Source organism: Mytilus californianus, unplaced genomic scaffold, assembly GCF_021869535.1.
Source record: "Mytilus californianus isolate M0D057914Y unplaced genomic scaffold, xbMytCali1.0.p SCAF_1, whole genome shotgun sequence".
Classification (NCBI taxonomy): domain Eukaryota; kingdom Metazoa; phylum Mollusca; class Bivalvia; order Mytilida; family Mytilidae; genus Mytilus; species Mytilus californianus.
Window position 1 is genome coordinate 22,426,386 of NW_026262581.1, and position 144,179 is coordinate 22,570,564.

The 144,179-nt window shown below is 32.1% G+C and overlaps 1 protein-coding gene across 9 annotated transcripts; it reads left to right on the forward strand.

Moving 5' to 3' along the window:
• Positions 1-13,538: 13,538 nt before the first annotated feature.
• On the forward strand, positions 13,539-88,661 carry LOC127716069 (uncharacterized). 9 transcript variants are annotated; one of them, XM_052222191.1, is made up of 12 exons: positions 13,539-13,720; positions 33,139-33,441; positions 34,957-35,023; positions 40,698-40,753; positions 43,486-43,566; positions 67,855-67,911; positions 71,147-71,215; positions 71,840-71,893; positions 72,562-72,630; positions 75,466-75,534; positions 81,985-82,053; positions 88,009-88,661. In XM_052222191.1, exons 2-12 carry the CDS (start codon positions 33,162-33,164, stop codon positions 88,032-88,034), a joined length of 897 nt encoding a protein of 298 aa, XP_052078151.1. In that variant the 5' UTR covers positions 13,539-13,720; positions 33,139-33,161; the 3' UTR covers positions 88,035-88,661. The 9 variants fall into 9 exon arrangements, with proteins under 9 accessions (XP_052078151.1, XP_052078368.1, XP_052078287.1 ...); XM_052222408.1 differs by lacking the exon at positions 81,985-82,053; XM_052222327.1 differs by lacking the exon at positions 75,466-75,534.
• The last annotated feature ends 55,518 nt before the right edge of the window (positions 88,662-144,179 follow it).

A 144,179-nucleotide genomic window follows, 5' to 3' on the forward strand; every position in this document is an offset into this window, starting at 1 on the left:
GTTAAAAATGTTGAACTTGTATTTACTTATGTATGCAGATGACACAGTATTGTTCAGCGAAAATATTGAAGATTTACAAAAGATGATTAATTGTTTAAATGTCTATTCTAATAAGTACAATTTATTTATTAATTGCTTAAAAACAAAAATTGTTGTATTCAGAAACAGAGGTCAAGTTAAAGCAAATGAGAGATGGTATTTAAATGGAAATTCAATAGATATGTGTGATGAATTTGTATATCTGGGTATTTTATTTAGATATAATGGTTATTTTACATATACCCAAAAATCATTAGCAAACCAAGGTCGTAAAGCATTATTTAGTTTGTATAGTAAATTGCAGGATGACTGTTTTAATTTTGAAACTATGCTGTCATTGTTTGACACGTATGTAGCAAGTATTTTGAATTATAGTTGTGAAGTTTGGGGAAATCACAAATGTGATGATATCGAACAAGTTCAAATGAAATTCTTAAAACGTATATTAAAGGTGAAAGCATCTACTGTTAATTATATGGTTTATTGTGAGCTGGGACGATACCCTATGTTTATAGAAAGATATTGTCAAATGTTAAAGTATTGGTTTAAGTTATTATGTACTGATAACTGTATTCTTAAATGCTGTTATGAAGAAATGCTTGAGAGATGTAATAAAAAACCAAACGACAAATATAACTGGGCCTGTCGAATTAGAGACATATTATACATGTATGGGTTCCAGGATGTATGGTTACATCAGGGTGTCAAAAATGTGGATTTGTTTTTAATTGAATTCAAAGATAGAGTAAAGGGTAGATTTCATAGTGAAATGAACTCATTTTTTGAAGATTCGCCAAAATGTATGTTGTATAGATATGTATTTGATCCCAACATGTTACAATTTTATTTAGATCATGCTGTAAATTATATTTATAAACCATTTATTTGTAAATACCGCATATCTGCTCACTGTTTGAATATAGAAACTGGTCGATTTTATAATATTGAGAGACATCTGAGACTTTGTAATATGTGTGATAAACAAGTTATTGAAGATGAATATCATTTTATTTTAGTATGTGAAAAGTATAATGAACTTCGAAAGAAATTTATCAAACCATATTATTGGAGAAAACCTTCGAATTTTAAACTCGTACAACTGCTATCTGTTCATAATGTAAAGGAACTTAACAATTTAGGGAAGTTTTTATTTCTGGCCGAGAAGGCACGTAATTAAATTCATTTATAAATGCTTAATATGTGTTATATTTTATCATACTCTGTTGTACTGTTATATGGGTATACCTACTGATATGATTATTTGACTAATTGTGTAAATGTAAATATATTTCACTGATGTAATTGGATATTTGTAATATTTATATTCTATAAGTTGTATTGCTTACGAATAAAAGATTATTATTATTATTATTATATTTTTGATTTTTGGCCCAGTTTTCAAGTTGGTCCAAATTGGGGTCCAAAATTAAACTTTTTTTTTGTTTGATTTCAACAAAAATTGAATATATGGGGTTCTTTGATATGCTGAATCTAACCATGTATTTAGATTTTTTATTTGTGGACCCCGCTATCAAATTGGTTCATATTGAGGTCAAAAGGGTCCAAAATTAAACTTCGTTTGATTTCATCAAAAATTGAATTATTGGGGTTCTTTGATATGCCAAATCTAACCGTGTATTTAGATTTTTAATTTTGGGTCCTGTTTTTTAAATTGGTCTACATTAAGGTCCAAAGGGTCCAAAATTAAACTAAGTTTGATTTTAACAAAAATTGAATTCTTTGGGTTCTTTGATATGCTGAATCTTAACATGTGTTTAGATTTTTGATTATGGGCCCAGTTTTCAAGTTGGTCCAAGTTGGGGTCCAAAATTAAACTTTTTTTGATTTCAACAAAAATTGAATATATGGGGTTCTTTGATATGCTGAATCTAAACATGTATTTAGATTTTAGATTTTTGGCCCAGTTTTCAAGTTGGTCCAAATTGGGGTCCAAAATTAAACTTTGTTTGATTTCAACAAAAATTGAATATAAAGGGGTTCTTTGATATGCTGAATCTAACCATGTATTTAGATTTTTTATTTGTGGGCCTTGCTATCAAATTGGTTCATATTGAGGTCAAAAGGGTCCAAAATTAAACTTTGTTTGATTTCATAAAAAATTGAATTATTGGGGTTCTTTGATATTCCAAATCTAACCGTGTATTTAAATTTTTATTTTTGGGTCCCGTTTTTTAAATTGGTCTACATTAAGGTCCAAAGGGTCCAAAATTAAACTTAGTTTGATTTTAACAAAAATTGAATTCTTGGGGTTCTTTGATATGCTGACTCTAAACATGTGTTTAGATTTTTGATTATGGGCCCAGTTTTCAAGTTTATCCAAGTTGGGGTACAAAATTAAACTTTGTTTGATTTCAACAAAAATTGAATATATGGGGTTCTTTGATATGCTGAATCTAACAATGTATTTTGATTTTGGACATTGGACCATAATAGGTAAATAAAAAAAATTCAAGTTCTGAGACCACATTCTTTCTGTGTCAGAAACCTACGCTGTGTCAAATATTTAATCACAATCCAAATTCAGAGCTGTATCAAGCTTGAATGTTGTGTCCATACTTGCCCCAACTGTTCAGGGTTCGACCTCTGCGGTCGTATCAAGCTGCGCCCAGCGAAGCATTTTATTTCCCTTTTTTTCCTTTTTTTTCTTTAAAATTTTCCATATTAAATTGGTTATTTCTGATTTATGTATAAAAGTAAATAATAATGATATGGTTTGAATAGATAAATTAAAATTTTTTAAGTTCTTAGACCACATTCATTCTGTGTCAGAAACCTATGCTGTGTCAAATATTTAATCACAATCCAAATTCAGTGCTGTATCAAGCTTGAATGTTGTGTCCATACTTGCCCCAACTGTTCAGGGTTCGACCTCTGCGGTCGTATCAAGCTGCGCCCAGCGGAGCATTTTATTGAACATTATAGAAGTTTTCTTAATTGTTAACAAAACCTTATGTTTTCAATAATTGGCACACTTTTTGTTCATCTGTCATATGGTTACTCAAAATTGAATTTTTAGGTTAGTTTAATTATTTAATTCCAGATAAAAATACTTCAATAAATGAAAATTGGCAAACATTGAATGTTCAAAGTTATCCTAAAAAGTCTATTGTTGACAACTTCATCCTGATGTTATAGGCTCTAGCATACTGATCGATCACTGCACTTTTGACAATTTCCGTGCTGATATGAATATGCACTAAAGCAAGGCCATTGAGTCTATCGCTTGTCATGGTTGATCGCAAATAGTTCTTTAAGAGTTTGAAAGAGCTGAAAGTCTTGTAATTCTCTTAATAAGGCTGTTTGGTGGTATTCTGTGTTTCCGTGAAATTTACATTCACCATTTACCTTTACCAAATTCTGTGTCCAAGGTTGTGGTCAGTAGCGAACAAAACGCAAAATTTGCATTAAATTCTGTCGGTGAAGTTAAATAGACAATCCATGGGTAATAGTGCAGCCACGCATATTTGAAGCATCTTTTAAACCCGTACATTTCTCGTTTAGGAAAAGGAAAAAAAACTATGATAAGTGTTTGCAAGTTTTCAATTAGAATGCTATACATATCAGCACTAGGTACAGATGTAGAAATAAAGTTTTTTGGTGGCCTTCGGCTGTTGTCTGCTCTATGGTCGGGTTGATGTCTCTTTGACACATTCCCCATTTCCATTCTCAATTTTATTTGCAATATCCTTAGATTCAGCAGGTGTCGCAGCAGTTGCAAAATTTAAAAAAAATAATAAACAAATCTTGTGGATGTTATAGAGTGATAAAGTATTTTTCTTCAAATCAAGCTATCAGAAAACGTCGTTTTAATTATTAAACCAACAGAGTAATAAAATAAAGGATAGCAGCCTTGGATGGTCTAAATTAAATCATTTGATCCTCTAATTATTTCCCCCCAGGCCAATGTAATTATGACATGTGTGTATTTAACGGAGTGTAGCGACAACGTGTCACCCAATTAAGTGCTTACTGAATATTCAATTTTTAATAAAGATAACATTAAAAAAAGAAATGATTAAGTGATTGTATGCTTTTTGCTCACAAAAAATATTTCAAGATTTTCAAGCGGGGGGGGGGTTCCCGAACCCCTCTAAATCCGCTAGTGTCTAACATGAATACATGTTGATAAACTCCCCTTCATGAGACAAAATTTCATGATAATCTGTCTATGAAATATTGTCTCAATACACTCAAAATATAACCTCCCTTTAACAGGACAAAATTTCATGGTATTCATCTGTGAAATATTGTCTAAATGTATATACAGACAAAATTTCACAATGGAAATTTGTCCTTCTCTGGACATTTTTCCATAGATGAGGACACTATTTCATGATACATAGCCATGAAATATTGTGTTGGGGGACAATATTTCATAGGACAATATTTTGCTTTACATATACACATGACATGATTTCAGGTTTTTATACGACCGCAAAAAAAATTTTGTGGTCGTATATTGGTATGACGTTGGCGTCGTCGTCGTCGACGTCGGTGTGGTCGTCCGAAGACACATTGGTTTTCCCACTCTAACTTTAGTTTAAGTGAATGGATCTCTTATGAAATTTTACCACAGTGTTCAATACCACAAAAGGAAGGTTGGGATTGATGTTGGGGGTTATGGTACCAACAGTTAAGGAATTAGGGGCCAAAAATAAGCATTTTTGTAACTTCCAGTCATAACTTAATTGTGTGTTAGTGTATGGATCTCTCTTATATTGTACCACAAGGTTCCATATCACAAAAGGAATGCTGGAATTGATTTTGGGGGTAATTGCCTCAAAATTTTAGGAATTAGGGGCAAAAAACAAGCATTTTTCTAGTTTTATGACAATAACTTGTGTGTAATTGTATGGATCTTTCTGAAATTGTACAACAAGGTTCCATATCACAAAGGGAAAGCTGGGTTTGAGCTTGGGGGTAATTGCCCTAAACGTTTAGGAATTTGGGGCCAAAAAGGGGCAAAAAAACTAGCATTTTTCTAGTTTCCAGACAATAACTTGTGTTCAAGTGTATGGATCTATCTGAAATTGTACTGCACGGCACCATACATTGTAACACAAAGGGGAGGGTGGGATTGAGTTTGGGGGTGATGAATCATAAGGGGGTTCAAAAAATTTGAGGGGGGGGGGTTTAGGGGGCGGATCCAGTATTTTGGAAAAGGGGGGGCGAAGTATGAAAAGTTTGCCGAGAGGCTAAAAAAACATAAAATATGTGTAAAATGCACTTTTTTAAACGATTCCTGACGTGGGGCATGTATATTTTATAGTTAAAGTGTAAGGGTTGGACATTTTTGATGCCATATTCTCCCCATTAATTGTCTATTATAAAATGATTGGATGGATCCAAAGCTATGTACTAATATATTTGATGTGGGACTTGTCAGTAAAAAATTTACATGGAAAATTCTCGTTTGTTGTATGTTTAGTTAGCATTACCTCACGGATTTCTTGTTGTAAACAAGATATACGCCGGGCTATTCAATGAAATTTACAATACGACCGATACGAGTTAAGAAAGACAAACAAGCAATTTTTATCAAAATGTTTGGTTGAAATGTTTCACCCAACAAAGGAAGTGAGGGGTTCCAAATCAACCAAAGGCTATGAATGAGTCTGAAATGACAACGAATTTATGAATGACGGTCGACAAATGGAGACATAAAGGCCACACCCAGCAAGCAGGTTGCAGTCGGGCCTTGAAAAAAGTATTCATTTTATCAGTTCGACGAAACAGACGGTCCGGTCAGATATGGGATTTACATGCAAACCCCCGGCCCCAAATAAATTACGCCCGTTTATTTATTCATCATGTTCATTTAATGCTAAATAATTCTGTTGGAAATTTTTGTTTCTAATAGCAAAAAAGTGGACAAGATTATTGTTTTCAATCCAGATACGGCCAGAATTTTTGTTTAAGGCAAAAATCAGGGTCAGAATTTTTTCTCTCAAATAGCGCAGACTGCCCCCTCAAATCAAATGGTCCGTACCTTAGACTTTAAATCTATCTAGAGCTTATTGACTGGGGATCATTATTCAGCTATGTTATTAATAGGCTGGGCGTGTGGGGTTAAACATGTTTTCGTAGGTAAATAATATTGCTGTGGAACTTTTTTTTTCATTAGAGTGTAATAGAGTATTACTTTCTGTTTGGTGGAGTTGTGAAATAGAAGTCAATAAATACGTTCTTGCTCAATCCTTTGTCGCTTTGAAGATGTCATGCTTGTCATCCTCAGCCTAAGCAATGTGTTACTGTAATTTGAATTTCAAAATGACTGAGTGACGTTTTTTCGACTCACTGGTCAACTCCACCGTAGCGAATCACATGATTTTGACATAATCAATTATAATATATTACAGTAATTACGAGCGAAACATATCTTTATAAGTAAAGAATTGTCGCCGATAAAAATTAAATACGCGGGAAATGGCAACGTTCACGAAGTCTAGTCTGATTAATCATTTAAAAAAAAAAAAAAGTGCAAACAAAAGGGGGGCGTACGCCCTCTACGCCCCCCTCTGGATCCGCCACTGGTTTTTTCCTTTTTTTTCTTTAAAATTTTCCATTTTTAATTGGTTATTTCTGATTTATATATAAAAGCAAATAATAATGATATGGTTTGAATAGGTAAATTAAAAAAAAATTAAGTTCTTAGACCACATTCATTCTGTGTCAGAAACCTATCCTGTGTCAAATATTTAATCACAATCCAAATTCAGTGCTGTATCAAGCTTGAATGTTGTGTCCATACTTGCCCCAACTGTTCAGGGTTCGACCTCTGCGGTCGTATCAAGCTGCGCCCAGCGGAGCATTTTATTAAAACATTTATTAAATTCATAAATTATCCTGGATTTTTACCAAACTTGCCGCAGAGCTCCAGATAAGCTGCGTATTTGCGTGATCACGCAATAAAAATAATTGAAAACCCAATGCAAGTGCCCATTGGCATTGCAGAGTTCTAAAACCCAATTCATGCAAAGGAAAACCCAATAATGTGTCAAAACCATGAGTTCTTAACGCTTTTAAAAATAGTCGCTATCGTGTGCGCTATTTACCCTTATCTATTACATAGTCGTCGCGTAAATCTATTTTTGTAATATTGAAAATCGAAAATGCCCTTTCGTTCTAAAAATAGAGGGTTGAAAGTGTCCCTATTGATTTTTTTGCGTGAACCCCTGAGGGTTAGAAATATAGTCTATGGGGGAATATTCGGAACCCTAATTGTTCATTCGGAACATTTATATTTCTTATCTGTATTAGCTTCCTGCAATTAAGAGCACCTCCATACGGATCATTTAAGATATAAAAAACTTGGCAATAAAGAACTTTACACAGATCGCTTAACCTCACTTATAGTATATGGTAATAAAAGATATAGTTGATAATCTCTATAGAAAAAAAAATAGAAATAGATTCCCATTCGTATAATTCTTAAAGAATAATAATGATTCAAAACATCATGGACACATGTACCTCAGTCTTTCAAAAATTCATTAAATTAATCTAGAAATAACTAAAGAGGCATTGAGTAATGGTCAACTAATAGGAGACATTAATTAATGTTCATTACAACTGATCATCAACAAGTGTAACTCTACCACGAGACGCATTGAGAGATTAAATGATCTAATATAAAACCATTTTTGTAGAGGCATAACTTTTAAGTTCAAGATACAAAAGATTTCATTAATAAAACACACGAGGTAAAAAGGGAATGCATTCTTATTGCCTATGATGAAACGCAAATGTACACAAATATGATCATTGATAATTTAAAAGAAACAGTTATCAATGCAGAAGAATTAATTGGCACAAAAGAATATCCTTTAAAGATTCTCAACAAAAAAGATTAAACTGCATTTGTTTAATTAATTCTAAGAAACAATAAATTTGAGTTTAATGGAAAGTTATACAAACAAGTTATAGGAGCGCCCCCTCCATAGGTGGTATATTTTCACAATCATGCACATATATCTGCATCTGTCTGTCCTATTAATAAATATCTTAGATAAGTTAAAAGGAAAGAAAACATCAAATTACACTGTCAATATAGAGATGACGGTTTTATTTTCTTCACATGCAAAATAGAGCAAGTAGAAGATTTCTTTAACATAGCGAACAAAATTTCCCCTATCATTAAGTTCACATATGAGGTATTAGTTGGGAGACTTTGAAAAGGGACCCATGCTTAAAAAGTTAACTTTAAGCAAAAAATCCCAAAACACTGTTAAATTTCTGAATTATAGGCAACAAACATAAGTTAGCAAAAAACAGTGTAAAGTTTTGAGATTTATTACGTATGTTGATTTAAGGAACCGCATTTCACATGTTTCATAATTATCGAATTATCCTGCGACTGATATGATTATATCATATTTAGTAAACTATGCTTGCCAATGAGAGAACTTTTCAATAAACATGGCGTTGAATGTTGAGTCTGAGCAAAGCGAGCTAAATGACATCAAATTGACCAGTGTTGTACAAGATATAAATCAATGGCAATATTTTTATACAAAAAAAAAAAACGAAAAACAGACACGATAATATGCAAACAAAAAAACAGACTCCGGATTTGGACAGGTATATTAAGTATACATGTATAAGCAGCAAATTGAATGTATTAGCTGGATCCAAACCCATTTCTAAGGTGGAACGGGATTTACGGCACAAAATAAAATGGTAAGCAAGTAGATTTTGTCTTATTTGGTAGGAATAAAACTTTCACATTTTATGAAACAAAATATCGTACTTGCTCTGAAATATGTATTTCAAAAAGAAAAATATATAAAATTACTGAGGGATTCTAGTTGAAATATTACCTCTACCAATAAACACCCTAGAAGTGTCATCCATTGGTAGTAGTTTGACCTTTCACACTGGTAAAAATGAAAGCTAACACCATCCAGAAATGAAGTATTGAAATTAAAACATTCCTCATCTCCCTACTTTATATCTAACACCACTCTCAACATGCCATAATTGTCCTGATTTACAATAAAAAGAAAATATTATCCTCCACACACATGGTAATGAAAATACAGAGATATAATTTACAATTCAGTTGAAATAATAATTACAAATGTAGCATAAAAAAAGTTATAAGGTTCACGTATTGACTTTTTTTTTTAAAAAGCAACTTGTCCGTTGCTTAAAGGTACACGTGGTGATGAAAACATTTCGATCTTCTCTGTCTTTATCCAATTAGCGTTTGTCATGTCGTCATAATTCTTTTCGTATTGCTCGGGATTTAACATTGCACTTAGCAATGAATTAAAACGAAAGTAGATTTCCGGTAAAAATAATGAATAGAAGCATGTTTTTAGCTTCTTTTTGAGAGCTGAGGAATTTTGATGAAAACAAGACCCAGCTAGTGTTATTACAATGACGTGTTTGCGTGCCTTAACGAGAACAGGGTTAGAACTCGTCAGAACTAAATCAGTTGGAACATGAAAGGCCAAATCACTTGTATGAAGTCAGCATCGGAAACCAAAAGTTCTAATACATGTAATAAGGGACAAGTAAACCCAGATTTATGTAAATAAAATTAAACGAAAAAATTGCTTATTTTTAGTTCAAGGGTAAATATAATATATATTTCATTTTAGTTGATGAGTGAACACACATATTAGTTTTAATGATTCTTTAATGTAAATGTAGCTTGCCACTTTCTTTGTTTTAGGTCTATTGTTCTGTATGCCTAAGATACATGTAGTTATCTTATTGGCAAGTGCAGTACACCATTGTCATTTATTTATTTGATGTTGCTGGATTATTTGTAAATTGAATGTGGTCTCAGTCATTAAACCACCCTATAAACCTGGTCAAGGATCTTAAATCTGGGAGCGGTCTGGAAAACAGGTGATAGGGACTGGCAACACTATCTTACATCAGTTAATGTTCACAAATATTACATAAAAATCTGAAAACTATTAGACACACCTACCCCAAATAAACTGAATGGTGATCATATGTGCTCTAGAACGGTAATTAGGTACTGTCCTATTAGTGCCACCAGTAAATATAAGTTCTGGAAAATACAAAACTCTGTGTTGAAACTGGACACAGATTAAACATACAATTGCTCGTCAGTGTATAAACCAAATAAAATAGCTATCACATTTAAAAGAAACATATTTTCTTGTGACTGTGCACCACTTATTGCGGACCTTTTTTTGTATTGCTATGAGTTACAATTTATGACAAAAATCAGCAAAGACCCATCGAAACAACATCTGATACACAAATTCAATAATACTTTTAGATATTTGGATGATATTTTGGCTCTCAATAATGACGACTTCAGTATGTATACTAAAGAAATTTATCCTGTTGAACTTAACTTTAAATAAAGCTAATACTAACAATGACCACTGCCCTTTCCTCGATCTTGATATCTATATCATTAACGGAAAGCTTAATACTAAAATATATGATAAAAGAGATGATTTTTCATTTCCTATTGTAAATTATCCATTTTTATACGCCCGTTTACGGGACATATTATGGTATACCGTTGTACGTCCCTCTGTCCGTCCATCTGTCCGTCCGTCCGTCGTCAACATGTCGGACATTAACTCAAAAACGCTTTAACCAATTTGCTTAAAACTTTGGTGAATTGTTTATATCTATTGACATGAGCTCCCTTTCGTTTTTTATAAATTTTAGATTTTACTTTTCCGAGTTATGGGGTTTTATTCATTAAAAAAAGGGGGATTTTACAGTTTTCGGACAATAACTCAAGATTGCTTTCACCAACTTGCAAGAAATTTTGGTTAATTGTTTATATCTATTGACATGAGCTCCCTTTGGCTTTTTATAAATTTTAGATTTTACGTTTCCGAGTTATGGGGTTTTATTCATAAAAAAAAAGGGGGATTTTACAGTTTTCGGACAATAACTCAAAAATGCTTTCAGCAGTTCTCATGAAACTTTGATGAATTGTTGATATCTATTGATGTAAGCTCCCTTTAGAATTTTATAAATTTTTGATTTTACATTTCCGAATTATGGGGTTTATTCATTAAAAAAGGGGGGATTTTCCAGTTTTCAGACAAAAACTCAAAAATGCTTTCAGCAATTCATATGAAACTTTGGTAAACTGTTTATATCTATTGATGTAAGCTCCCTTTAGAATTTTATAAATTTTATTTGTTTATAGTCTGACAACAGATTTACTAAGTATTGCGCATAAGCACAGTGTATTGCACAACAGCAAGAAATCTTTAATTGAATATAAATTCAATTCATATAACCAACTTCAAGTTCTTTGACTACATTTATTCAGAAACCTATAATAGATGTATGTCAAATATTTAATTACAATCCAAATTCAAACCTGTTTCAAGCTTGAATATTGTGTCCATTTTTGCCCCAACTGTTCAGGGTTAGACCTCTGCGGGCGTATCCAGCTGCGCTCAGCGAAGCAGTTTATAAGATGGTGACGTTCCCTTGTCACCATCTTACGGTGTTTATATATCTCAACTTGTTCGATTCGCTCGTGCATGTAACAATGTTTTAGATTTTAACGAGAGAAATTTATGTATTACTGAAAAATTATTACACCAGGGTTTTCGATATCACAAACTAGTCAAAAACATTTACTAAATTTTATCATCGGTATAAGGACATCATTCGTAAATATAGCTCAACATGCAGACTTCTTATACGTTCAGGTATTTCACATCCAATTTTTTATGGAAATATTCTTCATAAAGCACAAAAATGTCAGTATTCACCTCTGAAGCTAACAAAACCTTTAAATAGACTTATTAAGAAGGGATATAGTTACGATACTGTTGTCAGGTCATAAAAGATTGCATATTTTGGCGTTAATATTGATTCACTTATAGGGTCTTTGCATCGGAACTAAACACATTTATTTAAAAACCAGTTGTTGGCATGACACGGGTTATGTTCTTCTCATATATGTTATGATGGTATGATACTAAACCCCTAACGGGAAGGATTGTGCCTGATATTCATATGATGAAGACATAATCTTTCAATCAGTTTAATTGAAGTCTGGAGCTGGCATGTCAGTTAACTGCTAGTAGTCTGTTGTTATTTATGTATTATTGTCATTTTGTTTATTTTCTTTGGTTACATCTTCTGACATCAGACTCGGACTTCTCTTGAACTGAATTTTAATGTGTGTATTGTTATGCGTTTACTTTTCTACATTGGCTAGAGGTATAGGGGGAGGGTTGAGATCTCATAAACATGTTTAACCCCGCCGCATTTTTGCGCCTGTCCCAAGTCAGGAGCCTCTAGCCTTTGTTAGTCTTGTATTATTTTTAATTTTAGTTTCTTGTGTACAATTTGGAGTTTAGTATGGCGTTCATTATCACTGAACTAGTATATATATTTGTTTAGGGGCCAGCTGAAGGACGCCTCCGTGTGCGGGAATTTCTCGCTGCATTGAAGACCTGTTGGTGACCTTCTGCTGTTGTCTGTTCTATGGTCGGGTTGTTGTCTCTTTGACACATTCCCCATTTCCATTCTCAATTTTATATTTTATTAATAAGATGGATGAACATCTCTGTTTGATAGAATGTGATTATAACATGCCTAAATTCAATATTGTGTTGAAACAAGGAATTATTTGGATCTGGAATAATTTTGAATTCTGGAAAATTGATGAGTAATTTATGATGAAAACTAACCCAACTAAATAGGGTTAGCCATGCGCGCATGGCTAAGGGGGGTTAGTTAGTTCATACTGAAATGATAGTGAAATTAAAATTAACCTTAGCCATGGGTGCATGGCTAACCCTATTTAGTTGGGTTAGTTTTCATCATACATTTCTAATCAATTTTCCAGAATTCATAATTATTCCAGATTCAAATAATTCCTTGTTTTGATGAAAAAACCCAATACGTTAAGGAGCTTGGTGGTGAAAAACCCAATTTGATATTTGCTTGAGGGGTGAATTGGAATTAATAATGCAATTGAAAAACTATTTCACTCAATTAAATAAAAAATGGTGGGTAAAAACCTGTTAGTGAATTCTTATCTGGAGCTCTGACTTGGACAGAAGCTACTTACAATCAAAAGATAGTATAGTATACATGGTATAGAGAGGAATATTTTTATTAATTTTTTTCCTCATTTTTGTTGAGCCTGCGATTAACAGCAAAAGTAGGTGAGACACTGGATTCCGCGGAACCCTTACGAATTTTATATATATAGAGTAACATAATATATTTATATAACAATAGCAAATTTTTGCCAGGTGAGTAATTGAGGCTTTGGGAGCCTCAAGTTAGACCTCTGATTCCCAGCAAAGAAGTCACTAGACATGCCAAAGAAATAAATTTTAGCTTATTGTTTGAAACCCAGTAACAGTACAAATCCAGTTTTAATTGCATATATGTACTTTTGTACCACAGAAGTGTTTATGCTCTTTGATTTGCGTTGCTGGTATTCATCTTGTTCATACATCAAATTACCGATTATTATTTATTTATTTTTCAGGTTTCTTTCGAATAGCATTCTGTTTGTTGATTCAAGACTACCAAACACATTGTCCTTCATTCCCCCAATGGAAAATCCGTGGTTATGGTTTTTGCAACAATTCATCGATATATACGTGTTTACATAATACCAATGAAGACAAGTTCATCGAAAATTGTGGATTTGGTTTAAATTTACTAGAACCAGGTACTTTAAAGTCATATGAAACGAGTTTCTTGTAATTTTGATGTAATTGAAATTATTTAACCATTGCATGCATATATATATCATGTATATATACTATAAAACTAAGTGCACGTTTTTTTATATTTATTATGAATCTGTAACGTATTATAGACAAAAAATATTTCATTCAGTGATTGTTGATCGCTAGCTAATTAACTTCGAGATTGTTGCCGAAGCTTACAGAATCGTGACATTGATAAACAATAAACACAGAGCACTTTGAAAATGTGACAAATGAGTGAATTGAAAGAGCCCTGACATTTGTTAATTAAACTTTTGCTTGACCATGTTGACAGTTGTTCAATGATTTGTTGTATTAAATTTGTACTTTCCAAAGCACGTTTGTTTACATTCTTTCATCACAGTTTTCCCCTCGCACTTGCGCTGTGCAGTGGCCATAGTTATAACGAGAAGTCTTGTAGTTAAGGTCACTGCATACGAGAAAAAATCGGCGAATTAGTGTCTGGGAAGACAATAATTGAATATTGGTACATTTATTAAGATTTCCATAATATAACACATTGATAAAGGATTTTCTTTTAACAGAAAGTTCACGTTCACTTGTTTTATTGTAAAACTTAGCCTTTCAAGTATAAAAAACATATTCAACTTTAAATTTGAAGTTTCATATGACTTTAATACATATATCTCATTGTGTGTTTTTACTTAAATTTTTTTTTAGATTTATTCTGTATACAAAAATAATGTTTTATGTTTTTTAAAAAGTAAATTTGAATGTTGCATTTTGTAAAGTTTTAAATAAATTTAGTTTAGTTTTGTACTGGCCCTTCTTTAAAGACGAGACGTATTGTGCTCCAGACCCTGTCAGCAACATCTTGATCTTGATAGGAATACGGTGATACATCCAAGGATATTAATACACGCGTGCGTCAAGTAATTTACTTAAGTGGGGCCCCCTTACAATTTCACTAAAGGTTTTAGCTGGTTCTTCTGCTGTCTGAATTTTGATGAAAATATCCAGTGGTAGTTGGTTCCAGTCTAATGGTATTTGGTATGAAACTGTATTTTAATGTGTCTGATTTTGTTTGAAGTCTGAGGAAATGTTGGCTATGCATGTTCTTGGTTGTTCTTGATGGTTTTTTCAGTTGGTCAGATGGTAAGTTTGCTTGACTGTGTATACTTTTGCAGAACAGGATCAGTCTGTTTTGTGTACAGCGGTCTTTTAGTGATGGTAATTGCAGTTGGTCTAAAATTGCTGTCATACTTCCTGGTTCGTAGTTGTAGTTTGATGTTATGAACCTAGCCGCTCTTTTCTGTACATTTTCCAGGTGGTCTTGAAGATATATTTGATGTGGGTCCCAGGCAGTGCTTGCATATTCTACGACAGGTCGTATCAGTCCTTTATATGCCTGGAGTTTAACTTCAAGTGCAGAGATCTTGTAGATAGGAAGGCGTTAATCCAATTCAAGATGTTTTTTTGGCACGCCTTAGTGAAGTTTACTTTTTAATAGCTCGTGCGGTACGGTGTCAAATGCTTTTTCAAAATCCAAAATAAATATATCCGTTTGTTTCCTGTTGTCAATGGCAGTTGCCCAGTCGTGTATTACGTTAATTAGTTGGGTTTCACAGCTGTGTCTTCTTCTAAATGCATGTTGTCGGCTATTTAGGATATTGTTATCTTCAAAGTGCAGCATTAGGTTCGAGCAAATGACATGTTCTAGTAGTTTGCAAGTGATACATGTTAGAGATACTGGTCTGTAATTACTTGGGATGGTTCTGTCGTTCTTCTTGAATAACGGGCATATATTAGCATTTTTCCATTCATCTGGGATGGTTCCTCTGTTAATGCATTGTTGGAAAAAGTGAGCCATTACCTCTGATATGTTAAGTGCCAATTTTTTCAGTACTCTGAGGTGTATACACAGGCACTTGTCTCAGAAAAAAAAATTTCCTCTATTAAGGTATATAGGAAATTTTTTTTCTGAGACAAGTGCCTGTGGATGTATACCATCAGGGCCCATCGCTTTTGACGCATAAAGTTTTCAAGTATGTTCTCCACTCCTTTGGTTGTTACTGTGATGTTTCTCATTTTGTCTACATGAGGAGTTTGGTATGGAATGGATTCATATTCTGTCTCGGTATAAACGCTTGTAAATTGCGTATTCTATGCCTACGCTTTCTGTTGGTCTGTATCGGCGGTCTAATTATCTTGGGTCTTAAGTGGTGGTATTCCCTGTTTGTCTGCCTTCTGGTTGTTAATATATTTCCAAAATGGTTTAGAATCCTGTTTTATATCGCCTATTAAGTTGTTGATGTAGTTGTTTTGGGCTATTTCAGTTTCCTTGTTAATTGTGCGTCTTAATAATTCTTGCCATTTTCGTTTTATTCTCATGCTGTTGTTTTTTTTTAAAGTTGGCGTGTTTTCTGTTCTTTCGTTTTATCATGGCCTTGATATTATTATTTATCCATGGTATTGACTATTTTCCTTTTGATGTTTTAGTTGGTACATTGATTTTTGTGGTTCCTAGTACAAATGTATAAATTCTTTTATCATGTTCCAGTTATTTTGATGGCCATTGAAGTATCTGTCTCTGGTGAAGTCCCTTGAGTCTTCTCTCATCTGATTGTAGTTTCCCTTTGAGTTTTGGAAGAAGGTCCTTTCTGGTCTTATTTTTCTTGGAATTGTGCATCTCAGAGTACCAACACTTGGAATAGTGGCCATGGCCTATGGGTAGCCAAGCCCCATGTATATAGCATATAGCAAACATAGCTTGGTCTCTTGACATAGGTCATGAATTATTGTTTTTGTAGTTTCAACTAATTTGGATTCTGTTGATAGGAACCTTGGCTGACAAAATACATTTATTGTAAGGGAGCTACCATTTGATATTTTGAGGGGTGGGGATTAATGTAGAAAAAAAGGCAGGATAGGAGTTTTGAGTGAAAAAAAAAGGCAGGATGAGCAACTTGGCAAAAAACAAAATGCAGGATGACAATATATGTAAAAAAAGTCAGGATAAACTAATAAAGAATAAATGTGGATAGTGTCCACATGTGGACACAGATGATGCCCCCGCTTGCATATCATATAGTTATAAAGGGACATAATTGAAGAACGGTAAAAGTGACACTACCCAAATTTGAACTTGATCTGAGCTTTGTGGTAATAAGCAATGTGTGTAAGTCTTGTAACATTTGGTTGAGACTAACTTAAGTAGAGAACAGAAACTAAAAATTCAGCAATTTTTCTATTTGTAAACACGCATAACTCTAGAACGGTTGTGTATAAGTTTTATAACATTTGGTTGAGACAAACTAAAGTTAGAGAACGGAAACGAAAAATTCAGCAATTTTTATGTTTATAAAGGGACATAACTCAAGAATGGTAAAAGTGTCGCCACCAAATTTCGTACTTAATCTGTATTATGTAGTAATAAGCATTGTGTATAAGTTTCATAACATATCAGGCATTTGGTTGAGGCAAACTAAAGTTAGAAAACGGAAACAAAAAATTTGTACTTGATCTTAGTTTTGTGGTAATGAATATTGTGTATAGGTTTCATAATGTTTGGTTGGGGCAAACTTAAGTTACAGAATGGAAACTAAAAAATTTTGCAATCTTTCGATTTATAAAGGGGCATAACTCAATAATGGTTAAAGTGATACTACCCAAATTCAACTTGATCTGTGTTTTATCAGTGGAAGTCAAAATTAAACACTGCATTGTATAAAGCATTGATTGTAGTTGATTCAACTATAATCATGGACAAAGGAAGATAACTCCAATTTTAAAAATTACTTAATATTTAGAATAAAATAAAATTTTTGCAATTTTTCCATTTATAAAGCGGCATAACTCTAGAACGGTTAAAGTGACGCCACAAAAATTCAAACTTGATCTGTGTTTTGTGGTAATAAGCATTGTGTATAAGTTTCATAACACTTGGTTAAGGCAAACTAAAGAAAGAGAACGGAAACGAAAAATTCAGCAATTTTTATACGACCGCAAAAAAATTTTTGTGGTCGTATATTGGTATGACGTTGGCGTCGTCGTCGTCGTCGTCGTCGTCGTCGTCCGGCGTCGTCGTCCGAATACACATTAGTTTTCGCACTCTAACTTTAGTTTAAGTGAATGGATCTCATTGAAATTTTACCATAAGGTTCAATACCACATAAGGAAGGTGGGGATTGATTTTGGGGGTTATGGTACTAACAGTTAAGGAATTAGGGGCCAAAAGGGGCCAGAAATAAGCATTTTTGTAACTTCCAGACATAACTTGTGTGTAAGTGTATGGATCTCTCTGACATTGTACCACAAGGTTCCATATCACAAAGGGAATGCTGGGATTGATTTTGGGGGTAATTGTCTCCAAATTTTAGGAATTAGGGGCCAAAAAGGGGCAAAAAACAAGCATTTTTCTAGTTTCATGACAATAACTTGTTTGTAAGTGTATGGATCTTTATGAAATTGTACTACAAGGTTCCATATCACAAAGGGAATACTGGGATTGATTTTTGGGGTAATTTCCTCCAAATATTAGGAATTAGGGGCCAAAAAGGGGCAAAAAACAAGCATTTTTCTAGTTTCATGACAATAACTTGTTTGTAAGTGTATGGATCTTTATGAAATTGTACTACAAGGTTCCATATCACAAAGGGAAGGCTGGGATTGATTTTGGGGGTTTTCCCTCAAAATTTTAGTAATTAGGGGCCATAAAAGGGCAAAAAAAACATGCATTTTTCTAGTTTCAGGACAATAACTTGTGTGTAAGTGTATGGATCTTTATGAAATTGTACTGCAAGGTTCCATATCACAAAGGGAAAGCTGGAATTGAGTTTGGGGGTAATTGCCCTAAACGTTTAGGAATTTGGGGCCAAAAAACAAGCATTTTTCTAGTTTCCAGACAATAACTTGTGTTCAAGTGTATGAATCTCTCTGAAATTGTACTGCAAGGTACCATACCACAAAGGGAAAGCTGGGATTGAGTTTGGGGGCGATGAATCATAAGGGGGTTCAAAAAATTGGGGGGGGGGGGGGGATTTTTTTTTTCCTTTTTTTTCTTTAACATTTTCCATTTTAAATTGGTTATTTCTGATTTATATATAAAAGCAAATAATAATGATATGGTTTGAATAGGCATACATGTGAACCTCCCGACGGGAGTACAATAATCCCGTTTTCAGGGGTCTCCTCCCCCCCTCCCGTTGAAAAAATCCTGTGTATGAAATTTTTCATGAATGAAAAATTTCTGCCCAACATAACATCTCAGGCATCTGGTGTAACTGACATTACCTGAAGTTATATTTTACCTGTAAATCAATTAACATGCATAATTATATGGCTTCACTTGTCAGCTTGGGTGTCAAACATACTGGTAAGCAACGATTTTTACCTCAGGCTAACTGCCGTTGTGTAACAAAAACTGTGTATTTATTGGGTTACTTCCCTTGATTTATCCTGTTTTAAGTTACTTTCCTTTTAATAATGAAAATTTTTAAAAGAATATAAATAAAATATAAATTGAACAAATAATCATAAAAGGATGGTTATTAAATGATTTTAAATGTCTTAGGACAAATAAAAAAATAATAATTTGAAAATTATTTGAGGATTCTATACTTCCTTTTAAGGCTTAAATTGAAATTTATATAATAACTATGACCCTAACTTTTCAGATAGAATGAATTTCTGAGTTTGCAAATAAAAACTATTTGCAAGAGAAAAAAATAAAAAATAAAAACTATTTGCAGACAGCTAAACAAATGTTCTGGTTGCAATGATTGTTTTATAGAATATGAAGTAAAAAATTTAAAGAACATACTGGAAAAAAACAATGTTAGATTGAACATGTAGAATATAAAGATGGAGAAACTTTATAAGTACAAGGGTACTATAAACATAATAAATTGGTTGGAAAATTGAAGAAAACACACTTTAAAAGACCATTTTTACAGCACACGGTTACATTTACAACAAAATTAATGTCGATTAAAAACCTCCTGATCTGAGTCCTAATCTCCTGACCAAAATTTCCCAATCTCCTGATCTGAGTTTCACAGTCCATCACATGTATGAATAGGTAAATTGAAAATTTTTAAGTTCTTAGACCACTTTCATTCTGTGTCAGACACCTATGCTGTGTCAAATATTTAATTACAATCCAAATTCAGTGCTGTATCAAGCTTGAATGTTGTGTCCATACTTGCCCCAACTGTTCAGGGTTCGACCTCTGCGGTCGTATCAAGCTGCGCCCCAGCGGAGCATTTTATTCCATTTGTAAAGGGGCATTACTCTAGAACGGTAAAAGTGACGTCACCAAAATTCAAACTTGATCTTTGTTTTGTGGTAATTAGCATTGTGTATAAGTTTCATAACAATTAGTTGAGGCAAACTTAAGTTAGAGAATGGAAACCAATTTTGGTACGTACGTACATACGTACAGACGGACAAGGGTAAAACTTAATGCCTTCTCCGCTACGGCGGGGGCATAAAAAGGCAGGACCAAATAGAGTGAAAAATAAAAAGGCAGGACAGAGATTACAACTTAAAAAAAATGCAGGACAATATTTTTCATCCTAGCCCCCCATAAAAATCAAATGGTAACTCCCTGAATAAAAATTTTTTGGCAGGAAGTTTTGATAAAATTTTAGTTGCCTAATGTCATGAGTGTAAGGACGGAACATTCCTTGATTAATATCCATGTGAGGTCAAGGACTGCATGTTCCATACATGATCATCATAGTTAAGTATGGTTACAGTTCATGAAATTAGTAATTGGTATCAGATTTCTGCATGTGCTGTCTTATGCCTATATGAATTTTTATGTTAGAAGAAACATCGTTTTGAAATTGAAACCCACCCATTTCCCTCTCCTCTTTACTTTTTGTCTGTGGTGCATTTAACTTTATTTTAAATTCAATGTGGTTTATCTGATTATTTTCATGATTTAACTTATAATATGAAATCAAACAGACCTAGAAAAATCCAACTGTAGGAGTTCACTATCTATTTATATCAATATTTATGTTTATATCGGGCTATATGACCGTCAACAGTCTTCAGAAGGTCACCTCCATGGTTAATTAGATGGCGTCTAGACAAAAATACACACGAAATGGTGATACATACTATTAAGTTTATGCATCGTTAATTGTTTATTTAAGACTTTTTTAGCTCACCTTTCCAAAGGAAATGTGAGCTTTTGCCATCACTTGGCGTCCGTCGTCGTCCATCCTGTGTACACTATTTCAAACATCTTCTCTGAAACTACAGAACCAATTCCAACCAAACTTAAGCTGAATGATCCTTAAGGTATCTAGAATAAAGTTTGTGTTTTATTTTCTGTTTCGTCAAAAAACTTGGCCGCCATGGCTAAAAATAGAACATACGGTTAAAATGCAGTTTTTATACGACCGCAAAAAAATTTTGTGGTCCTATATTGGTATGATGTTTGCGTAGTCGTCTCGTCCTGCGTCATCATCGTCCGAAGACACATTGGCACTCTAACTTTAGTTTAAGTGAATGGATCTCTATGAAATTTTACCATAAGGTTCAATACCACAATAGGAAGGTTGGGATTGATTTTGGGGGTTATGGTACCAACAGTTAAGGAATTAGGGGCAAAAAAGGGGCCAAAAATAAGCATTTTTATACGACCACAAAAAAAATTTTGTGGTCGTATATTGGTATGACGTTGGCGTCGTCGTCGTCCGGCGTCGTCCGAAGACACATTGGTTTTCACACTCTAACTTTAGTTTAAGTGAATGGATCTCTATGAAATTTTACCACAAGGTTCAATACCACAGAAGGAAGGTTGGGATTGATTTTGGGGGTTATGGTACCAACAGTAAAGGAATTAGGGGCCAAAAAGGGGCCAAAAAATAAGCATTTTTGTAACTTCCAGACATAACTTGTGTGTTAGTGTATGGATCTCTCTGACATTGTACCACAAGGTTCCATATCACAAAAGGAATGCTGGGATTGATTTTGGGGGTAATTGCCTCAAAATTTTAGGAATTAGGGGCCAAAAAAGGGGCAAAAAACAAGCATTTTTCTAGTTTCAGGACAATAACTTGTGTGTAAGTGTATGGATCTTTATGAAATTGTACTACAAGGTTCCATATCACAAAGGGAAAGCTGGGTTTGAGTTTTGGGGTAATTGCCCTAAACGTTTAGGAATTTGGGGCCTAAAAGGGGCCAAAAAACACATTTTTCTAGTTTCCAGACAATAACTTGTGTTCAAGTGTATGGATCTCTCTGAAATTGTACTGCAAAGTACCATACCACAAAGGGAAGGCTGGGATTGAGTTTGGGGGTGATGAATCATAAGGGGGTTCAAAAAATTTGGGGGGGGGGATTTTTTTTTTTTTCCTTTTTTTTCTTTTTTTCCTTTTTTTTTCTTTTAAAATTTTCCATTTTAAGTTGGTTATTTCTGATTTATATTTAAAAGCAAATAATAATGATATGGTAGGAGATACACACCAAACAGGATGTGTAAATTATTATATAATAAGTATTGTGCAATAGCAAGAAATTTTCAATTGCACAGTATTGCACAATAGCAAGAAATCTTCAATTGCACAGTATTGCACAATAGCAAGAAATCTTCAATTGCACAGTATTGCGCAATAGCAAGAAATCTTCAATTGCACAGTATTGGGCAATAGCAAGAAATATCCAGTAGCACAATATTGCGCAATAGCAAGAAATTGTCAATTGTACAGTATTGCGCAATAGCAAGAAATATTTAATTGCACAGTATTGTGCAAAAGAAGATACTTCGTATAAATTGCTTATTTCTTGACCAATTTCAATGGGGTTTTATTCTTGAGTACTTGGGGTTCTTTAATATGCTGAATCTAACCATGTATTTAGTTTTTGGATTTTGGGCCCCGTTTTTAAATTGGTCCACATTGAGGTCCAAAGGGTCCAAAATTAAACTTTGTTTGATTTCATCAAAAATTGAATTATTGGGGTTCTTTGATATGCTGAATCTTACCGTGTATTTAGATTCTTAATTTTTGGTTCCGTTTTCAAATTGGTCTACATTAAGGTCCAAAGGGTCCCAAATGAAACTTAGTTTGATTTTAACAAAAATTGAATTCTTAGGGTTCTTTGATATGCTGAATCTAAACATGTATTTAGATTTTTGATTATGGGCCTAGTTTTCAAGTTGGTCCAAATCGGGGTCCAAAATTAAACTTTGTTTGATTTCAACAAAAATTGAATATATGGGGTTCTTTGATATGCTGAATCTAACCATGTATTTTGATTTTTGATTTTTGGGCCCCGTTATCAACTTTGTCCACATTGAGGTCAAAAGGGTCCAAAATTAAACTTTGATTTCATCAAAAATTGAATTCTTGGGGTTCTTTGATATACTGAATCTAACCATGTATTTAGATTTTGGATATTGGACCATAATAGGTGAATGTCCAATTTAAAATTTTTAAGTTCTTAGACCACATTCATTCTGTGTCAGAAACCTATGCTGTGTCAAATATTTAATCACAATCCAAATGCAAAGCTGTATCAAGCTTGAATGTTGTGTCCATACTTGCCCCAACTGTTCAGGGTTCGACCTCTGCGGTCGTATCAAGCTGAGCCCTGCGGAGCATTTTATTGTAACTTCCAGACATAACTTGTGTGTTAGTGTATGGATCTATCTGACATTGTAACACAAGGTTCCATATCACAAAGGGAAGGCTGGGATTGATTTTGGGGGTAGTTGCCTCAACATTTTAGGAAAAAGGGGCCAAAAAGGGGCAAAAAAACAAGCATTTTTCTAGTTTTAGGACAATAACTTGTGTGTAAGTGTATGGATCTTTCCGAAATTGTACTACAAGGTTCCATATCACAAAGGGAAAGCTTGAATTGAGTTTGGGGGTAATTGCCCAAAACGTTTAGGAATAAGGGGCCAAAAAGGGGCCAAAAATAGGCATTTTTCTAGTTTCCAGACAATAACTTGTGTTCAAGTGTATGGATCTCTCTGAAATTGTACTGCAAGGTACCATAGCACAAAGGGAAGGCTGGGATTGATTTTGGGGGTGATTGCCTCAAAATTTTAGGAATTAGGGGCAAAAAACAAGCTTTTTTCTAGTTTCATGACAATAACTTGTGTGTAAGTGTATGGATCTTTATGAAATTGTACTATAAGGTTCTATATGACAAAGAGAAAGCTTGGTTTGAGTTTGGGGGTAATTGCCCTAAACATTTAGGAATTTGGGGCCAAAAAGGGCCAAAAAACCAAGCATTTTTCTCGTTTCCAGACAATAACTTGTGTTCAAGTGTATGGATCTCTCTGAAATTGTACTGCAAGGTGCCATACCACAAAGGGAAGGCTGGGATTGAGTTTGGGGGTGATGAATCATAATGGGGTTCAAAAAATTGGGGGGGGGATTTTTTTTTCCTTTTTTATCCCTTAGAACTTTCCGTTTTAAATTGGTTATTTCTGATTTATATATAAAAGCAAATAATAATGATATGGTTTGAATAGGTAAATTAAAAAATTTTAAGTTCTTAGACCACATTCATTCTGTGTCAGAAACCTATGCTTTGTCAAATATTTAATCACAATTCAAATTCAGAGCTGTATCAAGCTTGAATGTTGTGTCCATACTTGGCCCAACTGTTCAGGGTTCGACCTCTGCGGCCGTATCAAGCTGCGCTCAGTGGAGCATTTTATTATAAATTGCTTATATTTCTTGACCAATTTCTAAGGGGTCTAATTCAAAATTTTGAATTTTTTTGGGTTCTTCAATATGCTGAATCAAACCCTGTATTTAGATTTTTGATTTTGGGCTCCGTTTTTAAATTGGTCACATTGAGGTTCAAAGTGTCCAGAATTAAACTTTGTTTGATTTCAACAAAAAAATCATTTGATTGGTTCTTTGATATGCCAAATCTAAATGTATATAGATTTTTAATTTTGGGCCCCGTGTTCAAATTTGTCCACATAGAGGTCCAAAACGAAATTTAATTTGTTTGATTTAAAAAAAAATTGAATTCTTGGGGTTCTTTGATTTGTTGAATCTAACAGTGTATTTTGATATATGATTCTGGGCCTGGTTTTCAAATTAGTCTACATTCATGACATTAAGGTCTAAAGGGTCCAAAATTAATCTTAGTTTGATTTAAAAAAAAAGTTGAATTCTTTTAGTTCTTTGATATGCTAAATCTAAACATATTTTTGATTTTTGGCCCAGTTTTCAAGTTGGTCCAAATCAGGGTCCAAATTTAAACTTTTTTTGTTTGATTTCAACAAAAATTGAATATAGGGGGTTCTTTGATATGCTGAATCGTGCTGTGTATTTAGATTTTGGATTTTGGGCCCTGTTATCAAATTGGTCCACATTGAGGTCCAATGGGTCCAAAATTAAACTTTGTACATGTTGTATGAATTCATCAAAAATTGAATTCTTGGTGTTCTTTGATATGCTGGATCTTAACATGTATTTAAATTTGAATATTGGACCATAAAAGGTAAATGTCCAATTTCAAATTTTTAAGTTCGTAGTTTTAAGTTTTCTGAGTCATAAGCCTATGCTGTGTCAAATATTTCATCACAATCCAAATTCAGAGCTGTATCAAGCTTGAATGTTGTGTCCATGCTTCCCCCAACTGTTCAGGCCAGGTTTGACCTCTGCGGTTGTATCAAGCTGCTGCATGTTATTGGTTTTAGTATAAACAGCGGTACAAAATTTGGAAAGCAGTCAGTGTTTAGATCTGTATCTCACACTACTCATGTCCCTAATACTGGACCTACAAGACTGTCCACCAGTCTACCAGTTGACTGTGTATTGCCGAGACAAAATTTTATGCCTGGCTCATATTTTGGGTACATTTAAAGTGTGAAATGAAATAGAAACAGAACGGAACAAAACAAAACAAAACGAAACAAAATAGCGCAAAACGAAACGAAATACAGCAAAACGAAACTAATTAAACGAAATGAAATAAATATTTCTTTTTTACAATTCCAACTTAAATGTCCCCGCTCAATGTCTTTATATGTACCAATATAGGGAAAGTCAGTGTGAACTGATATATATGGGTCCAAAAAGTGGGATTATCAGAATATGATTGAGTGGTTAGAAAGTTTTTCTGTAGACTGTTTTTGTGTGAGCAGGTTTACATTCGGCTTATATTTACATGTAAAGAACTTTACACATTGTAATGTAGGTTTATTTGTTGTTGTGAACATGAAATATTTGCTCCCGCACTGACGTTTAGCCACCCATATCGAACGAATACATAATGTGTAGATCATTGTTTACGCTTTATTTCGCTGTCAGGTCTAGGTATGGATGTGTAAACCTAGGTTCGTTACGAGTGGTGGCTGTCTTCTCAGGTGAACTGGGAGAGTTGGGGGATAACTTCAGTTTGTTTATTTGAGGAAAATTCTGGGCATTTTTGTGAGTTTCAAGAAATTTCGGGTTGGCATTTGTCATTTGGGTCTGTTAATGGTCATGAAAGCAGATTTGGGTAGCCTTTTTGTCAGAATGTCAGATTTAGGGTACGTGTTTTGTAATTCTATGCAAATTCCCTTTTGTCACATGTTTGTCTACATGGTCTAAGTAAAATTTTATTGGATTTATGTCAAGTTAAATTTGGATAATATAGGGTATGATCTGTTTATTTTCTTAATACTAAATAAGGGTCTCTAAAATTAAATATGCAGTGCTGGATAATTTCTGATCTTTTTAGTGAACTCAATCTGATTATTTCGAGGCGGGGTTTACAATTTCAATCAATTAAGGATTTGAGTACGCCATGGATGCTATCCTCAGTGAGATCAACTTCTCTGCTATGCACGCGTTAATAAGCAGAAATTGCTAAAATTCTAAAAAATAAAACCCATTGAAGTGGAATTTATCTTGGGTTTAAATCTCCCTTCCTCCGCCGAGTGTGCACACACTTAGTAATCTTACTGTATATAGCTATAGTACAGTCTGCTGGTGAAGAAAATGCGGTGTAGGAACATTTGAGTAGCCATGTTCAACATTTTGTAACCATTTAACTGCATACTTTTCTTTGCTCTTAAAAGAAATGGTTAATTTCAATGAAATTTCATGTTGCGTTTCTGTCATATATGATATATGCGTCATCCGAAGACATTTGGTTTCCAGACAATAACTTTAGTATATGTAAATAAAAATCTTATGAAATTTAAACACAAGGTTTATAACCACAAAAGGGAGGTTGGGATTGATTTTGGGGGTTATGGTCCTAACAGTTTAAGAATAAGGGACCAAAAAGGGGCTCAAAGAAGCATTTTTCTAGTTTCCAGACAATAACTTGTGGAAAGGTGTATGGATCTCTGAAATTAGACCACAAGTCTCCATACCACAAAGGGATGGTTAGGATTGGCTTTGGGGGGTTATGGCTCGAACGGTTTTGGAATAAGGGGCAAAAAAGGGGGAAAAACAAGGGTTTCCTGGTTAATTGACAATTACTTGAAAGTACAATGTTATGTTTGGATTACCTCCCTTACACTGCTTTTAAATTATGTATAAAGAAATGTTGTATTGTCTTGAGGTGATAAGCTGTCAATTTATTTTTAGAAGTTACTATTAAAAATGCTGATTAAGGAATATTAATTTTAGCCATGATTATGTATGTCATTTTCTATTTTAAGACTTTTATGATGTATTTAAATGGGTGATTATGGTTGCAAACTCCATTGTAAATTTGAAATGAGATTATGACCATACCTTTCTTTAAATATTATTTTTTTTTTTTTTTTTTTTTGCCAAAAAAAGGGGGGGGGGGGGGGGGGAAGGGGGGTTAAAAAAAAATTTTTTTGGGGGGAGGTCAATTTGCAACAGCATAGTGTATTGCACAAAAGCAAAAAAAGGGGGGGAAAAAATTTTATTTTGTTTTTTTGGGGGGGGGGGGGGGGGCGTCAATTCGCAACAGCATAGTGTATTGCACAAAAGTAATTCTAAGTTCTTTGACTACAGTTATTCTGTGTCAGAAACCTATTATGTGTCAAATATTTAATTACAATCCAAATTCAGACCTGTATCAAGCATGAATATTGTGTCCATTTTTGCCCCAACTGTTCAGGGTTGGACCTCTGCTGTCGTATCCAGCTGCGCTTGGCGAAGCAATTTCTTTCTTTCTAGGGTAATATTTTACCGTTAAAACTTTTATCATTCAAAATGATGTGTGAAAAGTTAACACTTAGCCAGTAAGCACCAGTATGTACGACCCCCCTGAAAATAAACATTTGCCCCTCTGCCGATTTCATTTGATTTGTTCCAACTAAAACAATGAAATTCAGATGCATGCAAACTTTGAAACACACAACCATGTTGTATTATAAGACATTTGGCAGAGATTTAAGTTAAAATTATAAAATAAATATTTATTTTGTTTCATTTCGTTTCGTTTTGCTGTATTTTGTTTTGTTTTGGCTGTATTTCATTTCATTTTGCACTATTTCGTTTCGTTTCGTTTTGTTCCGTTCCGTTTCTATTTCGTTTAGCACTTTACAGGTACCCTCATATTTTAACTTTGGCACATGTATACTTTTTGAGATTCATGTCATTATCATTCATCTAAATTTTAATTGGATATTATAAATTATGAAAACCTTCCTTGCCTTTTAGCTATTTATGCCTATCCTAATATTGAGTTGATCATTAAACTGTCCCCCTGTCCCTTGGTTCAGGTATTGAGTCAGCTCCCCCTTATTGAATAGTGTTTGGCCATGGTGACAGATGAACTTGCATATCCTCAGTCAGGATTCTACTCAATCAAAATTATCTCCCCATTAAGCTACTTAATTTTTTCATTCGTGAAAATGGAAGCCATTATAGGGATGTCGCACTGTCAATTTAGCTCTTGAAAACTGAAATTTATCCATGACATCATTACGATCCTTATAATTACTTGACAGTTGTATATTTTAAAAGACAAATGTATCTTATAACTATCTAGCATCATTTTATGTACATGTACCTTTTGGCCTTTTGACAACTTAAAACTACTGTCTGATCGATTGGTAGGGGAAATTTCAAAAGTTAAAAAAAACACTTAAAAAATTCTTTTTAGATATTTCGTGGAAGAGAAAAAAAATGAAATGAAAAATTCAGAGGTTAAAGACTTATTACTCTAGATAACACACACAAAAAAGTATTTTTATGCCCCTGCCCAACGGAGGGGACATTAAGTTTTACCTGTGTCTGTCCTTACGTTCGTAAGTCTGTACGTCTGTCTGTACGTTCCAAAATTAGTTTAGTTTCCCCCAACCAAATGTTATGAAACTTGTACGTAATGTCTATAGGTGTAATACCACCATTGATTTTCCCCTATTAGTCTTTGTTAAATTTGCACTTTTCAAAAAATTGTGCAGAATTTATCTTTGTTTCAAATAAAGAAATACTTGGCATGAGTAAAGTTTTATCCTGTCCAGTAGTATAGAAAAAATTTCACATAACATTTCATTGCATATAAGAAAATAACCATCACTGGAAGTTAACCAATCAAATTTTCCCCCTTTTTTAACCTGTGTACAAGCTTTAGTAACCATGTAACCTCAAGTTTCCAAAATATTCTATAGAAACCCCAAATAAAGAAATAATGGTGCTTTGAAATACCCAAGATATATGTTTATGACTCAGAAATGTTTTACTGCAATGAAATGTAGGATCAATTACCTACAACTGTCAAATTCAAGGGAATATTTTTTTTCGACCTATTTTCGTATGCAACCGGATGTGACGTACTATGATTTGGTGGTATTACACCTAAAGAAGACTTTTTTGTTGAATAAACTGAATGTGACTTTTTTCCTTTGTAATACTGGTTATTTCAAGCATTCCTGTCAAGTTTTGTCATAATCAGTTCAATAGTTTGAGAAAAATCTAGTATAATGTAAGACGACATCTACAGCGATTCGAGCAAAATTTCTTCGAAAAATTCAAACCAAGCCGCATCATGATAGAATATAGTGTGGACCAATAAATGATCAAATATTGATCTCATCTGCCTACAAACAGTTGAATATGATACAAAAGATGACTTTAGGATGATAAATACTACTAATGGACCTCTTATTCTTCCTTATAAAGTCTCTTTTGGTCCATTTATACCTCTCATTTCCTCAAAATTTCTACTTTTTAGGCCAAAAAAATAAAAATTTTGGGGTAACTTTCACTCATTTATGATAGAAATGTTATTATAAATGATTAATTGAAGTATTCAAGCTGCTTGAACTATCCGTATAAAAGTTTACTGTCTCCAAGGAGGTTTCAATAAGTCCTTGCGTAAAACTTAAATTTACGCCGCGTTCCAGAGAGGGACATAAAAAACTTCTCTTTTGGTGAATAATTTGTTGTTACTGCTTTAAAAATAATTTCATTTACTTAAAACTATATATTTATTAAAGTATTTCTTAGGAAAAATTTTCTAGTATAGCAGAATATAAGAAATAAGGAGAAAAAGCTCCCCAAGACTCTAAGTATGGCTTGTTCTGTCAACTAATATTCATGGTAAAGTCCTATTTCAAGGAAATTTTCTCATAAAATGTATTTTGGAGACTCAATCTACTCAGAATATTTCATTATTTGTAATATTTCACTTAAATAGCAAGAAATTTTAACACATGAGAGTACTCACAAGGTCAAAGGTGCATGTACAGCTTCCCATATTAGGTGTAATACCACCATTGATTTTCCCCTATTAGTCTTTGTTAAATTTGCACTTTTCAAAAAATTGTGCAGAATTTATCTTTGTTTCAAATAAAGAAATACTTGGCATGAGTAAAGTTTTATCCTGTCCAGTAGTATAGAAAAAATTTCACATAACATTTCATTGCATATAAGAAAATAACCATCACTGGAAGTTAACCAATCAAATTTTCCCCCTTTTTTAACCTGTGTACAAGCTTTAGTAACCATGTAACCTCAAGTTTCCAAAATATTCTATAGAAACCCCAAATAAAGAAATAATGGTGCTTTGAAATACCCAAGATATATGTTTATGACTCAGAAATGTTTTACTGCAATGAAATGTAGGATCAATTACCTACAACTGTCAAATTCAAGGGAATATTTTTTTTCGACCTATTTTCGTATGCAACCGGATGTGACGTACTATGATTTGGTGGTATTACACCTAAAACCACCAAACACAGATCAGGTTTGGATATGGGTGGTTTCACTTTTGCCATTCTCGAGTTATGTCCCTTTTTAGTCCCCTACCGATGAAGTGGAAGGGGACTTTAGGTTTGCACTCCGTCCCTCTGTCTGTCTCAGTTCTGTCTGTCTGTCCATTCGTCAGTCCGGCAAATCAGTTTTCTACACTTTTTTTCTTCATGCTAAAAGATATTGATTTGATATTTGGTGTATTGTTTTATCATGACAAGTTACAGATCAAGTTCCAATTTTGTTCCGGTCTGAAGATTTTGTGCAGAGTTATGGTCCTTGAACTTAGAAAATTCATTACTCATTTCAATACTCACAGAATGCTTGTTAAATGAAGAATTGGCAAACTTGCAGTTTCTACACTCTAACTTTACTTTGCCACAACTAAATGTTCTAAAACATATACACAACTCTTATTACCACAAAACACAGATCAAGTTTTAATAATATGGGTGGCATTACTTTTGCTGTTCTCAAGTTATGTCCTTTTATGGACAAATTGGCAAATTTGTAGTTTCAGCACTCTTACTTTACTTTGCAAAAACTAAATGTTCTAAAACATATACACCATGCTTATTTCCAACAAACACAGATCAAGTACCAATTTGGGTGGTGTCACTTTCATTGTTCTTTAGTTATGTCCCTTTTTAAATGGAAAAACTGCTGAATTTGGCGTTTCTGCATTCTAACTTTACTTTGTCACAACCAAATGTTAAAGAGGTACTAAAACGCAAAAAACATGTTTGAATAATTTTAAAGTTTGAAATAATCGTTAAAAAAGCAAAATACCAGATAAAATTTTATCTTGTTATTATTGAGATATTTGCAAAATACTGTCTGTTCCTCATTTGCACACCTGAACGATTTAGTAAAACACGCCACTAACACCCTCTAATTCTACCCAAAGGAAGTGACATGCAGTGGGTCACCCTGATCAAATAAGTGTATTATATCGTATTATATCGTGTGTAAACAGATCAGCTCACGAAGTAAAATAACAGTTTTGATATATATGGTGACAATTACCAACCGAATCTACATTGAGAATATTGATATACGTTTATCGAGGCTTGATAATCGCATAAATATTTTAATCAAATGTTTATAATAGGAAAAGTATTAAAAAAACATATGTACACAATGCTTCAAACCACCAAACACAGATCAAATTAAAATTTGGGTGGTGTCACTTTCACTGTCCTTGTACATTTATAAATATTGACAAATTTGCTGTTTTGCACACTCAACATACAGAAATAAATGCCATTAAGTTGCATCTGTGTTCCATGCACACATTCTTCTTTTATTTAAAAAGTTATGCTTAAAAAAGATCCACAAGAAAGTCTGTCGTCAAGGGCTTTTAGTATGAATTTTAGAGGTCCACAGGTTAGTTATCGATGTTTCTGACTATTCTTTTGCTAGCAGCACATTTCATGAATAATATAATTAATATGCCTTAATTTTAATTGGAAAATGTGTGAACGAAAAAAGACAAAAATACAAGTTATAAATACACCTCAATTTTAACATTTGTAGTTTGAAAGTTAGATTTTTATGCCCCCGCCGCTAGATGTCGGGGGCATTTAAAAGTGTTACCCTTGTCCGTCCGTCCTGTACGTCCCGAAATTGGTTTCCGTTCTCTAACTTTAGTTTGCCTCAACTAAATGTTATAAAAATTATACACTAAGCTTATTACCACAAAACACAGATCAAGTTTGAAATTGGATGGGGTCACTTTTACCATTCATGAGTTATGCTCCTTTATAAACATAAAAATTGCTGAATTTTTTGTTTCCATTCCCTAACTTTAGTTAATGCATCAACCATATATTATAAAACTTATACACAATGCTTATAACCACAAAACACAGATCAGGTTTGAAATTGGGTGGCATTACTTTTACTGTTCTTGAGTTATGCCCCTTTATAAATGGAAAAATTGCTAAATCTGTCGTTTCCCTTCTCTAACATTAGTTTGCCTCAACCAAATGTTATGAAACTTATACACAATGCTTATAATCACAAAAAACAGTCTTAATAATGTAAATCCTGCATCTGTATGTGGAAGTTGCATGTTTACAAGCGGGGGCATCTGTGGCCCATAGACACATTCTCCATTTATTTTATAATTAAATATAAGATACAATCATCAGCATATTGTAAAAATTAATAAAACTCTCACTTAATTAAAAATTTATAAATATCAAATCAATGTTTTGATATTGTAAACAAAATAACTGCTAATCAAACATTTAAATTTGTTTCAGGATATAGATTTGTTATAAGTGGTATGCTAGACAGTCGGCCATGTGGACCAGAAAGGTTTCAACCGTTCTCATTGCTACCTAACACAAGCAGCAGATGTGTGACACGTAAGTCTCAATGCAACAGAGAAGGACAGGTGGTTTACAGTAATGGAACAACAACAGATGACAGATCGTGTCGCTGTAATTACATAGACAATTTCGTGTTTGTCACAAAGCCAAAGAAAAAGTGCTACTGTATTCCTTCTGAAGAGGATTGTAGTTGTTATAGCAAGGCCTGTGATGTAGACTACTATCTGACGCCAGGTAATTATGCTAGCAAATTCTGAAAAAAATGTAGAAATTTAACTATAAAGCAACATGTTACTAACAATTTTTGACTAAGTGGTATTTCTTATTTATATTTTTACATGTACAAAAGTAGACTTGATGTTTATGTAAGTGAGATAGCAATCCATCAACACAATCAAAATAAGGTCAAAGAACATTTGCTGACAATAACGGAATCACTATTTCTGACTTCTCACTGATCACGTGGAAATACTTAATACATTTGTTTCACTTTTCACTTTTCAATGTTGATATTCTTTTCTTTTGATAACTGAAAAAGATTAAATGTCACATGAATACAGATTTAATTTAGATTGAATTATTGACTCGCCAGCTAATAAAACATCAACATTTTCATTTTAGCCTTTTTTTTTAAATATTGAACCAAACTGACTGCTAACAGCGAAATTTTTTTTTCTTCAAAATGCTTTTTTATATTAATATAAATATTTGTAGCCCCAAAAACAATCACATTTTAATTTTTTGTACCTTCAACTAGATGTTTTTTTTTTTTTTTTGTGTTGTTTTTTTGTCTCAAGATGTATTTAAGTTACACCTCCTTTTAGTCTTTTTAATTAAAAGTCACAAATCTAAAGTATGAATAAAAAATATCAAATTTTGTAGTATTGGTAAGATAAATTCAGTGATATATTCATGAATGTTATGAAAAATGAAAACACGTTATAAATTTCATGCGTCTGAAGCGCTTTTCTGGATTTACCTTCATCAGGAACGCACAAAGCCAACTATTTGAAAGCCAAGGATTGGTTTGAAAGTAAGACTAGTTGATCAATAGGTAATTAGAAACCATGTTACAAGACATCTTTAATGTTAAGAAGAGTGATGCAATTGATATTTCCCATGTGATATATCCTACCACAAATTGCTTGAAAAGCTACTTTCACAGACTCATAAATGTCATTATATAAAATTGATAAACAAAACCCTCGAGACAAAATAAACAATAAAAAAAGTCCCAGAATGACAATTGTGAAAAATTTTGGCTATAATAAGCATTATGAATAGCATTTATTGGTAAACTTTACAGACAAAATAAAATCTATGCTGTCTGCCAATCTGACCTTAACTGTTACTGAACATGCATTTATTTATGTAAACCCATATATTTTTATACATATGTTCTTATATAATGTATGTTTAAAGAGAAGGGGACATTTTCAACTTTTGTATATTCTATCTTTTGAATATATTTCCTCTGGAGTTTTTTTTAACACCAACATTACTTGTTTTGCTTAATAGTTTTCAAATAAAGATTGATATATATCTTTGATCCTGCACACACGAATGAAATATTTGTCTGTCATGCATCAAGAAACAATTTCCATGGCGACTTATGAATTTTACTTACCATGCTTACTGTTAACATAGAAATGAAATTTCAGATCATACAAAGTTTTACAGATCTTTCAGTTTAAATTCTGTTTCACATGCAGTTATAATAATCTATAATGAAACACTTACTTTTCGCAGATTATCAGTGTGTTCATTTTAGCAACTGGACTGGCATCTTCCAATGCCCAGCGATACAAAATGAAAAGTAAGTTAAACATATGTTGCTGAAAATAAGCTTACTAGCAAAGTGTTTCGTTAAAATTAATTTTCATAATACCTTATAGGAGAAAAAAGAAGATAAAATGGAAGCAGGACCAAAAATATAAATATTTTAGCTAATGGGCATATAAAAGATTATCCAAATAAGGTGAACAAACCCAAGAGACTATCAATATTACAGAGAATGCTAAAGATTGAAAAAGGAACCAACTGAAAATGATAGGGTGCTCTTAAAAAGAAATCAGTTTCTGCACCAAAAGTGGCACCTGCAATACAATACAGTTAATACAACTATAATTTTTGTCTTGCCTGCGACGAAAGTTGCAGTATGCGAGACATAGGTATTATAATCCGGCAACGGCGTAAACTTTTTGTTTAAAACTTTATATTTCAGAAGGTAGAAGACCTGGATGCTTCATACCTTGTGTGCAAATGCCTTATGTTTAAAAGTTTCAGTCTGTCTTATGTCCATTGTTCTTGACCTCATTTTCATAGCTCAGTGACTGCATGCTTGAAAATTTTTTTTTTTTTTTTTAAGTGAAATACTCACTTATGAGTAATAGGATAACTATATTTGGTATATGGTTTCCTTGCAACTTCTGCATGTCTGTCAGTTAGGATTCACCTAACATCGACATCATTCCATTGACCAGTGATCAAGGTTAAAGTTACGTGGTCAAGTCCCTATCTCAGATACTATAAGCAATAGGTCAACTTTATTTTGTGTATGGAATGATTGTAAGGTGTACATGTCAGACTGGCAGGTTTCATCTGACCTTGACCTTAATTTCATGGTTCATTAGACAATGTTTAGTTGTTATGGTTTGGTTTATTTCTCAGATACTATAAGCAATAGCATGAATAGGTCAATTGTATTTAATGTATGGAACAGTTGTAAAGTGTACATGTCTGCCTGCCAGGGTTCATATGACCTTGACCTCATTTTTATGGTTCATTGGTCAATGTTAAGATTTTGTGGTTTGATCTGTTTCTCATGTACTATTAGCGATAGGACCACAATATTTGGTTTAAGGAATGATTGTAAGGTGTACATGTCTGTCTTTCATGGTTCATCATGTTGATCCAGATAGCAAGTACACAAGCCAAAAGAAAATCAATGTTGATTGATTTCTTTACAGCCCCCAAAAAGAAAAAAGAAGCAGGCGAAGACAGAATCACATATTATGCAATTTACGCATGAATATATCGATAGTTGTTGTGACTGACAATTCTTTAATAATGATCATAATAATTTTTGGATCCATTCAAAGCTGATATGGTTGTCAAGTATATATGATTATTGATGCGAAGCTCAGCGATAACACACAATATGTCGGTGTAACAACAGGTTGATGTATATGTATTGTCTATCCTGTTTCCAGTTTCTGTTATAGTTTATAGTCTAACTTACTCTGAAAAATCTCGATTTAAAAAAAAAAAATCACAGAAATTTCATATAAGTTGGCCTGCAATTTTTGTTTTTGTGCACGTGCATGTTATTTTTTTTCAAGTTTTCATTTCTTCACAAAATTTGAATGTATGTTTGGCTAGGCTAGGAAACATACTGCCTTAATTTCTTCATGTTTAGAATCAATTATTTTGGTATGTTTTGACTGGTATCCTTTATGATCTAGGTTTTGAGGTTGTTTCTTAATTGTTTATTCAACTTGATGGCATTGATTTCTTGGTAATGGTTGATTATGACCCATCCGCTGCTTTCTTATCTTTTGAAAATATCTGGCAATATGATTGATTACAATTAAGATCATTACTGACATAAAAATATTTTTATTTGATAAGCAATATCACAACTTACTAATAAGATTAAACTTACTAAAACAAAAGCTAAAAAAAAGATATTATTCCTATGAAACCTCATTTTTGGAAAGATTGGAACTATTGTTCCAAGTCTTTCCTAAGGCACCGGCCTCCCAAATAAGAAGTAGGACAGGTTAGCTACTAAATCTAGAAAATGTATACACACTGAAATGTAGTTCCCTATAATTCTCATCTTTGTGCACATATACACACATGAACTGTGAAAAATATTGGTTGTATCTTTAGAGGATTTCATTCAACATGTTCAAGTATGTATGTCTATAAGTTTTGTCAATTTGCAAGCTATGTTTGTCATTTTAATTAGGTGAGAGTAATGATACAATACCAGTATGACACCTGCCATTATAACCAAAGAATCAGAGACAAGATTGGGCCTTAATGACAATGTCACACCTTCTTATATGCCAATCATATTGACCAAATTACTAATCATCCTCCGTATATGTCTTGCATAATTAAACAGACCCTTCATTATACATCTCAATACACAAATACTTGTAAACTAATGTATATATATATATAGAAATGATAGATTTATTCCTTGCCTATTACTTTTGATCTACACTACATAAAATGATTTTATAAATTATGTCTGAAAGATAAATGATTAAGGATTAACAAGATCTTTTTTTTTGTCAAGCCTGCGACTTTTGTCGCAAAAGCAAGACATAGCGATCCTACATTCCGTCGGCGTCGTCGTCGGCAGCGTCCACAAATATTCACTCTGTGGTTAAAGTTTTTGAAATTTTAATAACTTTCTTAAACTATCCTGCATTTCAACCAAACTTGGACAGAAGCTTGTTTATGATCATAAGATAGTATCCAGAAGAAAATTTCGTAAAAAAAAAAATCCTGTTTATCCGTATTTTACTCATAAATGGACTTAGTTTTTCTGCCAGTTAACATTACATTCACCCTGTGGTTAAAGCTTTCAAAATTTTAATAACTTTCTTAAACTATCCTGCATTTGTACCAGACTTGGACAGAAGCTTGTTTATGATCAAAAGCTAGTATCTAGAAGGAAATTTTGTAAAAAAAAATTTCCTGTTTTTCCGTATATTCCGGAACCCTTACAAATTTTTTTGTTTTATATGTTGAAAAAGTACATTTTCAATGCCCTTTTCTGGAAAATGTTAGATTATAAATTGAATTAAAATACACTTTACAACTTTCAGTGTCATATAATCATGATGATTGTTTTCAAAATCAATAAGCAATTCTCAGAAGAGAAAGATAGTATACCTATGTTTCAACTTACAAAATGCCCCCTAAACAACCTTTTTAGATTATTTTTTGGAGACAATATAGATCTTAGTTTCAAGTCTATTTGTTGGTCCCATGTCCTACAAGGATATTAGATTGGTAAACTTTATAAGAAGAATCTTTATTTGGTAATTTCTACTGTTTCTAAAGATAAAATGCAGTTAATGCAATTGTCAGCAAAAGTGCTATATTAATGTCCTTTTTTGTCCACACCAGACCTAAATATAATTTTAAACTATTCAAACTACTCTTCCAATCTTTCCATGAGTGAATTCCATCACTTTGATTTATGCACTTGTAAACTCTCTGAAAATGCCTCAGAGTGCACCATTTTTAATGTATAGCCCCCGTACCACCCCCCCCCCCCATCTTTCTATCGCCCATTTCAAATTAGTAAACAGTCTGTTCACGTCAAACTTATTGAAGCCCCTGTTGATAACGTTAAGTTTATGTGATAATTTTTATTTTTCCTATCATGATTTCCTTGATAAAGGTTGCTGCTCACAAGGAAGCTATTAAACCAAGAGTTCCAAGTGGTGAAGTTGAAATCATTCCTTTGCAAATTTTACAGACGCCATCACAAGTTGGTTGACCGTTTCGGAATATCTGTTTCACAGTTAATAGCGGATATGTTCCTAATGTAGTAACTACAATCCCGTCCCCTTTTCCCGAATGTGACCTACAGAATTAGACTTATTACTGGGTTTACTAACACGAGCAACACGACGGGTGCCACATGTGGAGCAGGATCTGTTTAACTTTCCAGAGCACCTGAGATCACCCCCAGTTTTTGGTGGGGTTCGTGTTGCTCAGTTTTTAGTTTTCTATGTTGTGTTTGTCTGTTGGTCTTTTTCTTTTTTAGCCATGGCGTTGTCAGTTTATTTTCGACTTGTGAGTTTGAATGTCCCTTTGGTATCTTTCGCCTCTCTTTTGTAGTAAAACCTTCATATTACAGACTTTCAACATGAATTCAATGATAAGTAAAAAACAGGCAAGACATTTCAGTATGTGCTCTCTTGTCATTAATTAAATATAGAAATGACCTTTTCTATTTCAGTTAGCATTCCAGAAGACAATTTTCTTTTATGTTTTTATGTAGTTTTTCCATTTTGGAATCATATTTGATGACCTTACTCCTTAGATGAATTTCAAAAATGCATTCAAACACTATTGACAACAGTCATGATGCTTATGGTAACTACAAATTTGGCGATAAATCTCATACGGTGATGTTATATCGAGTAAAAGAGGACTGGATTACCGTAAAGACAATGAAACATGTCCTTGCTTATCTGTGACATGATATTCTATATTTTTGAGGTATCTTTTGTTTTAAGTTCGATGGAATAGATGTGTTCAACATACATGACATACATAGTCACCAAACTTTGAATTATTTAGTGTGAGGACATCATCTATATAATGTGAAGTTAAAGGGTTATAATGCTAGCTTTTTTTTTCTTCCTGAATGAAATCTGTCTAAAATTTATGAATAAAGGATCAAGTTGGCAAGAAGAGTAGCACAATTGGTGCCAAAATTAATAAATATGTTGTCTATATAAAAAAGATCAAGCATTTTGATGATGTTTTAAGATCAGCTTCAGATGTTTGGAGCAGCATGTGTTTTTACAAAGTATGTTTTATCCCTTCCTCATGTTCCTGAAACTAAATATGTATTTCTTTGTTTCTTTCCATTTAAAACAAAATTGGACTAATTCTCTAAATTATGTCTTTAAGTTTTGAATAAGATGTTTTAGCATATATAGTGTAAAAGGTACATTTTTTTGTAGATAAGTTAACTGTTTTTTACCTGCGTCAACGAAGTTGGATGCGGGGTTAGTAACCACTCGACTCTGTCCTTCCGTCATTCTTGTTCTTGTAATTGTAACCACACAACAGATAAAACTTTGTAGATAATAAGGACAGACTATGTAGATGTGCATATCAACAGGAAATTATGATTCAATTTCTTTTTTTAGGAGTTATGTCCTCTTGAACAAAGAATTTTAACATAATTATACACTGTAACAGTTTGTCATTGCAACTCATCTGAAACCACACAACAGAATTCCATGAAACTTTGTAGATAATAAGAACGTACTATATGTTATTCCCGGTTGGAATATGCTAGGTAATAGCAGTCGATTTCCACATTTCTGTTTAATTGGTTTGAATTCGGTTTCTACGGGTTGATTGTTTTATAATTAATTGTTAACAGCATAACAAAAACTGAAAATTATGAAAGACATACTTTTATTTCCTGCCTTACATTTTTGCCTTAGTTGATCAGTTAAATGGTGTACTATGTGAACCCTGTATTTCAATTGTAACATCAGAAAGAAATCATTAACCATGTCTCAAATCTTACCAATCTCACGTAAAACAAATGATTTACGTTACAGGTTTCACATATCTGATTTTAGTTAAATTATTATTCTTCTGTTGTATACACTTTCTACATCAGCATTTAAGAGGTGACTTTTGCCAATGAAAGTATCCTGGCCACCTTGAATTGGCCCGGTCAAATACCTTTTCTTATTATTATTGTTATTTTACAGGATACCAAATAATGGTGCACCAAGGAGAAAAATTTTTATTACGAAGTCAGTACCAGGTATTTATAAACATATTTGATGAAGTTTTGTTTTATGAGTTTTAATTTGAAGTAGTCCAATATTTGATCTTCTCTAAAAGTACATGCATATCAATTATTTGTATTCTTGTTATTTCTCGTATTATGAAGAAGCAACTCGTCTATCAAGTTAACCAAATATGAACTTGGATGTTTTGTAAAAAAAAAATCAAAATAATGTGTATTTCCTTTTCTTTTGAATGACAGTGAAAAAGATCATTGTGTCTCTGAAACACATTTGACGATGAAGGAATTTGTGAAGAAAAAAAAATTAACAAAGACGATATGAAAGACCTTACTTCCCCAATTTATCCTGTCTTTGCAATGTTTCATTCAAAGGATGTCAATAATAAATATAGAAGAAAAAAACAAAAAACAAAGGTGTTATTACATTAATGTAAGTGAGAATATACATCAGCGTTAATGTATCGAAAGGAAGATAAGAATACGTTAATAACAAAAAGGACAAAATAAAAAAAAAACCTATATGGGTTCTCTTTCCGTCATCATGTTCATTGGTAACCAACTGCCAGATAAGGTGTGTGCAGATTCTGTAGAGGCATTCAAGACCGCGCTACAGGAACATCATCCATAAACAACGGCACTCTTCTCCACCGTGTTTAAAAGCCTAAATAGGATTCTACATGTACCTATACAGATACAGATATATATAGTAAACTGATACTTCTTATTTACATACAGCTTGATTAAAAAGCTTTAAAATAGAATATTCTATCGAATATTTATGATTGAAAAGATGTTCCAAAATACAAAAATATGGAATGTACATCTAATTTTTAATTTTATTTAAAGGTATATCCATCTGAAGACGTCAGAAGGACCTTCTTACAGTCCTTCTGTTTTTTTTCTTTTTCTTTTATACATATTTTAATATAATTTTGTTGTTTCACAACATATCTCGATGGAGACCTTTCTCAGGTAAATGTGTACTTAGACACCGCAAGCTTTCAAAAGTACAAGCGCCTATACAACCTAATTAGTAGTTTTTGTTTTTAAATGAAGTCATATGTTATAATTTTGACTGTTTTTTATATTTGCATGTACTACTTCCTTAGTCTATAAGTACACATTCATTCCTACATAATTGACTTTTGTTGTTGTGCCTTTTGTGATAATTCGATTAAAACAGATAATTTTATGACTTTTTCAATCGTTATACTTTCAAACATATAAAAACTCATAAAAGTTACATGGCTTTTAATTAAATATGCCAGCCAAGTGTTTTATATATACATTGTATAAGACTCACCAGTGGTGCTAGAATCATAACAGTTTAATTGATTGATTTGTGTATAACGCCACTTTCAACACTATTGGCGGGCGGTTTTTTTATTGGTGGAAGAAGCTGGTGCGCCTGGAGATAACCACCGACCTTTGGTAGGAAAACTGACAATTCTAGTCAATTAATATTGAATTAAGCACACCTGCCACATGCTGGGTTCATATGTAAGCGTACTTTCATTCCGCCGTGTATTTATTCCGGGTAACTGTTTTTCACTAGAGAATATTGGATGTAAATAGTGTGAAAGCGTCGATCTTTATATCGTTGTTTTGTTTATATTAGACCGGTTTTATTGTTTACATAAATAAATGGGTTAAAATTAAAATGATTTTCAAGGAACCAGTTTAATTAATCTGAATCAATCTAGTAAAGTAATATTGATGATGATGAGGAGGATATTTTTATAACTCAAAATACTATCAATGATCAGGACATTGAACTTGATCCAAACCAAATTTAAAGAGCAGATTTGTTCTTACAAATAGTATCAATTACAGAAGCATCCTTTGATATTGGCATAGAAGATATAATTTAATATCCAAGTCGACCGAAAAGCAAATACATAGAAAAACTTCGGCAATCCAATAAATATAAATATTACAATTAGTGACAATTTAAAAGCATATGATTTTATAGATTTGCATAGAAAAATTATTTAAATTTCATTCGATAATAAGCATTATTGTGTTATCGTGTGTTCAAAATGAGTACTAATCACTTCATCAATGAATGGATCTAAAGCACTAGTGTAATTAATCCCGCCGGGTATAAAATAACTAGTGCAATCATTCCGGTACAAAATCACTAGTGTAATCATTCCTGGTTCAAAAACTCTCCACTTTTTACATAAATCAACTATGCAATTTTCAAATACACTAAAAACTATTAAGCCACATTTTATATATATTTCCCCTTAAAAAAATCCTTTTTAGAACCTTATAATGACTGGTGGATGTTTTACACTGGACCCGGATAGAAAACCCTAGTGATTTTTTGTTGGTGGATAAAAATCACTGGGGATTTTCTTCCTCCGGATAAAGTACACTGGCGGAATCAAACCACTGATACACAAACTCACAACTTCAGTGTTGACAAGCTAGTGATACAGTGTAGTAGGACTACTAAGACCTCTCGGCCATCGAGCCCCCACCCCCCCCCCCCCCTTCCACCTCAAAACAGTTTGAAAGCCAAATCAACTTATAAAACCACTGAAAAGGAAAATCCCAAAAATGTGCCAAATCAGATTAGGGTCTGAGACTAGAACAACCTGAGTGTTTTGAATAATTTAAAATTTTATGTACACTAAATTTATTTATGAACGTGACCATGATATCAATGATATTAACAGTAAAATAAAATCAATCAATTTACTTCTGTAGAACACACTGTCAATTAATATACATTCTTTCAGATTCAACATATTCTACTTCAAAGATGAATATATATGTTAAATATCTAGTAGCTATCGTACTGGTAATTTTACTGTGTACTGGTAAGTATTTTTCTTAAATATAGTAAATTAATCCCTAGTGGCAAAACAATGGCAAAAGCAATCATTCAGTAGAATTTGTGAGAAAGTTTGATTGAAATTCATTAACTGATTTACAACAATTGTTTATTGCAAAAGTCTTGCAGATTTGCCAAACAAATTTGTCCTGATATATTAATAAAGGGCTGGTGGAGAGTTGTCTCATTGGCAATCATACTCCATCTTCTTATTATACCCCTGCTTTAAAAAAGTGGGGTATACTGTTTTACCTCTGCCCATCTGTCCATCCATCCAGCCATCAATCCGTTAGTCCGTCCATCCATCCCATGAATATTTTTCGTCCCATCTTTCTCAGGAACTACATCATAAGGATTTCTGAAATTTGGTTTCAGGGTTTATATAAGTCAGCTATACCGTGTGATGCGTTTTCAGATTCATCACTCAACAACTTTACCGAACACTTACATATTTTTACACTATTATATTTGGACGGGGGTATCATCAGTAAGCAGTAGCTCGCAGTTTCACTTGTATTATTATTGTGTTGAAAAATATGTCTTGGTACTGTGCTTTTTTATGCCCCTGTCGTAGTGGAGAGGGCATTATAAGTTTTACCCTTGTCTGTCTGTACATCCCAAAGTTGGTTTTCGTTCTCTAACTTCAGTTTGCTTCAACCAAATGTTATGAAACTTATACACGATGCTTATTACCACAAAACACAGATCAAGTTTGAATTTTGGTGGCGTCACTTTAACTGTTCTAGAGTTATGCCCCTTTACAAATGGAAAAAATTGCTGAATTATTCGTTTCCGTTCTCTAACTTCAGTTTGCCTCAACCAAATGTTATGAAAACGTTACATAATGCTTATTACCACAAAACACAGATCAAGTTCGAATTTTGGTGGCGTCACTTTAACCGTTCTAGAGTTATGCCCCTTTACAAATTGAAAAATTGCTGAATTTTTCGTTTGTGTTCTCTAACTTTAGTTTGCCTCAACCAAATGTTATGAAACTTATACACAATACTTATTACCACAAAACTCAGGTCAATTTCAAATTTGGGTAGTGTCACTTTTACTGTTCTAGAGTTATGCCCCTTTACAAACGGAAAAATTGCTGAATTTTTCGTTTCCATTCTCTAACTTAAGTTTGCCTCAACCAAATGTTATGAAACTTATACACAATACTTATTACCACAAAACTCAGGTCAAGTACAAATTTGGGTAGTGTTACATATATCTCAGATACTATAAGCAATAGGTCTAGTATATTCGGTGTATGGAAGGACTGTAAGGTGTACATGTCCAGCTGGCAGGTGTCATCTGACCTTGACCTCATTTTCATGGTTCAGTGGTTATAGTTAAGTTTTTGTGTTTTGGTCTGTTTTTCTTATACTGTATGAAATAGGTCTACTATATTTGGTGTATGGAATGATTGTAAGGTGTAAATGTCTAGCTGGCAAGTGTCATCTGACCTTGACCTCATTTTCATGGTTCAGTGGTCAAAGTTAAGTTTTTGAGTTTTGGTCTTTTTTTCTAATACTATATGCAATAGTTCAACTATATTTGGTGTATGGAAATATTTTATGATCTATTTGTCAGTCATGCAGGTTTTTTTTTTACCTTGACCTCATTTTCAAGGTTCATTGCTCAGTGTTAAGTTTTTGTGTTTTGGTCTGTTTTTCTTAAACTATAAGCAATAGGTCAACTACATTTGTTGTATGGAAGAATTGTTAGCTGTACATGCCTGCCTAGCATGGTTCATCTGACTTTGACCTCATTTTCATGGTTCATTGGTCAATGTTTAGTTTACTTAGTTAATGTTAAGAGTATGTGACAGTTGTAATAAAGCTTTATATTTAGGACTATCAACATAATATCAATGATTAGTAAAGAAGGCGAGACATTTCAGCGTGTGCACTCTTGTGAAATTGGTCAGGGAATGATCAGTTATGCTCCGGTTTAAATGTAACCGCAATCAAATGCCTACAGCGATGCAGGTACAGACCCGGTATTGGTCTTATTATTTGAGAATAAAGTAGCAAATATTGAAGACCATTTTTTCAGAAAATTTGTATTATTGATAGCAAAAATACCTAGCATACTATTTGTAGCTGCCTTATTTCTGGTTACACAGGTGAAGCTGGAGTTGCAGATAGGGGATGTAATAATCATATTATGAAAGTGGTAGGGGCCATATAGTTTTACCCTTATCTGTCATTCCATCATTCTGTCATTCCTTCATTCCGCACAAACAGTTAAACAGACTTTTTTTTCTAAACGCTTTGACATATAGAGCTGAATTTTAGTATGTGAGTCTACAATGATGAGTTTAGGTTTGGTTCCGCTCAGCTGATTTTTACCGAGATTACACATGTTACAGGCTTTAGACTGAAAATTTAATGAAAATAACAGTTATTATACATACTTTTTTAGCTCACCTAGCCCTTTGGGCCAAGTGAGCTTTTCTCATCACTTGGCGTCCGTCGTCCGTCGTCCGTCGTCGTCGTCGTTAGCTTTTTACAAAAATCTTCTCCTCTGAAACCACTGGGCCAAATTTGACCAAACTTGGCCACAATCATCATTAGGGTATCTAGTTTAAAAAATGTGTCCGTTGACCCCGCCAACCAACCAAGATGGCCGCCATAGCTAAAAATAGAACATAGGGGTAAAATGTAGATTTTGGCTTATATCTCTGAAACCAAAGCATTGAGAGTAAATCTGACAAAGGGTAAAACTGATTATCAGGTCAAGATGTATCTGCCCTGAAATTTTCAGACAAATCTGACAACCTGTTGTTGGGTTGCTGCCCTGAATTTGTAATTTTAAGGAAATTTTGCAGTTTTTATACGACCGCAAAAAATTTTGCGGTCGTATATTGGTATGACGTCGTCGTCATCCGAAGACACATTGGTTTTCGCACTCTAACTTTAGTTAAAGTGAATGGATCTCTTTGAAATTTTACCATAAGGTTCAATACCACAAAAGGAAGGTGGGGATTGATTTTGGGGGTTATGGTACCAACAGTTAAGGAATTAGGGGCCAAAAAGGGGCCAAAAATAAGCATTTTCTAGTTTCCAGACAATAACTGTGGAACGGTGTATGGATCTCTCTGAAATTATACTACAAGTTTCCATACCACAAAGGGATGGTTAGGATTTGTTTTGGGGGGTTATGGCTCAAACCGTTTAGGAATTAGGGGCAAAAAAGGGGGAAAAACAAGGTTGTCCTGGTTAATGGACAAATACTTTAGTACAAAACATAATTTAAAGCAGTGTAAGGGAGATAAATCAAATACATCATTGAAATTATCTCCCTTACACTGCTTTTAAATTATGTATAATGTAATGGTTAATGAACAATTAAGATAATTTAAAACAGTGTAAGGGAGGTAATCCAAATACAACGTTTTGGTTACTTCCCTTACACTGCTTTTAAATTATGTTTAAAGAAATGCATATTTATAAAGGAAGACCAGTAAAAATATCTGCAAATGTTGCATCTTTTTTTTTTACAAAAAAATCCATATGAAAGATTTGACACTATATTTTATGCCGAATCTAACCGTGTATTTAGATTTTTAATTTTGGGTCCAGTTTTCAAATTGGTCTACATTAAGGTCCAAAGGGTCCAAAATTAAACTGTGTTTGATTTTAACAAAAATTGAATATAAGGGGTTCTTTGATATGCTGAATCTAAACATGTATTTAGATTTTAGATTTTTGGCCCAGTTTTCAAGTTGGTCCAAATTGGGGTCCAAAATTAAACTTTGTTTGATTTCAACAAAAATTGAATATATGGGGTTCTTTGATATGCTGAATATTATCATGTATTTAGATTTTTCATTTGTGGGCCCGCTATCATATTGGTTCATATTGAGGTCAAAAGGGTCCAAAATTAAACTTTGTTTGATTTCATCAAAAATTGAATTATTGGGGTTCTTTGATATGCCAAATCTAACCGTGTTTTTAGATTTTTAATTTTGGGTCTAGTTTTTTAAATTGGTCTACATTAAGGTCCAAAGGGTCCAAAATTAAACTTAGTTTGATTTTAACAAAAATTTAATTCTTGGGGTTCTTTGATATGCTGAATCTAAACATGTGTTTAGATTTTTGATTATGGGCCCAGTTTTCAAGTTGGTCCAAGTTGGGGTCCAAAATTAAACTTTTTTTTTTATTTCAACAAAAATTAAATATATGGGGTTCTTTGATATGCTGAATCTAACCATGTATTTAGATTTTTTATTTGTGGGCCCGCTATCAAATTGGTTCATATTGAGGTCAAAAGGGTCCGAAATTAAACTTTGTTTGATTTCATCAAAAATTGAATTATTGGGGTTCTTTGATATTCCAAATCTAACCGTGTATTTAGATTTTTAATTTTGGGTCCCGTTTTTTAAATTGGTCTACATTAAGGTCCAAAGGGTCCAAAATTAAACTTAGTTTGATTTTAACAAAAATTTAATTCTTGGGGTTCTTTGATATGCTGAATCTAAACATGTGTTTAGATTTTTGATTATGGGCCCAGTTTTCAAGTTGGTCCAAGTTGGGGTCCAAAATTAAACTTTGTTTGAATTCTACAAAAATTGAATATATGGGGTTCTTTGATATGCTGAATCTAACCATGTATTTTGATTTTGGACATTGGACCATAATAGGTAAATTAAAAAAAATCAAGTCCTTAGACCACATTCTTTCTGTGTCAGAAACCTATGCTGTGTCAAATATTTAATCACAATCCAAATTCAGAGCTGTATCAAGCTTGAATGTTGTGTCCATACTTGCCCCAACTGTTCAGGGTTCGACCTCTGCGGTCGTATCAAGCTGCGCCCAGCAAAGCATTTTATTGGTAGTTATCTTGAATATTATTATAGATAGAGATAAACTGTAAACAGCAATAATGTTCAGCGAAGTAAGATATACAAATAAGTTGTCATGACCAAAATTTTCAGTCGACCCCTTTAGGAGTTATTGCCCTTAATAGTCAAGTTTTAACAATTTTTTGTAAATTTTTGTAATCTTTTACAAAAATCTTCTTCTCTGAAACTTCTGAGACAAATTTAACCATACTTGGCCATAATCATTATTAGGGTATCTAGTTTAAAAAATGACTTGGTTAAAAATAGAACATAGGGGTAAAATGCAGTTTTTATACGACCGCAAAAAAATTTTTGTGGTCGTATATTGGTATGACGTTGGCGTCGTCGATGTCGCCGTTGTTGTCGTCCGGCGTCGTCGTCCGAAGACGCATTAGTTTTCGCACTCTAACTTTAGTTTAAGTGAATGGATCTCTATGAAATTTTACCATAAAGTTCAATACCACAAAAGGAAGGTGGGGATTGATTTTGGGGGTTATGGTACCAACAGTTAAGGAATTAGGGGCCAAAAAGGGGCCAAAAATAAGCATTTTCTAGTTTCCAGACAATAACTGTGGAACGGTGTATGGATCTCTCTGAAATTATACTACAAGTTTCCATACCACAAAGGGATGGTTAGGATTTGCTTTGGGGGGTTATGGCTCAAACCGTTTAAGAATTAGGGGCAAAAAAGGGGGAAAAATAAGGTTGTCCTGGTTAATGGACAAATACTTTAGTACAAAACATAATTTAAAGCAGTGTAAGGGAGATAAATCAAATACATCATTGAAATTATCTCCCTTACACTGCTTTTAAATTATGTATAAACTAATGGTTAATGAACAATTAAGATAATTTAAAAAAGTGTAAGGGAGGTAATCCAAATACAACGTTTTGGTTACTTCCCTTACACTGCTTTTAAATTATGTTTAAAGAAATGCATATTTATAAAGGAAGACCAGTAAAAATATCTGCAAATGTTGCATCTTTTTTTTTGACAACAAAATCCATATGAAAGATTTGACACTATATTTTAAATTCTATTATAAAATAGATTAAGTTAGCACTATGGTAAATTTAAATGGGTAATTATGGTTGCAAACTCCATTGGAAATTTGAATTGAGATTATGACCATATTGTAACAAACCTAGGGTTGATATAACACTGTTTAACTCATTCAGGAGGAGTGGAATAATCTTTTAACTCAATGCCAGTGTGAAGAAACAGATTCGTAATAAACGTAACAATAAAATTTATTTCAGCAGTATTTTTGACTTGTTATTCCAATAACAACAAATACACATTCAGCATTCAACAGACAAAAACAATGCACCGGGTGGTCACTATAACTTAAGACTAATTATAACCTATGAACATTTGAGAAACACACTGGAAAATCACCTAAGTAAGGGTCTCTTTATCAATGGACAATAGAAATGACTTGTAAATCCCGTTCAGTAAAGAATGGCGGTTTAGCGCCAAAAATTTAATTTCGCTAAAAAGATTAATATCTAAATATAGATAAAAGTATTTAAATTATTGTTTGTACCTTTCTTATTTAACTTTGATTATTCGATTTTCTATTTGGGTATTTTAAAATGTAGTTGATGGTTCAAAGGATTGATTCCGACTGCCATGTTATTCTGCAGGCTCCTATTTATGTATTTTTGCACTAACGATGACGTAAGAGTAAACGTCAAATCATCCAATCAAAAGCAACGTTTCTTACGTCTTTTGGCTAGTAACGTTTAGAAAGACAAACATATTTCGTTATTCATTAGTAAAGAAACGTTAATAAGTAGTCCTTACTTTGTCCTTCTTGTCCGATTTATATTTAAAAGCGAATAAAACTAAAAGGACATTTCTATATAATGCTATTTTTAAACGGACAGTAAATTCCTTTCTCAATACGGCGTAGGAACTTAGGTGTAATTTCTAAAACCTTACGCATTAGATATAATGCTTAAATGAGATCAATGAAAACCCTATCCTATCATAAATATAGACAATGTTAATGAAAAGGGAGGCACAAACATAATAAATACGCAATTTATCTGCATTGCTAAGATGTTAGCTTAAACAAAAAATGATATGAGATCGCAAAGTGAAAGTACAGAACGGTGTCATGGCGGATGTAAACAAGTTGAATCTCACGACAAGATTTGTCAAGATAAATCACTATTTGACATGATAATCAAAGTATTTCATAGGTAACCATTACAAAGATATACATATAAAACTGGCCCTTATCACTTGTAAAGTATAAATGGTTTAAATCATGAGTATGAAAGTCAATGCATTTATCAGTGTTTGTGTACACCCGAGAAGTTGTCCACCCGGCAATATTCAAATAAATATATGTTTAAATACAATTAATAACACATTAAATAATAACAAATATCAGTCCAGAATTGTCACAATTTCCCCCACCCAAGTCTAAAATACTCCTGTATTTTCTGGAGGTAACAGTATACCAGTACTTTTATTCTTTATTCTTTACTCAGATTCTGTGTTCTTCAGTCTTAACGGAATATATTTACACTGTTTAATTATGTCATCCACACTTCTGTCTCTTTGTGGAAAACATCTTTCCATCATCTGGAGAAACTTATCATCATCCATTTCCCCTAGAGCAATCTGTTTTAACACTTCATGATTGTAGTATCTGGATTTTGTGATATGTTGGTCTTTCCTGTGAGGGGGATGCATTTTGGTACCTGGTAGAATGAGAAAATTATATTTCTCTAATAAAAATGATCTGTGTGGTATGGTGTTTGGATTTTTCTTCAGTTCTAGTTGCATAGCAGTATGTTCTGTTACTAACAGTTTCTGATCTGGAGTTAATGCTTTATGGTTTTCTGGTGGCCAAGTTATGTGTTCATTTAATTTAACAAAATTTCCGCTCCAGTCTCTCCTGGAGGGAGGAAATACTGGCATACAGCCCATAGTTAAGAGCAATTTTGCTCTAGATTTCATACTCGTAGAGAACTCATCTTCATCGCTGATATCTTCCACCATGGAACTAAGGGACGTAGAATTTAAAGCTGAGATGGCGACAATTGATGGAAATGAAGAAGAAGATGATGATGGAATGGAAACTGAAGTAGAAGCTGAAGTTGAAGTTGAAGAAGACGCTATATTCAAAACAGAAGCTGAAGTCAAAGCAGGAACTGATGTCGGTGCTGGAAGTGATGTCAAACTAAGAATTGGATTAAATGCAGGAACTGCTGTCAGGGAAGGAGTTAAATTCAAAACAGAAGCTGAAGTCAAAGCAGGAACTGATGTAAGCACTGGAATTGGTGTCAAAGAAGAAGTTGGTTGCAATGTAGGAACTGATGTCAAAGAAGAAGTTGGAGTTGTTGATATGGTCATAGGATGTCTTAATCTGAAGATTTTCTGGAAATAACAACTTAATATACTTGTTCCTTTGGAAAATAGTTGAACCTTCATTAGTTCTTCTGATGGGTGTAGAGCTTCTTCCTTGAAGTCTTGAACCATACTCGACTTGTCATTTCTTAATGTGCCCATCTTTCTGCAGAGACTTTCTCGAACCTTCGGATCTTTTAAGGTGTTATGGGTGAGTTTAACTCGGTAAAAGTCTGTTCCATACTGGATATCTATGTGTATATTTCCTAATGCTAGATTGATATTGATGACTTCTACCTGCAATGGTCTCTCTGGAGAATAAGATGGAATAAATTCGGATTCTATCTCTGTTTTCTTTGATTTGTTTTCTTCTTTATGTTTTCTCCATCCTTCATACCATTCGTCTTTTCTTTTTACAGTCTTGTTAATTGTGAGCAGTTGTAGTATTTCCAGGCGGGCTTCTTTTGCCTCTGTGCTTTCTCTTCTGGAGGGATTTATGATTTTTCTGTAATCATCTGGCTTATTGGCTAGCCAAAACCCATTGTTCTCCGAAAAGAAATACTGGGACAATTTTCTTAGTCTGTCTGGATGGTTTCGCTCCACATGCTTCTTTAGGTCTACAACTCTTCGACACGTAGTCTCTTCCTCGTAACAAAAGGGGCATGTCACCCTCAAAACATCATGGAAGGATGTACTTAAATGATTCTTTAGTTCTCTTCTTGATGTGAATTTCTCTGGACAAAGCCAACACAGTTCTAACTTATATTTCTCTGTCATTCTGTTAAAAAAAGATAAAGATAAAAACTCATAAGCATGATGTTAATGTCACACATTCCATTTATTTCTATTAATTTCCATTTGTAGTTATCAAACCTAGCTGCTGCATAATAACTGTTTGTCGTATAATGTAAGCTGTCTTATAATAGAATCTTCTGTTATTCCAGAAAACGTTGTTATCATGTGTAATTATGTGCATTTTATTTCAGGTTCTCTGTATTAATTCATCATTTTTTTTTCTACTGAATTGTTTAGTTTTACACAAAATGTTAGTGAACAATTTTACAAAGCAATACACAAATTCTCAGGTAAATCACAAGTCATCTCTATTTCACTCATAGCAATTTCTGATAAGACAGAGGACACATTTCAAAACCATAGAGAAACACCAGAGCCATTTTTGAATTTCTTCCACTTATTCAAAAAAAACACACAGTATCACATCCACAATATACAATGACTATGTCACATCAAATAATAACTTCTGTTGACTCTGCAACTTTATTAACTACCTTGGAAATATCACAATAAAGTACCAATTTCCACCAAATTTTCTAGTAACTCCCTCTTTTCAACCAACTCTGGGGTGATCAATCCCATTAGGCAAATCTGGGCTAAGTTTCTAGAATTATCACATAATAAGGAATGCATTCACAACACTTTACCAATAATTCTTCATATACGCTATAGCTCAACACATAAATAATTTTATTCATAAAATAAAAATAACAAGTGATACACATTTAAACACATAAGCACAATAAATTTCGAATGGCGTCTGTCCTCTTCTTTGTTTTTAATTTTTACTACTTGCTAAAATTTGAGACACTTTCTTGTGTCACTTTAAACCATTTTGGAATATTGTTTCCTTTATATTCTATGAGTCTGTCTACGTGGAACACTTTTCCTGGTTTCTTTGGGTATTTCTTTACAACATAGTTCACATCATCAATTTTCTTTGTCACTATGTATGGTCCTTTCCATTTGCTGGTTAGTTTATGACATATTCCAACTTTTCTGGTTGGTTCATAAACCCATACTGCTTGACCATCATGTAAGAATCGTTTCTTTGCTCTGAGGTCATAATGTCTCTTTTGGTATGAATTACTTTTCTTTAAACTTTTCCTGGCTTCTTCGTGTGCGATTTGAAATCTTTTCTGCAAAATTTCAACATACTCATTTATGTCCTGTAGGTCAGTTTCTCTGCATGGTGTTGGAATAACTGCTTGTAAAGGCAATGTTACTTCTCGGCCAAATACCATTTTGTTTGGTGTTTTTCCAGTACTAGAGTGTATTGATGAACGGTATGCCATTAAAATTTGTGGAACAAAAGCGTCCCACAGTTTTTGTTTCTTTTCACAGAAAATTGTTAACATGGTACCAATCGTACGGTTTATTCTTTCCACATTTCCGTTTGATGAAGGTCTTAAACCGCTTGTTCGGACTTTATCAATACCCAACATTTTACAAGTGTCTTGAAAGATTTTACTTTCAAAATTTTGACCCTGATCTGTCAATATCTGAATTGGAGTTCCATATCTACAAATGAATTCATTCACCAATGTTGTAGTTACTGTCACCGCTTCTTGGTTTGGCATTGGGTATGCCTCAACCCACTTAGTAAAGCAATCATGGACTACTAACAAATATTTATTATGTCTATCTGTAAGCGGAAGAGGACCCAGAATATCTATAGCTATTTTCTCCATAGGTTCACCGACAATGTAGGTTCCCATGGGAGCTGGGTTTTCTTTCGAATGTTTACGAGATGTGCATAGATCACAATCAGTACAATATTTTTGTACAGATTCTTTCATATTGGGCCAGTAAAAAGTTTGCCGTACTTTATCCAAAGTTTTCTCGACACCTAAATGTCCACCTGTGGGAGTATCATGCAAATATCTCAATACTTCCATATGCTTGGTAGCAGGTAAAAGGAGTTGCAACACATTCACTTCATTTTGTTCATCCGTCCAGTTTCTGTAAAGCATTCCAATGTGAATTACTAATCGGTCCCACTGTCTCCATAAAGTTTTCACTAATGATGAAAGGTGAGATATCTCATTCCACCGTGGTCGACTTGAATCTGCTTCTTTTGCTGCTAAAATGTAGCCTATGACTGGATCTTCTAATTGTAGCTGTCTTATCTCTGTAGTATCCCACCCATCTAAAATACAATCACTAATCTTAACTTGATCATTTCTTTTAGCAGACTGACTTCTTGTTATAACTCTAATTGGTTGAGCTTCATCTTCTTCAATTGGAGTTTGAACAATATTGATTTCATCATGTTTTTCATCTTGAAACTTAATTTCATATTTGGGTTCTTCACATTCATCATCAGAACAATCATCTATAGCTTCCTGTCTCATGCATACTTTACAAGGTTTTCTTGAAAGCGCATCTGCGTTTCGATGTTTCGTTCCTGCACGATGTGTGACTGTCAAGTTATATAAACAGAGTTCTTGTAGCCAACGCGCCATTTGTCCTGTTGGTTGTTTTAAATTAGACATCCAACTAACAGCAGCATTATCAGTCCTTAATAATACTTGTTGTCCATATAAATAGACATGAAAATGACGGAGAGCTGTAACCACCGCTAACAATTCTTTCCGAGTTACACAATATAATTGTTCATGTTTATTTAGTGATTTACTCATATAAGCTATTACCTTTTCAGCACCATCCTGTTCTTGAGACAGGACACCGCCTAGAGCTTTATTACTAGCATCTGTGTCTAATATGAAGGGTTTATTGGGCATTGGATATGACAGAATTGGAGAGGATGTTAAAGCTTCTTTCAGAGTTTTGAAAGCTTCATCACAAGGTTCATCCCAGATGAATTTGACACCTTTTTCACATACTTTATGTAGGGGGCGTGCTATCTGAGCAAATCCCTTTACATATTTGCGATAGTAAGAACAGAGCCCTAAGAAACTTCTCATTTGCTTGGGATTTGTTGGGGTAGGCCAATCTTTAACGGCTGATATTTTAGCAGGATCAGTTGATGTACCTTCACTAGATACTATGTGACCTAGAAACTTAACACTCTTTTGAAAGAAGGAGCATTTGGCTGGTTTTAATTTAAGGTTTGCCTTTATTAATCTGTCAAAAACATGCTCAAGCCTTTCTATACACATGTTAATAGTTTTACCAGGTACAACTATGTCGTCCATATATAACAGACATTCAACCCACTGAATTCCTCGTAAAATATCCTCCAGTACTCTTTCCAAGGTACTTGGGGAATTAACAAGACCAAACGGCATTACTAAGAATTGATATAGGCCAACCCCCGTGGTAAAAGCTGTCTTATGTTTGTCTTCAGGGGCCATTGGAATCTGCCAAAATCCGGCAGAAAGGTCCATGGTATTAAACCATCTATTTCCATTTAAGGAGTCTAAACATTCATCCACTCTTGGTAGTGGATAGGCGTCCTTGACTGTGCACTGGTTAATTTTTCTATAATCAACACAGAATCGCACAGAATTGTCACTCTTCTTTGTCACAAGGACTATGGGTGAGCTCCAACAGCTTTGAGGAGGTTCAATTATTCCTCTTTCTAGCATTTTATAAACTTCTTGTCTCTCAATTTCTCGCTTCCCCAATGGTAGTCGCCTTGGCATCTGCTTGATTGGTTGTGCATTTCCTGTGTCTATTCTGTGTTGCACATTTTCTGTCCGGCCTATATCTTCAGAAGTTTTAGAAAACACATTTTGAAATTTTACAAATAAGGCTGCCACTTTTTCTGATTCATCAGTTGTAAGATGCTTTGAACTCCGTTCCCACATATCTTTTAAATATTCTGGAAGTTGAGAAGGTGAACTCTCATGATCATTAACAGCTACTCTAGCACATCTTGCATCTGTACCAGAAAAACGTTTTGAACATGACTCACATGTTCCTAGTTGAGTATTTGGGTACAAATCTATATCTTCATTGTTAAAATTTGCAACCAACACAGAAAGCTTGTCTGATTGTGGTTGAACTATCCCAGATAATACACATATGTTCTTTTCAATGACTGTTTCATATAGACTCTCAATATAAACAGGTTCATCATGCACTTTAGCGGAGGGGAACTGAATATCAACCCATTTATAACAATTTGCTGGTAGACTAATACCCTCACTAGCAAAAACTCTACAAATCATATTACTTTTCCCCCCTATCCAACATTGAATTACATCTTCATCTGTATGTAAGGTCATTTTCTTATAATCAATTTTATTTACAAACTTCAATAAGAAATCTTGTCCTAAAATTGCATCTAGGGCAATATCACAAATAAGCACATTATTTTCATAACTAGTTTTGCCAACTCTTATGCTTATTTTTGTTACACCGTAAGTATTTATGTTCTTGCCATTAACATCATTTAATACTATATTAGTTTCTTGTAATGAAGGACACATAGTTTTATCTATTTTCCCAAACAAGTTCTGAGACAACAAAGTTACTGTAGATCCATTGTCTACTAAGAAAGTAGATGTTTGTCCATAAACGGAACCTTGCATATAAAATCCATTATCTGTTATATTTCCTGGCCCCCCTATTTGACCTATTCTGCTATTAACAATTTGAGTCTGAATTTCTTTTCCAACATCTTTAAAATTATTTAACATGTCCCGAGGCCCTTCTGTAACCGTCAACTCCCGACCTATTGAATCAACGGATGGTCGTTTCCCTGAACTGTTTCCATAGTTGTATTTGGTCTGAAATTTCTGAAATTCTGTGAATTTGGTGGTTTATTTCCCCTAAATTTTGGACCAGAGTACATGGAACACTGTCTATAAAAATGATCAGGCGAGTCACAAATGAAGCAGGTCCTTTGATTCTGTTTATTGCCCCCGTTTTGGTAATTTTTCTGGCCAAATCTAAAGTTAGATCGGCTGTCCTTATTTTGAGTCTGATTTTCTAACTTATCAATTCTACTTAGAAGCATTTGAATGGTTCTGTCATTATTTGGCTGTTGGGAAATTAATCTGACATTTGGGTCATCATTATTTTGCCATTCCATATCTACTTTATTTTCAATACAATTTTCATAAGAAACTGAGCGGACACTAGTTTTCTTTTTATCACTTGACTCCCCTAACAGAGCCTCATATCTTTCAATTATATCTACAGCGTCAGCGACCGTTTTACATTCTCGATCTACGCATCGACATTTCATTTCTAAAGGAATCGACTTGTATAACTGATTGAGCGCCAAAACTTCTTGTGCTATTGAATCTAAATTACAATAAGCTTTTTGTACCATCTGACGGAGGTCATCACCGAGAGCAGCAACTGTTTCACCGGAATTTCGCTTTCTCATTTCAAAACGCGATAACCATCTGTTTTGTTGACGGGCACTTCCGAATCTTTCTTCTAAGCGTCGGACAAGGATACTATATGTTCGGCGTTCGTGTGTAGGAAGGCTCATATAAAAAGTTCGCGCAGGGCCCTTTAAACTTGCAGCAAGGGTCAATACTCTATCTTCCATACTCCATCTGCCTAGTTCTGCACAATCTTGAAAATGCGAAAAATACTCTTCCCAATCGTCTGATCCACTATAAGCATCTGGGCGAATTGTAGCAGTATGACCAGCAATTGGCAACTGTTCACGGCAAAATCGTGGTGCATTTCCCCATTTTCGTTCATGACCGGTATTATTTTCAAAATACGAAACACGTGGATCACCTTCAAAATTCCGTTCCATCTCGACTGTATTTCTCTGTCTAGCTATGTCGTCTTGCACGTTGTTATGAAATTCACTTTCAATATCACCTTGGCCCTGTTTTGCTGTATTTAATGCAGAGTCTTCAATATTTTTCTCGACCGTTTCACGCTTGTCCATATTAAACTCAATTTCCGAATCAGATTCGTCAGACATATTACCAGTTTACTCAAAGCGTTAAAAAAATAAAGATTTTTACTAAAACTTGAAAATCACAGGAGAGGTATTCGATCACTGGATGACAATTATTTTTGTCATCCCACTTCTGACACCAAACTGTAACAAACCTAGGGTTGATATAACACTGTTTAACTCATTCAGGAGGAGTGGAATAATCTTTTAACTCAATGCCAGTGTGAAGAAACAGATTCGTAATAAACGTAACAATAAAATTTATTTCAGCAGTATTTTTGACTTGTTATTCCAATAACAACAAATACACATTCAGCATTCAACAGACAAAAACAATGCACCGGGTGGTCACTATAACTTAAGACTAATTATAACCTATGAACATTTGAGAAACACACTGGAAAATCACCTAAGTAAGGGTCTCTTTATCAATGGACAATAGAAATGACTTGTAAATCCCGTTCAGTAAAGAATGGCGGTTTAGCGCCAAAAATTTAATTTCGCTAAAAAGACTAATATCTAAATATAGATAAAAGTATTTAAATTATTGTTTGTACCTTTCTTATTTAACTTTGATTATTCGATTTTCTATTTGGGTATTTTAAAATGTAGTTGATGGTTCAAAGGATTGATTCCGACTGCCATGTTATTCTGCAGGCTCCTATTTATGTATTTTTGCACTAACGATGACGTAAGAGTAAACGTCAAATCATCCAATCAAAAGCAACGTTTCTTACGTCTTTTGGCTAGTAACGTTTAGAAAGACAAACATATTTCGTTATTCATAAGTAAAGAAACGTTAATAAGTAGTCCTTACTTTGTCCTTCTTGTCCGATTTATATTTAAAAGCGAATAAAACTAAAAGGACATTTCTATATAATGCTATTTTTAAACGGACAGTAAATTCCTTTCTCAATACGGCGTAGGAACTTAGGTGTAATTTCTAAAACCTTACGCATTAGATATAATGCTTAAATGAGATCAATGAAAACCCTATCCTATCATAAATATAGACAATGTTAATGAAAAGGGAGGCACAAACATAATAAATACGCAATTTATCTGCATTGCTAAGATGTTAGCTTAAACAAAAAAATGATATGAGATCGCAAAGTGAAAGTACAGAACGGTGTCATGGCGGATGTAAACAAGTTGAATCTCACGACAAGATTTGTCAAGATAAATCACTATTTGACATGATAATCAAAGTATTTCATAGGTAACCATTACAAAGATATACATATAAAACTGGCCCTTATCACTTGTAAAGTATAAATGGTTTAAATCATGAGTATGAAAGTCAATGCATTTATCAGTGTTTGTGTACACCCGAGAAGTTGACCACCCGGCAATATTCAAATAAATATATGTTTAAATACAATTAATAACACATTAAATAATAACAAATATCAGTCCAGAATTGTCACAATATCTTGAGGGAAAGAATTTTTTTGGGGAAAAAAGGGGGGTTTTAAAGAAATTGTGGGTGGTCAATTTTTTCTCATTTCAGATTTCAGAAATTAAAAAGAATTATTCTTCAAATATTATTTTTTTTTCAAATTTCAAATATTGAAAAATTTCAAGAAGTAATCTTTAATTGGACAGTATGGCGCATTAGATTTGTAAAATCTTTGACCACATTTATTTATTTGTTATGCCGAATCTAACCGTGTATTTAGATTTTTAATTTTGGGTCCAGTTTTCAAATTGGTCTACATTAAGGTCCAAAGGGTCCAAAATTAAACTTTGTTTGATTTTAACAAAAAATGAATATATGGGGTTCTTTGATATGCTGAATCTAAACATGTATTTAGATTTTTGATTTTTGGCCCAGTTTTCAAGTTGGTCCAAATTGGGGTCCAAAATTAAACTTTGTTTGATTTCAACAAAAATTGAATATATGGGGTTCTTTGATATGCTGAATCTAACCATGTATTTAGATTTTTTATTTGTGGACCCCGCTATCAAATTGGTTCATATTGAGGTCAAAATGGTCCAAAATTAAACTTTGTTTGATTTCAACAAAAATTGAATATGTGGGGTTCTTTGATATGCTGAATCTAACCATGTATTTAGATTTTTGATTTTTGTGCCCCGTTATCAACTTTGTTCACATTGAGGTCAAAAGGGTCCAAAATTAAACTTAGTTTGATTTTAACAAAAATTGAATTCTTGGGGTTCTTTGATATGCTGAATCTAAACATGTGTTTAGATTTTTGATGATGGGCCCAGTTTTCAAGTTGGTCCAAGTTGGGGTCCAAAATTAAACTTTGTTTGATTTCAACAAAAATTGAATATTTGGGGTTCTTTGATATGCTGAATCTAAACATGTATTTAGATTTTAGATTATTGGCCCAGTTTTCAAGTTGGTCCAAATTGGGGTCCAAAATTAAACTTTGTTTGATTTCAACAAAAATTGAATATATGGGGTTCTTTGATATGCTGAATCTTACCATGTATTTAGATTTTTTATTTGTGGCCCGCTATCAAATTGGTTCACATTGAGGTCAAAAGGGTCCAAAATTAAACTTTGTTTGATTTCATCAAAAATGAATTATTGGGGTTCTTTGATATGCCAAATCTAACCGTGTTTTTAGATTTTTAATTTTGGGTCCCATTTTTAAATTGGTTTACATTAAGGTCCAAAGGGTCCAAAATTAAACTTAGTTTGATTTTAACAAAAATTGAATTCTTGGGGTACTTTGATATGCTGAATCTAAACATGTGTTTAGATTTTTGATTATGGGACCAGTTTTCAAGTTTGTCCAAGTTGGGGTCCAAAATTAAACTTTGTTTGATTTCAACAAAAATTGAATATATGGGGTTCTTTGATATGCTGAATCTAACCATGTATTTTGATTTTGGACATTGGACCATAATAGGTAAATTAAAAAAATTGAAGTTCTTAGACCTCATTCTTTCTGTGTCAGAAACCTATGCTGTGTCAAATATTTAATCACAATCCAAATTCAGAGCTGTATCAAGCTTGAATGTTGTGTCCATACTTGCCCCAACTGTTCAGGGTTCGACCTCTGCGGTCGTATGAAGCTGCGCCCAGCGAAGCATTTTATTGGTTTATATCTCTGAAACTAAAACATTTAGAGCAAATCTGACAGGTGGCAAAAATGTTCATCAGATTTAGATTTATCTGCCCTGAAATTTTCAGACGAATCCGACAACCTGTTGTTTGGTTGCTGCCCCTGAGTTAGTAATTTTACAAAAATTTTGCAGTTTTTTGTTATTATCTTAGATATCATTATAATATCTAATATCTAATATTATTAATTATGATTTTAACCTTATTTTACATGATTTCCAAAGCATCAGTAAATACAGGTGAGCGACACAGGCTCTTGAGAGCCTCTAGTTTAAAAACGCCTTCACATATTGAGCTGATTTTTAATATGTGAATCTACCATGATGAGTTACAGATCAAGTTTACATTTGCTTTCACTCCCCTGATTTTTGCTGAAATTACGAGCTTTGGACTTTGTGAAAATTTATGAGCAGGGTCATTTGTGTTGTTCCGACACATCGAGTTTTAAATGCTAAACCCCAGAAATAATTCTGATAAGAATGAAACAGGAGGTTCACAATGGCATTATAACATGAAGAATTCGTGAAAGGTTGATTGAAATTCATTAAAATAACTGGTTTACAACAATTGTTTATTGCAAATGTCATAGAGATTCGCAAAACGAAATTTTCCTGATTTATATCATGTATTTAATGTGCTGCTGATGAGAAAACATGTCTGGTTTTGTGCTTTTTTTTTAGCTCACCTGGCCCAAAGGACCAAGTGAGCTTTTCTCATCACTTGGCGTCCGTCGTCATTGTCCGTCGTCCTCGTCGTTTACTTTTACAAAAATCTCCTCTGAAACTACTTGGCCAAATTAAACCAAACTTGGCCACAATCATCATTGGGGTATCTAGTTTAAAAAATGTGTCCGGTGACCCGGCCAACCAACCAAGATGGCCACCATGGCTAAAAATAGAACATAGGGGTAAAATGTAGATTTTGACTTATATCTCTGAAACCAAAGCATTTCGAGCAAATCTGACATGGGGTAAAATTGTTTATCAGGTCAAGATCTATCTGCCCTGAAATTTTCAGATGAATCTGACAACCCGTTGTTGGTTGCTGCCCCTGAATTGGTAATTTTAAGGAAATTTTGCCGTTTTTGGTTATTATCTTGAATATTATTATAGATAGAGATAAACATCAATAATGTTCAGCAAAGTAAGATCTACAATTAAGTCTACTTGACCAAAATGGTCAGTTGATCCCTTAAGGTTGCACTTTGTAAATACAGCTGTTTCTCAAACCACGCCTCTTTTGGGGAGATATATAATATTCATAGATATGTTAATTTGTTAATGTACTGGTTCCCATTTATGATCTCGGTGTTTCATCTCATAGAGACATCACTTGGAAATGTAACCAGTATAGAAAAACATGGTAGCGCCTAAATTTTAATTCTTAGGAAGTCCAAATATGAAGGTAAGGGTAGTATAGAATTTTAGTATAAGTTTAAACTCTTAGAAGTTCAGGGCATATAAATGTTGAAAATATGCCGCACAGCCCTATATTTTGACCTTTGAATAAAATAGTAGTGCATATAAACTTTCCGTTCTGGGATATTATTTTTCACGAAACTTCATAGTAAAAGTGTCACAGTTTTAGCCGCAAAGGGAGTTCCTATGGGAAATTGCATTGTCTATATTTACAGAATTGCAACCTATATAGGGTTAAAAAATAGAACATACAGAATTTCACAAAATCTGGTTTATCTCAGAGATTTTAAAGAATTTAACTCAGATATGAAGTTTTATAAATATTTCATGAAGATTGAGAAAATCCTGAGCCTTAACTATGATGACTCAGCATAAATTCACAATTTACAGTATGCATGGTTTACTTAAAGCCCTGAATTCAAAATAAATTCATAATATATGCCTGTTTGTGATTTAAATTATTTAGAAGTGCTTATATTTACTCTTCGCAGTCATTGCAACTCATTGATCCTTCCTAATAATTTTGTTGGGTTATTTTTGTCCTGTCGATAACCAAAAAGTAAGCCGTAACACCTAAATGTGTTTTTTTGTGACCGCGGCATTCAAAAGTACAAGCTAGAATTACAAAAGACCTCAATAAAACTTACAATAGTGTGTTCTATCCTAAATATATACTAAATACTCCACATTGCTAGAAACAGGGAAAATATTTAGGAAATGTGAGGCCCCAGGGGGCAAAAAACAGAAAAAAAATGCCTACCCTGGGTCATAAAACAGATAATTTAACTTGTAAATGCTATGATTTTATTATTTTCAAGGTCTTTTCTAAACAAAACAATAACTGTGCTGGAAAGTTATGCAAAAATAAGATGTAAGCAGTCATTTCTATCAAACTTTTAGTGAATTTATGCACCAGACTGATATCTTCTTAAATACAATTTTGCAAATATGGCTTTGTTTAGACACTTCTAGTTCATACATTAACTAACTTATGTTAGTTATATGGTTAGAGATGATACTGTTGTGACAAGAATTCTTAACTGACCATTTGAGACAGAAATTGTGAACTTTCATTGACAAATAGGCATACAGTAAGATGTGGACTGGAGACACAGGCAGGATTGGATACTTTGTATAATCTTAAATGTTGGAATGATTAACTACTAAACAATACATTTATAGTATTCTAAAATGCTTTCAATTTGTTATCAGAATAGTTTCAAACATGTTTTAGACATTTCATGTCAGAAAACATGCACATAGGGTAAGCTGGCAATGATTAAAGTCTTGTTTTCAAATTCTTTAAAAAACTGAAACAGGGGTAGGGGTATAAAATGTACTGTAAAAGGAAACTTAGAGTATATGCAGTGATTTCCATAAGGCTATAATTCTGATAAATAAGTATTGTTGTGAGAAAAAGTGTTTTTAGAAGGTTTTCTATTTGAATAAATGTTTGTATAGGTTGCACTTTGTAAATACAGCTGTTTCTCAAACCACGCCTCTTTTGGGGAGATATATAATATTCATAGATATGTTAATTTGTTAATGTACTGGTTCCCATTTATGATCTCGGTGTTTCATCTCATAGAGACATCACTTGGAAATGTAACCAGTATAGAAAAACATGGTAGCGCCTAAATTTTAATTCTTAGGAAGTCCAAATATGAAGGTAAGGGTAGTATAGAATTTTAGTATAAGTTTAAACTCTTAGAAGTTCAGGGCATATAAATGTTGAAAATATGCCGCACAGCCCTATATTTTGACCTTTGAATAAAATAGTAGTGCATATAAACTTTCCGTTCTGGGATATTATTTTTCACGAAACTTCATAGTAAAAGTGTCACAGTTTTAGCCGCAAAGGGAGTTCCTATGGGAAATTGCATTGTCTATATTTACAGAATTGCAACCTTAAGGAGTTATTGCCCTTTATAGTCAATTTTTATCCATTTTTCGTAAATTTTTGTAATCTTTTACAAAAATCTTCTCCTCTGAAACTACTGAGACAAATTTAACCAAACTTGTCCACAATCATCATTAGCGTATCTAGTTTAAAAAATGTGTCCGATGACCCTGCCCGTGAATCAAGATGGCCGACATGGCTAAAAAATAGTACATAGGGTAAAATGCAGTTTTTGGCTCATATCTCTGTAACCAAAGCATTTAGAGCAAATCAGACAGGATCAAATTGTTCATTAGGTCAAGATCTATCTGCCCTGAAATTTTCAGACCAATCAGGCAACATGTTGTTGGGTTGCTGCCCCTGAATTGGTAATTTTAAGAAAATTTTGCAGCTTTTGGTTATTATCTTGAATATTATGATAGATAGAGATAAACTGTAAACAGCAATAATGTACAGCAAAGTAAGATCTACAAATAAGTCAACATGACCAAAATTGTCAATTGACCCCTTAAGGAGTTATTGCCCTTTATAGTAAATTTTTTACAATTTTCATAAATTTTGTAAATTTTTGTAAATTTTTACAAAATATTTTCCACTGTAACTACTGGGCCAAGTTCATTATAGATAGAGATAATTGTAAGCAGCAAGAATGTTCAGTAAAGTAAGATCTACAAACACATCACCATCACCAAAACACAATTTTGTCATGAATCCATCTGTGTCCTTTGTTTAATATGCACATATACCAAGGTGAGCGACACAGGCTCTTTAGAGCCTCTAGTTTATTTGTGTGTAAAGTAGCAAATGTTGAAGATAATTTTTTCAGAAAATTTGTATTAATTTATTGATCAGTTGATAGAAAAAATTCCTAGCATACTTTTTGTGGCTGCCTTATTTCAGGTTACATTGGCTATGGTGAGGTTGTAGATGGAGGATGTAGTAATCATAATATGAAATAGAAAACTCCTTTTTTTTGAATGGTAAACCCCAGAAATTATTCTGATAAGAAAGTTAAACAGGAGGTTCACAATGGCATTATAACATGAAATTGTGAAAGTTTGATTGAAATTCACTGGATTAGGAGGAATTGCAGGAGAGGAATGCTACCTTCTAAAAGTCCATTATTTGGTGTGAGAAACCAAAGAATTCATTTTGAACAAAAAGTAAATAAAGAGATGCTCAATTACATTGTGAACATTACATAGTTAAAGATTATACTCAGTTACATTGTGTACATTACATAGTTAAAGATTATAATGTGACAGTTTGGTTAAAATTCATTTTTTGATTGAAAAAAAAATGTGTCTGGATGACAGACAGAAGGACAAATGGACCCCTTTATCACTATAATGAAATTATCACCACTTCTCTAAGCTGGGGTGTACAAAAAGCATCAATCTTACACCAAAAAAATTCTTGTGTTTATATTTATCTGTTTTTCACAGTAACAATGAACAATTGTATAGACTAATTACCTATTATTAGACTTTCGTTGATCCAAGATACATTTCTAGCTCTGTTCCTGAGGTGTCAGTGTCTGCTTCATATCATGCTATTATTTCGAGAGTGAATTGTTTGTATTTCTAGAGGTTTGTCAATTGTTGGTCTGACTAAATAACGTCGGGGTACCTACTACAATGCCATTGACTATTCTATTGTTGATCAGAAAAATGAAACTTAATTGATTTATTTGTTTAGTGTATACACATCTTTCAAACCAGTTATTGTGGATGGATAAGTGTGTGTAAAAATCTGACTTCACATGAAACAACAGTGTATGTTTTATTGTATTGATAATTTTTAAAAATATGTCTAGCATAAGTCTTTGAAGCTCATATATCGATGCTGCTACATTACGTCTTCGGCATCGACAACATTTATGTTTAGTCTGTGGTTTAGTTTTGTTTTAAGATATACACAACTCTTTCAAACCTTCATGGAATTTTATGATACTTGGACATAAGCCTATTTGTAATATGGTTATAAAGCAGATACTATTTAGAGCAAAATTTTGAGAATACATTTTTTGATTTTTTATATTTTACTGAAAAATTACTTTTTTTTGGTACTCAACATTAAGATACATTCTTAGGTTCAAGTTTATCAGATATAGCATATTTGCATCTGTCCCAAGTCAGGAGCCTCTGGCCTTTGTTAGTCTTGTATGTTTTTTTTAATTTTAGTTCATTAATATGTTTCGGAGTTTGCCTCAACCATGTCAACCAAATGTTATGAATCTTATATTCAATTTTTTTTACCACAAGACACAGATCAAGTTTGAATTTTGGTGGCGTCACTTTTACCGTTCTACAGTTATGCCCCTTTACAAATGGTAAATTGCTGAATTTTTCGTTTCAATTCTCTAACTTAAGTTTGCCTCAACCAATTGTTATGAAACTTATACACAATGCTTATTACAACAAAACTCAGATCAAGTACAAATTTGGGTAGAGTCACTTTTACCGTTCTTGAGTTATATCCCTTTATAATGTTATATGCAAGTGGGGGCATCATCCGTGTTCCATAGACACATTCCCCATTTATTTATTTTACAGATAAATGGGGTTTTTGCCGTCAGTTTATACTTAGAAACAGACCTTGCATGGTGAATGATTTTTTTAGAAACAATGACTTTGTTAAACCTTCTGGGTTATGAAACTTGGACAGAATCTTCTTTAGGATCTATAGATGAACTTAATGTTTGCAGTCAACATTAAACTTTGAAACTGACAGCAGCAATCACTGGCAAGACATAGGGTTCAGCTGAACACTTTTACAAATTGTTTCAATTTTGTGTTTTATGGTAGAAGTAAATGACATGAAAGGTAAACAATATTTCTCACCTTTATTGATCAATTTTTAAAAGGTCATTTGAATTATCATCAAAATTAACATGTATCATGTATATGTTATACTTAAAATTGAATTTAGATGGGATGGCTAGTTTTAGTTTCATGAAGCGGTAATGGTTAATTCCAACGGTAATTCTAACATTTTTATACAATATTTATTTTTATGTTTCAGTATTTTTCCTTTGTGGGACATACGTTAACTTACAACATGGACAAGAAATTGGTAATGGTAAGTACAAGACTTCAAAGCAAAAAAAACCATTAAACATCAGTCAAATGCAGACTACAGAGTAAATTGGTAATAGATATTAAGAATATTTATTGTTATCATGATGACACATTAAAAGTGTTTATATGTGTTTAATCAAATAAAAAATCTCCTTTAAATAATATTTGTTAGAATATTGGTTAAATTAACTCTAGGTTAAACTGTGCATGAAGGGTTTCAAATACTACACCTGAGAAAAGTTACCAAACATCCCTACATATAGAATTACAGTGCTATTCATTAGTAGTGACAATTTAAAGAAGAGAAAAAAACAAACTTTTTTCTTGTATGCAACAAGAGAGTATTGAATGCAGTTTGAATATTGAAAACTATGTGTACCTTTATAACCACATGCTTTTTTCAGTCTTTGAACAAATGTCCTTAGACATATATATATTCTGTACTATTAAACTCCTTGCACAAACATCCATAGAAATACTTAGATATCTTTTAACTTTTGTCAGAATTTTTATTTGAGTTGTATATTGATGTATATCTAGCTCAATAATTTCTTTTTTGATAGCTTTCAAACTTTAATTGGTAAATCAATTATTAATTAGGATTATAACTATGTTACCCCTAATGACATTTGGGTGAAATATTTATTGCTATTCCTCTGTTTTTTTTTCATAATTATTATTATTCCAATCATTTTTGTGTGTCTGGTTCCCGAATGATTTTTTATACGACCGCAAAAGATTTGCGTTCGTATATTGCTATCATGTGGTTGCCGTCTTTGTCCGAAGACATTTGGCTTCAGGACAATAACTTTAGTATAAGTGAATGGATCTCTATGAAATTTAACCACAAGGTACAATAGCACAAAAGGAAAGTTGGGATTGATTTTGGTTATGGTCCCAACTGTTTAGGAATTAGGGGTAAAAAAGGGCCAAAAAAGGCATTTTTCTAGTTTCCAGACAATAACTTGGTCTATAAGTGTATGGATCTCTATGAAATTGTACCACAAGGTTCCATACCACAAAGGGAAGGTTGGGATTGACTCTTGGGATTATGGCTCAAACCGTTCAGGAATTAGAGGCAAAAAAAGGGGGGAAAAACAAGGTTTTTCTGGTTAATGGACAATTACTTAAGTATTAGTCTATGGATCTCTATGAAATTGAAACACAAGGTTCCATACCACAAAGGGAAGGTTTGGTTTGACTTTGGGGGTTATGGCTCCAACCGTTCAGGAATAAGGGGCAAAAAGGGGGTGAGGGAGGAGGAGGAACAAGGTTTTTCTGGTTTCCGGACAAATACTTAAGTATTAGTCAATGGATTTGACCACAAGGTTCCATACTTCACACAGAAGGTAGGTAATCCAAATACAACGTTTTGATTACCTCCCTTACACTGCTTTTAAATTATGTTTAAATAAATGCATATTTATAAAGGACGACCAGTAAAAATATCTGCAAATGTTGCATTTTTTTTTTTTACAAAAAAATCCATATGAAATATTTGACACCATATTTTAAATTCTATTATAAAATAGATTAAGTTATCACTATGGTAAATTTAAATGGGTAATTATGGTTGCTAACTCCATTGGAAATTTGAATTGAGATTATGACCATATCTTGAGGGAAAGAATTTTTTTGGGGGGAAAAAGGCAGGGGGGGTTAATACGCTACAGCATAGTGTATTGCACAAAAGCAAAATAATTGAATATAAATTCAAATCATATAACCAATTCTAAGTTCTTTGACTACAGTTATTCTGTGTCAGAAACCTTTTATGAGTCAAATATTTAATTACAATCCAAATTCAGACCTGTATCAAGGGCGAATATTGCATCCATTTTTGCACCAACTGTTCAGGGTTGGACCTCTGCGGTCGTATCCAGCTGCGCTCGGCGAAGCAATTTAATAAGTTATCTGACCACATTTATTCTGTGTCAGAAATCTATAATGTGTCAAATATTTAATCACTATCCAAATTCAGAGCTGTATCAAGCTTGAATATTGTGTCCATACTTGCCCCAACTGTTCAGAGTTCGACCTCTGCGGTCGTATCCAGCTGCTCCAGGCAGAACGCATTTTTACCAACCTTGATGATAAATAACCTTAACAATAACAACCATGTGTAGATGTGCACTTTGAAGATAGAATTATCAAAATGAACACCGAACCCTTTAAAACAACATTAATATAAAAAAAAATTAAATGTACCACAACTTGAAATGAAACTTAACATGTAACATGTGTAAGTGTAGATATGCTTTTGACTTAAGAAAATTCAAAATGGCTGCCATAGTCTTGGAAACAGCAAAGATATGAAAAATTTTCTTTGTTATTATTATTATGTAATCCCAAAAAAATTGTAATTGTACTAATCGTTTATTATTATTCTGCCTTCCTTTTGTGCAGCTTAGTTCTGGTACATGATTTGACTAGACCTATAATGATAACCAACATATGTAGTTTCGCACCTTTCATGAAAACACCATAAATTGACAAAGTGTTCCAAACTGTTAAACACTTTACAGATAATTACTCTTCACTATAAAAGCATATGGTCCTTTTTCACAGAAAATTCAAAATTAAAGTGACAAACACGGAAGAAAATGTGTTAAAGTGTAAGGTGTAATGAATAAACAGTTATCATAATCGAAAGTAAACTAATGAGCAAATGTTTATAATGGAAGATGTGTCCGGTCTACTGAACAATGTTAAAGAAAACAAGAAGGAGGATGCTATTAACAAAAGAGAAAGGATAGAAAATAAATATGTTAGCCGTGCAAATAGAAATTTAGCTTTTATTTATTTTGTTTTAATTTATTGTTTAAATATATAGTTCTAATAAAGACGCATTAAATTAAACATATTTATATTATTTCCTTGATGTGTTATGAGATATTTTATCTTCATCTTGAAGCACTGAGTAAGGTTCATTATGATACCAGAGGGCCAAAAATGTAAATTAAACAGATTATTATTATGTATTCAATTAATAAGAGGAATAATATTTAGCAAATTATTGATTTTAAGCTTAGCTCTATAGTTTTGCGAAACAGATGTCAAAATAATCTTCAAAAGATGCAATTTTCTTAACTTTACAACACAAATAACGCACCACATTTTATCATATATAGTTGTTTCACAATTTCTAGTTTTTGCTACAAATTTCTAGAAATCTAGCATATTTTAAGCATAACCTTTAAATAAATGCAGAGTTTACAGAGAAATTTTCATTTTAGGGGCAACAACTGAGATGTCATCCACACAAGACAAAAATAAAAAGTCTGAGATAAGTCAATTTCAAATTGGTAATTGAAAAAAAAAATGGTTTTTAGAAACTGAAAATCAAGTTATTTTCATTGTTTTTATGTCATAAGTTACACATGACTTTAGTTTTCAGAAATTTGGCAACAGTGTTTTACTCTTTGGTTAAAAATGTGTATTTTGAGATGTCAAAAATAAAAATTAAGAAAATTTTCATTTTCCCAGAATTTGGTGTTTATGACTTCAGAAACGTTTGTCACAAAAATTTTGACTCATTTCCATCACTTTGAAAATATAAATGCAAAAATAAAATTACTCTCCATATAGAAATTAATGTGTAAGTGGTGTGTTTCTTTGGTTGTTGAGTATATGTTGTTTTTATCACAATTTGTTTCTATGCACATGAAAATATCTTTCCCAATTTTCAGTCTAAGGTCTTCATAAGGATAATTATTACAGTAAATTAAATTTTGATACATTATACCATTTAATTACAAGACAAAAGATAATTATTGTTCTATGATGTAATAAGGCAATTGTGTGTCTTTTCACATTTCTTCAGGAGATATTACCCTCGAAATTTATTCATTAATGATCAATTGCTTTTTGTTCAATGGTATAACAGATCCTTATTCTTCATATTGAAATATTTCTAATTTATTTTTCAGAACAGCCTCTGGAACAGAAAACACCAATACCACAGTGTGATATCTCTACGCAAGGTAAAATAATAGCAGGTTCGATATCAGCTTCACAAAAATTTAGAATTCCATATCTGCCTGATTTTAACATTTAACAATAAATTTTACATCATATATAGTTTGAAATATGGAATCCTGTATTGTTAATAAGAGGCAAATCATCGAAAGCTTTGAATTATGTCTGCCTGACAAAGCAAATTATTTAATAAGGGCCCCGCCTAGTGGCGGGTCGCCCTATAGTTATCAGTCTGTCCGTCCGTAACAAATTGTGTCCGTGATATATCTAGAGAACTGTTATAATTTCATACTTTATACTTGACATGTATATTAACCAACACCAGAGGGTGTGTCATAATGTTTGTACAACTTCCTAGGTCAAAGTTCAAGGTCAAAAACTTTGGTTTCAGTTGACAACCCAATGTTCTATGGTAAAGATCATGTCCGCTCTATATCTTGAAAATTGTTATGATTTCATAGTTTATACTTGATATGTATATTAACCAACACCACAGGGTGTGTCATAATGTATGTACAACTTCCTAGGTCAAAGGTCAAGGTAAAGCACCACATCTTATCATGTATAGTTATTTCACAATTTCTTGTTTTTGCTACAAATTTCTAGAAATCTAGCATATTTTAAGCATAACCTTTAAATAAATGCAGAGTTTACAGAGAAATTTTCATTTTAGGGGCGACAACTGAGATGTCATCCACACAAGTCAAAAATAGAAAGTCTGAGAAAAGTCAATTTCAAATTGGTAATTGAAAAAAAAAATGGTTTTTAGAAACTGAAAATCAAGTTATTTTCATTGTTTTTATGTCATAAGTTACACGGTCGTATATTGGTATGATGTGGCGTCATCCGCGTCTGAAGACACATTGGTTTTTCGCACAATAACTTTAGTTTTTAAAGTGAATGGATCTCTATGAAATTTTACCATAAGGCTCAATACCACAAAAGGAAGGTGGGGATTGATTTTGGGGGTTATGGTACCAACAGTTGAGGAATTAGGGGCCAAAAATAAGCATTTTTGTAACTTCCATTTTTTTTTCTTGTGTACAATTTGGAGTTTAGTAGGGCGTTCATTATCACTGAACTAGTATATATATTTGTTTAGGGGCCAGCTGAAGGACGCCTCCGGGTGCGGGAATTTCTCGCTGCATTGAAGACCTGTTGGTGACCTTCTGCTGTTGTCTGTTCTATGGTCGGGTTGTTGTCTCTTTGACACATTCCCCAATTCCATTCTCAATTTTATTCCAGACAATAACTTGTGTGTAAGTGTATGGATCTCTCTGACATTGTACCACAAGGTTCCATATCACAAAGGAAATGCTTGGATTGATTTTGGGGGTAATTGCCTCAAAATTTTAGGAATTAGGGGCCAAAAACAGGGCAAAAAACAACATTTTTCTAGTTTCATGACAATAACTTGTGTTTTAGTGTATGGATCTTTCTGAAATTGTACTAAAAGGATCCATATCACAAAGGGAAAGCTGGAATTGAGTTTGGGGGTAATTGCCCAAAACGTTTAGGAATAAGGGGCCAAAAAGAAGCATTTTTGTAGTTTCCAGACAATAACTTGTGTTCAAGTGTATGGATCTCTTTGAAATTGTACTGCAAGGTACCATACCACAAAGGGTAGGCTGGGATTGATTTTGGGGGTATTAAATTGCCTCAAAATTTTAGGAATTAGGGGCCAAAAAGGGGCAAAAAACAAGCATTTTTCTAGTTTCAGGACAATAACTTGTGTGAAAGTGTATGGATCTTTATGAAATTGTACTACAAGATTCCATATCACAAAGGGAAAGCTGGGTTTGAGTTTGGGGGTAATTGCCCTTAATGTGTAGGAATTTGGGGCCAAAAAGGGACCAAAAAACAAGCATTTTTCTAGTTTCCAGACAATAACTTGTGTTCAAGTGTATGGATCTCTCTGAAATTGTACTGCAAGGTACCTTACCATCACTTTGAAAATGTGAATGCAAAAATAAATTTACCGTCTTTTGGGGTGTGTAGTGTGCATTTGTGTATAGTGTGCACCCCCTTTATGGTCCAAGAAACGTGAGAAAAAAGTTAATTGTTTGTATAAGACTTTTAGACATTTTCTGAAAAGTTACAGCTCCAAAATCAGCAAACAGGAATTCTATAGGTAAACAGGAAGTTTTTTAAATGGACACCGATGTCGGAGAATTCCGTACGGAATACGTAATTAATATGAAATTGCAAATATTCTGACAAATGAATAAGAATTTTATTAGATTGAGATAAATCTACATTTAAGTTTGTTTTTTTAAAACCAAATTTAATAAATTGTTTGAGTATCAAGGACAAGATTCAATATCCAAATTAATGTTCTGATTGAAACAATAACATAATTACGAATCAGTCAAATGATTTATCATTAACATCATTAGTGCTGTAATAAATTGTTAAAATCTCATTATTTTTATTGTTTGTTTGTTGATTCTAGCTGTTAATCCGGATTATCACACCTCAATCAATGGGTCTAATAGATGTCAAAACAAATCAGTTACAGGTTCACCTTGTTCCTAATTAAATTCATTCAGGTTACAATTATGGGATTATCATGTTTTCAATCACAATTTCTTGAACGGTTTTAAACAGTTGTTTAAAAGTTAAAAAGTAGAAACATATTTAGAAAAATAAACTTCTCATAGACTAAATCATCACTTTACAATATCAAGTCACATGACTGGCCAACATGACTGGCGATCACCTGATACATTAGAGAAAATGGTTTATCTTTTCAAAACGAGCGTGGTTTATTCAATTTTCATACACTTTTCTTCTACTCTCCATGATGAACACATACAAAAACAGTAAGTTATGACAACAAGGAACACAGAGACTAATTTACCCGACAACAAAAGCTTTATTGTGTCTTTATTAAGACATGGCAAATTTCCAGATTGCAAACAGATGGACAAATTTACACGATAAACATAACTACAGAGATATAAAATGTTTTTTATTTGAATAAAACATGACAAATCAAGAACAATAAGATACATATTACAAATATAACAAGAAAACATAAAAACAATCAAGGTTTTAGCAAAAATATTCCGTACTCTCCACTACTCCTGGAAATTTCTTTGTCGGGAGTTTGGACCTGAAAAAAGACTAAGAAAATGTCTGTAGGCATGTATAACGCGCACCCCTCTTACAAGAAACATGACCCAGGGTATAAATGTGCTCACTATACATACCAAAAGACGGTACTCTCCATATAGAAATTAATGTGTAAGTGGTGCGTTTCTTTGGTTGTTGAGTATATGTTGTTTTTATCGCAAATTTGTTTCTATGCAAATAAAAATATATTTCCCAATTTTCAGTCTAAGGTCTTCATAAGGATATTTATTACAGTAAATTAAATTTTGATACATTATACCATTTAATTACAAGACAAAAGATATTCATTGTTCTATGATGTAATAAGGCAATTGTGTGTCTTTTCACATTTCTTCAGGAGATATTACCCTCGAAATTTATTCATTAATGATCAACTGTTTTTTGTTCAATGGTATAACAGATCTTATTCTTCATATTGAAATATTTCTAATTTATTTTTCAGAACAGCCTCTGGAACAGAAAACACCACTACTACAGCGTGATACCTCTTCGCAAGGTGGAATAATAGCAGGTTAGATATCAGTTTCACAAAAATTTAGAATTCCATATCTGCTTGATTTTAACATTTAACAATAAATTTTACATCATATATAGTTTGAAATATGGAATCCTGTATTGTTAATAAGAGACAAATCATCGAAAGTTTTGAATTATGTCTGCCTGACAAAGCAAATTATTTAATAAGGGCCCCACCAAGTGGCGAATCGCCCTATAGTGATCAGTCTGTCCGTCCCTCTGTCCGTAACAAATTGTGTCTCTATATCTAGAGAACTGTTATAATTTCATACTTTATACTTGACATGTATAGTAACCAACACCAGAGGGTGTGTCATAATGTTTGTACAACTTCCTAGGTCAAAGTTCAAGGTCAAAAACTTTGGTTTCAGTTGACAACCCTATGTCTATGGTAAAGATCGTGTCCGCTCTATATCTTTAGAACCGTTATGATTTCAAAGTTTATACTTGACATGTATATTAACCAACACTAGAGGGTGTAATAACTTAAAAAAGTGCTTCATATCAGCTTATCCATACAAATTTTTTACCACACGAAAACTGATGCGGATTATTGTCATTGTAGTCCTTAACATTTGCTGCAGGACTCATCTTTATGTCTTTTTCCATCAATCCATACAACTGGCTTAGTTCTGTTCTCTATTGAGTAATTATATGTGGAGATATTACTCCACCAGGACATGTTGTGTTATCACTCTGAAAGATAAAATAAACCAAGATAGGGAGATTGGCAACGCAACAAATTTAAACCAATCAAATAATTCAATCTGAAGTATTTTAGCGGAGCCTAGGACTACTGACGTATAGATTTCCACATGATAAAAATATTTACTGTACTTTAAAAATGGACTGTTTTATAGGTAAACACAAGAACTATTTAATCTAGTGAATACAGATACATTACAAAGTTCCAACAATTTAAATGGCATAATTCTGGCTTTACAAGTAATGCGAAATAACCTGTGTCTATTTCAAGAAGTTTTTTTTTTCTTTTATATTATATTTCTAAAAATTAAAAAGGGTAAAGTGCAGCTGGTGTACTGTTTAATAGCACATGTAACCTGCTCTAAGAGATTCAACCACTAACATCTTTAATAGTCAAATAGTAACCTGTTATTTACAGCGGGGCCCACAGAGATGGCTCCCATCTCAATGATGTCTAGTTATACTAAGTTGTTATTGCAGCTTATCAGCTGATTCATTGGTGAAATTTAGATTCATATAGGCAACATGCTGTTCAGTTCATTGTGACCATGATGTGGCTTATGTCGCCATAAAATTGCATGTATTATATTTCTATGTTGCTTTCTAGCATTTTCTAGTGTTTTTGTTATCTTTATAATGAATAGCATAAGGTGTTTAGAAAACATCAATTATGTTTCAACCAAACAATTATTAATAAATAAAAGTAGACAAGACATGTATAGGTGATCATATGGTCCTTCACAACAAACGAATGTCGATACAGTATCTTGCAAATGAAAGGTTACCATTAATTAAGTTCTAAATTCCTCCTGTTCTACACAAGTTCTGAATACATTTGATACTGACTACCAGATATCTGTCATCACCAAAATATTATTTGAAGGTCAAAAATAGACCACGTCTTAATTTTGACTTGACTTAAGATATTTACATTTTGCGACATAGGACTATTTCCTGCTCAAAACATCTCCCAACTTTATCATCATAAGTAGAATTAACATCAAAATATTTAGAAGAACTGAAATTACGATCAGTAAGAAAAAATTAAATCTATATTAAAATTGGTATTGTAATCTACAAAATTAACAGCTTATTGTAGTACATAAGCAACACGACGGGTGCCACATGTGGAGCAGGATCTGCTTACCCTTCTTGAGCACCTGAGATCACCCCCAGTTTTTGGTGGGGTTCGTGTTGCTTAGTCTTTGGTTTTCTATGTTGTGTCATCTGTACTATTATTTGTCTGTTTGTCTTTTTATTTTTGGCCATGGCGTTGTCAGTTTGTTTTCGATCTATGAGTTTGACTGTCCCTCTTTTATAGCAAACTGAAAGTAATTAATCTTGTTCACTAATGTTATAATGAATAGCAAATGTTTTGATACATATTTTGTTTGTTTCATTAGTTACTATGTTGAAAGTACATATTTTACAACACGCTTACAGTTGTATAAAGATGTGCAGGCTAGTCTTACCGGGCTGTTAGAATTAAAATTTAGAAGCAAATTATATTTCCTTGATTTTCTTGTGCTAGCATTTCATAGATAATAGGAATACTTCTGATGTAAGCTTTGTAGTACAATTTGATTTATAATTTATAAGTTCGTGCAGTTTTAGAATCACTGGTAGGCAGAAATTATGTTTTATTTGGTTTAATTCATTGTTTTAACAATTATTTCTAACCTCGAAAATGGATTTCACGCTTTATTCTTCTCAGTTTAACTGCACACGCTATTGTTTTCAAGTCTGTCCCATAGAAATTTGTTTTTTAAGCAATCACATCCTCTGTCATTTTTATTCAAAAATATTCCGTACTCTCCACTACTCCTGGAAATTTCTTTGTCGGGAGTTTGGACCTGAAAAAAGACTAAGAAAATGTCTGTAGGCATGTATAACGCGCACCCCTCTTACAAGAAACATGACCCAGGGTATAAATGTGCGCACTATACATACCAAAAGACGGTACTCTCCATATAGAAATTAATGTGTAAGTGGTGCGTTTCTTTGGTTGTTGAGTATATGTTGTTTTTATCGCAAATTTGTTTCTATGCACATGAAAATATCTTTCCCAATTTTCAGTCTAAGGTCTTCATAAGGATAATTATTACAGTAAATTAAATTTTGATACATTATACCATTTAATTACAAGACAAAAGATATTCATTGTTCTATGATGTAATAAGGCAATTGTGTGTCTTTTCACATTTCTTCAGGAGATATTACCCTCGAAATTTATTCATTAATGATCAACTGTTTTTATACGACCGCAAAAATTGAAAATTTTTTGGTCGTATATTGGTATGACGTTGGCGTCGTCGTCGTCGTCGTCGTCGTCGTCGTCGTCGTCGTCGTCGTCTGGCGTCGTCCGGCGTCGTCCGAAGACACATTGGTTTTCGCACTCTAACTTTAGTTTAAGTGAATGGATCTCCATGAAATTTTACCATAAGGTTCAATACCACGAAAGGAAGGTGGGGATTGATTTTGGGGGTTATGGTACCAACAGTTAAGGAATTAGGGGCCAAAAAGGGGCCAAAAATAAGCATTTTTGTAACTTCCAGACAATAACTTGTGTGTAAGTGTATGGATCTCTCTGACATTGTACCACAAGGTTCCATATCACAAAGGGAAGGCTGTAATTGATTTTGGGGGTAATTGCCTCAAAATTTTAGGAATTAGGGGCAAAAAAAGGGGCAAAAAACAAGCATTTTTCTAGTTTCATGACAATAACTTGTGTGTAAGTGTTTGGATATTTCTGAAATTGTACTACAAGGTTCCATATCACAAAGGGAAAGCTGGAATTGAGTTTGGGGGTAATTGCCCGAAACGTTTAGGAATTGGGGGCCAAAAAGGGGCCAAAAATAAGCATTTTTCTAGTTTCCAGACAATAACTTGTGTTCAAGTGTATGGATCTCTCTGAAATTGTACTGCAAGGTACCATACCACAAAGGGAAGGCTGGGATTGAGTTTGGGGGTGATGAATCATAAGGGGGTTCAAAAAATTTGGGGGGGGGGATTTTTTTTTTGATTTTTTTTTCTTTTTTTCCTTTTTTTTTTCTTTTAAAATTTTCCATTTTAAGTTGGTTATTTCTGATTAATATTTAAAAGCAAATAATAATGATATGGTAGGAGATACACACCAAACAGGATGTGTAAATTATTATATAATAAGTATTGTGCAATAGCAAGAAATTTTCAATTGCACAGTATTGCACAATTGCAAGAAATCTTCAATTGCACAGTATTGCGCAATAGCAAGAAATCTTCAATTGCACAGTATTGCGCAATAGCAAGAAATATCCAATAGCACAATATTGCGCAATAGCAAGAAATTGTCAATTGTACAGTATTGCACAATAGCAAGAAATATTCAATTGCACAGTATTGTGCAAAAGAAGATACTTCATATAAATTGCTTATTTCTTGATCAATTTCAATGGGGTTTTATTCTTGAATTCTTGGGGTTCTTTAATATGCTGAATCTAACCGTGTATTAAGTTTTTGGATTTTGGGCCCCGTTTTTAAATTGGTCCACATTGAGGTCCAAAGGGTCCAAAATTTAACTTTGTTTGATTTCATCAAAAATTGAATTATTGGGGTTCTTTGATATGCCGAATCTAACCGTGTATTTAGATTCTTAATTTTTGGTTCCGTTTTCAAATTGGTCTACATTAAGGTCAAAAGGGTCCAAAATTAAACTTAGTTTGATTTTAACAAAAATTGAATTTTTAGGGTACTTTGATATGCTGAATCTAAACATGTATTTAGATTTTTGATTATGGGCCCAGTTTTCAAGTTGGTCCAAATCGGGGTCCAAATTAAACTTTGTTTGATTTCAACAAAAATTGAATATATGGGGTTCTTTGATATGCTGAATCTAACCATGTATTTACATTTTTGATTTTTGGGCCCCGTTATCAACTTTGTCCACATTGAGGTCAAAAGGGTCCAAAATTAAACTTTGTTTGATTTCATCAAAAATTGAATTCTTGGGGTTCTTTGATATTCTGAATCTAACCATGTATTTAGATTATTTATTTGTGGACCCGCTATCAAATTGGTTCATATTGAGGTCAAAAGGGTCCAAAATTAAACTTTGTTTGATTTCATCAAAAATTGAATTATTGGGGTTCTTTGATATGCCAAATCTAACCGTGTATTTCGATTTTTAATTTTGGGTCCCGTTTTTAAATTGGTCTACATTAAGGTCCAAAGGGTCCAAAATTAAACTTAGTTTGATTTTAACAAAAATTGAATTCTTGGGGTTCTTTGATATGCTGAATCTAAACATGTGTTTAGATTTTTGATTATGGGCCCAGTTTTCAAGTTGGTCCAAGTTGGGGTCCAAAATTAAACTTTGTTTGATTTCAACAAAAATTGAATATATGGGGTTCTTTGATATGCTGAATCTAAACATGTATTTAGATTTTAGATTTTTGGCCCAGTTTTCAAGTTGGTCCAAATTGGGGTCCAAAATTAAACTTTGTTTGATTTCAACAAAAATTGAATATATGGGGTTCTTTGATATGCTGAATCTTACCATGTATTTAGATTTTTTATTTGTGGGCCCGCTATCAAATTGGTTCATATTGAGGTCAAAAGGGTCCAAAATTAAACTTTGTTTGATTTCATCAAAAATTTAATTATCGGGGTTCTTTGATATGCCAAATCTAACCGTGTATTTAGATTTTTAATTTTGGGTCCTGTTTTTTAAATTGGTCTACATTAAGGTCCAAAGGGTCCAAAATTAAACTTAGTTTAATTTTAACAAAAATTGAATTTTTGGGGTTCTTTGATATGCTGAATCTAAACATGTGTTTAGATTTTTGATTATGGGACCAGTTTTCAAGTTGGTCCAAGTTGGGGTCCAAAATTGAACTTTGTTTGATTTCAACAAAAATTGAATATATGGGGTTCTTTGATATGCTGAATCTAAACATGTATTTAGATTTTAGATTTTTGGCCCAGTTTTCAAGTTGGTCCAAATTGGGGTCCAAAATTAAACTTTGTTTGATTTCAACAAAAATTGAATATATGGGGTTCTTTGATATGCTGAATCTTACCATGTATTTAGATTTTTTATTTTGTGGGCCTGCTATCAAATTGGTTCATATTGAGGTCAAAAGGGTCCAAAATTAAACTTTGTTTGATTTCATCAAAAATTGAATTATTGGGGTTCTTTGATATGCCAAATCTAACCGTGTTTTTAGATTTTTAATTTTGGGTCCCGTTTTTTAAATTGGTCTACATTAAGGTCCAAAGGGTCCAAAATTAAACTTAGTTTGATTTTAACAAAAATTGAATTCTTGGGGTACTTTGATATGCTGAATCTAAACATGTGTTTAGATTTTTGATTTTGGGACCAGTTTTCAAGTTTGTCCAAGTTGGGGTCCAAAATTAAACTGTGTTTGATTTCAACAAAAATTGAATATATGGGGTTCTTTGATATGCTGAATCTAACCATGTATTTTGATTTTGGACATTGGACCATAATAGGTAAATTAAAAAAATTGAAGTTCTTAGACCACATTCTTTCTGTGTCAGAAACCTATGCTGTGTCAAATATTTAATCACAATCCAAATTCAGAGCTGTATCAAGCTTGAATGTTGTGTCCATACTTGCCCCAACTGTTCAGGGTTCGACCTCTGCGGTCGTATCAAGCTGCGCCCAGCGAAGCATTTTATTTGTTCAATGGTATAACAGATCTTATTCTTCATATTGAAATATTTCTAATTTATTTTTCAGAACAGCCTCTGGAACAGAAAACACCACTACTACAGCGTGATACCTCTTCGCAAGGTGGAATAATAGCAGGTTAGATATCAGTTTCACAAAAATTTAGAATTCCATGTCTGCTTGATTTTAACATTTAACAATAAATTTTACATCATATATAGTTTGAAATATGGAATCCTGTATTGTTAATAAGAGACAAATCATCGAAAGTTTTGAATTATGTCTGCCTGACAAAGCAAATTATTTAATAAGGGCCCCGCCAAGTGGCGAATCGCCCTATAGTGATCAGTCTGTCCGTCCCTCTGTCCGTAACAAATTGTGTCTCTATATCTAGAGAACTGTTATAATTTCATACTTTATACTTGACATGTATAGTAACCAACACCAGAGGGTGTGTCATAATGTTTGTACAACTTCCTAGGTCAAAGTTCAAGGTCAAAAACTTTGGTTTCAGTTGACAACCCTATGTCCTATGGTAAAGATCGTGTCCGCTCTATATCTTTAGAACCGTTATGATTTCAAAGTTTATACTTGACATGTATATTAACCAACACTAGAGGGTGTAATAACTTAAAAAAGTGCTTCATATCAGCTTATCCATACAAATTTTTTACCACACGAAAACTGATGCGGATCATTGTCATTGTAGTCCTTAACATTTGCTGCAGGACTCATCTTTATGTCTTTTTCCGTCAATCCATACAACTGGCTTAGTTCTGTTCTCTATTGAGTAATTATATGTGGAGATATTACTCCACCAGGACATGTTGTGTTATCACTCTGAAAGATAAAATAAACCAAGATAGGGAGATTGGCAACGCAACACATTTAAACCAATCAAATAATTCAATCTGAAGTATTTTAGCGGAGCCTAGGACTACTGACGTATAGATTTCCACATGATAAAAATATTTACTGTACTTTAAAAATGGACTGTTTTATAGGTAAACACAAGAACTATTTAATCTAGTGAATACAGATACATTACAAAGTTCCAACAATTTAAATGGCATAATTCTGGCTTTACAAGTAATGCGAAATAACCTGTGTCTATTTCAAGAAGTTTTTTTTTTCTTTTATATTATATTTCTAAAAATTAAAAAGGGTAAAGTGCAGCTGGTGTACTGTTTAATAGCACATGTAACCTGCTCTAAGAGATTCAACCACTAACATCTTTAATAGTCAAATAGTAACCTGTTATTTACAGCGGGGCCCACAGAGATGGCTCCCATCTCAATGATGTCTAGTTATACTAAGTTGTTATTGCAGCTTATCAGCTGATTCATTGGTGAAATTTAGATTCATATAGGCAACATGCTGTTCAGTTCATTGTGACCATGATGTGGCTTATGTCGCCATAAAATTGCATGTATTATATTTCTATGTTGCTTTCTAGCATTTTCTAGTGTTTTTGTTATCTTTATAATGAATAGCATAAGGTGTTTAGAAAACATCAATTATGTTTCAACCAAACAATTATTAATAAATAAAAGTAGACAAGACATGTATAGGTGATCATATGGTCCTTTACAACAAATGAATGTCGATACAGTATCTTGCAAATGAAAGGTTACCATTAATTAAGTTCTAAATTCCTCCTGTTCTACACAAGTTCTGAATACATTTGATACTGACTACCAGATATCTGTCATCACCAAAATATTATTTGAAGGTCAAAAATAGACCACGTCTTAATTTTGACTTGACTTAAGATATTTACATTTTGCGACATAGGACTATTTCCTGCTCAAAACATCTCCCAACTTTATCATCATAAGTAGAATTAACATCAAAATATTTAGAAGAACTGAAATTACGATCAGTAAGAAAAAATTAAATCTATATTAAAATTGGTATTGTAATCTACAAAATTAACAGCTTATTGTAGTACATAAGCAACACGACGGGTGCCACATGTGGAGCAGGATCTGCTTACCCTTCTTGAGCACCTGAGATCACCCCCAGTTTTTGGTGGGGTTCGTGTTGCTTAGTCTTTGGTTTTCTATGTTGTGTCATCTGTACTATTATTTGTCTGTTTGTCTTTTTATTTTTGGCCATGGCGTTGTCAGTTTGTTTTCGATCTACGAGTTTGACTGTCCCTCTTTTATAGCAAACTGAAAGTAATTAATCTTGTTCACTAATGTTATAATGAATAGCAAATGTTTTGATACATATTTTGTTTGTTTCATTAGTTACTATGTTGAAAGTACATATTTTACAACACGCTTACAGTTGTATAAAGATGTGCAGGCTAGTCTTACCGGGCTGTTAGAATTAAAATTTAGAAGCAAATTATATTTCCTTGATTTTCTTGTGCTAGCATTTCATAGATAATAGGAATACTTCTGATGTAAGCTTTGTAGTACAATTTGATTTATAATTTATAAGTTCGTGCAGTTTTAGAATCACTGGTAGGCAGAAATTATGTTTTATTTGGTTTAATTCATTGTTTTAACAACTATTTCTAACCTCGAAAATGGATTTCACGCTTTATTCTTCTCAGTTTAACTGCACACGCTATTGTTTTCAAGTCTGTCCCATAGAAATTTGTTTTTTAAGCAATCACATCCTCTGTCATTTTCTTTATGACATCTTTTAAATATAAAACATGATCTCCAATTTTCACATAGTCCATTGCATATGCATGATTGCAATTCCAACACAGCTGGTGAAATGAACATTTACGCATGCGCAAACGGATGGTGGGAAAAATAGGCATTTATATATTTGTGTATATCTTTTAAAACATATTAATTTTTGGTTAGGAAATACGAATGTTCAGCTCAAGAAGAAACGGTTGAGATACTCACCAAATGTGTACGACTCCGACCCTGTCAGTAAAAAAAAAAGAAAAGAATTTAAAACCCACAAATGCAAAAACAAATAAAAAGAAAGTAAAAATAAAAAGATGTTTATATAAATAAGAAGATGTGGTATGAGTGATAATGAATGAGACAACTCCCCATCCAAGTCACAATGTATAAAAAGTTAACAATTATAGGTCAAAGTAAGGCCTTCAACACGGAGCATTGGCTCACACCGAACAGCAAGCTATAAAGGGCCGTAAAATGACTAGTGTAAAACAATTCAAACAGGAAAAACAATGGTCTAATCTATATAAAAACGAGAAACGAGAAACACCGTTGAACCACACCAACAAACGACAACCACTGAACAACAGGCTCCTACATGTTTAATCGTTTAACACAAAGAACCACTAACTACCCGGAACCCTTGAACAACTACCAGTGTAGCTGATGAAAATAGTTTCAAGAAAAAATTTAATAAAATACTATACAAATTTTTCAGGGTATGCCATTTCCCCTCAAATGATACAAAAAAAAATATTCTGGAATTTGGTTTTCAATATGTCCACATTAGGTCGCACATAGAGCAAGGTTGAAGAGAAGAGAGTTTTATAAATAAATATGGTAGGCAAATGTAAATTATGGAACACGCCTGCATACATTTGAAATATGGCGGGGATCTCTTCCAAGCATAGACGTACATATTATATTTGCTCTGGACTGTTCAACTTTCATGAATTTATGAAAACAACCATTAAATTATTTAGTCAGGGATTTTTATGCTACAAATTACTTAGTAATACAATCTTTACTAAATTCTCTCAGAAGTATGGTGCTTTGGTTAGAAAGGTGCTCATTTGTATTGATTGTGTTTGGCTTTACAGTTACGAACCCTTTTGGTTCAATACTTATATGTTGCATTACTTGCATATTACAAGGTCATGCTTTTCATGACTATATATTATGACTTTTTAACACCTAATCTATTGGGTATTTTAGTCGGGGAAACATGGTTTATTGAGGTTACTGGAAGGGATGAGTGCTCACACATATGTTTTACGCCGCCTTTTTAGCTCACCTGGCCCAAAGGGCCAAGTGAGCTATTCTCATCACTCCGTATTTTCTAGTCATGGGGCGGTTTTGAGCTTATTATTCTGTATAGGCATCTTTCTATTACAAAATATTGTATATTGTCTTTTAATGTTTTGATTTGTCTGTGTCGTTGGGTTGCTGTCGCATTAATGTATACCTTTATCACCCTTTTTTCAAAACCAAAGGATTGACTTGGGTATAGAAATATTCACCCTTGCTACAGGGGTGCGTCCGTTAGGCTGTTCGGATGTATAAATACGCAGCTTTGTCCGGTCGGAATAGAAATGTCGTATATTCATTGCCTGGTGTAGTGAGAGTTTCACGCTGTCTATACGTTTAAGAACCATTTGAATAACTCTTTGAGGGGGAAATACGATCTACGTACAAGTTATATGATTGAAATCGTTAAACAACAATAAAGGTCAGCTAAATCTTCAAATAAGTCGCATGGTTGATTTTAACACATTGTTTGCGCCTTTTGCAAGGACAATTGTAGATAAAAAAAACTTAAAAATAACAAAACCGACCAGTAAGACAATATCCAAAGAACAAATAAAACGGCCAAAATAAGTGAATCCATCGTCGTTAACTTTTACAAAAACCTTCTCCTCTGAAACTACTTAGCCAAATTAAACCAAACTTGGCCACAATCATCATTGGGGTATCTAGTTTAAAAAATGTGTCTGGTGACCAGGCCAACCAACCAAGATGGCCGCCATGGCTAAAAATAGAACATAGGGGTAAAATGTAGATTTTGGCTTATATCTCTGAAACCAAAGCATTTAGAGCAAATCTGACATGGAGTAAAATTGTTTATCAGGTCAAGATCTATCTGTCCTTAAATTTTTAGATGAATCTGACAACCCGTTGTTGGGTTGCTGCCCCTAAGTTGGTAATTTTAAGGAAATTTTGCCGTTTTTGGTTATTATCTTGAATATTATTATAGATAGAGATAAACTGTGAACAGCAATAATGTTCAGCAAAGTAAGATCTACAAATAAGTCAACTTGACCAAAATGGTCAGTTGACCCCTTAAGGAGCTATTACCCTTTATAGTCAATTTTTAACCATTTTTCGTAAATTTTTGTTATCTTTTACAAAAATCTTCTCCTCTGAAACTACTAAGACAAATTTAACCAAACTTGTCCACAATCTTCATTAGGGTATCTAGTTTAAATAATGTGTCCGATGACCCCGCCCACGAAAAAAGATGGCCGACATGGCTAAAAAATAGTACATAGGGAAAAAGGTAGTTTTTGGCTCATATATCTGAAATCAAAGCCATTAGAGCAAATCTGACAAGGATAAAATTGTTCATCAGGTCAAGATCTATCTGCCTTGAAATTTTCAGACCAATCAGGCAACACGTTGTTGGGTTGCTGCCCCTGAATTGGTAATTTTAAGAAAATTTTGCAGCTTTTGGTTATTATCTTGAATATTATTATAGATAGAGATAAACTGTAAACAGCAATAATGTACAGCAAAGTAAGATCTACAAATAAGTCAACATGACCAAAATTATCAACTGACCCCTTAAGGAGTTATTGCCCTTTATAGTCAATTTTTTACAATTTTCATAAATTTGTAAATTTTTGTAAATTTTTACAAAATATTTTCCACTGTAACTACTGGGCCAAGTTCATTATAGATAGAGATAATTGTAAGCAGCAAGAATGCTCAGTAAAGTAAGATCTAAAAACACATCGCCATCACCAAAACACAATTTTGTCATGAATCCATCTGTGTCCTTTGTTTAAAATGCACATAGACCAAGGTGAGCGACACAGGCTCTTTAGAGCCTCTAGTTGTTTATGTGCCTGTCCTAAGTTAAGAGACACACTTTGTCTTGCTAAGGTTTTTTTTTATGCGGTATGGGTTTTGCTAAATGTTAAAAGCTATATGGTACATGTTGTCTCTGGTACTAGAAGGTATATATGTTTCCCATTGGCCATAATATGGCATAAGTTATTTGTCTATGTGTGACTGCTGTACAAGGAAGAGATTTCTGAACATTATTTTTCCTGTATTGTAGCATTTAAGTATTTAACTCTTGTGTTGTTAGTACAGAAGTGTTTGTTCAGCATTAATGTGTTTTAGTATACAATGATATAAACCTAACTTTACCTCTTTTCAGATACTAGTAGTTCCTGTAAGTCTTGACAGAAATAAGAAGAAACACAACTTGTAAAGCTTATGCTGAAACATCCTATTGCAAAAAAAATATGGTGTAATTTTTGGTGTATAGGTCACAAGAAAATCAGCAATTGTGTAACAGTTAGCTGAAAAAATGTTTAAAATAGAAAGATACCAGATTGACACTGCAAATAAACAGTTGGAAATTCTGGAGAAATAAAAACAATGTATACCAAAAGAACAAGTTGTTAATATTCAGTGATGTTTGTTGTGAGTTATCATTTGATCATTCTCTTCCTAACAGTTTGCTTTTGTGATTTGTTGTCAGGCGGAATACAAGTTATCGTAGAAGAAAGAAAAATGAAACATCAACTTTCTTGTATAATATATATCTCCGAAGTTCAACAGTTCCAGGCAGTTAGTATACTTGCTAATATTTATAACTGCGACCTACAGTCATCAACATTCTCTAGTACACGAAATTTCTAAACAGCAAGAAATAACGTTGACAGTTGGAAAAGGATGATGATTTAAAACAAAAAATGTATTCAGCTGACTTTTAATTTATATTCTACATTTAAAATGGAAGAAAAAGACTTCATTTATTTTTTTTGGAAAGCAACTTTCTATAAGTAAAGTAATCAGTGTTATTTATATTGTTGTCAATTCTTTATTATAAAAAAAATTAGACCTATTGTGCATGACATGATAGAGTATTTGGATGTTGTTTCATATGTCAGTCAAAGTTGTCCAAATGCTGTGATAACATTTGCATGTGAAGACATTCTTTTGGAAAGATGAACTTTGAGTCGATTGGTCTTTGTTCTGATTATGGATGTATCAAAATATGAAAAAGAAAAAGAAATTTAAGAGAAAGGTACTTGGATAAAATGCATCAATTATATTCTACAAATATCATGTCCAATTTAAATTATACCGTATCAATCTTCAGAACAGATGTTTTCCCACTTCTCACAAGTACATTTAAAAATTTGTCATAAGTGGTAGGTGTCTGCTCCTGGAATGGTGAATAGGTTGAAAAGGGCTAAGTGAGCTTTTCTCCTGACTTTGCGTCGTCGTCGTCCGTTAACTTTCACAAAAATCTTCTCCTCTGAAACTACTGAATCAAATTTAACCAAACTTGGCCACAATCATTATTGGGGTATCTAGTTTAAAAAATGTGTCCTGTTAACCAAGATGGCCCACATGCCTAAAAATAGAACATAAGGGTAAAATGCAAGTTTTGTCTATTAATTTGAAAACCGTTATAAATAGAGAAAATCTGACACGACCTAAATGTTCAGAATGTTGAGCTCTACCATTTGTTCATTTAAGTCAGAATTCACTACTGGAACAATCCCCCGTAGATTGGCCGTGAAAATGTCCGTAAAAATGCTGGTGATTTTTACAGTGTTTGTTACGGTTAATTTACGGTGGGCCGTGAAACTTATCCGTGACAATACCGTGGAATGACTGTCGTGAAAAGGCTGTGAAAAGTTTGTGAAAAGGCCGTGAAGAGGTGCCACCTGAAAACTTGGGTGAAAAGACCGTAGAAACCCTGTGAAAAAGTTGTGATAATGCATTATTTGCCCATTGTGAAAAGACCGTGAAATGTAGATATAGTAATTATTTGTCGTGAAAAGGCAATGAAAACTTGGGTAAAGAGACCGTAGAAACCCTGTGAAAAACAAAAATGTACACCGTGAAAAAGTCGTGATAAATTATGTGCCCATTGTGAAAAGACCGTGAAATGTACATGTACTACTGTGATAAACAGCCATTCACTGATTGTGAGAAACTCCTGTAAAATGTTAAATGTATTTTTCAGGCCATAATTTAACAAAAAATTTAAATGCTGTTTCAATCAAGTGAAGTGAAATACCTGAAAACCTAGTGTAAACATCTACAGACAACTTATTTAAGTCCAATGCAAGTTAGACTATGAAAAACCATATTAAAATGCTGTATTTTTTTAGTAATAATTGTGACAAAGAATAAAAATATTAATTTTAATAGAACTGTAGTAATTATGTAAAGAAAACATAAAAGCACACAAATGTCAATGTGATTAAGTAGCTAAAGTCAGCTGTAACATGTATTGTAGAAATTTTGTACATCTCTTGGGTCTGATTTTACCACTTCAGCAATATTTGTCTAATGTAATTTCCTTAACTTCACTGCCCTTTTGAATAACTATTCCAGAAAAACATTTATAAAAGTTCCTGTTAATTCCCAGGAAATAATTTTAACTGAAAAGCTCTTCTTTCCAACTGGATTCCTGAACTATTTTATATAAAGACTGCTATATCCTTTTGCTCTTCATTCCTAGAATAAATAAAGAAACATTACATATATTATACATGTATATAAAAAAACTATTTATATATTCAAATTAATTTTTGGCATTTACGTACATACATGTACTTAAAACAGCTACAATATTATTCCATGCAATACAGGACTTCACGGTTAATGACCCCATATTGAATAGGGGGCAGATTTTCATACTGGAGGTGAAAATGGTATGAAAAATACTAAAAAAAACATCATTGAAACAGAACAGCCACTTGGAAACATGCATAGGTTTTCCCATATTTTCATACCATTTTCCAGAAAATCTGCCCCCTATCCAATATATATGGCATCATTAGTTAACGAAGTTCTGTATTGTCAACTTATATTATTTTTTTTAGATTTTTTTAAAGACTAAAGACACTTTTAAGACAGACTATTAAATTTAAATGTTTCTTTGAACATGTTGAAGTAATAATATGTATGGCTAAAGCCAAACTTGTCTAGACTAAGTGGCCGTAATGAGTCACAGCTATTTATTTTACAGGGGGCCAGGGGCGTAGCATCTTTTACTGCAGGCACATTCGCCATACCAATTATTTTTTAAACACCTCATTGCCATACCAATTATTCTTATGATATGGCACAAACCCTTCTAGAAAGGACATTTTGCCATACAAATATTAAATACTTTCCCTGCTACGCCTCTGATTAATCCCTTTTGAACTCTGTGTCCCGACGGCCAAGTCAGAAAATACTTAAATAGCTCCCGACACATTCAAAGGGGGTTACGCCTCTGATTATCAGAGTGAAGTCCATTTCAGAGATACTTATTGCTATTATAATCATTTCCAATTATCTATGTCTATGTCTACGTAGTGTACTGTACATAAATGTCATTTTTTTTATGTGGCCAGTGTGGGGGAAAAGGACCCCCCCCTTTTTCCCCAAATACATAAACAAAACAAAACTGTAATCATATTTAAAGGATCCGGTAAGTCTTAGAAAACATTAACCGAAATGATTAAAGGAATCAAGTGCAACAGACTCAAATATAAGTGAATATATCACATGCATGTTTGCGCGGTTTCTGCAAATTCAGTGAAAATCAGTTCAATGGAAATGCTCACAAACGTCATCAACATTTTGGTGATATGATGCATAAAAGAATAAAATATTAATAACTTAATTTACCTTAAACTTGCTGTCACTCGTCTTGCATCTACAAAGTAAATATTAATCGACCTTCGGCGTCTTTCAAAAACTTGGGTAAAGAGACCGTAGAAACCCTGTGCAAAAAAAAAAATTTGTACACCGTGAAAAAGTCGTGATAAATTATGTGCCCATTGTGAAAAGACCGTGAAATGTACATGTACTACTGTGATAAACAGCCATTCACTGATTGTGAGAAACTCCTGTAAAATGTTAAATGTATTTTTCAGGCCATAATTTAACAAAAAATTTAAATGCTGTTTCAATCAAGTGAAGTGAAATACCTGAAAACCTAGTGTAAACATCTACAGACAACTTATTTAAGTCCAATGCAAGTTAGACTATGAAAAACCATATTAAAATGCTGTATTTTTTTAGTAATAATTGTGACAAAGAATAAAAATATTAATTTTAATAGAACTGTAGTAATTATGTAAAGAAAACATAAAAGCACACAAATGTCAATGTGATTAAGTAGCTAAAGTCAGCTGTAACATGTATTGTAGAAATTTTGTACATCTCTTGGGTCTGATTTTACCACTTCAGCAATATTTGTCTAATGTAATTTCCTTAACTTCACTGCCCTTTTGAATAACTATTCCAGAAAAACATTTATAAAAGTTCCTGTTAATTCCCAGGAAATAATTTTAACTGAAAAGCTCTTCTTTCCAACTGGATTCCTGAACTATTTTATATAAAGACTGCTATATCCTTTTGCTCTTCATTCCTAGAATAAATAAAGAAACATTACATATATTATACATGTATATAAAAAAACTATTTATATATTCAAATTAATTTTTGGCATTTACGTACATACATGTACTTAAAACAGCTACAATATTATTCCATGCAATACAGGACTTCACGGTTAATGACCCCATATTGAATAGGGGGCAGATTTTCATACTGGAGGTGAAAATGGTATGAAAAATACTAAAAAAAACATCATTGAAACAGAACAGCCACTTGGAAACATGCATAGGTTTTCCCATATTTTCATACCATTTTCCAGAAAATCTGCCCCCTATCCAATATATATGGCATCAGTAGTTAACGAAGTTCTGTATTGTCAACTTATATTATTTTTTTTAGATTTTTTTTTAAAGACTAAAGACACTTTTAAGACAGACTATTAAATTTAAATGTTTCTTTGAACATGTTGAAGTAATAATATGTATGGCTAAAGCCAAACTTGTCTAGACTAAGTGGCCGTAATGAGTCACAGCTATTTATTTTACAGGGGGCCAGGGGCGTAGCATCTTTTACTGCAGGCACATTCGCCATACCAATTATTTTTTAAACACCTCATTGCCATACCAATTATTCTTATGATATGGCACAAACCCTTCTAGAAAGGACATTTTGCCATACAAATATTAAATACTTTCCCTGCTACGCCTCTGATTAATCCCTTTTGAACTCTGTGTCCCGACGGCCAAGTCAGAAAATACTTAAATAGCTCCCGACACATTCAAAGGGGGTTACGCCTCTGATTATCAGAGTGAAGTCCATTTCAGAGATACTTATTGCTATTATAATCATTTCCAATTATCTATGTCTATGTCTACGTAGTGTACTGTACATAAATGTCATTTTTTTTATGTGGCCAGTGTGGGGGAAAAGGACCCCCCCCCCTTTTTCCCCAAATACATAAACAAAACAAAACTGTAATCATATTTAAAGGATCCGGTAAGTCTTAGAAAACATTAACCGAAATGATTAAAGGAATCAAGTGCAACAGACTCAAATATAAGTGAATATATCACATGCATGTTTGCGCGGTTTCTGCAAATTCAGTGAAAATCAGTTCAATGGAAATGCTCACAAACGTCATCAACATTTTGGTGATATGATGCATAAAAGAATAAAATATTAATAACTTAATTTACCTTAAACTTGCTGTCACTCGTCTTGCATCTACAAAGTAAATATTAATCGACCTTCGGCGTCTTTCAAAAACTTGGGTAAAGAGACCGTAGAAACCCTGTGCAAAAAAAAAAATTTGTACACCGTGAAAAAGTCGTGATAAATTATGTGCCCATTGTGAAAAGACCGTGAAATGTACATGTACTACTGTGATAAACAGCCATTCACTGATTGTGAGAAACTCCTGTAAAATGTTAAATGTATTTTTCAGGCCATAATTTAACAAAAAATTTAAATGCTGTTTCAATCAAGTGAAGTGAAATACCTGAAAACCTAGTGTAAACATCTACAGACAACTTATTTAAGTCCAATGCAAGTTAGACTATGAAAAACCATATTAAAATGCTGTATTTTTTTAGTAATAATTGTGACAAAGAATAAAAATATTAATTTTAATAGAACTGTAGTAATTATGTAAAGAAAACATAAAAGCACACAAATGTCAATGTGATTAAGTAGCTAAAGTCAGCTGTAACATGTATTGTAGAAATTTTGTACATCTCTTGGGTCTGATTTTACCACTTCAGCAATATTTGTCTAATGTAATTTCCTTAACTTCACTGCCCTTTTGAATAACTATTCCAGAAAAACATTTATAAAAGTTCCTGTTAATTCCCAGGAAATAATTTTAACTGAAAAGCTCTTCTTTCCAACTGGATTCCTGAACTATTTTATATAAAGACTGCTATATCCTTTTGCTCTTCATTCCTAGAATAAATAAAGAAACATTACATATATTATACATGTATATAAAAAAACTATTTATATATTCAAATTAATTTTTGGCATTTACGTACATACATGTACTTAAAACAGCTACAATATTATTCCATGCAATACAGGACTTCACGGTTAATGACCCCATATTGAATAGGGGGCAGATTTTCATACTGGAGGTGAAAATGGTATGAAAAATACTAAAAAAAACATCATTGAAACAGAACAGCCACTTGGAAACATGCATAGGTTTTCCCATATTTTCATACCATTTTCCAGAAAATCTGCCCCCTATCCAATATATATGGCATCATTAGTTAACGAAGTTCTGTATTGTCAACTTATATTATTTTTTTTAGATTTTTTTAAAGACTAAAGACACTTTTAAGACAGACTATTAAATTTAAATGTTTCTTTGAACATGTTGAAGTAATAATATGTATGGCTAAAGCCAAACTTGTCTAGACTAAGTGGCCGTAATGAGTCACAGCTATTTATTTTACAGGGGGCCAGGGGCGTAGCATCTTTTACTGCAGGCACATTCGCCATACCAATTATTTTTTAAACACCTCATTGCCATACCAATTATTCTTATGATATGGCACAAACCCTTCTAGAAAGGACATTTTGCCATACAAATATTAAATACTTTCCCTGCTACGCCTCTGATTAATCCCTTTTGAACTCTGTGTCCCGACGGCCAAGTCAGAAAATACTTAAATAGCTCCCGACACATTCAAAGGGGGTTACGCCTCTGATTATCAGAGTGAAGTCCATTTCAGAGATACTTATTGCTATTATAATCATTTCCAATTATCTATGTCTATGTCTACGTAGTGTACTGTACATAAATGTCATTTTTTTTATGTGGCCAGTGTGGGGGAAAAGGACCCCCCCCTTTTTCCCCAAATACATAAACAAAACAAAACTGTAATCATATTTAAAGGATCCGGTAAGTCTTAGAAAACATTAACCGAAATGATTAAAGGAATCAAGTGCAACAGACTCAAATATAAGTGAATATATCACATGCATGTTTGCGCGGTTTCTGCAAATTCAGTGAAAATCAGTTCAATGGAAATGCTCACAAACGTCATCAACATTTTGGTGATATGATGCATAAAAGAATAAAATATTAATAACTTAATTTACCTTAAACTTGCTGTCACTCGTCTTGCATCTACAAAGTAAATATTAATCGACCTTCGGCGTCTTTCAAAAACTTGGGTAAAGAGACCGTAGAAACCCTGTGCAAAAAAAAAAATTTGTACACCGTGAAAAAGTCGTGATAAATTATGTGCCCATTGTGAAAAGACCGTGAAATGTACATGTACTACTGTGATAAACAGCCATTCACTGATTGTGAGAAACTCCTGTAAAATGTTAAATGTATTTTTCAGGCCATAATTTAACAAAAAATTTAAATGCTGTTTCAATCAAGTGAAGTGAAATACCTGAAAACCTAGTGTAAACATCTACAGACAACTTATTTAAGTCCAATGCAAGTTAGACTATGAAAAACCATATTAAAATGCTGTATTTTTTTAGTAATAATTGTGACAAAGAATAAAAATATTAATTTTAATAGAACTGTAGTAATTATGTAAAGAAAACATAAAAGCACACAAATGTCAATGTGATTAAGTAGCTAAAGTCAGCTGTAACATGTATTGTAGAAATTTTGTACATCTCTTGGGTCTGATTTTACCACTTCAGCAATATTTGTCTAATGTAATTTCCTTAACTTCACTGCCCTTTTGAATAACTATTCCAGAAAAACATTTATAAAAGTTCCTGTTAATTCCCAGGAAATAATTTTAACTGAAAAGCTCTTCTTTCCAACTGGATTCCTGAACTATTTTATATAAAGACTGCTATATCCTTTTGCTCTTCATTCCTAGAATAAATAAAGAAACATTACATATATTATACATGTATATAAAAAAACTATTTATATATTCAAATTAATTTTTGGCATTTACGTACATACATGTACTTAAAACAGCTACAATATTATTCCATGCAATACAGGACTTCACGGTTAATGACCCCATATTGAATAGGGGGCAGATTTTCATACTGGAGGTGAAAATGGTATGAAAAATACTAAAAAAAACATCATTGAAACAGAACAGCCACTTGGAAACATGCATAGGTTTTCCCATATTTTCATACCATTTTCCAGAAAATCTGCCCCCTATCCAATATATATGGCATCATTAGTTAACGAAGTTCTGTATTGTCAACTTATATTATTTTTTTTAGATTTTTTTAAAGACTAAAGACACTTTTAAGACAGACTATTAAATTTAAATGTTTCTTTGAACATGTTGAAGTAATAATATGTATGGCTAAAGCCAAACTTGTCTAGACTAAGTGGCCGTAATGAGTCACAGCTATTTATTTTACAGGGGGCCAGGGGCGTAGCATCTTTTACTGCAGGCACATTCGCCATACCAATTATTTTTTAAAAACCTCATTGCCATACCAATTATTCTTATGATATGGCACAAACCCTTCTAGAAAGGACATTTTGCCATACAAATATTAAATACTTTCCCTGCTACGCCTCTGATTAATCCCTTTTGAACTCTGTGTCCCGACGGCCAAGTCAGAAAATACTTAAATAGCTCCCGACACATTCAAAGGGGGTTACGCCTCTGATTATCAGAGTGAAGTCCATTTCAGAGATACTTATTGCTATTATAATCATTTCCAATTATCTATGTCTATGTCTACGTAGTGTACTGTACATAAATGTCATTTTTTTTATGTGGCCAGTGTGGGGGAAAAGGACCCCCCCTTTTTTCCCCAAATACATAAACAAAACAAAACCGTAATCATATTTAAAGGATCCGGTAAGTCTTAGAAAACATTAACCGAAATGATTAAAGGAATCAAGTGCAACAGACTCAAATATAAGTGAATATATCACATGCATGTTTGTGCGGTTTCTGCAAATTCAGTGAAAATCAGTTCAGATGCATAAAAGAATAAAATATTAATAACTTAATTTACCTTAAACTTGCTGTCACTCGTCTTGCATCTACAAAGTAAATATTAATCGACCTTCGGCGTCTTTCAAATTTCCTACCTGGCCCAAGACCACAATTGACAACCTGTTTTTTTAAGCTTGACATTGCTGAAGACCATTTTATTCACATGTGTTATGCTATTTGAAACTTATATTTCCATTAAAAGTACATTTATAACATGTAAAAGGTTTTTTTATAACTTAACAACTTCAGAAAATTGTGGTAAGTGAAAAATATTACATTTCATATAAGGCCTCACTTCATTTGAAAACCTCTATTTTTTGGCACAGGCTCATATAAAATTTACTTCTGGCCATTTTTTATAAGTCTGAAACATGAAGTATGCTATCTGTTGCTTTTAATAGGTGATAACTTATACATAGAGACATTAAAAAGTGTAAGTTTTGGTATATTTTGGTTTTTAGAAACCCAAATTTGATAGTTGAAATTGTTCTAATTCAACGCCACAATTCAGCACCCAAAGTTCAGATATAAAAAATGCCACGTTTTTTATAATTGGTATCATATGGCTTTGAAACTGTGTAAACTGTTTTATAATACACTAAGCTTAAATCATGCCAAGTTTTATTAGAATTGGTCAAGTTTTAGACCCCTAATAGGTGAATTCAGGAAATATTGAATTTGTACTTTGACAACTTCCCTGAATGATCTATTGGTATTAATTTGTCAAACTACATGAGAATAAATGATTTCCTTTTTTATTTGATAGAAATTTTGTAAAAAAGTGACATTTCAGCCTACATGCCCAAAATTGAACTTTTTCAGTTGTTTCAATATTTTTACAAAAGTAGCATGCTTACTTTCTCTCTTACAGATTTTTCTGGTTTTCTATTTGTGTTTGTGGTATCTAATGTAGATGTTTAACTCATTTTTGAACACTGAACACAAAAAAAAGTAGATAAAATCAGAATAAGAGTGCAAAATGTGCTGCTTTAATGGTCTTAGTCTAACGGTCAGTATGAAGCAAGTGAAAAATGAGGTTCTATGCACATACAAGTTGAATTCCTTTTAGCAGATTTCACTGAATCTGTATCAAAAGCACTTATTACTGGTTGTTTGACCTTGTCTGTTTCACAGACTACCTTTATTTTCTTTTGTTTAATAGGTAGTGGTTAAAATATTGGCCTTTTGAGGCTGAAATTTCATGCCGGTTTTAAAAAGTAAAGTAAATAACTTTGCATCAAATCATACTGTCTACATATATAGTTGAAAGTGACAGTCTTGTTACATCCAGGCTCCATGTTTAATCATATCTAAACAAAGATTTGAGCAAAAAGAAGCATATCTCTTTCTCCCATATCATTTATATGCTTTTTAATATGCAAATGTGGGGAACGACCTAAATTGACAACCTGTTTTTTTAAGCTTGACATTGCTGAAGACCATTTTATTCACATGTGTTATGCTATTTGAAACTTATATTTCCATTAAAAGTACATTTATAACATGTAAAAGGTTTTTTTATAACTTAACAACTTCAGAAAATTGTGGTAAGTGAAAAATATTACATTTCATATAAGGCCTCACTTCATTTGAAAACCTCTATTTTTTGGCACAGGCTCATATAAAATTTACTTCTGGCCATTTTTTATAAGTCTGAAACATGAAGTATGCTATCTGTTGCTTTTAATAGGTGATAACTTATACATAGAGACATTAAAAAGTGTAAGTTTTGGTATATTTTGGTTTTTAGAAGCCCAAATTTGATAGTTGAAATTGTTCTAATTCAACGCCACAATTCAGCACCCAAAGTTCAGATATAAAAAATGCCACATTTTTTATAATTGGTATCATATGGCTTTGAAACTTTGTAAACTGTTTTATAATACACTAAGCTTAAATCATGCCAAGTTTTATTAGAATTGGTCAAGTTTTAGACCCCTAAGAGGTGAATTCAGGAAATATTGAATTTGTACTTTGACAACTTCCCTGAATGATCTATTGGTATTAATTTGTCAAACTACATGAGAATAAATGATTTCCACTTTTATTTGATAGAAATTTTGTAAAAAAGTGACATTTCAGCCTACATGCCCAAAATTGAACTTTTTCAGTTGTTTTAATATTTTTACAAAAGTAGCATGCTTACTTTCTCTCTTACAGATTTTTCTGGTTTTCTATTTGTGTTTGTGGTATCTAATGTAGATGTTTAACTCATTTTTGAACACTGAACACAAAAAAAAGTAGATAAAATCAGAATAAGAGTGCAAAATGTGCTGCTTTAATGGTCTTAGTCTAATGGTCAGTATGAAGCAAGTGAAAAATGAGGTTCTATGCACATACAAGTTGAATTCCTTTTAGCAGATTTCACTGAATCTGTATCAAAAGCACTTATTACTGGTTGTTTGACCTTGTCTGTTTCACAGACTACCTTTATTTTCTTTTGTTTAATAGGTAGTGGTTAAAATATTGGCCTTTTGAGGCTGAAATTTCATGCCGGTTTTAAAAAGTAAAGTAAATAACTTTGCATCAAATCATACTGTCTACATATATAGTTGAAAGTGACAGTCTTGTTACATCCAGGCTCCATGTTTAATCATATCTAAACAAAGATTTGAGCAAAAAGAAGCATATCTCTTTCTCCCATATCATTTATATGCTTTTTAATATGCAAATGTGGGGAACGACCTAAATTGACAACCTGTTTTTTTAAGCTTGACATTGCTGAAGACCATTTTATTCACATGTGTTATGCTATTTGAAACTTATATTTCCATTAAAAGTACATTTATAACATGTAAAAGGTTTTTTTATAACTTAACAACTTCAGAAAATTGTGGTAAGTGAAAAATATTACATTTCATATAAGGCCTCACTTCATTTGAAAACCTCTATTTTTTGGCACAGGCTCATATAAAATTTACTTCTGGCCATTTTTTATAAGTCTGAAACATGAAGTATGCTATCTGTTGCTTTTAATAGGTGATAACTTATACATAGAGACATTAAAAAGTGTGAGTTTTGGTATATTTTAGTTTTTAGAAGCCCAAATTTGATAGTTGAAATTGTTCTAATTCAACGCCACAATTCAGCACCCAAAGTTCAGATATAAAAAATGCCACATTTTTTATAATTGGTATCATATGGCTTTGAAACTTTGTAAACTGTTTTATAATACACTAAGCTTAAATCATGCCAAGTTTTATTAGAATTGGTCAAGTTTTAGACCCCTAAGAGGTGAATTCAGGAAATATTGAATTTGTACTTTGACAACTTCCCTGAATGATCTATTGGTATTAATTTGTCAAACTACATGAGAATAAATGATTTCCACTTTTATTTGATAGAAATTTTGTAAAAAAGTGACATTTCAGCCTACATGCCCAAAATTGAACTTTTTCAGTTGTTTCAATATTTTTACAAAAGTAGCATGCTTACTTTCTCTCTTACAGATTTTTCTGGTTTTCTATTTGTGTTTGTGGTATCTAATGTAGATGTTTAACTCATTTTTGAACACTGAACACAAAAAAAAGTAGATAAAATCAGAATAAGAGTGCAAAATGTGCTGCTTTAATGGTCTTAGTCTAACGGTCAGTATGAAGCAAGTGAAAAATGAGGTTCTATGCACATACAAGTTGAATTCCTTTTAGCAGATTTCACTGAATCTGTATCAAAAGCACTTATTACTGGTTGTTTGACCTTGTCTGTTTCACAGACTACCTTTATTTTCTTTTGTTTAATAGGTAGTGGTTAAAATATTGGCCTTTTGAGGCTGAAATTTCATGCCGGTTTTAAAAAGTAAAGTAAATAACTTTGCATCAAATCATACTGTCTACATATATAGTTGAAAGTGACAGTCTTGTTACATCCAGGCTCCATGTTTAATCATATCTAAACAAAGATTTGAGCAAAAAGAAGCATATCTCTTTCTCCCATATCATTTATATGCTTTTTAATATGCAAATGTGGGGAACGACCTAAATTGACAACCTGTTTTTTTAAGCTTGACATTGCTGAAGACCATTTTATTCACATGTGTTATGCTATTTGAAACTTATATTTCCATTAAAAGTACATTTATAACATGTAAAAGGTTTTTTTATAACTTAACAACTTCAGAAAATTGTGGTAAGTGAAAAATATTACATTTCATATAAGGCCTCACTTCATTTGAAAACCTCTATTTTTTGGCACAGGCTCATATAAAATTTACTTCTGGCCATTTTTTATAAGTCTGAAACATGAAGTATGCTATCTGTTGCTTTTAATAGGTGATAACTTATACATAGAGACATTAAAAAGTGTAAGTTTTGGTATATTTTGGTTTTTAGAAGCCCAAATTTGATAGTTGAAATTGTTCTAATTCAACGCCACAATTCAGCACCCAAAGTTCAGATATAAAAAATGCCACATTTTTTATAATTGGTATCATATGGCTTTGAAACTTTGTAAACTGTTTTATAATACACTAAGCTTAAATCATGCCAAGTTTTATTAGAATTGGTCAAGTTTTAGACCCCTAAGAGGTGAATTCAGGAAATATTGAATTTGTACTTTGACAACTTCCCTGAATGATCTATTGGTATTAATTTGTCAAACTACATGAGAATAAATGATTTCCACTTTTATTTGATAGAAATTTTGTAAAAAAGTGACATTTCAGCCTACATGCCCAAAATTGAACTTTTTCAGTTGTTTCAATATTTTTACAAAAGTAGCATGCTTACTTTCTCTCTTACAGATTTTTCTGGTTTTCTATTTGTGTTTGTGGTATCTAATGTAGATGTTTAACTCATTTTTGAACACTGAACACAAAAAAAAGTAGATAAAATCAGAATAAGAGTGCAAAATGTGCTGCTTTAATGGTCTTAGTCTAACGGTCAGTATGAAGCAAGTGAAAAATGAGGTTCTATGCACATACAAGTTGAATTCCTTTTAGCAGATTTCACTGAATCTGTATCAAAAGCACTTATTACTGGTTGTTTGACCTTGTCTGTTTCACAGACTACCTTTATTTTCTTTTGTTTAATAGGTAGTGGTTAAAATATTGGCCTTTTGAGGCTGAAATTTCATGCCGGTTTTAAAAAGTAAAGTAAATAACTTTGCATCAAATCATACTGTCTACATATATAGTTGAAAGTGACAGTCTTGTTACATCCAGGCTCCATGTTTAATCATATCTAAACAAAGATTTGAGCAAAAAGAAGCATATCTCTTTCTCCCATATCATTTATATGCTTTTTAATATGCAAATGTGGGGAACGACCTAAATTGACAACCTGTTTTTTTAAGCTTGACATTGCTGAAGACCATTTTATTCACATGTGTTATGCTATTTGAAACTTATATTTCCATTAAAAGTACATTTATAACATGTAAAAGGTTTTTTTATAACTTAACAACTTCAGAAAATTGTGGTAAGTGAAAAATATTACATTTCATATAAGGCCTCACTTCATTTGAAAACCTCTATTTTTTGGCACAGGCTCATATAAAATTTACTTCTGGCCATTTTTTATAAGTCTGAAACATGAAGTATGCTATCTGTTGCTTTTAATAGGTGATAACTTATACATAGAGACATTAAAAAGTGTAAGTTTTGGTATATTTTGGTTTTTAGAAGCCCAAATTTGATAGTTGAAATTGTTCTAATTCAACGCCACAATTCAGCACCCAAAGTTCAGATATAAAAAATGCCACATTTTTTATAATTGGTATCATATGGCTTTGAAACTTTGTAAACTGTTTTATAATACACTAAGCTTAAATCATGCCAAATATTTTAGAATTGGTCAAGTTTTAGACCCCTAAGAGGTGAATTCAGGAAATATTGAATTTGTACTTTGACAACTTCCCTGAATGATCTATTGGTATTAATTTGTCAAACTACATGAGAATAAATGATTTCCACTTTTATTTGATAGAAATTTTGTAAAAAAGTGACATTTCAGCCTACATGCCCAAAATTGAACTTTTTCAGTTGTTTCAATATTTTTACAAAAGTAGCATGCTTACTTTCTCTCTTACAGATTTTTCTGGTTTTCTATTTGTGTTTGTGGTATCTAATGTAGATGTTTAACTCATTTTTGAACACTGAACACAAAAAAAAGTAGATAAAATCAGAATAAGAGTGCAAAATGTGCTGCTTTAATGGTCTTAGTCTAACGGTCAGTATGAAGCAAGTGAAAAATGAGGTTCTATGCACATACAAGTTGAATTCCTTTTAGCAGATTTCACTGAATCTGTATCAAAAGCACTTATTACTGGTTGTTTGACCTTGTCTGTTTCACAGACTACCTTTATTTTCTTTTGTTTAATAGGTAGTGGTTAAAATATTGGCCTTTTGAGGCTGAAATTTCATGCCGGTTTTAAAAAGTAAAGTAAATAACTTTGCATCAAATCATACTGTCTACATATATAGTTGAAAGTGACAGTCTTGTTACATCCAGGCTCCATGTTTAATCATATCTAAACAAAGATTTGAGCAAAAAGAAGCATATCTCTTTCTCCCATATCATTTATATGCTTTTTAATATGAAAATGTGGGGAACGACCTAAATTGACAACCTGTTTTTTTAAGCTTGACATTGCTGAAGACCATTTTATTCACATGTGTTATGCTATTTGAAACTTATATTTCCATTAAAAGTACATTTATAACATGTAAAAGGTTTTTTTTATAACTTAACAACTTCAGAAAATTGTGGTAAGTGAAAAATATTACATTTCATATAAGGCCTCACTTCATTTGAAAACCTCTATTTTTTGGCACAGGCTCATATAAAATTTACTTCTGGCCATTTTTTATAAGTCTGAAACATGAAGTATGCTATCTGTTGCTTTTAATAGGTGATAACTTATACATAGAGACATTAACAAGTGTAAGTTTTGGTATATTTTGGTTTTTAGAAGCCCAAATTTGATAGTTGAAATTGTTCTAATTCAACGCCACAATTCAGCACCCAAAGTTCAGATATAAAAAATGCCACATTTTTTATAATTGGTATCATATGGCTTTGAAACTTTGTAAACTGTTTTATAATACACTAAGCTTAAATCATGCCAAGTTTTATTAGAATTGGTCAAGTTTTAGACCCCTAATAGGTGAATTCAGGAAATATTGAATTTGTACTTTGACAACTTCCCTGAATGATCTATTGGTATTAATTTGTCAAACTACATGAGAATAAATGATTTCCACTTTTATTTGATAGAAATTTTGTAAAAAAGTGACATTTCAGCCTACATGCCCAAAATTGAACTTTTTCAGTTGTTTCAATATTTTTACAAAAGTAGCATGCTTACTTTCTCTCTTACAGATTTTTCTGGTTTTCTATTTGTGTTTGTGGTATCTAATGTAGATGTTTAACTCATTTTTGAACACTGAACACAAAAAAAAGTAGATAAAATCAGAATAAGAGTGCAAAATGTGCTGCTTTAATGGTCTTAGTCTAACGGTCAGTATGAAGCAAGTGAAAAATGAGGTTCTATGCACATACAAGTTGAATTCCTTTTAGCAGATTTCACTGAATCTGTATCAAAAGCACTTATTACTGGTTGTTTGACCTTGTCTTTTTCACAGACTACCTTTATTTTCTTTTGTTTAATAGGTAGTGGTTAAAATATTGGCCTTTTGAGGCTGAAATTTCATGCCGGTTTTAAAAAGTAAAGTAAATAACTTTGCATCAAATCATACTGTCTACATATATAGTTGAAAGTGACAGTCTTGTTACATCCAGGCTCCATGTTTAATCATATCTAAACAAAGATTTGAGCAAAAAGAAGCATATCTCTTTCTCCCATATCATTTATATGCTTTTTAATATGCAAATGTGGGGAACGACCTAAATTGACAACCTGTTTTTTTAAGCTTGACATTGCTGAAGACCATTTTATTCACATGTGTTATGCTATTTGAAACTTATATTTCCATTAAAAGTACATTTATAACATGTAAAAGGTTTTTTTATAACTTAACAACTTCAGAAAATTGTGGTAAGTGAAAAATATTACATTTCATATAAGGCCTCACTTCATTTGAAAACCTCTATTTTTTGGCACAGGCTCATATAAAATTTACTTCTGGCCATTTTTTATAAGTCTGAAACATGAAGTATGCTATCTGTTGCTTTTAATAGGTGATAACTTATACATAGAGACATTAAAAAGTGTAAGTTTTGGTATATTTTGGTTTTTAGAAGCCCAAATTTGATAGTTGAAATTGTTCTAATTCAACGCCACAATTCAGCACCCAAAGTTCAGATATAAAAAATGCCACATTTTTTATAATTGGTATCATATGGCTTTGAAACTTTGTAAACTGTTTTATAATACACTAAGCTTAAATCATGCCAAATATTTTAGAATTGGTCAAGTTTTAGACCCCTAAGAGGTGAATTCAGGAAATATTGAATTTGTACTTTGACAACTTCCCTGAATGATCTATTGGTATTAATTTGTCAAACTACATGAGAATAAATGATTTCCACTTTTATTTGATAGAAATTTTGTAAAAAAGTGACATTTCAGCCTACATGCCCAAAATTGAACTTTTTCAGTTGTTTCAATATTTTTACAAAAGTAGCATGCTTACTTTCTCTCTTACAGATTTTTCTGGTTTTCTATTTGTGTTTGTGGTATCTAATGTAGATGTTTAACTCATTTTTGAACACTGAACACAAAAAAAAGTAGATAAAATCAGAATAAGAGTGCAAAATGTGCTGCTTTAATGGTCTTAGTCTAACGGTCAGTATGAAGCAAGTGAAAAATGAGGTTCTATGCACATACAAGTTGAATTCCTTTTAGCAGATTTCACTGAATCTGTATCAAAAGCACTTATTACTGGTTGTTTGACCTTGTCTGTTTCACAGACTACCTTTATTTTCTTTTGTTTAATAGGTAGTGGTTAAAATATTGGCCTTTTGAGGCTGAAATTTCATGCCGGTTTTAAAAAGTAAAGTAAATAACTTTGCATCAAATCATACTGTCTACATATATAGTTGAAAGTGACAGTCTTGTTACATCCAGGCTCCATGTTTAATCATATCTAAACAAAGATTTGAGCAAAAAGAAGCATATCTCTTTCTCCCATATCATTTATATGCTTTTTAATATGAAAATGTGGGGAACGACCTAAATTGACAACCTGTTTTTTTAAGCTTGACATTGCTGAAGACCATTTTATTCACATGTGTTATGCTATTTGAAACTTATATTTCCATTAAAAGTACATTTATAACATGTAAAAGGTTTTTTTTATAACTTAACAACTTCAGAAAATTGTGGTAAGTGAAAAATATTACATTTCATATAAGGCCTCACTTCATTTGAAAACCTCTATTTTTTGGCACAGGCTCATATAAAATTTACTTCTGGCCATTTTTTATAAGTCTGAAACATGAAGTATGCTATCTGTTGCTTTTAATAGGTGATAACTTATACATAGAGACATTAACAAGTGTAAGTTTTGGTATATTTTGGTTTTTAGAAGCCCAAATTTGATAGTTGAAATTGTTCTAATTCAACGCCACAATTCAGCACCCAAAGTTCAGATATAAAAAATGCCACATTTTTTATAATTGGTATCATATGGCTTTGAAACTTTGTAAACTGTTTTATAATACACTAAGCTTAAATCATGCCAAGTTTTATTAGAATTGGTCAAGTTTTAGACCCCTAATAGGTGAATTCAGGAAATATTGAATTTGTACTTTGACAACTTCCCTGAATGATCTATTGGTATTAATTTGTCAAACTACATGAGAATAAATGATTTCCACTTTTATTTGATAGAAATTTTGTAAAAAAGTGACATTTCAGCCTACATGCCCAAAATTGAACTTTTTCAGTTGTTTCAATATTTTTACAAAAGTAGCATGCTTACTTTCTCTCTTACAGATTTTTCTGGTTTTCTATTTGTGTTTGTGGTATCTAATGTAGATGTTTAACTCATTTTTGAACACTGAACACAAAAAAAAGTAGATAAAATCAGAATAAGAGTGCAAAATGTGCTGCTTTAATGGTCTTAGTCTAACGGTCAGTATGAAGCAAGTGAAAAATGAGGTTCTATGCACATACAAGTTGAATTCCTTTTAGCAGATTTCACTGAATCTGTATCAAAAGCACTTATTACTGGTTGTTTGACCTTGTCTTTTTCACAGACTACCTTTATTTTCTTTTGTTTAATAGGTAGTGGTTAAAATATTGGCCTTTTGAGGCTGAAATTTCATGCCGGTTTTAAAAAGTAAAGTAAATAACTTTGCATCAAATCATACTGTCTACATATATAGTTGAAAGTGACAGTCTTGTTACATCCAGGCTCCATGTTTAATCATATCTAAACAAAGATTTGAGCAAAAAGAAGCATATCTCTTTCTCCCATATCATTTATATGCTTTTTAATATGCAAATGTGGGGAACGACCTAAATTGACAACCTGTTTTTTTAAGCTTGACATTGCTGAAGACCATTTTATTCACATGTGTTATGCTATTTGAAACTTATATTTCCATTAAAAGTACATTTATAACATGTAAAAGGTTTTTTTATAACTTAACAACTTCAGAAAATTGTGGTAAGTGAAAAATATTACATTTCATATAAGGCCTCACTTCATTTGAAAACCTCTATTTTTTGGCACAGGCTCATATAAAATTTACTTCTGGCCATTTTTTATAAGTCTGAAACATGAAGTATGCTATCTGTTGCTTTTAATAGGTGATAACTTATACATAGAGACATTAAAAAGTGTAAGTTTTGGTATATTTTGGTTTTTAGAAGCCCAAATTTGATAGTTGAAATTGTTCTAATTCAACGCCACAATTCAGCACCCAAAGTTCAGATATAAAAAATGCCACATTTTTTATAATTGGTATCATATGGCTTTGAAACTTTGTAAACTGTTTTATAATACACTAAGCTTAAATCATGCCAAGTTTTATTAGAATTGGTCAAGTTTTAGACCCCTAATAGGTGAATTCAGGAAATATTGAATTTGTACTTTGACAACTTCCCTGAATGATCTATTGGTATTAATTTGTCAAACTACATGAGAATAAATGATTTCCACTTTTATTTGATAGAAATTTTGTAAAAAAGTGACATTTCAGCACATGCCCAAAATTGAACTTTTTCAGTTGTTTCAATATTTTTACAAAAGTAGCATGCTTACTTTCTCTCTTACAGATTTTTCTGGTTTTCTATTTGTGTTTGTGGTATCTAATGTAGATCTTTAACTCCTTTTTGAACACTGAACACAAAAAAAAGTAGATAAAATCAGAATAAGAGTGCAAAATGTGCTGCTTTAATGGTCTTAGTCTAACGGTCAGTATGAAGCAAGTGAAAAATGAGGTTCTATGCACATACAAGTTGAATTCCTTTTAGCAGATTTCACTGAATCTGTATCAAAAGCACTTATTACTGGTTGTTTGACCTTGTCTGTTTCACAGACTACCTTTATTTTCTTTTGATTAATAGGTAGTGGTTAAAATATTGGCCTTTTGAGGCTGAAATTTCATGCCGGTTTTAAAAAGTAAAGTAAATAACTTTGCATCAAATCATACTGTCTACATATATAGTTGAAAGTGACAGTCTTGTTACATCCAGGCTCCATGTTTAATCATATCTAAACAAAGATTTGAGCAAAAAGAAGCATATCTCTTTCTCCCATATCATTTATATGCTTTTTAATATGCAAATGTGGGGAACGACCTAAATTGACAACCTGTTTTTTTAAGCCTGACATTGCTGAAGACCATTTTATTCACATGTGTTATGCTATTTGAAACTTATATTTCCATTAAAAGTACATTTATAACAAGTAAAAGGTTTTTTTATAACTTAACAACTTCAGAAAATTGTGGTAAGTGAAAAATATTACATTTCATATAAGGCCTCACTTCATTTGAAAACCTCTATTTTTTGGCACAGGCTCATATAAAATTTACTTCTGGCCATTTTTTATAAGTCTGAAACATGAAGTATGCTATCTGTTGCTTTTAATAGGTGATAACTTATACATAGAGACATTAAAAAGTGTAAGTTTTGGTATATTTTGGTTTTTAGAAGCCCAAATTTGATAGTTGAAATTGTTCTAATTCAACGCCACAATTCAGCACCCAAAGTTCAGATATAAAAAATGCCACATTTTTTATAATTGGTATCATATGGCTTTGAAACTTTGTAAACTGTTTTATAATACACTAAGCTTAAATCATGCCAAGTTTTATTAGAATTGGTCAAGTTTTAGACCCCTAATAGGTGAATTCAGGAAATATTGAATTTGTACTTTGACAACTTCCCTGAATGATCTATTGGTATTAATTTGTCAAACTACATGAGAATAAATGATTTCCACTTTTATTTGATAGAAATTTTGTAAAAAAGTGACATTTCAGCACATGCCCAAAATTGAACTTTTTCAGTTGTTTCAATATTTTTACAAAAGTAGCATGCTTACTTTCTCTCTTACAGATTTTTCTGGTTTTCTATTTGTGTTTGTGGTATCTAATGTAGATCTTTAACTCCTTTTTGAACACTGAACACAAAAAAAAGTAGATAAAATCAGAATAAGAGTGCAAAATGTGCTGCTTTAATGGTCTTAGTCTAACGGTCAGTATGAAGCAAGTGAAAAATGAGGTTCTATGCACATACAAGTTGAATTCCTTTTAGCAGATTTCACTGAATCTGTATCAAAAGCACTTATTACTGGTTGTTTGACCTTGTCTGTTTCACAGACTACCTTTATTTTCTTTTGATTAATAGGTAGTGGTTAAAATATTGGCCTTTTGAGGCTGAAATTTCATGCCGGTTTTAAAAAGTAAAGTAAATAACTTTGCATCAAATCATACTGTCTACATATATAGTTGAAAGTGACAGTCTTGTTACATCCAGGCTCCATGTTTAATCATATCTAAACAAAGATTTGAGCAAAAAGAAGCATATCTCTTTCTCCCATATCATTTATATGCTTTTTAATATGCAAATGTGGGGAACGACCTAAATTGACAACCTGTTTTTTTAAGCCTGACATTGCTGAAGACCATTTTATTCACATGTGTTATGCTATTTGAAACTTATATTTCCATTAAAAGTACATTTATAACAAGTAAAAGGTTTTTTTATAACTTAACAACTTCAGAAAATTGTGGTAAGTGAAAAATATTACATTTCATATAAGGCCTCACTTCATTTGAAAACCTCTATTTTTTGGCACAGGCTCATATAAAATTTACTTCTGGCCATTTTTTATAAGTCTGAAACATGAAGTATGCTATCTGTTGCTTTTAATAGGTGATAACTTATACATAGAGACATTAAAAAGTGTAAGTTTTGGTATATTTTGGTTTTTAGAAGCCCAAATTTGATAGTTGAAATTGTTCTAAATCAACGCCACAATTCAGCACCCAAAGTTCAGATATAAAAAATGCCACATTTTTTATAATTGGTATCATATGGCTTTGAAACTTTGTAAACTGTTTTATAATACACTAAGCTTAAATCATGACAAGTTTTATTAGAATTGGTCAAGTTTTAGACCCCTAATAGGTGAATTCAGGAAATATTGAATTTGTACTTTGACAACTTCCCTGAATGATCTATTGGTATTAATTTGTCAAACTACATTAGAATAAATGATTTCCACTTTTATTTGATAGAAATTTTGTAAAAAAGTGACATTTCAGCCTACATGCCCAAAATTGAACTTTTTCAGTTGTTTCAATATTTTTACAAAAGTAGCATGCTTACTTTCTCTCTTACAGATTTTTCTGGTTTTCTATTTGTGTTTGTGGTATCTAATGTAGATGTTTAACTCATTTTTGAACACTGAACACAAAAAAAAGTAGATAAAATCAGAATAAGAGTGCAAAATGTGCTGCTTTAATGGTCTTAGTCTAACGGTCAGTATGAAGCAAGTGAAAAATGAGGTTCTATGCACATACAAGTTGAATTCCTTTTAGCAGATTTCACTGAATCTGTATCAAAAGCACTTATTACTGGTTGTTTGACCTTGTCTGTTTCACAGACTACCTTTATTTTCTTTTGTTTAATAGGTAGTGGTTAAAATATTGGCCTTTTGAGGCTGAAATTTCATGCCGGTTTTGAAAAAGTAAAGTAAATAACTTTGCATCAAATCATACTGTCTACATATATAGTTGAAAGTGACAGTCTTGTTACATCCAGGCTCCATGTTTAATCATATCTAAACAAAGATTTGAGCAAAAAGAAGCATATCTCTTTCTCCCATATCATTTATATGCTTTTTAATATGCAAATGTGGGGAACGACCTAAATTGACAACCTGTTTTTTTAAGCTTGACATTGCTGAAGACCATTTTATTCACATGTGTTATGCTATTTGAAACTTATATTTCCATTAAAAGTACATTTATAACATGTAAAAGGTTTTTTTATAACTTAACAACTTCAGAAAATTGTGGTAAGTGAAAAATATTACATTTCATATAAGGCCTCACTTCATTTGAAAACCTCTATTTTTTGGCACAGGCTCATATAAAATTTACTTCTGGCCATTTTTTATAAGTCTGAAACATGAAGTATGCTATCTGTTGCTTTTAATAGGTGATAACTTATACATAGAGACATTAAAAAGTGTAAGTTTTGGTATATTTTGGTTTTTAGAAGCCCAAATTTGATAGTTGAAATTGTTCTAATTCAACGCCACAATTCAGCACCCAAAGTTCAGATATAAAAAATGCCACATTTTTTATAATTGGTATCATATGGCTTTGAAACTTTGTAAACTGTTTTATAATACACTAAGCTTAAATCATGCCAAGTTTTATTAGAATTGGTCAAGTTTTAGACCCCTAAGAGGTGAATTCAGGAAATATTGAATTTGTACTTTGACAACTTCCCTGAATGATCTATTGGTATTAATTTGTCAAACTACATGAGAATAAATGATTTCCACTTTTATTTGATAGAAATTTTGTAAAAAAGTGACATTTCAGCCTACATGCCCAAAATTGAACTTTTTCAGTTGTTTCAATATTTTTACAAAAGTAGCATGCTTACTTTCTCTCTTACAGATTTTTCTGGTTTTCTATTTGTGTTTGTGGTATCTAATGTAGATGTTTAACTCCTTTTTGAACACTGAACACAAAAAAAAGTAGATAAAATCAGAATAAGAGTGCAAAATGTGCTGCTTTAATGGTCTTAGTCTAACGGTCAGTATGAAGCAAGTGAAAAATGAGGTTCTATGCACATACAAGTTGAATTCCTTTTAGCAGATTTCACTGAATCTGTATCAAAAGCACTTATTACTGGTTGTTTGACCTTGTCTGTTTCACAGACTACCTTTATTTTCTTTTGTTTAATAGGTAGTGGTTAAAATATTGGCCTTTTGAGGCTGAAATTTCATGCCGGTTTTAAAAAGTAAAGTAAATAACTTTGCATCAAATCATACTGTCTACATATATAGTTGAAAGTGACAGTCTTGTTACATCCAGGCTCCATGTTTAATCATATCTAAACAAAGATTTGAGCAAAAAGAAGCATATCTCTTTCTCCCATATCATTTATATGCTTTTTAATATGCAAATGTGGGGAACGACCTAAATTGACAACCTGTTTTTTTAAGCTTGACATTGCTGAAGACCATTTTATTCACATGTGTTATGCTATTTGAAACTTATATTTCCATTAAAAGTACATTTATAACATGTAAAAGGTTTTTTTATAACTTAACAACTTCAGAAAATTGTGGTAAGTGAAAAATATTACATTTCATATAAGGCCTCACTTCATTTGAAAACCTCTATTTTTTGGCACAGGCTCATATAAAATTTACTTCTGGCCATTTTTTATAAGTCTGAAACATGAAGTATGCTATCTGTTGCTTTTAATAGGTGATAACTTATACATAGAGACATTAAAAAGTGTAAGTTTTGGTATATTTTGGTTTTTAGAAGCCCAAATTTGATAGTTGAAATTGTTCTAATTCAACGCCACAATTCAGCACCCAAAGTTCAGATATAAAAAATGCCACATTTTTTATAATTGGTATCATATGGCTTTGAAACTTTGTAAACTGTTTTATAATACACTAAGCTTAAATCATGCCAAGTTTTATTAGAATTGGTCAAGTTTTAGACCCCTAAGAGGTGAATTCAGGAAATATTGAATTTGTACTTTGACAACTTCCCTGAATGATCTATTGGTATTAATTTGTCAAACTACATGAGAATAAATGATTTCCACTTTTATTTGATAGAAATTTTGTAAAAAAGTGACATTTCAGCCTACATGCCCAAAATTGAACTTTTTCAGTTGTTTCAATATTTTTACAAAAGTAGCATGCTTACTTTCTCTCTTACAGATTTTTCTGGTTTTCTATTTGTGTTTGTGGTATCTAATGTAGATGTTTAACTCCTTTTTGAACACTGAACACAAAAAAAAGTAGATAAAATCAGAATAAGAGTGCAAAATGTGCTGCTTTAATGGTCTTAGTCTAACGGTCAGTATGAAGCAAGTGAAAAATGAGGTTCTATGCACATACAAGTTGAATTCCTTTTAGCAGATTTCACTGAATCTGTATCAAAAGCACTTATTACTGGTTGTTTGACCTTGTCTGTTTCACAGACTACCTTTATTTTCTTTTGTTTAATAGGTAGTGGTTAAAATATTGGCCTTTTGAGGCTGAAATTTCATGCCGGTTTTAAAAAGTAAAGTAAATAACTTTGCATCAAATCATACTGTCTACATATATAGTTGAAAGTGACAGTCTTGTTACATCCAGGCTCCATGTTTAATCATATCTAAACAAAGATTTGAGCAAAAAGAAGCATATCTCTTTCTCCCATATCATTTATATGCTTTTTAATATGCAAATGTGGGGAACGACCTAAATTGACAACCTGTTTTTTTAAGCCTGACATTGCTGAAGACCATTTTATTCACATGTGTTATGCTATTTGAAACTTATATTTCCATTAAAAGTACATTTATAACATGTAAAAGGTTTTTTTATAACTTAACAACTTCAGAAAATTGTGGTAAGTGAAAAATATTACATTTCATATAAGGCCTCACTTCATTTGAAAACCTCTATTTTTTGGCACAGGCTCATATAAAATTTACTTCTGGCCATTTTTTATAAGTCTGAAACATGAAGTATGCTATCTGTTGCTTTTAATAGGTGATAACTTATACATAGAGACATTAAAAAGTGTAAGTTTTGGTATATTTTGGTTTTTAGAAGCCCAAATTTGATAGTTGAAATTGTTCTAATTCAACGCCACAATTCAGCACCCAAAGTTCAGATATAAAAAATGCCACATTTTTTATAATTGGTATCATATGGCTTTGAAACTTTGTAAACTGTTTTATAATACACTAAGCTTAAATCATGCCAAGTTTTATTAGAATTGGTCAAGTTTTAGACCCCTAAGAGGTGAATTCAGGAAATATTGAATTTGTACTTTGACAACTTCCCTGAATGATCTATTGGTATTAATTTGTCAAACTACATGAGAATAAATGATTTCCACTTTTATTTGATAGAAATTTTGTAAAAAAGTGACATTTCAGCCTACATGCCCAAAATTGAACTTTTTCAGTTGTTTCAATATTTTTACAAAAGTAGCATGCCTACTTTCTCTCTTACAGATTTTTCTGGTTTTCTATTTGTGTTTGTGGTATCTAATGTAGATGTTTAACTCCTTTTTGAACACTGAACACAAAAAAAAGTAGATAAAATCAGAATAAGAGTGCAAAATGTGCTGCTTTAATGGTCTTAGTCTAACGGTCAGTATGAAGCAAGTGAAAAATGAGGTTCTATGCACATACAAGTTGAATTCCTTTTAGCAGATTTCACTGAATCTGTATCAAAAGCACTTATTACTAGTTGTTTGACCTTGTCTGTTTCACAGACTACCTTTATTTTCTTTTGTTTAATAGGTAGTGGTTAAAATATTGGCCTTTTGAGGCTGAAATGTCATGCCGGTTTTAAAAAGTAAAGTAAATAACTTTGCATCAAATCATACTGTCTACATATATAGTTGAAAGTGACAGTCTTGTTACATCCAGGCTCCATGTTTAATCATATCTAAACAAAGATTTGAGCAAAAAGAAGCATATCTCTTTCTCCCATATCATTTATATGCTTTTTAATATGCAAATGTGGGGAACGACCTAAATTGACAACCTGTTTTTTTAAGCCTGACATTGCTGAAGACCATTTTATTCACATGTGTTATGCTATTTGAAACTTATATTTCCATTAAAAGTACATTTATAACATGTAAAAGGTTTTTTTATAACTTAACAACTTCAGAAAATTGTGGTAAGTGAAAAATATTACATTTCATATAAGGCCTCACTTCATTTGAAAACCTCTATTTTTTGGCACAGGCTCATATAAAATTTACTTCTGGCCATTTTTTATAAGTCTGAAACATGAAGTATGCTATCTGTTGCTTTTAATAGGTGATAACTTATACATAGAGACATTAAAAAGTGTAAGTTTTGGTATATTTTGGTTTTTAGAAGCCCAAATTTGATAGTTGAAATTGTTCTAATTCAACGCCACAATTCAGCACCCAAAGTTCAGATATAAAAAATGCCACATTTTTTATAATTGGTATCATATGGCTTTGAAACTTTGTAAACTGTTTTATAATACACTAAGCTTAAATCATGCCAAGTTTTATTAGAATTGGTCAAGTTTTAGACCCCTAAGAGGTGAATTCAGGAAATATTGAATTTGTACTTTGACAACTTCCCTGAATGATCTATTGGTATTAATTTGTCAAACTACATGAGAATAAATGATTTCCACTTTTATTTGATAGAAATTTTGTAAAAAAGTGACATTTCAGCCTACATGCCCAAAATTGAACTTTTTCAGTTGTTTCAATATTTTTACAAAAGTAGCATGCCTACTTTCTCTCTTACAGATTTTTCTGGTTTTCTATTTGTGTTTGTGGTATCTAATGTAGATGTTTAACTCCTTTTTGAACACTGAACACAAAAAAAAGTAGATAAAATCAGAATAAGAGTGCAAAATGTGCTGCTTTAATGGTCTTAGTCTAACGGTCAGTATGAAGCAAGTGAAAAATGAGGTTCTATGCACATACAAGTTGAATTCCTTTTAGCAGATTTCACTGAATCTGTATCAAAAGCACTTATTACTGGTTGTTTGACCTTGTCTGTTTCACAGACTACCTTTATTTTCTTTTGTTTAATAGGTAGTGGTTAAAATATTGGCCTTTTGAGGCTGAAATTTCATGCCGGTTTTAAAAAGTAAAGTAAATAACTTTGCATCAAATCATACTGTCTACATATATAGTTGAAAGTGACAGTCTTGTTACATCCAGGCTCCATGTTTAATCATATCTAAACAAAGATTTGAGCAAAAAGAAGCATATCTCTTTCTCCCATATCATTTATATGCTTTTTAATATGCAAATGTGGGGAACGACCTAAATTGACAACCTGTTTTTTTAAGCCTGACATTGCTGAAGACCATTTTATTCACATGTGTTATGCTAATTGAAACTTATATTTCCATTAAAAGTACATTTATAACATGTAAAAGGTTTTTTTATAACTTAACAACTTCAGAAAATTGTGGTAAGTGAAAAATATTACATTTCATATAAGGCCTCATTTCATCTGAAAACCTCTATTTTTTGGCACAGGCTCATATAAAATTTACTTCTGGCCATGTTTTATAAGTCTGAAACATGAAGTATGCTATCTGTTGCTTTTAATAGGTGATAACTTATACATAGAGACATTAAAAGTGTAAGTTTTGGTATATTTTGGTTTTTAGAAGCCCAAATTTGATAGTTGAAATTGTTCTAATTCAACGCCACAATTCAGCACCCAAAGTTCAGATATAAAAAATGCCACATTTTTTATAATTGGTATCATATGGCTTTGAAACTTTGTAAACTGTTTTATAATACACTAAGCTTAAATCATGCCAAGTTTTATTAGAATTGGTCAAGTTTTAGACCCCTAAGAGGTGAATTCAGGAAATATTGAATTTGTACTTTGACAACTTCCCTGAATGATCTATTGGTATTAATTTGTCAAAATACATGAGAATAAATGATTTCCACTTTAATTTGATAGAAATTTTGTAAAAAAGTGACATTTCAGCCTACATGCCCAAAATTGAACTTTTTCAGTTGTTTCAATATTTTTACAAAAGTAGCATGCTTACTTTCTCTCTTACAGATTTTTCTGGTTTTCTATTTGTGTTTGTGGTATCTAATGTAGATGTTTAACTCATTTTTGAACACTGAACACAAAAAAAAGTAGATAAAATCAGAATAAGAGTGCAAAATGTGCTGCTTTAATGGTCTTAGTCTAACGGTCAGTATGAAGCAAGTGAAAAATGAGGTTCTATGCACATACAAGTTGAATTCCTTTTAGCAGATTTCACTGAATCTGTATCAAAAGCACTTATTACTGGTTGTTTGACCTTGTCTGTTTCACAGACTACCTTTATTTTCTTTTGTTAAATAGGTAGTGGTTAAAATATTGGCCTTTTGAGGCTGAAATTTCATGCCGGTTTTAAAAAGTAAATTAAATAACTTTGCATCAAATCATACTGTCTACATATATAGTTGAAAGTGACAGTCTTGTTACATCCAGGCTCCATGTTTAATCATATCTAAACAAAGATTTGAGCAAAAAGAAGCATATCTCTTTCTCCCATATCATTTATATGCTTTTTAATATGCAAATGTGGGGAACGACCTAAATTGACAACCTGTTTTTTTAAGCTTGACATTGCTGAAGAGCATTTTATTCACATGTGTTATGCTATTTGAAACTTATATTTCCATTAAAAGTACATTTATAACATGTAAAAGGTTTTTTTATAACTTAACAACTTCAGAAAATTGTGGTAAGTGAAAAATATTACATTTCATATAAGGCCTCACTTCATTTGAAAACCTCTATTTTTTGGCACAGGCTCATATAAAATTTACTTCTGGCCATTTTTTATAAGTCTGAAACATGAAGTATGCTATCTGTTGCTTTTAATAGGTGATAACTTATACATAGAGACATTAAAAAGTGTAAGTTTTGGTATATTTTGGTTTTTAGAAGCCCAAATTTGATAGTTGAAATTGTTCTAATTCAACGCCACAATTCAGCACCCAAAGTTCAGATATAAAAAATGCCACATTTTTTATAATTGGTATCATATGGCTTTGAAACTTTGTAAACTGTTTTATAATACACTAAGCTTAAATCATGCCAAGTTTTATTAGAATTGGTCAAGTTTTAGACCCCTAAGAGGTGAATTCAGGAAATATTGAATTTGTACTTTGACAACTTCCCTGAATGATCTATTGGTATTAATTTGTCAAACTACATGAGAATAAATGATTTCCACTTTTATTTGATAGAAATTTTGTAAAAAAGTGACATTTCAGCCTACATGCCCAAAATTGAACTTTTTCAGTTGTTTCAATATTTTTACAAAAGTAGCATGCTTACTTTCTCTCTTACAGATTTTTCTGGTTTTCTATTTGTGTTTGTGGTATCTAATGTAGATGTTTAACTCATTTTTGAACACTGAACACAAAAAAAAGTAGATAAAATCAGAATAAGAGTGCAAAATGTGCTGCTTTAATGGTCTTAGTCTAACGGTCAGTATGAAGCAAGTGAAAAATGAGGTTCTATGCACATACAAGTTGAATTCCTTTTAGCAGATTTCACTGAATCTGTATCAAAAGCACTTATTACTGGTTGTTTGACCTTGTCTGTTTCACAGACTACCTTTATTTTCTTTTGTTTAATAGGTAGTGGTTAAAATATTGGCCTTTTGAGGCTGAAATTTCATGCCGGTTTTAAAAAGTAAAGTAAATAACTTTGCATCAAATCATACTGTCTACATATATAGTTGAAAGTGACAGTCTTGTTACATCCAGGCTCCATGTTTAATCATATCTAAACAAAGATTTGAGCAAAAAGAAGCATATCTCTTTCTCCCATATCATTTATATGCTTTTTAATATGCAAATGTGGGGAACGACCTAAATTGACAACCTGTTTTTTTAAGCTTGACATTGCTGAAGACCATTTTATTCACATGTGTTATGCTATTTGAAACTTATATTTCCATTAAAAGTACATTTATAACATGTAAAAGGTTTTTTTATAACTTAACAACTTCAGAAAATTGTGGTAAGTGAAAAATATTACATTTCATATAAGGCCTCACTTCATTTGAAAACCTCTATTTTTTGGCACAGGCTCATATAAAATTTACTTCTGGCCATTTTTTATAAGTCTGAAACATGAAGTATGCTATCTGTTGCTTTTAATAGGTGATAACTTATACATAGAGACATTAAAAAGTGTAAGTTTTGGTATATTTTGGTTTTTAGAAGCCCAAATTTGATAGTTGAAATTGTTCTAATTCAACGCCACAATTCAGCACCCAAAGTTCAGATATAAAAAATGCCACATTTTTTATAATTGGTATCATATGGCTTTGAAACTTTGTAAACTGTTTTATAATACACTAAGCTTAAATCATGCCAAGTTTTATTAGAATTGGTCAAGTTTTAGACCCCTAATATAATAGGCCCAAGACCACAATTAATGATCCCGCTTTTCGTTGTCCACGAATATAGTTCCTTTTAATTAGAGTGTATTTTTTCTTAATTTTTTTTCTTTCCCTTCCTCACTCATTTCTTAGTTTTTTTTGGGTGGAAATAAAAGAAGAGAGGTGAAATAAACTTTTGGATGTTGATTTTAAATGATTTTGATATGGAAAGAGTGATTAGGCCAGGTGCAAAAAGGTGATATTTACAGTTTTCGGAACATCTCTTGACTTGTCCATAGGGGTGTGGATGTGTATTGGCTAAATTTGTAAGAGTCATTGGTTCAATCTATCTGAATTTTGGATATATTTTTGGACTAGTACTATACATTACACACACAAAAGATTTGACAAAAATGCATGGTGCAATTTTTTTAATGAAACAAAATGTTATAAAGAACTAATAGGGGAATTTAATTGTGGTCTGTGGCCTAAGAGGTGAATTCAGGAAATATTGAATTTGTACTTTGACAACTTCCCTGAATGATCTATTGGTATTAATTTGTCAAACTACATGAGAATAAATGATTTCCACTTTTATTTGATAGAAATTTTGTAAAAAAGTGACATTTCAGCCTACATGCCCAAAATTGAACTTTTTCAGTTGTTTCAATATTTTTACAAAAGTAGCATGCTTACTTTCTCTCTTACAGATTTTTCTGGTTTTCTATTTGTGTTTGTGGTATCTAATGTAGATGTTTAACTCATTTTTGAACACTGAACACAAAAAAAAGTAGATAAAATCAGAATAAGAGTGCAAAATGTGCTGCTTTAATGGTCTTAGTCTAACGGTCAGTATGAAGCAAGTGAAAAATGAGGTTCTATGCACATACAAGTTGAATTCCTTTTAGCAGATTTCACTGAATCTGTATCAAAAGCACTTATTACTGGTTGTTTGACCTTGTCTGTTTCACAGACTACCTTTATTTTCTTTTGTTTAATAGGTAGTGGTTAAAATATTGGCCTTTTGAGGCTGAAATTTCATGCCGGTTTTAAAAAGTAAAGTAAATAACTTTGCATCAAATCATACTGTCTACATATATAGTTGAAAGTGACAGTCTTGTTACATCCAGGCTCCATGTTTAATCATATCTAAACAAAGATTTGAGCAAAAAGAAGCATATCTCTTTCTCCCATATCATTTATATGCTTTTTAATATGCAAATGTGGGGAACGACCTAAATTGACAACCTGTTTTTTTAAGCTTGACATTGCTGAAGACCATTTTATTCACATGTGTTATGCTATTTGAAACTTATATTTCCATTAAAAGTACATTTATAACATGTAAAAGGTTTTTTTATAACTTAACAACTTCAGAAAATTGTGGTAAGTGAAAAATATATCATTTCATATAAGGCCTCACTTCATTTGAAAACCTCTATTTTTTGGCACAGGCTCATATAAAATTTACTTCTGGCCATTTTTTATAAGTCTGAAACATGAAGTATGCTATCTGTTGCTTTTAATAGGTGATAACTTATACATAGAGACATTAAAAAGTGTAAGTTTTGGTATATTTTGGTTTTTAGAAGCCCAAATTTGATAGTTGAAATTGTTCTAATTCAACGCCACAATTCAGCACCCAAAGTTCAGATATAAAAAATGCCACATTTTTTATAATTGGTATCATATGGCTTTGAAACTTTGTAAACTGTTTTATAATACACTAAGCTTAAATCATGCCAAGTTTTATTAGAATTGGTCAAGTTTTAGACCCCTAAGAGGTGAATTCAGGAAATATTGAATTTGTACTTTGACAACTTCCCTGAATGATCTATTGGTATTAATTTGTCAAACTACATGAGAATAAATGATTTCCACTTTTATTTGATAGAAATTTTGTAAAAAAGTGACATTTCAGCCTACATGCCCAAAATTGAACTTTTTCAGTTGTTTCAATATTTTTACAAAAGTAGCATGCTTACTTTCTCTCTTACAGATTTTTCTGGTTTTCTATTTGTGTTTGTGGTATCTAATGTAGATGTTTAACTCATTTTTGAACACTGAACACAAAAAAAAGTAGATAAAATCAGAATAAGAGTGCAAAATGTGCTGCTTTAATGGTCTTAGTCTAACAGTCAGTATGAAGCAAGTGAAAAATGAGGTTCTATGCACATACCAGTTGAATTCCTTTTAGCAGATTTCACTGAATCTGTATCAAAAGCACTTATTACTGGTTGTTTGACCTTGTCTGTTTCACAGACTACCTTTATTTTCTTTTGTTTAATAGGTAGTGGTTAAAATATTGGCCTTTTGAGGCTGAAATTTCATGCCGGTTTTAAAAAGTAAAGTAAATAACTTTGCATCAAATCATACTGTCTACATATATAGTTGAAAGTGACAGTCTTGTTACATCCAGGCTCCATGTTTAATCATATCTAAACAAAGATTTGAGCAAAAAGAAGCATATCTCTTTCTCCCATATCATTTATATGCTTTTTAATATGCAAATGTGGGGAACGACCTAAATTGACAACCTGTTTTTTTAAGCTTGACATTGCTGAAGAGCATTTTATTCACATGTGTTATGCTATTTGAAACTTATATTTCCATTAAAAGTACATTTATAACATGTAAAAGGTTTTTTTATAACTTAACAACTTCAGAAAATTGTGGTAAGTGAAAAATATTACATTTCATATAAGGCCTCACTTCATTTGAAAACCTCTATTTTTTGGCACAGGCTCATATAAAATTTACTTCTGGCCATTTTTTATAAGTCTGAAACATGAAGTATGCTATCTGTTGCTTTTAATAGGTGATAACTTATACATAGAGACATTAAAAAGTGTAAGTTTTGGTATATTTTGGTTTTTAGAAGCCCAAATTTGATAGTTGAAATTGTTCTAATTCAACGCCACAATTCAGCACCCAAAGTTCAGATATAAAAAATGCCACATTTTTTATAATTGGTATCATATGGCTTTGAAACTTTGTAAACTGTTTTATAATACACTAAGCTTAAATCATGCCAAGTTTTATTAGAATTGGTCAAGTTTTAGACCCCTAAGAGGTGAATTCAGGAAATATTGAATTTGTACTTTGACAACTTCCCTGAATGATCTATTGGTATTAATTTGTCAAACTACATGAGAATAAATGATTTCCACTTTTATTTGATAGAAATTTTGTAAAAAAGTGACATTTCAGCCTACATGCCCAAAATTGAACTTTTTCAGTTGTTTCAATATTTTTACAAAAGTAGCATGCTTACTTTCTCTCTTACAGATTTTTCTGGTTTTCTATTTGTGTTTGTGGTATCTAATGTAGATGTTTAACTCATTTTTGAACACTGAACACAAAAAAAAGTAGATAAAATCAGAATAAGAGTGCAAAATGTGCTGCTTTAATGGTCTTAGTCTAACGGTCAGTATGAAGCAAGTGAAAAATGAGGTTCTATGCACATACAAGTTGAATTCCTTTTAGCAGATTTCACTGAATCTGTATCAAAAGCACTTATTACTGGTTGTTTGACCTTGTCTGTTTCACAGACTACCTTTATTTTCTTTTGTTTAATAGGTAGTGGTTAAAATATTGGCCTTTTGAGGCTGAAATTTCATGCCGGTTTCAAAAAGTAAAGTAAATAACTTTGCATCAAATCATACTGTCTACATATATAGTTGAAAGTGACAGTCTTGATACATCCAGGCTCCATGTTTAATCATATCTAAACAAAGATTTGAGCAAAAAGAAGCATATCTCTTTCTCCCATATCATTTATATGCTTTTTAATATGCAAATGTGGGGAACGACCTAAATTGACAACCTGTTTTTTTAAGCTTGACATTGCTGAAGAGCATTTTATTCACATGTGTTATGCTATTTGAAACTTATATTTCCATTAAAAGTACATTTATAACATGTAAAAGGTTTTTTTATAACTTAACAACTTCAGAAAATTGTGGTAAGTGAAAAATATTACATTTCATATAAGGCCTCACTTCATTTGAAAACCTCTATTTTTTGGCACAGGCTCATATAAAATTTACTTCTGGCCATTTTTTATAAGTCTGAAACATGAAGTATGCTATCTGTTGCTTTTAATAGGTGATAACTTATACATAGAGACATTAAAAAGTGTAAGTTTTGGTATATTTTGGTTTTTAGAAGCCCAAATTTGATAGTTGAAATTGTTCTAATTCAACGCCACAATTCAGCACCCAAAGTTCAGATATAAAAAATGCCACATTTTTTATAATTGGTATCATATGGCTTTGAAACTTTGTAAACTGTTTTATAATACACTAAGCTTAAATCATGCCAAGTTTTATTAGAATTGGTCAAGTTTTAGACCCCTAAGAGGTGAATTCAGGAAATATTGAATTTGTACTTTGACAACTTCCCTGAATGATCTATTGGTATTAATTTGTCAAACTACCTGAGAATAAATGATTTCCACTTTTATTTGATAGAAATTTTGTAAAAAAGTGACATTTCAGCCTACATGCCCAAAATTGAACTTTTTCAGTTGTTTCAATATTTTTACAAAAGTAGCATGCTTACTTTCTCTCTTACAGATTTTTCTGGTTTTCTATTTGTGTTTGTGGTATCTAATGTAGATGTTTAACTCATTTTTGAACACTGAACACAAAAAAAAGTAGATAAAATCAGAATAAGAGTGCAAAATGTGCTGCTTTAATGGTCTTAGTCTAACGGTCAGTATGAAGCAAGTGAAAAATGAGGTTCTATGCACATACAAGTTGAATTCCTTTTAGCAGATTTCACTGAATCTGTATCAAAAGCACTTATTACTGGTTGTTTGACCTTGTCTGTTTCACAGACTACCTTTATTTTCTTTTGTTTAATAGGTAGTGGTTAAAATATTGGCCTTTTGAGGCTGAAATTTCATGCCGGTTTCAAAAAGTAAAGTAAATAACTTTGCATGAAATCATACTGTCTACATATATAGTTGAAAGTGACAGTCTTGTTACATCCAGGCTCCATGTTTAATCATATCTAAACAAAGATTTGAGCAAAAAGAAGCATATCTCTTTCTCCCATATCATTTATATGCTTTTTAATATGCAAATGTGGGGAACGACCTAAATTGACAACCTGTTTTTTTAAGCTTGACATTGCTGAAGAGCATTTTATTCACATGTGTTATGCTATTTGAAACTTATATTTCCATTAAAAGTACATTTATAACATGTAAAAGGTTTTTTTATAACTTAACAACTTCAGAAAATTGTGGTAAGTGAAAAATATTACATTTCATATAAGGCCTCATTTCATCTGAAAACCTCTATTTTTTGGCACAGGCTCATATAAAATTTACTTCTGGCCATGTTTTATAAGTCTGAAACATGAAGTATGCTATCTGTTGCTTTTAATAGGTGATAACTTATACATAGAGACATTAAAAGTGTAAGTTTTGGTATATTTTGGTTTTTAGAAGCCCAAATTTGATAGTTGAAATTGTTCTAATTCAACGCCACAATTCAGCACCCAAAGTTCAGATATAAAAAATGCCACATTTTTTATAATTGGTATCATATGGCTTTGAAACTTTGTAAACTGTTTTATAATACACTAAGCTTAAATCATGCCAAGTTTTATTAGAATTGGTCAAGTTTTAGACCCCTAAGAGGTGAATTCAGGAAATATTGAATTTGTACTTTGACAACTTCCCTGAATGATCTATTGGTATTAATTTGTCAAAATACATGAGAATAAATGATTTCCACTTTAATTTGATAGAAATTTTGTAAAAAAGTGACATTTCAGCCTACATGCCCAAAATTGAACTTTTTCAGTTGTTTCAATATTTTTACAAAAGTAGCATGCTTACTTTCTCTCTTACAGATTTTTCTGGTTTTCTATTTGTGTTTGTGGTATCTAATGTAGATGTTTAACTCATTTTTGAACACTGAACACAAAAAAAAGTAGATAAAATCAGAATAAGAGTGCAAAATGTGCTGCTTTAATGGTCTTAGTCTAACGGTCAGTATGAAGCAAGTGAAAAATGAGGTTCTATGCACATACAAGTTGAATTCCTTTTAGCAGATTTCACTGAATCTGTATCAAAAGCACTTATTACTGGTTGTTTGACCTTGTCTGTTTCACAGACTACCTTTATTTTCTTTTGTTAAATAGGTAGTGGTTAAAATATTGGCCTTTTGAGGCTGAAATTTCATGCCGGTTTTAAAAAGTAAATTAAATAACTTTGCATCAAATCATACTGTCTACATATATAGTTGAAAGTGACAGTCTTGTTACATCCAGGCTCCATGTTTAATCATATCTAAACAAAGATTTGAGCAAAAAGAAGCATATCTCTTTCTCCCATATCATTTATATGCTTTTTAATATGCAAATGTGGGGAACGACCTAAATTGACAACCTGTTTTTTTAAGCTTGACATTGCTGAAGAGCATTTTATTCACATGTGTTATGCTATTTGAAACTTATATTTCCATTAAAAGTACATTTATAACATGTAAAAGGTTTTTTTATAACTTAACAACTTCAGAAAATTGTGGTAAGTGAAAAATATTACATTTCATATAAGGCCTCACTTCATTTGAAAACCTCTATTTTTTGGCACAGGCTCATATAAAATTTACTTCTGGCCATTTTTTATAAGTCTGAAACATGAAGTATGCTATCTGTTGCTTTTAATAGGTGATAACTTATACATAGAGACATTAAAAAGTGTAAGTTTTGGTATATTTTGGTTTTTAGAAGCCCAAATTTGATAGTTGAAATTGTTCTAATTCAACGCCACAATTCAGCACCCAAAGTTCAGATATAAAAAATGCCACATTTTTTATAATTGGTATCATATGGCTTTGAAACTTTGTAAACTGTTTTATAATACACTAAGCTTAAATCATGCCAAGTTTTATTAGAATTGGTCAAGTTTTAGACCCCTAAGAGGTGAATTCAGGAAATATTGAATTTGTACTTTGACAACTTCCCTGAATGATCTATTGGTATTAATTTGTCAAACTACATGAGAATAAATGATTTCCACTTTTATTTGATAGAAATTTTGTAAAAAAGTGACATTTCAGCCTACATGCCCAAAATTGAACTTTTTCAGTTGTTTCAATATTTTTACAAAAGTAGCATGCTTACTTTCTCTCTTACAGATTTTTCTGGTTTTCTATTTGTGTTTGTGGTATCTAATGTAGATGTTTAACTCATTTTTGAACACTGAACACAAAAAAAAGTAGATAAAATCAGAATAAGAGTGCAAAATGTGCTGCTTTAATGGTCTTAGTCTAACGGTCAGTATGAAGCAAGTGAAAAATGAGGTTCTATGCACATACAAGTTGAATTCCTTTTAGCAGATTTCACTGAATCTGTATCAAAAGCACTTATTACTGGTTGTTTGACCTTGTCTGTTTCACAGACTACCTTTATTTTCTTTTGTTTAATAGGTAGTGGTTAAAATATTGGCCTTTTGAGGCTGAAATTTCATGCCGGTTTCAAAAAGTAAAGTAAATAACTTTGCATCAAATCATACTGTCTACATATATAGTTGAAAGTGACAGTCTTGATACATCCAGGCTCCATGTTTAATCATATCTAAACAAAGATTTGAGCAAAAAGAAGCATATCTCTTTCTCCCATATCATTTATATGCTTTTTAATATGCAAATGTGGGGAACGACCTAAATTGACAACCTGTTTTTTTAAGCTTGACATTGCTGAAGAGCATTTTATTCACATGTGTTATGCTATTTGAAACTTATATTTCCATTAAAAGTACATTTATAACATGTAAAAGGTTTTTTTATAACTTAACAACTTCAGAAAATTGTGGTAAGTGAAAAATATTACATTTCATATAAGGCCTCACTTCATTTGAAAACCTCTATTTTTTGGCACAGGCTCATATAAAATTTACTTCTGGCCATTTTTTATAAGTCTGAAACATGAAGTATGCTATCTGTTGCTTTTAATAGGTGATAACTTATACATAGAGACATTAAAAAGTGTAAGTTTTGGTATATTTTGGTTTTTAGAAGCCCAAATTTGATAGTTGAAATTGTTCTAATTCAACGCCACAATTCAGCACCCAAAGTTCAGATATAAAAAATGCCACATTTTTTATAATTGGTATCATATGGCTTTGAAACTTTGTAAACTGTTTTATAATACACTAAGCTTAAATCATGCCAAGTTTTATTAGAATTGGTCAAGTTTTAGACCCCTAAGAGGTGAATTCAGGAAATATTGAATTTGTACTTTGACAACTTCCCTGAATGATCTATTGGTATTAATTTGTCAAACTACCTGAGAATAAATGATTTCCACTTTTATTTGATAGAAATTTTGTAAAAAAGTGACATTTCAGCCTACATGCCCAAAATTGAACTTTTTCAGTTGTTTCAATATTTTTACAAAAGTAGCATGCTTACTTTCTCTCTTACAGATTTTTCTGGTTTTCTATTTGTGTTTGTGGTATCTAATGTAGATGTTTAACTCATTTTTGAACACTGAACACAAAAAAAAGTAGATAAAATCAGAATAAGAGTGCAAAATGTGCTGCTTTAATGGTCTTAGTCTAACGGTCAGTATGAAGCAAGTGAAAAATGAGGTTCTATGCACATACAAGTTGAATTCCTTTTAGCAGATTTCACTGAATCTGTATCAAAAGCACTTATTACTGGTTGTTTGACCTTGTCTGTTTCACAGACTACCTTTATTTTCTTTTGTTTAATAGGTAGTGGTTAAAATATTGGCCTTTTGAGGCTGAAATTTCATGCCGGTTTCAAAAAGTAAAGTAAATAACTTTGCATGAAATCATACTGTCTACATATATAGTTGAAAGTGACAGTCTTGTTACATCCAGGCTCCATGTTTAATCATATCTAAACAAAGATTTGAGCAAAAAGAAGCATATCTCTTTCTCCCATATCATTTATATGCTTTTTAATATGCAAATGTGGGGAACGACCTAAATTGACAACCTGTTTTTTTAAGCTTGACATTGCTGAAGAGCATTTTATTCACATGTGTTATGCTATTTGAAACTTATATTTCCATTAAAAGTACATTTATAACATGTAAAAGGTTTTTTTATAACTTAACAACTTCAGAAAATTGTGGTAAGTGAAAAATATTACATTTCATATAAGGCCTCACTTCATTTGAAAACCTCTATTTTTTGGCACAGGCTCATATAAAATTTACTTCTGGCCATTTTTTATAAGTCTGAAACATGAAGTATGCTATCTGTTGCTTTTAATAGGTGATAACTTATACATAGAGACATTAAAAATTGTAAGTTTTGGTATATTTTGGTTTTTAGAAGCCCAAATTTGATAGTTGAAATTGTTCTAATTCAACGCCACAATTCAGCACCCAAAGTTCAGATATAAAAAATGCCACATTTTTTATAATTGGTATCATATGGCTTTGAAACTTTGTAAACTGTTTTATAATACACTAAGCTTAAATCATGCCAAGTTTTATTAGAATTGGTCAAGTTTTAGACCCCTAAGAGGTGAATTCAGGAAATATTGAATTTGTACTTTGACAACTTCCCTGAATGATCTATTGGTATTAATTTGTCAAACTACATGAGAATAAATGATTTCCACTTTTATTTGATAGAAATTTTGTAAAAAAGTGACATTTCAGCCTACATGCCCAAAATTGAACTTTTTCAGTTGTTTCAATATTTTTACAAAAGTAGCATGCTTACTTTCTCTCTTGCAGATTTTTCTTGTTTTCTATTTGTGTTTGTGGTATCTAATGTAGATGTTTAACTCATTTTTGAACACTGAACACAAAAAAAAGTAGATAAAATCAGAATAAGAGTGCAAAATGTGCTGCTTTAATGGTCTTAGTCTAACGGTCAGTATGAAGCAAGTGAAAAATGAGGTTCTATGCACATACAAGTTGAATTCCTTTTAGCAGATTTCACTGAATCTGTATCAAAAGCACTTATTACTAGTTGTTTGACCTTGTCTGTTTCACAGACTACCTTTATTTTCTTTTGTTTAATAGGTAGTGGTTAAAATATTGGCCTTTTGAGGCTGAAATGTCATGCCGGTTTTAAAAAGTAAAGTAAATAACTTTGCATCAAATCATACTGTCTACATATATAGTTGAAAGTGACAGTCTTGTTACATCCAGGCTCCATGTTTAATCATATCTAAACAAAGATTTGAGCAAAAAGAAGCATATCTCTTTCTCCCATATCATTTATATGCTTTTTAATATGCAAATGTGGGGAACAACCTAAATTGACAACCTGTTTTTTTAAGCTTGACATTGCTGAAGACCATTTTATTCACATGTGTTATGCTATTTGAAACTTATATTTCCATTAAAAGTACATTTATAACATGTAAAAGGTTTTTTTATAACTTAACAACTTCAGAAAATGGTGGTAAGTGAAAAATATTACATTTCATATATGGCCTCACTTCATTTGAAAACCTCTATTTTTTGGCACAGGCTCATATAAAATTTACTTCTGGCCATTTTTTATAAGTCTGAAACATGAAGTATGCTATCTGTTGCTTTTAATAGGTGATAACTTATACATAGAGACATTAAAAAGTGTAAGTTTTGGTATATTTTGGTTTTTAGAAGCCCAAATTTGATAGTTGAAATTGTTCTAATTCAACGCCACAATTCAGCACCCAAAGTTCAGATATAAAAAATGCCACATTTTTTATAATTGGTATCATATGGCTTTGAAACTTTGTAAACTGTTTTATAATACACAAACCTTAAATCATGCCAAGTTTTATTAGAATTGGTCAAGTTTTAGACCCCTAATAGGTGAATTCAGGAAATATTGAATTTGTACTTTGACAACTTCCCTGAATGATCTATTGGTATTAATTTGTCAAACTACATGAAAATAAATGATTTCCACTTTTATTTGATAGAAATTTTGTAAAAAAGTGACATTTCAGCCTACATGCCCAAAATTGAACTTTTTCAGTTGTTTCAATATTTTTACAAAAGTAGCATGCTTACTTTCTCTCTTACAGATTTTTCTGGTTTTCTATTTGTGTTTGTGGTATCTAATGTAGATGTTTAACTCATTTTTGAACACCTGAACACAAAAAAAAGTAGATAAAATCAGAATAAGAGTGCAAAATGTGCTGCTTTAATGGTCTTAGTCTGACGGTCATTATGAAGCAAGTGAAAAATGAGGTTCTATGCACATACAAGTTGAATTCCTTTTAGCAGATTTCACTGAATCTGTATCAAAAGCACTTATTACTGGTTGTTTGACCTTGTCTGTTTCACAGACTACCTTTATTTTCTTTTGTTTAATAGGTAGTGGTTAAAATATTGGCCTTTTGAGGCTGAAATTTCATGCCGGTTTTAAAAAGTAAAGTAAATAACTTTGCATCAAATCATACTGTCTACATATATAGTTGAAAGTGACAGTCTTGTTACATCTAGGCTCCATGTTTAATCATATCTAAACAAAGATTTGAGCAAAAAGAAGCATATCTCTTTCTCCCATATCATTTATATGCTTTTTAATATGCAAATGTGGGGAACGACCTAAATTGACAACCTGTTTTTTTAAGCTTGACATTGCTGAAGAGCATTTTATTCACATGTGTTATGCTATTTGAAACTTATATTTCCATTAAAAGTACATTTATAACATGTAAAAGGTTTTTTTATAACTTAACAACTTCAGAAAATTGTGGTAAGTGAAAAATATTACATTTCATATAAGGCCTCACTTCATTTGAAAACCTCTATTTTTTGGCACAGGCTCATATAAAATTTACTTCTGGCCATTTTTTATAAGTCTGAAACATGAAGTATGCTATCTGTTGCTTTTAATAGGTGATAACTTATACATAGAGACATTAAAAAGTGTAAGTTTTGGTATATTTTGGTTTTTAGAAGCCCAAATTTGATAGTTGAAATTGTTATAATTCAACGCCACAATTCAGCACCCAAAGTTCAGATATAAAAAATGCCACATTTTTTATAATTGGTATCATATGGCTTTGAAACTTTGTAAACTGTTTTATAATACACTAAGCTTAAATCATGCCAAGTTTTATTAGAATTGGTCAAGTTTTAGACCCCTAAGAGGTGAATTCAGGAAATATTGAATTTGTACTTTGACAACTTCCCTGAATGATCTATTGGTATTAATTTGTCAAACTACATGAGAATAAATGATTTCCACTTTTATTTGATAGAAATTTTGTTAAAAAGTGACATTTCAGCCTACATGCCCAAAATTGAACTTTTTCAGTTGTTTCAATATTTTTACAAAAGTAGCATGCTTACTTTCTCTCTTACAGATTTTTCTGGTTTTCTATTTGTGTTTGTGGTATCTAATGTAGATGTTTAACTCATTTTTGAACACTGAACACAAAAAAAAGTAGATAAAATCAGAATAAGAGTGCAAAATGTGCTGCTTTAATGGTCTTAGTCTAACGGTCAGTATGAAGCAAGTGAAAAATGAGGTTCTATGCACATACAAGTTGAATTCCTTTTAGCAGATTTCACTGAATCTGTATCAAAAGCACTTATTACTGGTTGTTTGACCTTGTCTGTTTCACAGACTACCTTTATTTTCTTTTGTTTAATAGGTAGTGGTTAAAATATTGGCCTTTTGAGGCTGAAATTTCATGCCGGTTTTAAAAAGTAAAGTAAATAACTTTGCATCAAATCATACTGTCTACATATATAGTTGAAAGTGACAGTCTTGTTACATCCAGGCTCCATGTTTAATCATATCTAAACAAAGATTTGAGCAAAAAGAAGCATATCTCTTTCTCCCATATCATTTATATGCTTTTTAATATGCAAATGTGGGGAACGACCTAAATTGACAACCTGTTTTTTTAAGCTTGACATTGCTGAAGACCATTTTATTCACATGTGTTATGCTATTTGAAACTTATATTTCCATTAAAAGTACATTTATAACATGTAAAAGGTTTTTTTATAACTTAGCAACTTCAGAAAATTGTGGTAAGTGAAAAATATTACATTTCATATAAGGCCTCACTTCATTTGAAAACCTCTATTTTTTGGCACAGGCTCATATAAAATTTACTTCTGGCCATTTTTTATAAGTCTGAAACATGAAGTATGCTATCTGTTGCTTTTAATAGGTGATAACTTATACATAGAGACATTAAAAAGTGTAAGTTTTGGTATATTTTGGTTTTTAGAAGCCCAAATTTGATAGTTGAAATTGTTCTAATTCAACGCCACAATTCAGCACCCAAAGTTCAGATATAAAAAATGCCACATTTTTTATAATTGGTATCATATGGCTTTGAAACTTTGTAAACTGTTTTATAATACACTAAGCTTAAATCATGCCAAGTTTTATTAGAATTGGTCAAGTTTTAGACCCCTAAGAGGTGAATTCAGGAAATATTGAATTTGTACTTTGACAACTTCCCTGAATGATCTATTGGTATTAATTTGTCAAACTACATGAGAATAAATAATTTCCACTTTTATTTGATAGAAATTTTGTAAAAAAGTGACATTTCAGCCTACATGCCCAAAATTGAACTTTTTCAGTTGTTTCAATATTTTTACAAAAGTAGCATGCTTACTTTCTCTCTTACAGATTTTTCTGGTTTTCTATTTGTGTTTGTGGTATCTAATGTAGATGTTTAACTCATTTTTGAACACTGAACACAAAAAAAAGTAGATAAAATCAGAATAAGAGTGCAAAATGTGCTGCTTTAATGGTCTTAGTCTAACGGTCAGTATGAAGCAAGTGAAAAATGAGGTTCTATGCACATACAAGTTGAATTCCTTTTAGCAGATTTCACTGAATCTGTATCAAAAGCACTTATTACTGGTTGTTTGACCTTGTCTGTTTCACAGACTACCTTTATTTTCTTTTGTTTAATAGGTAGTGGTTAAAATATTGGCCTTTTGAGGCTGAAATTTCATGCCGGTTTTAAAAAGTAAAGTAAATAACTTTGCATCAAATCATACTGTCTACATATATAGTTGAAAGTGACAGTCTTGTTACATCCAGGCTCCATGTTTAATCATATCTAAACAAAGATTTGAGCAAAAAGAAGCATATCTCTTTCTCCCATATCATTTATATGCTTTTTAATATGCAAATGTGGGGAACGACCTAAATTGACAACCTGTTTTTTTAAGCTTGACATTGCTGAAGAGCATTTTATTCACATGTGTTATGCTATTTGAAACTTATATTTCCATTAAAAGTACATTTATAACATGTAAAAGGTTTTTTTATAACTTAGCAACTTCAGAAAATTGTGGTAAGTGAAAAATATTACATTTCATATAAGGCCTCACTTCATTTGAAAACCTCTATTTTTTGGCACAGGCTCATATAAAATTTACTTCTGGCCATTTTTTATAAGTCTGAAACATGAAGTATGCTATCTGTTGCTTTTAATAGGTGATAACTTATACATAGAGACATTAAAAAGTGTAAGTTTTGGTATATTTTGGTTTTTAGAAGCCCAAATTTGATAGTTGAAATTGTTCTAATTCAATGCCACAATTCAGCACCCAAAGTTCAGATATAAAAAATGCCACATTTTTTATAATTGGTATCAAATGGCTTTGAAACTTTGTAAACTGTTTTATAATACACTAAGCTTAAATCATGCCAAGTTTTATTAGAATTGGTCAAGTTTTAGACCCCTAAGAGGTGAATTCAGGAAATATTGAATTTGTACTTTGACAACTTCCCTGAATGATCTATTGGTATTAATTTGTCAAACTACATGAGAATAAATAATTTCCACTTTTATTTGATAGAAATTTTGTAAAAAAGTGACATTTCAGCCTACATGCCCAAAATTGAACTTTTTCAGTTGTTTCAATATTTTTACAAAAGTAGCATGCTTACTTTCTCTCTTACAGATTTTTCTGGTTTTCTATTTGTGTTTGTGGTATCTAATGTAGATGTTTAACTCATTTTTGAACACTGAACACAAAAAAAAGTAGATAAAATCAGAATAAGAGTGCAAAATGTGCTGCTTTAATGGTCTTAGTCTAACGGTCAGTATGAAGCAAGTGAAAAATGAGGTTCTATGCACATACAAGTTGAATTCCTTTTAGCAGATTTCACTGAATCTGTATCAAAAGCACTTATTACTGGTTGTTTGACCTTGTCTGTTTCACAGACTACCTTTATTTTCTTTTGTTTAATAGGTAGTGGTTAAAATATTGGCCTTTTGAGGCTGAAATTTCATGCCGGTTTTAAAAAGTAAAGTAAATAACTTTGCATCAAATCATACTGTCTACATATATAGTTGAAAGTGACAGTCTTGATACATCCAGGCTCCATGTTTAATCATATCTAAACAAAGATTTGAGCAAAAAGAAGCATATCTCTTTCTCCCATATCATTTATATGCTTTTTAATATGCAAATGTGGGGAACGACCTAAATTGACAACCTGTTTTTTTAAGCTTGACATTGCTGAAGAGCATTTTATTCACATGTGTTATGCTATTTGAAACGTATATTTCCATTAAAAGTACATTTATAACATGTAAAAGGTTTTTTTATAACTTAGCAACTTCAGAAAATTGTGGTAAGTGAAAAATATTACATTTCATATAAGGCCTCACTTCATTTGAAAACCTCTATTTTTTGGCACAGGCTCATATAAAATTTACTTCTGGCCATTTTTTATAAGTCTGAAACATGAAGTATGCTATCTGTTGCTTTTAATAGGTGATAACTTATACATAGAGACATTAAAAAGTGTAAGTTTTGGTATATTTTGGTTTTTAGAAGCCCAAATTTGATAGTTGAAATTGTTCTAATTCAACGCCACAATTCAGCACCCAAAGTTCAGATATAAAAAATGCCACATTTTTTATAATTGGTATCAAATGGCTTTGAAACTTTGTAAACTGTTTTATAATACACTAAGCTTAAATCATGCCAAGTTTTATTAGAATTGGTCAAGTTTTAGACCCCTAAGAGGTGAATTCAGGAAATATTGAATTTGTACTTTGACAACTTCCCTGAATGATCTATTGGTATTAATTTGTCAAACTACATGAGAATAAATGATTTCCACTTTTATTTGATAGAAATTTTGTAAAAAAGTGACATTTCAGCCTACATGCCCAAAATTGAACTTTTTCAGTTGTTTCAATATTTTTACAAAAGTAGCATGCTTACTTTCTCTCTTACAGATTTTTCTGGTTTTCTATTTGTGTTTGTGGTATCTAATGTAGATGTTTAACTCATTTTTGAACACTGAACACAAAAAAAAGTAGATAAAATCAGAATAAGAGTGCAAAATGTGCTGCTTTAATGGTCTTAGTCTAACGGTCAGTATGAAGCAAGTGAAAAATGAGGTTCTATGCACATACAAGTTGAATTCTTTTTAGCAGATTTCACTGAATCTGTATCAAAAGCACTTATTACTGGTTGTTTGACCTTGTCTGTTTCACAGACTACCTTTATTTTCTTTTGTTTAATAGGTAGTGGTTAAAATATTGGCCTTTTGAGGCTGAAATTTCATGCCGGTTTTAAAAAGTAAAGTAAATAACTTTGCATCAAATCATACTGTCTACATATATAGTTGAAAGTGACAGTCTAGTTACATCCAGGCTCCATGTTTAATCATATCTAAACAAAGATTTGAGCAAAAAGAAGCATATCTCTTTCTTCCATATCATTTATATGCTTTTTAATATGCAAATGTGGGGAACGACCTAAATTGACAACCTGTTTTTTTAAGCTTGACATTGCTGAAGACCATTTTATTCACATGTGTTATGCTATTTGAAACTTATATTTCCATTAAAAGTACATTTATAACATGTAAAAGGTTTTTTTATAACTTAACAACTTCAGAAAATTGTGGTAAGTGAAAAATATTACATTTCATATAAGGCCTCACTTCATTTGAAAACCTCTATTTTTTGGCACAGGCTCATATAAAATTTACTTCTGGCCATTTTTTATAAGTCTGAAACATGAAGTATGCTATCTGTTGCTTTTAATAGGTGATAACTTATACATAGAGACATTAAAAAGTGTAAGTTTTGGTATATTTTGGTTTTTAGAAGCCCAAATTTGATAGTTGAAATTGTTCTAATTCAACGCCACAATTCAGCACCCAAAGTTCAGATATAAAAAATGCCACATTTTTTATAATTGGTATCATATGGCTTTGAAACTTTGTAAACTGTTTTATAATACACTAAGCTTAAATCATGCCAAGTTTTATTAGAATTGGTCAAGTTTTAGACCCCTAAGAGGTGAATTCAGGAAATATTGATATTGTACTTTGACAACTTCCCTGAATGATCTATTGGTATTAATTTGTCAAACTACATGAGAATAAATGATTTCCACTTTTATTTGATAGAAATTTTGTAAAAAAGTGACATTTCAGCCTACATGCCCAAAATTGAACTTTTTCAGTTGTTTCAATATTTTTACAAAAGTAGCATGCTTACTTTCTCTCTTACAGATTTTTCTGGTTTTCTATTTGTGTTTGTGGTATCTAATGTAGATGTTTAACTCATTTTTGAACACTGAACACAAAAAAAAGTAGATAAAATCAGAATAAGAGTGCAAAATGTGCTGCTTTAATGGTCTTAGTCTAACGGTCAGTATGAAGCAAGTGAAAAATGAGGTTCTATGCACATACAAGTTGAATTCCTTTTAGCAGATTTCACTGAATCTGTATCAAAAGCACTTATTACTGGTTGTTTGACCTTGTCTGTTTCACAGACTACCTTTATTTTCTTTTGTTTAATAGGTAGTGGTTAAAATATTGGCCTTTTGAGGCTGAAATTTCATGCCGGTTTTAAAAAGTAAAGTAAATAACTTTGCATCAAATCATACTGTCTACATATATAGTTGAAAGTGACAGTCTAGTTACATCCAGGCTCCATGTTTAATCATATCTAAACAAAGATTTGAGCAAAAAGAAGCATATCTCTTTCTCCCATATCATTTATATGCTTTTTAATATGCAAATGTGGGGAACGACCTAAATTGACAACCTGTTTTTTTAAGCTTGACATTGCTGAAGACCATTTTATTCACATGTGTTATGCTATTTGAAACTTATATTTCCATTAAAAGTACATTTATAACATGTAAAAGGTTTTTTTATAACTTAACAACTTCAGAAAATTGTGGTAAGTGAAAAATATTACATTTCATATAAGGCCTCACTTCATTTGAAAACCTCTATTTTTTGGCACAGGCTCATATAAAATTTACTTCTGGCCATTTTTTATAAGTCTGAAACATGAAGTATGCTATCTGTTGCTTTTAATAGGTGATAACTTATACATAGAGACATTAAAAAGTGTAAGTTTTGGTATATTTTGGTTTTTAGAAGCCCAAATTTGATAGTTGAAATTGTTCTAATTCAACGCCACAATTCAGCACCCAAAGTTCAGATATAAAAAATGCCACATTTTTTATAATTGGTATCATATGGCTTTGAAACTTTGTAAACTGTTTTATAATACACTAAGCTTAAATCATGCCAAGTTTTATTAGAATTGGTCAAGTTTTAGACCCCTAATAGGTGAATTCAGGAAATATTGAATTTGTACTTTGACAACTTCCCTGAATGATCTATTGGTATTAATTTGTCAAACTACCTGAGAATAAATGATTTCCACTTTTATTTGATAGAAATTTTGTAAAAAAGTGACATTTCAGCCTACATGCCCAAAATTGAACTTTTTCAGTTGTTTCAATATTTTTACAAAAGTAGCATGCTTACTTTCTCTCTTACAGATTTTTCTGGTTTTCTATTTGTGTTTGTGGTATCTAATGTAGATGTTTAACTCATTTTTGAACACTGAACACAAAAAAAAGTAGATAAAATCAGAATAAGAGTGCAAAATGTGCTGCTTTAATGGTCTTAGTCTAACGGTCAGTATGAAGCAAGTGAAAAATGAGGTTCTATGCACATACAAGTTGAATTCCTTTTAGCAGATTTCACTGAATCTGTATCAAAAGCACTTATTACTGGTTGTTTGACCTTGTCTGTTTCACAGACTACCTTTATTTTTTTTGTTTAATAGGTAGTGGTTAAAATATTGGCCTTTTGAGGCTGAAATTTCATGCCGGTTTTAAAAAGTAAAGTAAATAACTTTGCATCAAATCATACTGTCTACATATATAGTTGAAAGTGACAGTCTTGTTACATCCAGGCTCCATGTTTAATCATATCTAAACAAAGATTTGAGCAAAAAGAAGCATATCTCTTTCTCCCATATCATTTATATGCTTTTTAATATGCAAATGTGGGGAACGACCTAAATTGACAACCTGTTTTTTTAAGCTTGACATTGCTGAAGACCATTTTATTCACATGTGTTATGCTATTTGAAACTTATATTTCCATTAAAAGTACATTTATAACATGTAAAAGGTTTTTTTATAACTTAACAACTTCAGAAAATTGTGGTAAGTGAAAAATATATCATTTCATATAAGGCCTCACTTCATTTGAAAACCTCTATTTTTTGGCACAGGCTCATATAAAATTTACTTCTGGCCATTTTTTATAAGTCTGAAACATGAAGTATGCTATCTGTTGCTTTTAATAGGTGATAACTTATACATAGAGACATTAAAAAGTGTAAGTTTTGGTATATTTTGGTTTTTAGAAGCCCAAATTTGATAGTTGAAATTGTTCTAATTCAACGCCACAATTCAGCACCCAAAGTTCAGATATAAAAAATGCCACATTTTTTATAATTGGTATCATATGGCTTTGAAACTTTGTAAACTGTTTTATAATACACTAAGCTTAAATCATGCCAAGTTTTATTAGAATTGGTCAAGTTTCAGACCCCTAATAATTAGGCCCAAGACCACAATTAATGATCCCGCTTTTCGTTGTCCACGAATATAGTTCCTTTTAATTAGAGTGTATTTTTTCTTAATTTTTTTTTTTTCCCTTCCTCACTCATTTCTTAGTTTTTTTTGGGTGGAAATAAAAGAAGAGAGGTGAAATAAACTTTTGGATGTTGATTTTAAATGATTTTGATATGGAAAGAGTGATTAGGCCAGGTGCAAAAAGGTGATATTTACAGTTTTCGGAACATCTCTTGACTTGTCCATAGGGGTGTGGATGTGTATTGGCTAAATTTGTAAGAGTCATTGGTTCAATCTATCTGAATTTTGGATATATTTTTGGACTAGTACTATACATTACACACACAAAAGATTTGACAAAAATGCATGGTGCAATTTTTTTAATGAAACAAAACGTTATAAAGAACTAATAGGGGAATTTAATTGTGGTCTGTGGCCTAAGAGGTGAATTCAGGAAATATTGAATTTGTACTTTGACAACTTCCCTGAATGATCTATTGGTATTAATTTGTCAAACTACATGAGAATAAATGATTTCCACTTTTATTTGATAGAAATTTTGTAAAAAAGTGACATTTCAGCCTACATGCCCAAAATTGAACTTTTTCAGTTGTTTCAATATTTTTACAAAAGTAGCATGCTTACTTTCTCTCTTACAGATTTTTCTGGTTTTCTATTTGTGTTTGTGGTATCTAATGTAGATGTTTAACTCATTTTTGAACACTGAACACAAAAAAAAGTAGATAAAATCAGAATAAGAGTGCAAAATGTGCTGCTTTAATGGTCTTAGTCTAACGGTCAGTATGAAGCAAGTGAAAAATGAGGTTCTATGCACATACAAGTTGAATTCCTTTTAGCAGATTTCACTGAATCTGTATCAAAAGCACTTATTACTGGTTGTTTGACCTTGTCTGTTTCACAGACTACCTTTATTTTCTTTTGTTTAATAGGTAGTGGTTAAAATATTGGCCTTTTGAGGCTGAAATTTCATGCCGGTTTTAAAAAGTAAAGTAAATAACTTTGCATCAAATCATACTGTCTACATATATAGATGAAAGTGACAGTCTTGTTACATCCAGGCTCCATGTTTAATCATATCTAAACAAAGATTTGAGCAAAAAGAAGCATATCTCTTTCTCCCATATCATTTATATGCTTTTTAATATGCAAATGTGGGGAACGACCTAAATTGACAACCTGTTTTTTTAAGCTTGACATTGCTGAAGACCATTTTATTCACATGTGTTATGCTATTTGAAACGTATATTTCCATTAAAAGTACATTTATAACATGTAAAAGGTTTTTTTATAACTTAACAACTTCAGAAAATTGTGGTAAGTGAAAAATATTACATTTCATATAAGGCCTCACTTCATTTGAAAACCTCTATTTTTTGGCACAGGCTCATATAAAATTTACTTCTGGCCATTTTTTATAAGTCTGAAACATGAAGTATGCTATCTGTTGCTTTTAATAGGTGATAACTTATACATAGAGACATTAAAAAGTGTAAGTTTTGGTATATTTTGGTTTTTAGAAGCCCAAATTTGATAGTTGAAATTGTTCTAATTCAACGCCACAATTCAGCACCCAAAGTTCAGATATAAAAAATGCCACATTTTTTATAATTGGTATCATATGGCTTTGAAACTTTGTAAACTGTTTTATAATACACTAAGCTTAAATCATGCCAAGTTTTATTAGAATTGGTCAAGTTTTAGACCCCTAAGAGGTGAATTCAGGAAATATTGAATTTGTACTTTGACAACTTCCCTGAATGATCTATTGGTATTAATTTGTCAAACTACATGAGAATAAATGATTTCCACTTTTATTTGATAGAAATTTTGTAAAAAAGTGACATTTCAGCCTACATGCCCAAAATTGAACTTTTTCAGTTGTTTCAATATTTTTACAAAAGTAGCATGCTTACTTTCTCTCTTACAGATTTTTCTGGTTTTCTATTTGTGTTTGTGGTATCTAATGTAGATGTTTAACTCATTTTTGAACACTGAACACAAAAAAAAGTAGATAAAATCAGAATAAGAGTGCAAAATGTGCTGCTTTAATGGTCTTAGTCTAACGGTCAGTATGAAGCAAGTGAAAAATGAGGTTCTATGCACATACAAGTTGAATTCCTTTTAGCAGATTTCACTGAATCTGTATCAAAAGCACTTATTACTGGTTGTTTGACCTTGTCTGTTTCACAGACTACCTTTATTTTCTTTTGTTTAATAGGTAGTGGTTAAAATATTGGCCTTTTGAGGCTGAAATTTCATGCCGGTTTTAAAAAGTAAAGTAAATAACTTTGCATCAAATCATACTGTCTACATATATAGTTGAAAGTGACAGTCTTGTTACATCCAGGCTCCATGTTTAATCATATCTAAACAAAGATTTGAGCAAAAAGAAGCATATCTCTTTCTCCCATATCATTTATATGCTTTTTAATATGCAAATGTGGGGAACGACCTAAATTGACAACCTGTTTTTTTAAGCTTGACATTGCTGAAGACCATTTTATTCACATGTGTTATGCTATTTGAAACTTATATTTCCATTAAAAGTACATTTATAACATGTAAAAGGTTTTTTTATAACTTAACAACTTCAGAAAATTGTGGTAAGTGAAAAATATTACATTTCATATAAGGCCTCACTTCATTTGAAAACCTCTATTTTTTGGCACAGGCTCATATAAAATTTACTTCTGGCCATTTTTTATAAGTCTGAAACATGAAGTATGCTATCTGTTGCTTTTAATAGGTGATAACTTATACATAGAGACATTAAAAAGTGTAAGTTTTGGTATATTTTGGTTTTTAGAAGCCCAAATTTGATAGTTGAAATTGTTCTAATTCAACGCCACAATTCAGCACCCAAAGTTCAGATATAAAAAATGCCACATTTTTTATAATTGGTATCATATGGCTTTGAAACTTTGTAAACTGTTTTATAATACACTAAGCTTAAATCATGCCAAGTTTTATTAGAATTGGTCAAGTTTTAGACCCCTAATAGGTGAATTCAGGAAATATTGAATTTGTACTTTGACAACTTCCCTGAATGATCTATTGGTATTAATTTGTCAAACTACATGAGAATAAATGATTTCCACTTTTATTTGATAGAAATTTTGTAAAAAAGTGACATTTCAGCCTACATGCCCAAAATTGAACTTTTTCAGTTGTTTCAATATTTTTACAAAAGTAGCATGCTTACTTTCTCTCTTACAGATTTTTCTGGTTTTCTATTTGTGTTTGTGGTATCTAATGTAGATGTTTAACTCATTTTTGAACACTGAACACAAAAAAAAGTAGATAAAATCAGAATAAGAGTGCAAAATGTGCTGCTTTAATGGTCTTAGTCTAACGGTCAGTATGAAGCAAGTGAAAAATGAGGTTCTATGCACATACAAGTTGAATTCCTTTTAGCAGATTTCACTGAATCTGTATCAAAAGCACTTATTACTGGTTGTTTGACCTTGTCTGTTTCACAGACTACCTTTATTTTCTTTTGTTTAATAGGTAGTGGTTAAAATATTGGCCTTTTGAGGCTGAAATTTCATGCCGGTTTTAAAAAGTAAAGTAAATAACTTTGCATCAAATCATACTGTCTACATATATAGTTGAAAGTGACAGTCTTGTTACATCCAGGCTCCATGTTTAATCATATCTAAACAAAGATTTGAGCAAAAAGAAGCATATCTCTTTCTCCCATATCATTTATATGCTTTTTAATATGCAAATGTGGGGAACGACCTAAATTGACAACCTGTTTTTTTAAGCTTGACATTGCTGAAGACCATTTTATTCACATGTGTTATGCTATTTGAAACTTATATTTCCATTAAAAGTACATTTATAACATGTAAAAGGTTTTTTTATAACTTAACAACTTCAGAAAATTGTGGTAAGTGAAAAATATTACATTTCATATAAGGCCTCACTTCATTTGAAAACCTCTATTTGTGGCACAGGCTCATATAAAATTTACTTCTGGCCATTTTTTATAAGTCTGAAACATGAAGTATGCTATCTGTTGCTTTTAATAGGTGATAACTTATACATAGAGACATTAAAAAGTGTAAGTTTTGGTATATTTTGGTTTTTAGAAGCCCAAATTTGATAGTTGAAATTGTTCTAATTCAACGCCACAATTCAGCACCCAAAGTTCAGATATAAAAAATGCCACATTTTTTATAATTGGTATCATATGGCTTTGAAACTTTGTAAACTGTTTTATAATACACTAAGCTTAAATCATGCCAAGTTTTATTAGAATTGGTCAAGTTTTAGACCCCTAATAGGTGAATTCAGGAAATATTGAATTTGTACTTTGACAACTTCCCTGAATGATCTATTGGTATTAATTTGTCAAACTACATGAGAATAAATGATTTCCACTTTTATTTGATAGAAATTTTGTAAAAAAGTGACATTTCAGCCTACATGCCCAAAATTGAACTTTTTCAGTTGTTTCAATATTTTTACAAAAGTAGCATGCTTACTTTCTCTCTTACAGATTTTTCTGGTTTTCTATTTGTGTTTGTGGTATCTAATGTAGATGTTTAACTCATTTTTGAACACTGAACACAAAAAAAAGTAGATAAAATCAGAATAAGAGTGCAAAATGTGCTGCTTTAA

Bases quoted from the DNA above. Each gene is read 5' to 3' on its own strand.
- LOC127716069 (XM_052222191.1), top strand. From the start codon at position 33,162: ATGCTAGACAGTCGGCCATGTGGACCAGAAAGGTTTCAACCGTTCTCA. The intron at 43,567-67,854 runs GTAAGTATTTTT...TTTATGTTTCAG, and splicing joins GGTAATTTTACTGTGTACTG to TATTTTTCCTTTGTGGGACA. The intron at 71,216-71,839 runs GTAATTGAAAAA...TTTATTTTTCAG, and splicing joins GATAAGTCAATTTCAAATTG to AACAGCCTCTGGAACAGAAA.